This window comes from Aristolochia californica, unplaced genomic scaffold (genome assembly GCF_029961685.1).
Source record: "Aristolochia californica isolate CCGP_79_NKW_82.1479 unplaced genomic scaffold, dmAriCali1.0.hap1 SCAF_6, whole genome shotgun sequence".
In the NCBI taxonomy this organism is placed as follows: Eukaryota; Viridiplantae; Streptophyta; class Magnoliopsida; order Piperales; family Aristolochiaceae; genus Aristolochia; species Aristolochia californica.
In genome coordinates this window covers 541723-677451 of record NW_027182257.1, presented here as the reverse complement: position 1 = coordinate 677451, position 135729 = coordinate 541723, and the positions used below count along the sequence as shown (strand labels likewise).

The 135729-nt window shown below is 39.5% G+C and overlaps 21 protein-coding genes, 2 non-coding genes and 2 pseudogenes across 29 annotated transcripts; 15 read left to right on the top strand and 10 right to left on the bottom strand.

Moving 5' to 3' along the window:
- The first annotated feature begins 690 nt into the window (after window positions 1–690).
- LOC137934402 (cell division cycle 20.2, cofactor of APC complex-like) lies at window positions 691–3364 on the top strand. Its single transcript, XM_068778702.1, has 5 exons — window positions 691–1047; window positions 1168–1455; window positions 1546–1815; window positions 2030–2848; window positions 2927–3364. The coding sequence occupies exons 1-4, from the start codon at window positions 943–945 to the stop codon at window positions 2753–2755; spliced, it is 1389 nt and encodes a 462-aa protein (XP_068634803.1). The 5' UTR covers window positions 691–942; the 3' UTR covers window positions 2756–2848; window positions 2927–3364.
- Window positions 3365–4027: 663 nt separating this feature from the next.
- LOC137935082 (protein DESIGUAL 2) lies at window positions 4028–6636 on the bottom strand. Its single transcript, XM_068779730.1, has 3 exons — window positions 6416–6636; window positions 4633–4835; window positions 4028–4528 (listed from the first exon to the last, which is right to left on the bottom strand). The coding sequence occupies exons 1-3, from the start codon at window positions 6509–6511 to the stop codon at window positions 4180–4182; spliced, it is 648 nt and encodes a 215-aa protein (XP_068635831.1). The 5' UTR covers window positions 6512–6636; the 3' UTR covers window positions 4028–4179.
- Window positions 6637–8366: 1730 nt separating this feature from the next.
- Window positions 8367–10979, bottom strand: LOC137935058 (uncharacterized membrane protein At1g75140-like). The gene has a single exon (XM_068779700.1). It carries the CDS (start codon window positions 10635–10637, stop codon window positions 8691–8693), a length of 1947 nt encoding a protein of 648 aa, XP_068635801.1. The 5' UTR covers window positions 10638–10979; the 3' UTR covers window positions 8367–8690.
- Window positions 10980–20518: 9539 nt separating this feature from the next.
- LOC137934394 (myb family transcription factor PHL11-like) lies at window positions 20519–23261 on the top strand. 5 transcript variants are annotated; one of them, XM_068778685.1, is made up of 7 exons: window positions 20519–20617; window positions 21107–21647; window positions 22001–22077; window positions 22164–22221; window positions 22318–22396; window positions 22488–22557; window positions 22649–23261. In XM_068778685.1, exons 2-7 carry the CDS (start codon window positions 21500–21502, stop codon window positions 23060–23062), a joined length of 846 nt encoding a protein of 281 aa, XP_068634786.1. In that variant the 5' UTR covers window positions 20519–20617; window positions 21107–21499; the 3' UTR covers window positions 23063–23261. The 5 variants fall into 5 exon arrangements, with proteins under 5 accessions (XP_068634786.1, XP_068634784.1, XP_068634787.1 ...); XM_068778683.1 differs by having other exon boundaries at window positions 20560–20639; XM_068778686.1 differs by having other exon boundaries at window positions 20568–21264; window positions 21382–21647.
- Window positions 23262–31297: 8036 nt separating this feature from the next.
- On the top strand, window positions 31298–32272 carry LOC137934202 (uncharacterized). The gene is made up of 2 exons (XM_068778475.1): window positions 31298–31342; window positions 31541–32272. The coding sequence occupies exons 1-2, from the start codon at window positions 31298–31300 to the stop codon at window positions 32270–32272; spliced, it is 777 nt and encodes a 258-aa protein (XP_068634576.1).
- A 4850-nt stretch (window positions 32273–37122) lies between these two features.
- Window positions 37123–40480, bottom strand: LOC137934199 (ubiquinol oxidase 2, mitochondrial-like; annotated as a pseudogene).
- A 7324-nt stretch (window positions 40481–47804) lies between these two features.
- Window positions 47805–51614, top strand: LOC137935040 (urea-proton symporter DUR3). Its single transcript, XM_068779676.1, has 9 exons — window positions 47805–48126; window positions 48308–48415; window positions 48529–48624; window positions 48723–48805; window positions 48905–49125; window positions 49300–49562; window positions 49748–49986; window positions 50069–50718; window positions 51141–51614. The coding sequence occupies exons 1-9, from the start codon at window positions 47944–47946 to the stop codon at window positions 51434–51436; spliced, it is 2139 nt and encodes a 712-aa protein (XP_068635777.1). The 5' UTR covers window positions 47805–47943; the 3' UTR covers window positions 51437–51614.
- A 2564-nt stretch (window positions 51615–54178) lies between these two features.
- Window positions 54179–56854, top strand: LOC137934166 (uncharacterized). The gene is made up of 4 exons (XM_068778418.1): window positions 54179–54975; window positions 55489–55544; window positions 55631–55823; window positions 56422–56854. The coding sequence occupies exons 1-4, from the start codon at window positions 54196–54198 to the stop codon at window positions 56773–56775; spliced, it is 1383 nt and encodes a 460-aa protein (XP_068634519.1). The 5' UTR covers window positions 54179–54195; the 3' UTR covers window positions 56776–56854.
- A 742-nt stretch (window positions 56855–57596) lies between these two features.
- Window positions 57597–60549, bottom strand: LOC137934167 (acyl-CoA-binding domain-containing protein 1-like). Its single transcript, XM_068778420.1, has 4 exons — window positions 60444–60549; window positions 58230–58347; window positions 57955–58017; window positions 57597–57870 (listed from the first exon to the last, which is right to left on the bottom strand). The coding sequence occupies exons 1-4, from the start codon at window positions 60453–60455 to the stop codon at window positions 57788–57790; spliced, it is 276 nt and encodes a 91-aa protein (XP_068634521.1). The 5' UTR covers window positions 60456–60549; the 3' UTR covers window positions 57597–57787.
- A 410-nt stretch (window positions 60550–60959) lies between these two features.
- On the bottom strand, window positions 60960–61143 carry LOC137935590 (U2 spliceosomal RNA; annotated as a pseudogene).
- A 127-nt stretch (window positions 61144–61270) lies between these two features.
- On the bottom strand, window positions 61271–61468 carry LOC137935589 (U2 spliceosomal RNA). Its single transcript, XR_011109290.1, has one exon. It is a non-coding gene; the product is annotated as a U2 spliceosomal RNA (small nuclear RNA).
- An 885-nt stretch (window positions 61469–62353) lies between these two features.
- On the top strand, window positions 62354–65023 carry LOC137935045 (probable polyamine transporter At1g31830). The gene is made up of 2 exons (XM_068779682.1): window positions 62354–62825; window positions 63460–65023. Exons 1-2 carry the CDS (start codon window positions 62691–62693, stop codon window positions 64900–64902), a joined length of 1578 nt encoding a protein of 525 aa, XP_068635783.1. The 5' UTR covers window positions 62354–62690; the 3' UTR covers window positions 64903–65023.
- Window positions 65024–66172: 1149 nt separating this feature from the next.
- On the bottom strand, window positions 66173–69935 carry LOC137934529 (small ribosomal subunit protein uS3x). Its single transcript, XM_068778930.1, has 6 exons — window positions 69827–69935; window positions 69569–69716; window positions 69205–69376; window positions 67419–67473; window positions 67135–67266; window positions 66173–66544 (listed from the first exon to the last, which is right to left on the bottom strand). Exons 1-6 carry the CDS (start codon window positions 69854–69856, stop codon window positions 66383–66385), a joined length of 699 nt encoding a protein of 232 aa, XP_068635031.1. The 5' UTR covers window positions 69857–69935; the 3' UTR covers window positions 66173–66382.
- Window positions 67868–68031, bottom strand: LOC137935587 (small nucleolar RNA snoR143). The gene has a single exon (XR_011109288.1). It is a non-coding gene; the product is annotated as a small nucleolar RNA snoR143 (small nucleolar RNA).
- A 5490-nt stretch (window positions 69936–75425) lies between the features above and the next one.
- Window positions 75426–77982, top strand: LOC137935552 (uncharacterized). Of its 2 annotated transcripts, XM_068780207.1 has the most exons (5): window positions 75426–75563; window positions 75631–75686; window positions 76616–76756; window positions 76961–77033; window positions 77575–77982. In XM_068780207.1, exons 3-5 carry the CDS (start codon window positions 76629–76631, stop codon window positions 77845–77847), a joined length of 474 nt encoding a protein of 157 aa, XP_068636308.1. In that variant the 5' UTR covers window positions 75426–75563; window positions 75631–75686; window positions 76616–76628; the 3' UTR covers window positions 77848–77982. The 2 variants fall into 2 exon arrangements, with proteins under 2 accessions (XP_068636308.1, XP_068636307.1); XM_068780206.1 differs by lacking the exon at window positions 75631–75686 and having other exon boundaries at window positions 76642–76756.
- A 1677-nt stretch (window positions 77983–79659) lies between these two features.
- Window positions 79660–81972, top strand: LOC137934130 (uncharacterized). Its single transcript, XM_068778370.1, has 4 exons — window positions 79660–79838; window positions 80745–80871; window positions 80966–81038; window positions 81527–81972. Exons 1-4 carry the CDS (start codon window positions 79799–79801, stop codon window positions 81794–81796), a joined length of 510 nt encoding a protein of 169 aa, XP_068634471.1. The 5' UTR covers window positions 79660–79798; the 3' UTR covers window positions 81797–81972.
- On the bottom strand, window positions 81875–87355 carry LOC137934129 (protein FAR1-RELATED SEQUENCE 5-like). Its single transcript, XM_068778369.1, has 2 exons — window positions 84581–87355; window positions 81875–83367 (listed from the first exon to the last, which is right to left on the bottom strand). Exon 1 carries the CDS (start codon window positions 86747–86749, stop codon window positions 84581–84583), a length of 2169 nt encoding a protein of 722 aa, XP_068634470.1. The 5' UTR covers window positions 86750–87355; the 3' UTR covers window positions 81875–83367.
- A 3885-nt stretch (window positions 87356–91240) lies between these two features.
- On the top strand, window positions 91241–95143 carry LOC137934897 (growth-regulating factor 4-like). The gene is made up of 4 exons (XM_068779472.1): window positions 91241–91875; window positions 92661–93012; window positions 94239–94708; window positions 94793–95143. The coding sequence occupies exons 1-4, from the start codon at window positions 91698–91700 to the stop codon at window positions 94798–94800; spliced, it is 1008 nt and encodes a 335-aa protein (XP_068635573.1). The 5' UTR covers window positions 91241–91697; the 3' UTR covers window positions 94801–95143.
- Window positions 95144–98883: 3740 nt separating this feature from the next.
- LOC137934285 (GPCR-type G protein 1) lies at window positions 98884–108872 on the top strand. Of its 2 annotated transcripts, none has more exons than XM_068778568.1 (13): window positions 98884–99261; window positions 102025–102125; window positions 102696–102803; window positions 103817–103937; window positions 104174–104303; window positions 104466–104541; window positions 105063–105151; window positions 105449–105541; window positions 107382–107408; window positions 107538–107624; window positions 107924–107995; window positions 108311–108441; window positions 108680–108872. In XM_068778568.1, exons 1-13 carry the CDS (start codon window positions 99047–99049, stop codon window positions 108831–108833), a joined length of 1404 nt encoding a protein of 467 aa, XP_068634669.1. In that variant the 5' UTR covers window positions 98884–99046; the 3' UTR covers window positions 108834–108872. The 2 variants fall into 2 exon arrangements, with proteins under 2 accessions (XP_068634669.1, XP_068634668.1); XM_068778567.1 differs by having other exon boundaries at window positions 104463–104541.
- A 586-nt stretch (window positions 108873–109458) lies between these two features.
- Window positions 109459–111233, top strand: LOC137934198 (uncharacterized). The gene is made up of 4 exons (XM_068778468.1): window positions 109459–109752; window positions 110532–110627; window positions 110696–110744; window positions 111005–111233. The coding sequence occupies exons 1-4, from the start codon at window positions 109459–109461 to the stop codon at window positions 111097–111099; spliced, it is 534 nt and encodes a 177-aa protein (XP_068634569.1). The 3' UTR covers window positions 111100–111233.
- A 153-nt stretch (window positions 111234–111386) lies between these two features.
- Window positions 111387–112715, bottom strand: LOC137934689 (uncharacterized). Its single transcript, XM_068779172.1, has 4 exons — window positions 112440–112715; window positions 112263–112316; window positions 111677–111746; window positions 111387–111548 (listed from the first exon to the last, which is right to left on the bottom strand). Exons 1-4 carry the CDS (start codon window positions 112515–112517, stop codon window positions 111505–111507), a joined length of 246 nt encoding a protein of 81 aa, XP_068635273.1. The 5' UTR covers window positions 112518–112715; the 3' UTR covers window positions 111387–111504.
- On the top strand, window positions 112672–113480 carry LOC137934688 (protein PAM68, chloroplastic). The gene has a single exon (XM_068779171.1). It carries the CDS (start codon window positions 112713–112715, stop codon window positions 113298–113300), a length of 588 nt encoding a protein of 195 aa, XP_068635272.1. The 5' UTR covers window positions 112672–112712; the 3' UTR covers window positions 113301–113480.
- A 3786-nt stretch (window positions 113481–117266) lies between these two features.
- Window positions 117267–118472, top strand: LOC137934196 (uncharacterized mitochondrial protein AtMg00810-like). Its single transcript, XM_068778465.1, has one exon. The coding sequence runs from the start codon at window positions 117267–117269 to the stop codon at window positions 118470–118472; it is 1206 nt and encodes a 401-aa protein (XP_068634566.1).
- Window positions 118473–119815: 1343 nt separating this feature from the next.
- On the top strand, window positions 119816–122501 carry LOC137934484 (transcription factor MYB3-like). The gene is made up of 3 exons (XM_068778853.1): window positions 119816–120026; window positions 120924–121053; window positions 121827–122501. Exons 1-3 carry the CDS (start codon window positions 119888–119890, stop codon window positions 122362–122364), a joined length of 807 nt encoding a protein of 268 aa, XP_068634954.1. The 5' UTR covers window positions 119816–119887; the 3' UTR covers window positions 122365–122501.
- Window positions 122502–128428: 5927 nt separating this feature from the next.
- LOC137934326 (protein Brevis radix-like 1) lies at window positions 128429–134151 on the top strand. Its single transcript, XM_068778607.1, has 7 exons — window positions 128429–128738; window positions 129095–129182; window positions 130067–130182; window positions 131809–132230; window positions 132314–132443; window positions 132766–133130; window positions 133885–134151. Exons 3-7 carry the CDS (start codon window positions 130084–130086, stop codon window positions 133961–133963), a joined length of 1095 nt encoding a protein of 364 aa, XP_068634708.1. The 5' UTR covers window positions 128429–128738; window positions 129095–129182; window positions 130067–130083; the 3' UTR covers window positions 133964–134151.
- The last annotated feature ends 1578 nt before the right edge of the window (window positions 134152–135729 follow it).

Here is a 135729-nt window from a genome sequence, read left to right as displayed (position 1 = left end):
ATGTAAATCTCAAATTTATTCAAATTCAAATAAAATATTTTCTCACATGCTTAAAATCACTAAAAAATCCTATCCAAAATTTGAAGCCATCAACCAACCATCTGGATAAGCCAGCATGCATGGAACCGCCTGAGCTGCACGTTGTTGTATCATCAATGTAAACACTTAAAGAAAGAAACAAAATACTACTATTTTCTATACCATTTTTTTTTATCATTTTGGCATTTGTTATATGTTCCATCTAATTGAATAAAAATCAAATCCCAATAAAAATACTGGTATAAATAAGAAAAATAAGAACTAAACTTTTTATTTATTTATTTATTTATTAAAACTCTACTACTCAACTTGCACTTTTGTTCCATCCGATAATTAAAATTTTAAAATCTTCCACCCCTCCAATAAGAGGCAACAAACCCGGCTTAAACCTCAAAATGGCAACCCTAATTAGGGTTCCACCCCGGACCCGGACCCAAATGGGAAACTGCAACGGCCACTTGCAATTAAAATAAGATCAGGCGGCAAGGCAGCAAATCCAGCAGTGTCTAACGGCTAGTTTTTTCAAAATTTGCCAGAACCTCGAACCGTTTGCTTTTGTTTTTCTTCTCTTGGCAGGGATCTCGAAACCTTATTTCCTCTCTATAAAAGGACATCCGAGCTTCGACGTTCAACACACACAGCGCTCGAAAGAGGAAGGAGAAAAAACTCTTTTCTTTCCTCCAATCGTTCTCTCATCAAGCTCTCTGGGATATTTCTTCGTCTTCTGCGATCTGCGAAACTTGATTTCTATCTGAATCTGATATATTTGTGACAATTTTTTTGCTTCCCTAACGCGATTTTATAATCTTGAATATCTGAATCTGTTTCATTTTTGTGATTTTATTGCTGCCCTAACCCTCCGTTTTGCAGGAAATATTTCGTTTTTGCTGTTTGCTCTAACCCATGGATGCAGGATGTGCCTCTCCGTCACTCTCTTCTAACAAGACACAGTCTCGGCACCCTTTGCAGGAATACGTTGCCCCAAGACACTCATGTTCCCGTAAAACGGTAGGTGGTAATTTTTCATGAATTGTCTCTTCAGTCTTGTTTCTCGGCTTTCATGAAAATCCTCGCTGCCGAAGGTTATTGAATGTTCTAATGGGATTCGTCCGCTTCTCCTATCTGCAGGTGGGCGACAGATTTATCCCCGTCAGATCGGCAATGGATTTCGACATGGCTCGCTACTTGTTAAACGAATCAAGAAAGGAAAAAGAGAACACATCTGTGTCTTCTCCCTCCAAAGAAGCCTATCGGAAGCAACTCGCTGAAGCTCTGAACATGAACAGATCCCGTATCCTCGCTTTCAAGACCAAACCCCCAACCCCCGTGGAGAGTGTTTTCCAAGAAAGTTACTCGGACAACAATACTGCTGCTCACCAGGTCAAATCTGTAAAGTCCCGCAGATACATTCCACAGGTTGGGTTTCCCTTTCTGTTTTTTTGTAGTTTTCTTCAGTTTTTTCTCTAATCGTCAGATTCTGATGTGCATTCTTTGTTCTTCTTACAGACCGCGGAAAGGACACTCGATGCGCCAGAAATCGTAGACGATTACTATTTGAATTTGCTGGATTGGAGTAGCAGTAACGTTGTAGCCATAGCCCTAGGGAATACTGTCTACTTGTGGGATGCTTCGAGTGGGTGTACCTCGGAGCTCTTGACCATTGAAGATGACAATGGTCCTGTCACAAGTGTCAGTTGGGCTCCCGACGGCCGGCACATCGCCGTGGGATTGAACAATGCCGATGTTCAACTATGGGACTCGACTGCTAATAAACAGGTATTTCTTCCCATTTCCCGTGTTTTCTGTATTTCTACTCTGTTCACTGTAGCAATCATGTGCTTTCTTGCAAGTTTCCTATTTCCCCATAAAGTCTTTGTCCACAGCTGTTTCATGGTTCTGCTCCGTCCCCTGTTTTTCAATTCTACTCTACTGCTGGAGTTTTTTGTCTTCTGTGCTGCTGACTTTCTTGTTGATCATTTCGTTGTTACAGTTGAGAACGCTGCGAGGTGGGCATCGATCTCGTGTGGGTGCGCTTTCTTGGAACAATCACATTCTTTCCACGGGAGGGATGGATGGTTTGATAATCAACAACGATGTGAGAGTTAGATCCCACATCGTTGAGACATACAGAGGTCACCAGCAAGAGGTCTGCGGGCTAAAATGGTCTTCTTCAGGGCAACAGCTAGCTAGTGGAGGCAACGACAACCTCCTCTACATCTGGGACAGATCTGCTTCTTCTTCAAATTCCCCGATCCAGTGGCTGCACAGACTGGAGGACCACACGGCTGCCGTCAAGGCCCTCTCCTGGTGTCCATTTCAGAGCAATTTGCTCGCCTCCGGTGGTGGATCCGGAGACAGATGCATCAAGTTCTGGAATACCCACACTGGTGCGTGCTTGAATTCGGTGGATACGGGCTCGCAAGTCTGCTCTTTGCTGTGGAGCAAGAACGAGAGAGAGTTGCTGAGCTCTCATGGGTTTACCCAGAATCAACTCACCTTGTGGAAGTACCCCTCGATGGTTAAGATGGCTGAGCTCACAGGGCACACTTCGAGAGTTCTGTTCATGGCTCAGAGCCCAGATGGATGCACGGTGGCGTCTGCGGCAGGGGATGAGACTTTGAGATTCTGGAATGTGTTTGGAGCTCCACAAGTAGCGAAGCCTGCGACTAAAATCGCTAATGCAGGTCCATTTGCCAACTTGAGCCATATCAGATGATGAGTATGACGGGGATGGGTTCTGTTGTTTGTTTCTCCGCGGACATGGATGGGAATCAAGGCAAATCAACCTAGTCTTGAGACAGATGCAAAGGTACAAGAACGATTACCTTTCTCACGTAGTTTCAGATGCAAAGACAGATGAAGTTTTTTCTCCGTGATGAATTTGCAGGTGTAATAATGCCTGAAGAACGTGGAAAGCAAATCTAAGGAGGGTTTTTCTGCTAAAGCTCGAACTTACAATCCCTCTCCTTGTTTTCTTAACTTCTTTAGACTACTTGTCACTGCTGGAACCCTCTTTTATCTTGCTTTTAAACAGAGGTTTTTTTTTTTTTTTTTGTTTCTTGCTTCGTTCTGTTTCTTTCGTCGTTCCAGTACTCGTTTTCTTTCTGGATGATTTCTCGTGATGCAGAAGATTTTGTTTGGTGGAGGGAAGAGGGTATGCAGCAGTGACAAGTAGTAACCTGGCAATCTGGTCAGTTGGGAGTGGAAGGGACCATTCAATTCGCTTGTTGTGGTCACCATTCTGTAATTTGAAAAGCCTTTTTGTAAATCACTACTTGGTGCTGCTTTCTTACTAAATGAAACGAATTTTTATTCCGGCCTCCAATGGCCCGTGGATGTTTCCCCTGTCTATGGGGTTTACCACGTTAAATATTTGTGTCTTTCTCTCTCTAACGAAACAGGGCCAATTCTACTGCAATTTGTCCACGAACTTGAACTAGTTATTATTACGATCGGTTGGTGGTTCGCTGTCGTCAACATTTTTAAGCGTTCCAAAAACTACAAAAGGATCCATCTGATCTCCTCAATAATTCCAAGATTTACAAAAGGAGGATTTACAAAAGGAGCTCTCAAAGAAAGAGTTGGACAAAAAGATTTAATTGGATTTTTTAGAGACTAGTGTCGTTTCTTGAGTCATTCAAACCAAAAACTCCATTGAAGTTGTGCCCAAAAATGAAAAACAAAGTGTCCCGAAATGAAAAATATGGGAAAAACTAAAATAATTTAGCAATATTTTAAATAGTAAGAAAAATTAAATCAAGCACGTGTGACGGAGGCAATTAGACGAGAGAAAGAAGGGAACGGCAAAAAAAAAAAAAAAATTTGACGTGTGTCCCCAACGAAGGCTTCGCAATTTTGGGCCGAATCATATGATTCCATGAATTTTCCAGTGTGTTTTTCAGATGATTGGTGCATAGCTCGTGAGTGAACTTCATTGTTGACTAAAAAAAGGCACACACTGGATTTCAAGATCGTTTATGACCGTTCAGAAGCAAAATAGTAGCAAGAATATTTCATTTGTGAACATGTGATTCAAGAGTATTGCAACAAGGAGAATAAAAAGAAGGATGAAATACAAATACTATAAATATCCACACATCATGCATGGTTTGTCCAGTTTTTCCTTCCCATCAACATAGTTTATGAAAACTGTCGTCGGTTATATGTATCTTCAGGTACAAAAATGGGTTGTTGCTGAGTGGTCTGAGGTGGTGGGGGGAACTGAGGTTGTCCCAGTGCAATGCTTGCCTGGTTACTAGGAGGTGGTTGTGCCGCCCCCCAAGGCTCTTGACTGTTCTTATCGGACAATAATGTCAAATAGTAAATGATTCCTAGACAAACACTTGCCATGGATAGAATGGATCCCCCCGAAAAAACTCCAGCCTTCACAACAAAACAGTAGTTGCCAAAATACATCTGTTCCTCACCGTGTTGGTCGTTCAGGGCTGCACCAGTCAGCAGCAGGAGAAATGCTATTATGAATGTTACCCTGCATAAGAAGTGAATCAACATTGATACTGTCTGACAACACCGAGTAAGGATTATCGCTTATATGCAAAGATTCAAATGCAACTTGAGTATATATCAAATTACCAGGAGACTACAAATGAGACAAAGGCAATGGTCCAGTTGGTGCTTGAAGGATGTGGGTGTTTTTTACAGCAAATGCACCCAGCTGCAGTATTTATGATGATTTGAGCCATCAAAATTGCAAGTGCAGCAGCAAATCCCAGGCCTAGAGCCGGGCTTTGTGGGTACTTGCATGTTTCAGAGCTGGTCAATTGGACATCCGAAACCTAATATGAAAACATATCAAATTTTAGGACACAGGTTATAAAAGTAAACCATAGAACCGGCTGCACACCATCAACGTGACCCGAAATGATTGCATGAAACATACATTTCTTCTAACCAAAATAAAAGACCTTGATCAACTGCACAGAATATAAATACTAATCGAAGTTTCTAATTCCAGTATGTCAAGAGTACAAAACTGAATGACTAAGAGTACAAAGTATAACCCCGAGTTGAAAATCATGCTTAACTGCCCATTAGAACAAGATATGCAGCACCAGTATATGCATTATTAACCAGGCATAATGATCCTCACTGGTAATTTCGACATCAATAGCTACTGTTGGTCAGAGAGGAAAAAGAAAGAGATTAAAGTTAATGAAAAGATGCACATAATACACATTGACAGGCCAAAGATGAAAAGAACAACCAGATAAAGTAATCTTTTTTGATGATCTTCCAAAAAAAGTCCTCTTTTGAACACCCAAAAACACAGCAGATTCACATACTATTGATGTTCAAGAGCACGATTGTTTATTGCACAATCGTATAGACATATTGCAAATGATAGCACATCATGCATCCTGATTAACACAGCGACTAGCAAATATTATGATTGGAAACATCTATCCTCAGCTCGCAGATATAATTTTCATTAAAATAACAAGATTTTTTAACTGATGATCTTGCTCTTGAACACAGAACATCAGCAATTAATACAATATAATAAATGGGTTTGATAACTTCAAGCAAAGAAAATCAGGAATAACATATCAAACTCTTGCCGACTCTACTAAAATGTTTGGCCTAAATAATCTGACTGAATATACTTACAAGGTGCAGCTAAAATCAACTGAATATACTTGCAATTCACAAGAAGATGGTAATAACTAGTAACTAATATATGCACCTAAATCAACTGAATTCAAAGTAAGAAATCAACTAGAAAGATCATAAAATCAATTCAATCCTATGCCATCACTTTTTGACAGATGAGAATAGGAAAATTCTATTCGAAAGATCTTCTTATGCATGTCCATAGGAAAGAAGAGAGAAATACTAGTCCCAACTCAAAATAAAAACAAAATAAAATGTCAGATCGAATTTATATACGAAGGCAGAGGAGGAGTACTTATAGGCTCCTGGCATCAACAATTGTGAGGACTGGTCGCATTTCCATATTCAAATGTCATAATAAAATCTATTTTGAATAATAACTTTCTATTTTGAAGAATGTTCATCCCCATCCAAAAGTAATCCAATAGCTACCTACAGCATGACCAACTCTGTAAAGGGCAAACAGAGAAGAAGAAAAAAGGGCAAAAGCAAGAGCAAGCCATTTACAAGGGATATCTTCATTAAACTCTGCAAAATAGATTTTTGAAACAGCATTACCACATCCATCGACCAACAGAGAAAGAAGCTCTCTTCTGAATTCAAATACACCGTATAAGACAGCAAAACAGGACTTTGCAGGAACAACGATATGAGACAAAGAACTTATAAAAACATCAGCCAACAGACGAAGGAATATCATCCTACATACCAATAAAACCCAAAACTACAAAGCAGATATGTCTACCTTCACCCTTTTGGCCTCTGCAGCAAAACCCAGAGCAGCAGCAAGAATCCCAAGGAAACCCACAGAAATACAGACCAAAAGAACATTTCGCTCCATCCTCCCGGAAGAATGCCAAAAAGACTCGGTATTTTAAGTGATCTCTACAGAAAAAAGATCCACAAGCTAAATCTAATATCTCGGACTGTTCTGTACTAACTACTGATAAGGGGTAGAAGAAAGCAGCAAAAGGAAAGCACCGGGCAGAGTGCGAAAAGCAAACTCGAGAGTAAACCTGAAGATGCTTTCACGGTTTCACCAGCGGGCAATCAAGGTACACAGTGTCCATTTACAAATTCCCCCAACTGTTTATATATATTTACCAAAAGTTAAGCTTTGTTAAACCTGAATAATCGCATACTTGGGTCTTGGCTGTGACAACTGACAAGTGATCGTGGCAGCTGAGGATTACCCATTAATCCTATTTTCCATCCATGTTTATTTCTACCAAAATCCGGCGTGGAATATACCCTCTGAGGGACTCCATGACGGCGTCATTGATTTGGGATCTTCAGGATTTAGCTCTAGTTTAATAGGTTTTTTGGCAGTAATGAGCAGAGCTTAGTTCTTCGAAGAACACGTAGCCTGTTGGTCGGAGCAGGCGAGCAGCCCAACTGACCCAGACGCAGCAGAGTAAAAATGTCTGCTTGCCCTTTTTCTAAAATACGTCAGAGCTGTTTGGACCTGGTTCAATAATTTACAGAAAATTTGTAATTACAATTTAAAATATCTAATAAATATATCAATATTAAGATTTCAAGGCCATATATCCTTAGATACCTCAGAATCTTTAAAAGATCATTTTCAAGAGGATATAAGTGTTATTTCAAAATTATTTCTAAAATTTAATAATAATAAATAATTTTTGCATGTAATAAATACCAAAGTACGTATATGAATCTATGAATCAAATCGTTTAATCCAAAATCCGATCTAACTTGCTTAGGCGATTGGTGAAGTATGGGGATGTTTGCCAAATGTTGTCTTCCTCAGCTCCCATTTTAGTTCCTTAACAAGCAACATCAACTTCGATTCCATTAGTCAATAATGAACTAATTAGATCCACTAATTCACTCATTATGATAATCATTACTGGCTTCTTTCTCTGTGGAAAAAGCGGCGTGGGTTTTCTGTTTTCATGTTCTCGCAGCAACCTCTCTTCGCTGCATGCGAGCTTCGTCATATGGGGTCTCTCCCCTACCAGTCGTCGTCTTCTCCAACAAACTCATCCACAACAACTCCAAGCGCGGCCTTCTGTGACATGTGAACGAAACGTCTTCACTTGGAATGCCATGACAACGGCGACTTGACAGAAGCACGCAGCCTCTTGGATACTCGAACAGTGACGAGGGACTCGAAAGGCTTGTACTCTCTGCCCGTATGCACGTGAACGGAACCCGGTTTGGTGATTTTACTGTAACGGGTGTTCTGAATATAGCAGCTAAATTGTCTGCCCTGCGATGTGGCAACCAAGTCCCTGGTTATTTGATCAAGACGGGAAATGATTCTTCTGACTTCTTCAGCGTTAGCTCGTTGATGTATTTCTGCGAATTAGTGGACGAGATAGGGTCACTTACAGCGCAATGGTGTCTGGATTTGCTCATAATGAGCAGGCAAGTAAGTTCATTTTGCTGTTTGAAGAGATGGTGGGTAGTGGCATGAGACCTGATGAGATCACCTTCATTGCTGCCGTGCTTACTGCTTGCCGGCAAGCAGGATTAGTGGAGTGGGAGAGAAGTACTTCGTTTCAATGGACGGAAGATTAAGGCATTCCACCTGAGATTGATCACTATTTCTGCATTGTTGATCTTCTTGGCCGAGCAAATAGGTTAGAAAAAGCCATTGAACTGATAAAAGGAATGCCTATTACAGAGATTTTAGCATTTCTGACTGCAGAAATTACAGAGAGTGATATAGATAACTGGAATATAGGAAGATTGGCCAATTCAAAATAAGAAACTGATTTCATTCCAGTTATAGACTGAAATTATGTTTTGCATCAAGGCACTCAAAAGGAGAACAGTTTTTTTCCAAGAATGGACAGATAAAGTGAAGGAATCATGCAGAAAATCAATAAAGTTCAAAGAAACGCAGAAAGAGAGAGTACTCCATTATAACATGTCTAGTAGCTTGAAATACATCACAAAATATGGCAGAATCAGACAACTTTGGAAGCAAAATTTGAAGAGATCTATGCATACAAAGAGGTCTTTGTAGAAGTCATATCCCCTTAGCTGGTTCAATCAATTGTATCATCAGCAACTTGATTGTTTGAGAAGAGTGGCTCCCTTCTTTTGGGAAAACCCCCTATGTCTAGATTTTGCCCTCTATACTTCATTTCAGCTGCTCTATAATTGGGATCAGCAGGATTTGGCCTAAATGACGTAGCAGCTCCACCGGTGTACCTTGAAGGAGAGGCGTACCTTCTTGAAGGACCTCTAAGCGCTCCGCCTCTCAAATCCATCAGATCAGCACCCCTTGAAGAATCTGCATACGTTCTCTCCCCTGAGCCAGGTCCCAGCGAAACACCAGTGGCCATGGATGTGGCACTGAAAGGATCATCCGGACTCCATGAGGTAAGTGATTCTTTCTTCTTACCCACAAACTGCCACACCCCAATCAGAAACAGAATGCAAAGCACTACAGGACTGCTCCAGAACACAGTATTGAACTCTGCTTTGAAGACCGGCAGGGTTGAACGGTACAACCCGACATATCCACCACCAAGCCCAAGAACCACAAGCTTTTCACGGTCACTGGAGATCAAGGGCTTTCTGGTCTCAGTATCATCAACAGGCGAGTCAGTACTTAGAAACGAAGATCTAATTTCATCAATTGTAGTAAAGAAAAGAGGACGCGGACCGCCCATTCTCATGTAATGAGGTGAAGAAACATTGTACATGAACACCTTTTCCTGGTTAACAACAAGTAAATACCCTTTGATTGAATTTACCATTAGAGGACCATCCAACTCTGCTTTTCTCTTAGCTCTAACTAGACATTTGAAATTCATTACATCTCCCAAAAGCACCACATGTATCAGTTCTTTCGCTGATGTGAAACCATATGCCTTTGAGCGCTCTGAAGCATCAAATGCATAACTCTTGACAAAAGATCCATTCAATCCCTCACATTCAGATTCCCTAATAGTCATAGTTCTTAAATCCAAGGACCCTGCACCATTCTCAGTGAGGAACATAAGCCTCTGTTTCAGAAACGCAAGTGGCCGGCGTAGTGATGTCACTCCCCCATAAAGTGTGCCATTCTCAAGGAAGATACTCATCTTGCCATTTATGTCTGAAGACATTATGTATCTTGTCATGCCAACTAAATGCAATTCCAAAACCATAACAGAACAGTCCTCTTCACTCCTTTCTGGCATAATAAAAGCTCGCAAATTTCTCGTTGAAAGAGAGTTCCAATCATCTCCATTCCCAGCTTCCCAGACACGATGGGCCAGGATAGATCCATCTTTGTGTCCTGTGACCAGAACACTCTCATTCTTCCAAATGGACATGTAAGATAACATGGAGGTGACAGGGGAATTCGACGAAGTATCGAATTCAACCAAGACATCACCATTGGACATAAAAATATAAACCCTACCGCGCTCATCCCCCACTGCAACATACTTACTGAGTCCCTCGTAATCTTCGTAAGGCAATATGTTGATGCAAGTTGGTTCAGATTCAAGCTTCACGGCTGACAAAAATTGAAACCTTTCAGACCAAGAAGGTTTATACTTTGTCACTGTGACTCCCCTCGCTCGGACAGCATCTTTGCCTTCTCCTTTCCTCTGAAAACCTTCCTCTCCCGCTAAATTCGATCGACCTCCGAAGTCATCATCGTTGTTAACCTTAACTGAACGTTCCCAATGGTGATGACTACCCTTGTTAGAGGATCGGGATTTGTCGAACTCGGATAACGACGATTCCAATTTAGCAACCACCTCAGTGAGGTTTTTAACAAGGTCCTCGAGTTTTCTCAACTGTAGCTCTTGACGACCAGTAACACTCGGCAGATCTGTCGCTTCTCCACCTCTTCCATGCTCAACTTCGTCCGCCGGTTCTTGGGCATGTCCCACCGAAGAACATAAACCAAACAGAAATTTGAAAGGAAACTGAGGGGCAGAAACAAAGAGCAGCAGAATCAACAATACCTCGCCTTTTCTGAAAACGCCCGCCATGGAAGAGTCTCCCGCAATAGTTGTCAGCTTACTTCCATTTTCACAACCGGAATACAACTCGATCTTCACAGGGAAGAAAAGGGGGACCCCCAAAATAGATCTTCAGGCGAAAATAGTCACTGATTTTAGGGTTTAGCAATGACCTCTACAGTATGCCGCGAATTGCAGCGACTAAATCTGACTTTCAGTCGAGAATCGGCTAAGAGAAGGAGGGATTGTAGCGGTCTGTCCGGATTTTGGGCAATCAGGAAAGAGAAAATCGATGAAAGGGATGGAAAACTGCGTCCGAGTGCGGGTACAATGAATCGGAAAAGGGGTTTAAGACACATTGATGAATCCATTCAATTTAAATATGGTAAACTGTCTGAAAGATTTATTTTTGTTTACGTCAATTTGGTCAAATCATCACCGACGCGTGTCATACTTTTGCTTCATCTAAGGTGTTAAAATGATCGAAGGTCCAATCCAGGTCGAACGAAGAACTGACGCCCACAGCTTGTTGAGCCGACAATTTGGAAGAACGATTGTTATCGTTAACATAGATTTAAGCAAAAAGTATCTGATTATTTATGTAATTATTTCTTAAACAAAAAATTATTTAAATAATTTTTTGACATAATATTTATATGTAATTTAGAATAACAATTTATATTGGATAATTTAATTTTAAATTAAATATTTTCAGATATATTGAATTCTACTTAGAGAAAATATGAATTGTGCAAAAGGTTAGGGTTGAGGGTTTAGGGTTTAACGTCTTGTACTTAGTCTTAAATGAATCTACAACTGTTAAATTTACTGAACATGAACATAAGTTGTAGGCCAAAACTACGTAAAATTCATTCTTTAGCATTTCAAACGGTTATTAGTGCCAATCCCTAAGAAGAAATTGACTTTCCAATATCTAGAATTTATGATTTTATTTCCCATTAATTTTCACTTTTAATGAAAAGAACTTGTTAGCTAACAAATTAAAGGAAATTTTTATCTACAAAATGAAAATTGAAATTGAAATCTCTCTACAAATTTTGTAAAGACTACCGATTTGGATGACAGTGGTAAAGAAATTGAAGAGAGGATTGTGTTGTTCAATCTGGTTTACGACACTTGACCTACAACTTTAGTTTTTTTTTCTTTGATTTTATGACATTTATGATCTTTTGTTAAATTTTTAAGGAAATTTTAATAATAATAGCGTATTGTGTCATAAAATTTTAGAGAAAGATGAATCAAGGTTCAAATCTTGGAAATTTTGTTTTTGTTTTTGGTAAGCATGAAAAATTTAGAATTACTTGTTACTTTATTAGGTTACATTGATCATAAGTTGATCGATGGTCAAAGACTAATTCTTAAAAGTCAAAGTATGAAGGATTAATCAAAAGGCCGATCAATGGTCAAAATTAGGGTTTTGGTCAAAATCGAAGTCGAATAATGAGATTAAGGCCCAATCGATGATCAAGATGATGCATATGTGTGAGGCCACAACTAAGATTAAATCAAAAGAGGACACCACCTAAGTGCATCTAAATACCACATATGCAATAAGGTGACACTTACCTTGTAACAAAGCTCCACCCAATCAAGAAGGGTGATACATAGGTGACAAGTGGCATCATATGAAGGTTTCACCTTAAAGAAAAGGTGGCAAAGGAAGATGGAGAAGATGAAAGAGAGAAAAAGGTTAGGTGGTTGAACCACCCCACGACCCAATAAATAGAGGTGTATTGTAAACCTTCTAATGGGGAACTAGAGAGAACTCTTGGAATGGCTAGAGAAAATTTCCTAAAATGTCAATTACATGGGAGCTCTATTTGCCGGTAAAGAAAAGCTCGAATTGTTTCCTCGACACTTTAAATCATTAAATTTGACACCTTGTCGGAAGCGTAGCAACAAACAATAATTTTTTATGTTACTTTGTTACCATCCTTGAAGTCGCTATACACAATACGAGGTCAAATCTTTTCGTCAAACATCAAGTAAAGGCTAATTTCAAATCCATGCTAGTCATTTTAGCACATTCATAATCAGAATAAGTGAAGTTCAAGTCAAAGTTTATATTAATGCATACGTGGAGATTGAATCAAAGGATTATTGTTGAACACATTGTATTAATGCATTAGATTCATTTTTTGTCATTAATTTTTATAATTTTTGTGGGTTTTTCGCTATTATTCTATGTAGTATCCCAAACAATAACCCTAAACCCTAAACCTTAAGATGATCCTGCATTGGGATTTCCACTTGAATCCCTTCATTGAAGCTTCACGATGAGCTGAAATAGTACTTCACATTGCAACTTCTCTTCGGTTTCCTTAGGGGGGGGGGGGGTTAATCCACAATAAAGTGGAATGAATTCCCCCCGCATTTCTAGTTCATTAGATAAATGCACTTCAAGTGAATTATGTCACTTCATTAGTATAGAATGAATTACTCTTCAAGTGAATTATGTTACTTCATTCTCTCAGGCAAAAATCAGGGGATTTGGATTTACACCTATTTTGCGAATCGACCAATTAAAGTGCACGTCATGTGTTTCTCCTCCCCCCCCCCGCGATCCTTCGGCCAAGTTTTTTTTCTCTTTCTCCCCCCTCCCTCCAAGCAGCCTTCCTCCCTGTTGGCCTCCCTTTCCTCTCCCTCTCGTCCTCCGTCGCAGAGTACAGGAGGTCGAGCCTCTGTCGCAAAGCCTCTCGGCCTCTCGGCCTCCCGACTTCTCTTCTCTCTCGGCCTCCCTCTCTTCTCACTCTCGGCGTACCATCGGAGCGCCACCTCCGTTGTTGTGGCCCGCTGGCCTACAGCTGAGGAAGACAATAATTATTTTTATTTATTTAATATATTTATTTATAATTATTATATTAAATTAGTGATTTAATAGTCATAATTAAAATATTGTTAAAATAAATATTTGATAAATTATTTTAGTTTAATTATCCCATTGCTATAATTAATTAAACTAATGGTTTTAAATTTTGTGACAATATATTATTAATTAATAATACATTAAAAATATATTATGTTATTGATAAATATATATTAATTTTTTTATTATTGTATTAAATTAGTGGTTTTTAATGTTAAAACATATCTTATGTTATTAAAAAATAATTTATTTATTTATTATATTCGCTTTTGTTATTTTTATTTATTTATTTTTAATAATTTATTCTAGTCACACGTAATTATTGTATTAATTTATAATAAAATATAGTCATTAAGTAATATAATGTAGTTTTTCATTAATTAGGATATTAATATATTCTAATACCTCACATTAAATCACTTATAAGTGTAGTGACCATGTTTATTTTGGTTAATTATCTGTTTAGATATATGTTCTATTTAAGTATATTATAAAATGTTACTCTTTCTCTTATTTATATCATACTTTTCATTTGTGGACACTAACACTGGAAACTGTTTTCCAATGCACTTGAACTCGTTTATATTAACACCCAAGGATGAGTTGAAGTTGAATCAATTCATTTAAGTTCAATTCAATTCTTCACTTCAATTCAAGTTCATTGTTACTCGTTCAAGGTAAAGACGCTTCGCGAACTCAAAGCAACCACGGCCATGGCCATACAATATTGGACGGAGATTCAGAAATGCCCCTGAAACATTGTTTGCTAGCCGTTTCGAGGAAGTCGCAGTGAGACCAGAGACCAAAGATCAAGAGAGACTATTCACTCGCTCTGTCCAGATATCTTTCTCCCTATCTACAACCCAATGTTTTAGATTCTTTGTCCCTAATTGTTTTGATCTGTTACTTTTAGTAGGTGGGGTCCAACCCATGAGTGGGCCCCACCACTCAATCTCTCATATGTGAAAGAGAGATAGAATAAAGTCCCACAAAACCTAAAAAGGGGGAACACGCATAAGCCGAGAGAGAAACAGAACATGAAGACGTTCGGCCGAGAGAGAAAAAGGGGGTTCGACTGGAGGAGAAAGAAGAGAAAGAAGAAGAGAGGAGAAAGAAGAGAAGAAGAAGAGAAAGAAGACGAGAGGAGAAAAGAAAGGAAAGAAAGAAAAAAGGTTCTCCAAAGCCTCTCCAAAGTTGGTGTTTCTCTAGATCCTTATTTTTTGTGAAATCTCCATATCCTGTGATCTCTAACCTTTGTTTATTTGGTTATCTCTCAATTCTTGTGAATGAGTTTGAATTAGAAAATTGTTTTTTTCTCATGATTTTGTAAACCTCAAGTTTGTGCAAACTTGAGAGAAATTGATATTGTAAGCCCATTTTTAATAGTGGAAGATTATTCAGATTTGCCCCGTGATTTTTTTCCTTCACACTGAAGGGTTTTTCCACATAAATCTTATGTTGTGGTTGTTTGAGCTTCCCATAACAAGTTTGTGGTTGTTTGATTGAGTTTGGTTGTTTGAGCTTCCCATAACAAGTGGTATTAGAGCTAGGTTGTTTGGGGTGTTTTTTATCTAATGGAGAGTTCAAATGCAGCTAATAGAATAGTTAGTTTGAATGGAGAAAATTGGATAATATGGAAAAAAAAAGATGGAAGATTATTTGTATTGCAGAGACTTGTATGCACCCATTGAAGGGGAAAAACCTGAAAATATTTCAGATGAAAAATAGAATAAACTTGATAGAAAAACAGTTGGACATATCCGACAATGGGTGGATGATAGTATTTTTCACCATGTCTCAAGTGAAACTTCAGCCAAATCATTATGGAAAAAATTAGAGAATTTATATGAGAGAAAGACAACTGGTAATAAAGCTTTCCTCATAAGGAAGCTTGTAAATTTGAAGTACAATGACAATGGTTCCATTGCACAACATCTCAATGAGATAAAGAGCATTGTAAATTAATTGGCAGCCATAAAGATGGTTTTTGATGATGACCTTCAAGCCCTTTTTATTATTGAGTCAGATAATTGGAAAACCTTAGTGGTGTCTTTGAGCAACTCCGCTCCGGATGGAATTGTGAGTATGAGCTTTGTCACTAGCAGCTTGTTGAATGAAGAGACAAGAAGAAAATCACTAGGTTCTTCCCACTCTCAAGCATTGGTGTTTGAAAAGACAGGTAGAAGCAAAAGTAGAAAACCTCAAGAGAGAGAAAAATCTAGAGAAAAGTCAAAGTCAAGAAGGGATTTTGAGTGCTACTATTGTCATAAGAAGGGACACATCAAGAGTGAGTGTCGGTTTCTCAAGAAAGCACAAAAGGAAGGAAGGAAAATATAGTGCCAAAGAAAAAAAAATGAAAAAGATGAAAACACAATAGTGTTGGATAATGAAATTGCTATTATGACTTGTGATGTAGATTCTCTTTTAGCAAGTGATTTTGAAACAAGTTGGATTGTTGATAGTGGTGCTTCTTTCCATGCTACTTCTCATGCAGAGTATTTTTCTATGTTTCAGTCAGGTGATTATGGAACAGTGAAAATGGAAAACACAGGTTTTTCAAAAGTTAAAGGAAAAGGGGACATAGTCATCAAAACTAACCTCGAGTGCAAGATGATTCTTTGAGATGTAAAGTATATCCTAGATCTTCGTTTTAACATAATCTCTGCATGCATTTTAGAGGAAGAGGGATTTGAGAGCCGTTTTGTTCATGGCAAGTGGAAGTTTTTTAAGGGATCACTTATACTAGCAAAAGGAATCAAGTCATGCACTATTTACAAAACTGAAGTAGAAGTCATTAATGAAAGTTTGACTGTAACCCTAGAAGCAAGCTCATCAAATTTATGGCATAAGAGACTTAGACATATGAGTGAGAAAAGGTTAGAGATTCTAGCAAAGAAAGACCTTTTACCTAAAGGTATCAAAATTTCTCCTTGTGATAATTGTTTGTTTGGTAAACAACATAGACTTACCTTTGCTAGAAATGCTCATAAGAAAGACACAAACATTCTAGATCTTGTTTATTCTGATGTATGCTCTATGGATATTAAGTCTCTTGGTGGTGCAGAGTATTTTGTTACTTTTATAGATGATGCTACCAGGAAGGTTTGGGTCTACACTATGAAATTCAAATGAGAAGTTTTTGATATATTTCAAAGGTTTCATGTCATGGTTAAAAGGGAGACAGGTCAACAACTTAAATGCTTAAGTAGTGATAATGGAGGTGAATATACTTCTAGAGCATTTAAAGATTATTGTTCAATACATGGAATTAGGCATAAATTGACAATTTCAATGACCCCTCAACACAATAGTGTAGCTGAAAGGATGAATCACACCATTGTGAAAAGAGTAAGGTGTATGCTTTCTACAGCTAAATTACCTAAACCCTATTAGGGAGAAGCTGTTAGGACTACATTTTATTTGATAAATTTGTCACCTTCATACCCTTTGGGAGAGGATATTCCTCAAAGAGTATGGAAAGAAAAAGACATTTCTTATTTCCATTTGCATGTATTTGGTTGAAAGACTTTTATGCACGTACCCAAAGAAAACAGGTCAAAGCTTGATGTGAAATTTATTCCATGTGTCTTTGTTGGATATGGAAATGATAAGTTCGGATACAGATTATGGGATCCTAAGAACAGGAAGTTGCATAGAAGTAGAGATGTGGTCTTTCATGAAGACAAAACCATTGAAGACCTTGAAAAAGTTGAGAAAAGTCAAAGTACTCCAAATATTATCTCTTTTTTGCCTCCTGTGTCTCTTCCTACACCAGTTATTGAAGAAAGTGTAGAATCTAATGAAGATGATGATGTTATCCATGAAGATGTGACTCCTGATGATGCTGAATTGGGGGAGCAACTAAATGAACCGTCTCAAGAAGTTGAAGAAGAAGAAACTCCTATTGAACAACCGGTGGCTGAACATGAATTGAGAAGATCTCAAAAAGGTAGAATTCCTTCTCAGAAATATCATTCTAATGAGTTTATTACTCTTACTGATGCAAGTGAACCTGAAAATTTTCAAGAAGCTTTGAAAGATAAAAACAAGAATATGTGGTTGAAAGCTATGGAAGAGGAGATAAAATCTTTGCATAAGAACCACACTTTTGAGTTGGTGACATTGCCGAAGGGTAAGAAGACCTTGAAAAATAAATGGGTTAAAAATGAAACACGAAGGGAATAATCAAGTCAAGTACAAAGCAAGATTGGTTATAAAAGGTTTTAGCCAAAAGAAAGGAGTTGAATTTGAAGAAATATTTTCACCTATAGTGAAGATGCCATCAATTAGACTGATTCTTAGTCTAGTTGCTAGTCTAGACTTAGAGATTCAACAAATTGATGTCAAAACAATATTTCTCCATGGTGACTTAGAATAGGAGATATATATGGAACAACTAGAAGGATTCAAACAAAAAGGGAAATAACATATGGTTTGTAAGTTGAAAACGAGTCTCTATGGGTTGAAACAAGCCCCAAGACAATGATATAAAAAGTTTGACTCCTTTATGATGGGTCAAAGCTACAAGAGGACATCTACAAATCATTGTGTTTATTCTAAAAGGTTCCTAAATGGTTGTTTTATAATCTTTTGTTGTATGTTGATGATATGCTAATTGTTGGGCAAGATATGAATTTGATTGACAGGTTGAAAAAGGATCTCAGCAAGTCCTTTGATATGAAGGACTTAGGTGCAGCCAAACAAATTTTGGGCATGAGGATTTCTCGTGATACAATGAAGGAAAAAATTTGGTTGTCACAAAAAAAGTACATTGAGAAGATTTTTGAGAGGTTCAACAAGAAATATGCAAAACCGGTAAGTACACCACTTGTAAATCATTTCAAATTAAACTCTCAACATTGTATTTCAATTGAGAAGGAAAAGGAAGTCATGGAGAAGATTCTCTACTCTTCAACAATAGGAAGTTTAATGTATGTTATGGTATGTACTAGACCAGACATTTCTTTTGCAGTTGGTGTTGTCAGTAGATTTCTTGAAAATCCAGGGAAAGAACATTGAGCTGCTGTTAAGTGGATTCTCAAGTACCTTAAAGGATCTAGCAAATTGTGTTTGTGTTTTGGTGGTTCAAAACCTATATTAGAAGGTTTTACAGATGTAGATTGGGTAGGTGACATAGATGGGAGAAAGTCTACGTGAGGTTACTTATTCACTTTTACAAGGGAGAGCCATCTCTTGGCAATCTAAACTTAAAAAATGCATTGCTCTTTCTACAACAGAGGTTGAATACATTGCAGCAACTGAAGCTAGTAAAGAAATGTTGTGGTTGAAGAGGTTGATGGGTGAGATAGGCTTCAAACAAAAGAGGTATGCAATTCATTATGATAGTCAAAGTGTTTTGGACTTGAGTAAGAATGCTACTTTTCATAGTAAGATAAAACGCATTGATTTGAGGTATTACTGGATTAGAGATGTGTTAGAAAATGATATGTTATCTCTTATGAAAAACTACACTGATAAAAAATCATCAGATATGATAACAAAAGTGGTGACTAAGGAAAAACATGAATTGTGCATAAGTCTAGCCGGTCCTCCTCATGGTCTGGAGGGGGAGATTGTTGCTTTTAGTAGGTGGGGTCCAGCCCATGAGTAGGCCCCACCGCTCAATCTCTCATATGTGAAAGAGATAGAATAAAGTCCTACAAAACCTAAAAAGGGGGAACACGCAGAAGCCGAGAGAGAAACAGAACGCGAAGACGTTCGACCGAGAGAGAAAGAAGAGAAGAAAAAAAGAGGAGAAAAGAAAGGAAGGAAAGAGAGAAGATTCTCCAAAGCTTCTCCAAAGTTGGTGTTTTTCTATATCCGGTGATCTCTAACCTTTGTTTATTTGGTTATCTCTCAATTCTGAATGAGTTTGAATTAGAAAATTATTTTTCTCTCATGATTTTGTAAACCTTAAGTTTGGGCAAACTTAAAGTAATTGATATTGTAAGCCTATTTTTATTAGTGGAAAATTATTCGGATTTACCCCGTGGTTTTTTTCTTTCACGCTGGAGGGTTTTTCCACGTGAGTTTCCCATAACAAAGTCTGTGGTTGTTCGATTGAGTTTGTTGTTTGAGCTTCCTATAACATGGTCATTTTAATCCTGCATCGCTCTCTGGTCAATCAGTAGCACAAACCACCCAGGTGATTAGAATAGCCTCGAATTGATGAAAGCATCAGCAGTGTCTGACACGGCCTGGCTTCGCATCAAACTGGTGAAAAGTGGGGAACCGCTGCTTGCATTTTTGGATTGCTTGACATTTATTTCAGGTTCTGTAAACTGGAGTTTCAGCAGGAAAGCAGGAGTCTGAATCAAATCAATTCCGCAATAGAATTGAAAATAAACTACGCTCATACGGAATCGGATCAAGACCTTACCAGTTCAGCGACCGAAATCGAGGGTAAGTCGGAAGAGATTCAATGGAAAAGAAGAATTCAGTCCTTCTCTACAAGTCAACTCGCCTTAATCCTTCCCTACATGAAAATTTAGCTCGACTAATACGATATTGTCTCCGTTTTCTTCATGATTGCAGTCTTGTTTTTCGGATTATCTCCCCTTGCGAGAACTCCCGTCAAATCAGTTTGATATCGCCTAATAAACAGTAGTGACGGCAGAGAATCTTTCATCTGAAAAGAAATGAAAAAATATAATTTAATTATTATTATTTCAAAAAATAGTTTATAAAAAAGAAATTTTGATTATTATTTTATTTTATTAATTAATTTTAAAATAATATTAATTAAAAAAATTTTAGAGGTTCAAAAAGACCCTAAAAAAAGTCTCCCGTTCGGTTAATCTTTCACGCCTTAGGGAATATTTTGCGTCACCATAAACCCCCTTCTGTCGCGGCGCGCCCGCAACGTGTCCTCGAGCAGGACCCACTCCGCGTCGGACGCGCCGCAGCCCCTGCCGACGTGGCAGGAAGGGAATATTCTTTTCTGCCGGCGGCGGCGGAATATTCCATGCTGTCACCGACGTGGAGCTCTTCTCTCGTCGTCTTCGCCTACGTGTCGCCTCGCCATTCGTTCTCCGGCTCTATCGTCGCCGAGGAGGTTCCCTCTCGCTTCCTTGCTCCATGTTCTCCCCACTGGAGTCTAGCGTCTGAAAATATGGGGAAAAATGTTCGTGTTCGTGGCAGCACTGGTGATCTCTGTTTTTTTTAATTCTGTTTTGATTTAAAATGTTCGTGTTCGTATATAAGCTTTAGATTGAGGCACGACGTTGAAAGATTGTTGGTTTTCTCCTGTTTCATTTCGTGGAGATTTCATTTCATGGTGGTGATTCAGAGATTCAGATCTGACGTTCTTAGATTTCTGCTCTTTTCTTCTATTTCATAAACTGAGATTCTGATTCGTTCGTCTGCTGTTGTCTCGCCGATGTATAGAATTTTGATCTGAGTTTTAATTTTCCTTACTATTTGATATGACTTCAACAGTTAACCGATTCTCATGTTATCGTCGTAGTTTCGATGTGATTCAGTCCCCAGATATGTGAATATTTTGATAGATTTTTGTTTCTTAAGGTCTTCTTTCTGTATTTCTTCTTCCTGGACACTGAGATTGTGAAATTCTATTCCAACTGTGGATCCTTGCTTTTTTTTTTTGTGTTAGATAGCGAAGGACGGAGTTCGGAATCTGATTTAAGCTTTGATTAGAGAAGAGGATCGCATCTGCTTCCCGCGCTTTTACAGATAAATTCGAGGTGTCATCTTCACACGAGCCCCCGGCGTAACGGAAGCAACGTGGAACTTTCACATTGAAACTCCGAGGTTTCCTCCGCTTTTGTTTCTTGTATTTATCGAATAGCATACGAAACGGCGGCTTTTGCCTTTTGCTTTTCGACATTCTCGAATCAAATTTTCCGATAAAGAGGCCGGGAATTGCAGCGATTTGTTGGGTTAAAGCTCGGCGGGAAGAAAAGTGAAAGCTATAAAGAGTTTCGGAATATGGCATCGGAGGGGAGGTTTTGATGGTTTCCGGAAGGTTTAGGGGGAAGACGTGGAGATGTTTGGGCAGATGGAGAGAGGCTGTGGGAGCTATTCGTGCGAGACGGGCGTGGTGCTGTCGAGAGACCCGAAGCCGCGGCTGCGGTGGACGCCGGACCTCCATGATCGATTCGTCGACGCTGTGACGAAGCTCGGGGGACCCGACAGTAAGTCAGGACTCGGCCCTGCTGCTTTTGCTACGGGGTTGGATTTTAAACCGTTTGTTACGATTTTGTTAACATTAGCATCGGGAATTGGAGAACTGGTTTCGGGAATTTTGGAGAATGTTGCGGCCATGAGAAGCCTTTCTTGGTTACTGCTGCTGCTGATGGTTGGGAGCTTCCATTTTTGGAACGTCTGGGACGGGCTTCTCGCTTCTCGCAGCTGCGCCATTCTCTAATTCCATTTTTAAAATCTGAATCTGATGTATTGTGCAGTTACTAGTTACCATATTTTCCTGCATTGTTCAATGAAAATTCAACCGCGGATTGAGGTCTTCTTCTTCCTCTGCCTATTGCAGAAGCCACACCGAAGTCGGTGCTGAGATTGATGGGTCTCAAGGGGTTGACACTGTACCATTTGAAGAGTCATTTGCAGGTAAGCATTCTCCTCCCCTGGTTCTCTCTTGTCTCTCTCTCTCTCTCTCTCGTTACTAACCTTCTACCTTGCGTTATAATTTGTAGAAATATAGATTGGGAAAGCATGCTCGGAAAGAAAACAACCAGGAGGAGATCAAAGAAGGTCCCAGCTGAATAACTTGATTGTCTTTTAGTTTTGTTCAGAAGTATATTCTCTGAAGTTTTACTGGTTTGACCTGTTCGTGTCTCATTGATGCAGGAATTTCAAAGGGGCTGAGCCAAAGGCAATCTTCCATGCCATGTAGCAACGGGAGCTCCGCCGTTATGGTTAACAATGGGTACTCAATCTTTACTAATTCCTGTTCGATTGTTCTCCATTTAAACTTCAATGACAACTCATCTTCTAATTTGTGAAATTTTGGTGAACAGAGAGATTCCGGTAGCAGAGGCACTCAGGTATCAGCTTGAAGTCCAAAGAAACCTGCAAGAGCAACTGGAGGTGAAGGCCTATATGTTCTGTTCATTAACATGTTCGACCGTGACACACTGAAAGCTTCCGCCTCCATTAACTCCCGTCTTCTTCCCTGTAGGTACAAAGGAAATTACAGATGAGAATAGAAGCTCAAGGGAAGTACCTTGAGGCGATTCTGGAGAAAGCCCAGAATAGCCTCTCATCAGGCATGAACAGCACAGGAACTCTCGAATCAACCAGAACCCAACTTACAGACTTCAATCTGGCACTCTCAGGCCTAATGGAAAGCATGACCCACGACAGAAAAGATGGGATACCAGGGGAACCCATCTCTCCCAACAACAATAAAAAGATCCATCAATATCAAATCCCAACTCTGCAGCCTTACGGAAGGGAGCAGGAAGATGATGTGAAAGTCCCTTCCTTCACAGGTTTACAACTCTTCGATCTCAACGTGAAGAGCCACTTTGAGTTTTCAGGAGCCCAGAGTACCGAGCTGCTCGACCCCAAAGCGAAAATGCAGAGCAGGTAAACGCCTGGAAGCAATGTCTTTCTTCTACTTACTGTAGAAATTTTTGGTTGGATCCAATAGTGCTTCTCTCTAGCCATGTATAGCTCAAGTTTGTTAATTGTTAATTGTTAATTGTCAATTGCCATTCACATTATCTCCCTACTCGGGTGATTTGAAAGAAAACATCTGACATGAAATTTAATACTCTCTCTTTCTGTGCGGAATTCTCGATCTCTGTTGGAAAATTTGAAGTTTGCACAGATGGGTTGCTTAGCAATTGCAGACATCATTGCATGTGCCATGTTCCTTGCTAAGTTTTCTTAATGATGATGAAAAATATTATCTTGTTTCCTTCAGTACATAAAAAATAAGAACACCATTAAAACACTGTGAAGCAGGGTTGAGAGTTCAGCACGACAAGAACAAATTCCTTGTAGCCACAGACCGAGCGGTGCAGACATTATTTACAAAGCCTTAAACCATTAAACTAAGGAGGTAAACAAGTAGGAATCCAAAGACTTATTCAATCTAAGTCTTTTACCCTTTGAATAAATAATTGGATAGTTTTAAATGTCAGTGGTTCCGTCCACTCTTATATTGGATAAGTATATAATGCTTTCCACACCTAACAAGTCGGTCTTTTTATTTTCGGTTGTATTGGCTAAGCACGCCATGTCCCGCGTTCGAATCCCGTGAGAGGCGGTGTGGGTGTCAGAGTGGTTCCGTTACTCTTCTCTTGGATAAGTGTGATATGCTTTCTGCACCTAACAAGTCAGACCTTTTTGGTTGTATTGGCTAGGCACTTACATTAATTGCAGGTTAGGTTTATCTAATAGTTTTAGATGGCCAATTCATCTAAGAATAGTTTTAATTGCAGATTAGGTTTATCTGATCTTAAAGCATAATCGAAAGATTTTCTGACCTTGGCTGCATAATTGAAAAGTTTGGCAAAATAAGAATCTTTAGTGAACTGCATTCGGTCATCTTTGGGAATATTTATCTACATAATCCATCGAATTATATACTCTCAGAGGGAGCTAAGTGTGGAATTAAAGAATCCAACCAATTGAACATGGTGGGGTCATAGCAATTTAGAATCTGGTCGATATTTAATTAGGTAGGTGCCAACCCGGTTGAACTGGAACCAAACCCTTTTGTGGTGAACTGCTTATTTTCGTAGAACTGAAAGAGCTAGGAAGTTGGTCACCTGACGTGCCCTTAGTTAGGCTTTTAGCAGTAGGACACTTGACCCAACTCGGGGAAACCCATATGGAATTTCATGGGTCACAAGTTGGGTCTTCTTGGCAGTGATGTAACTATCCTTATTGGGCTTGGCACTGAGCCAAGTTTGAACTTTGCCCAACTCAGTTCCATAGCCAACGAGTCAGATTAACAAACATATTATTTTAATAAGAAACAAAACTAAAAAATTGAACAAGGTTGAGAGTAAAGTTCTTTAGGGCCACAGATGGGTATCTAGGAATTTTGTTTTCAGCAGCTCTACCTTTGATTTCCAGATGGAACCTAAGTTTTCAAGACAAACCAGAGAAGTTTCAAACATCTTGGCTTATTATGAATTTTTGGAACATTATTAGTGCAAAAAAATCTTTCCATCTTGAAAGAACTAGCAAGCCAACAATGGTGAGGCACAAGGAAGTCACTACTGCCACAACAAGGGCACAAGACTGGGAAAGTTGAAATATTTCTGGATTCTCTTGAGGCTTTTATCTATCATGGGTGCCAATGCAGCTGCCCCAGCAACTCCAAATGGTGACAATCTGTTCCCAAAGAGAAAATTCTTGAGAAATTATAGGTGGAGACAAACTGATCATGAACAAGGTTGCAGCATTGTAAAGTTGAGACCAAGTACTGAAATACAGCCTATGCTAAATGATGTAATAATCTCCATATTGGCTAAACCAAAACTTGAAATGTCAACTCCACCAGCCAAAACATCTGCCTGATTGAATGGATTTTCTGTCAAGTAGAACAGCATTCAGCTATTATTTTAGTTCTTCTTCACAGGTTTTCATCCTCATTATGCCTTAATAAACTTAAGTCACGGGAGATTGTAAGTAACAGAAACATTCTGTACCCAATTTGGTGGATAATGTTGTTCTTCCCACATTATGTGCAAAAGCTAAAGTATAACCCAAACTATACTGGAAAAAACTCAAGTAAGAAAGATGGCAAAATAGAGCTTACTTTTGACTGGATAACATTTTTCAACTGAAAAGCAAGATCAATGGGATTAAAAACTAGAGCAAAGGTCTCGATTTTAACCATTCTTTTAATGGCTGAATAAATGCTTTATAAGCAAGGAAATTAACAGTTCAAACAACCTGGAGAAGAAGTAGGCACATTCAGACAATGCAACAGATATGCAGTTTAACATTTCTACACAAATCACTGTAAAAAATCTCCTATAATCTTTTTTTTTTTTTTTTTTTTGTTCTCAGACAATGCTTCTTAGCGGCTACGAAAGATTACATTACTAATTTTACTGCTTTGTGATTAATCGGATTGGAGATGAGAAATCCAGTCCAAAAATCATGGCTTCTGTTACAGAAATGCAGAAACTGTCAGCGGCAAAATGCAAACACAGAGATGCACCGCTGGTACTAGTTAAGTTCGAGAAAAGAACTTAAGTTAACTGTAAGATGATGAAAACGCGGCGAGGATAGAAATATGCTGCTTACCCCAAGAAGTGCTTGGAGGTTCGCCGCGGAGTTTCTCCTTGTGCTCTTCTCGTCAACCCATCAAACAGGCCATACGCAGGAATGGCTGCAAAACCCAGCTTCGCAAGCTTTGAGCTCATGTCTGCTCTGTGTGTCTGCCCACAAAGAATAAAAATGAAGCCGGAATTCCATAAAATTTAGCCCAAATTGCAAGCATATTATAAACAACAGGCAACAATGAAGGAGATTATAAACCGGGCGCGATATCTATCACCTTCCATTTGCTCCAGAAGCCTCTACCCAACTGGACTGAGAAAACGGGAGAAAAAAGACAGAGAGATAAAGAGATGACCAAGAGGAAGAAGAATGAAGAGGACCTCCTCAAAGTCATCTTGAAGACTGCTTTCTCCTGCAGCAGCATTACAAGTGGAGGACCGGAGGTGGAAATATCTGCGGCCCAACAGAGGGCACCTCAGCCGATAGAGTGACTTGCTGTAGCTTCTCTGCAGCTGATTTGGGAAAATAGGCGGAACAAGTGTTCTTCCTCTGCCACTAGTGAATATGGAAGGGTCGCCATTTGCGTCATCGTCTGGAATGAGCTTTTACATGAATGAATCAGTAAACCGAGTCCTCCATTTTGAACAATCTCCCCATGACGCAGACGATTCATCTCGACTGCTTCAGCTTGAACTGCTGCTACTCTTCCATTTTGGGCACCCGCAAACTGCTCCTACTTCATCGAGAGGGGTCCAAATCCTCCATTTGTATCTACAACAAACACAAAGAACATTCCTGACCTCTTAATCATCCGATTCAGCTTCCATTTCCTAATATGCGTACAGCGAAATCGATAAAATTATGCCAAGATTGCAGTCAAAATGGATTAAATTATCCTCCGTCTAGTAATTTCGCGAGAAAAATGCTTCCTTTTGAAGGAAGCTTCCTCCTTCACAAAGTACAATTAAATTTTAAGAAGAACATCTCCATGGTTATTGATCTTCAAATGGTTGTTAAGCACGTTGAGTGCAACACATAAATGGAACAAAATAAATTATTCTATGTATTTTTTATTTATATATAATATATTTAATATCATATACATGTATATGACATAAATTATGTTATATATCGTTTAGTTACTTATTTATTGAATGGTAAAAAAGATAATTGAGTAAATAAACAAAATAAATTCTGAGTTTAATTTGTTTAGTTGGGATTAGTTTGTTGTTCGGAGTTGATCCGTGTTAAGGAATAATCTCAAATAGATTAGTAATTTTGGATAAGACTTGGACCCAATTTCATATAGTATCAGATCAGGTACTCGTATGTGGGTCTCCACCTAAATCATCCACATGATCCCAAAGGGTTTACAAGTGAGGGGGAGTGTTAAGGAATAGTCTCACATAGATTAATGAAAACAAATATATTGAGTTTATTAGTTGGGAAAAAAATTTTCTAAGATAATTAATCATTTTTGGATCGATTTACTGCATCAATCTGGGCGTGGACTAGTCTGCAGATAAATTCAAGATAAAAATATTCTTGCTGCTGTCACCACCCTCGCCTATTTCCTTATTTCATTGAAACAAGGACGATGACAATCACACCTAGTTCATCCTAACGAAAACCTATAAAAATACAAATGAATAACCTTGAGATCATCGATTAAAAAAATCATCAATCTTGTCCCCGAAACCAAAAAACAAACAGGTAATGGAACCCACAAAACTAGTTTATGCAAGTTAGGCCACCGATCGATCTGCTTCAGGTTTCAGATAACCTTCCAAGTCCATCATAGCCTCTCCTCCTTTATTGATAAACACCCTCTGTAGTTAATCAGAGAGAGCGAGAGAGAGAGAAATAGAATGGCGACAGGACCATCACCTGTGATTCCAGCTCTAATGGTGATCGCCCTGGGACTGATCATTGGCGGGCCTCTGCTACAGAATGCTGCATCGATCTTCTTCACAGTACAAGAAAACTCCTTTTCGATCATGACGGTAGTTCCGCTTCTGCTGTTACTAGTAATTCACTTGCTCAGCATTTTTCTCCCCTCCATCCAGATGTTTTCTGGGGGTTCTCAACGCGGCAGCTCTGGTTTCGATGCAGATGGTTATGGGCTCGGTTCCTTGTTACTGCTTCTGCTCTTCCTTGTTCTGTATAACCTCTTGTGAAACCATTACTCAGAAGAGCTGGTTTGAAAATGTAATGGTGTCTTCCACTTGTACTGTAAATCTGTAAAAAAGACTTTCGTGTAGCATATTATCAAGAGATGAAGAAAAAGTTTATTCGTAATCTCTGATCAGTTTCAGATCTTAGAAAGTTAAAACGAAACTCATCCAGGAAAACCATTGAAGGAAGAAAACCCAGAAAGAGTATGCGCAATGGACAACTGCATGAGCCAAGATGTTGATGTGATGTAGAACCAAGCAGATAATCGTGTCATCTATTCTAATCTAAATGCTAATACCTTCTCGTCAAATTTAATTTCACCTAAACAAAATGTTTATGCAGACACACAGATTAGGTTTTGGAAGGGGAGGGGCTTGCACCATAAGACAAAAGGGAGACGGGGGATCCATCCCAAAATGATTAACCAACTTAAGAAGTTTCTTTTCTAATTAATAAATTTAAATTTTTTTATTCACTAATCCATGTTGGACTATTCTTTAACACTCCCCGATAATTTCGGTGAAGGCCAAATATGAGTACTTGCTCTGATACAATGTGAAGTTGGGTCCGACGCCTATCTTACAATAATTATCAAACTTAAAAACTTATTTTCCAACTAATAAACTCAAGATCTTTCTACTAATTGATCGATATGAGATTATTCTTTAGCATACCCCGCCCTCTCCAATGGCATGGAAATGATGGCAGGGACCACTCTCCAAACTGGACGACGCCATGAACCCTAATCTAGGTCTTTTGTTCCCTAAAGAGGATTTCGAACGGTTTCCTCTACACCCATCAAATAATACCCAACTGGTCACGTTCCTCCACGCGCGCCAACCAACTACCCATTTTAATTATTAACCAAGAACTCTGCATGATCCATGCGATCATTACTTGCACCGTTTTTGCAGAAATCTATCGTCCCTGTTTCATTTGATCGTCTACCAGAAAAGCATAGTCGATATCTTCGTCTATATACACTGCAATGGCGAAGGAACAGTAAACAAGCAATCCCACTGAAAGTGCACTTAGGCAGAAAGGAAGAGAAACTGAAATGGAAAGAAGCAAGGGGCCATCGCCATTGATCCCGTGCTTACTCGTCGGCCTCGTGGGATTGGTAATATGGGGGCCGATGCTGCTGAATAGTGCGTCGTTCGTATCAGACGTTCAAGAGAGTACAGTCTCCTTCGTCTTCATCGTCCCGCTGGTACTGCTTCTGCTCGTGTATTTCGTCAGCGAATCGATAATTCTTCCCCTTGTGTTGCTGCTGGTAGTGTACTCGGTGGGCAGAATGCTTGTGGGTCCTTTAATACTGGTACTGGTGATTCATGGGCTGGGTAAGTTCGTCCCTTCCGACGAGGGAGCAGAGTTGAGAGAGCGAAACGGCAGCTCTGGGGGTGAAGGGGAGGGGTGGTATGGGTGGGGCTCAGTGTGGCTTCTGCTGCTGTTTGTTGTGGTAAATGGAATGTTTTCAGGGTTCTGGCTTGGGTCTGTAGTGTTTCTAATGTGGATTGCTATCTTCTTTTACGCAAATGGGGAGTAAACAAGGTTGAAGAGCAGCCTACTATTATTGATTGAGGGAACGAGATCCATCCACCATCCCCCGCGTGTCCCAACAATAGGTCCATTTTCTAAGTACGGCTTGTTAGCCCGTAAGCCAACTCATTAACATATTTTTTTTTATAAAAATATCATTTACTCTAATTATTTTTGTCAATTCCCTCTTCAGTTGGTTGATAGTGTCTTTTATTTATCTCAAACTTCAAAGACGATCAATTGTTCGACCCTTTGGGTCCCTCATCATTTAATGTTATTGTTTGCCAATGGACTAAATACTATTGAAGGAGGTGCTTGCTCTTTCATTTAGGTCTATTAAACTTGTTATTATACATTAGTGTGTTCCATTGCAAAGTCTTGGATTCCTCTATGATAACTTCCAGTTCAATGATATTAAGTTCATATACTTTTTTTTTTAATTTTAAATATAAATTAGAGCTCGAACTCAAGTTCGAAGTATTCAAATCAATTCAAACTCGAACAAATGCACGTTCAAGCTTGGCTCTACTCGAGGCAACCCTTACTAAAATTGCCTGAAAGATGTCTCAAACCTCAACTTAACGAACACATTCTCAATATCAAAAGATTGAAATCATTACTGAACCTAAGACATCAAAAGGTTTTATTGCCTCTACTCATTCCATTAACTGTATTCTTCAAATTAGATAAGAGATGTTAAACATACAATGCTAGTGACACCCATGTTTATCTTTTCTAACCAAATGACAGAGAACCAGAGCGAAGACTAAATAAATGGAAATCCACCAATTTGGTACGTAAATTATTAGAAAAGCCCTAAAACAAGCAGGGAGAATCGAGAGGACATTGCTTTATATACAAATCTAAGTTGTGAAACTGAGCAGCAAGCCTCATATGGTTGTTTAGTATCTAGTTGAGACAGAGGATGAAGCCATGGTGTGGCCAAACACCAAGGTGGAAAACTGTGCAAGTCCAGTGCACAGCAATATAAGCAATGGCCAAGGCCAAGTGCAATGGCACGGCCCAGAGGGGCGCACACATATGGTCGGCCCGGCATCAACTTCAGCAAAAGAAGACACACTTGAGCTTGCCAAACGGATGGCCAAGCAACAAGGTGCACAACAACCCCAACAGCCAGCTTAGACACAAGGCAGCACGCCAGCAGACACTTCTGGCGGGGCGAAATGGGGTTGGGCGCAACCAGGAATCCTGGCGGGGCGAAATGGGGTTGTTGGTGCACGACCAGGACTCCAGGCGGGGCGAAATGGGGTTGTTGGCGCACGACCAAGACTCCAGACGGGCGAAATGGGGTTTCCTCAGGACGCCAGGCATAGGCGCGCGCGCGGCAGGACTCCAGGCGCAGGCGCCCGCGCGCGAAATGGGGTTTCCTGGCGACCAGGTCGCCGGGCGTCCGCCTGACCAAGGCGCCCCTTGACGCCATAAACCAAATTTTTGGGATCTGACGGGTTTTTGAAGGTTTTTAGAGATTTCAAAAGGCCTAGGGAGAGACTATAAATAGAGAGGCCTCTCCCATTGTAAAAGGGTCGAAAAATCCTTAGCCTTCTTTAATCTTTTAGTGTATAGAGAGAGTTTTTAGCCTTGGCCTTCAAGAGTGTTTGGCCACCCTTTGTAATCTTGTATTCTCAATACAAAGTAGGTTTTTCTCTTCTATACCTTGGTGTTTTCGTGGTCCCAGTTGGCTTGCAATTTCTTGTGTGAAGTATTGGTTGGAGGATCCGAGGCTCAAGGAGGCTGACTAGTTCTTCGGAAGAGCTAGGCCGCACGGGGTAGATATTCCGCTTGGCTAGACGGACCTAACCCAAATCTAACCACGTGACAACTGGTATCAGAGCGTACGTTGCAATCAATGGCTTCTACAAGTGGAGAAGATGCTTCAAGAGGCAAAGATCAAGTAAGTGATGTTAACTTTCGTTTTTCTACTCTTGAACATCGTTTGGACAGTGTTGAGAACCTTTGTACGAATTGGGAGGAATTCGTTCAAAAGACTATTGAGGAGCATCAGCCAACTCCGTATTGGCTGAGAGGATTTGAGGAGGACGTCCATTCGGCCATGGCTGTCATGAGGATGGAAATGGAATGATTGGGGAAGGATGTCAAAGATCTCTCGGGAGAGCTTGGGGCAAGACTCACTTTGTGCGAACGAGTCTTAGCAAATGGAGGGGTTGTTCACACACAAGCGAAGATAAAGGTGCCCGAGCCGAAGTCTTTCAATGGAGGGAGAGACGCGAAGGTCATAGATAATTTTCTATGGCAAGTGGAGCAATACTTCCATGCAAGCAAGCTCACCGACGAGCAAGCTAAGGTTAGTACGGCTGCCATGTTCCTATCCGATGATGTTATTCTTTGGTGGACAAGACGCATGGGAGATGAGCAAGAGGAAGAGGACCCCGTCCACACTTGGAAGGATTTCAAGAGGGAGCTACGGAGGCAGTTCTTTCCGGAGGATGTCGAGTACCAAGCAAGGAAGGAACTACGTGCATTGACGCAGAAAGGTACAATTAAAGAGTATGTACAATCCTTCACTTCTCTTATGCTTTGTATCTCCAACATGACGGATGAGGACCGTCTCTTCTCCTTTCTTGCTGGCCTTCGTCCATGGGCTGAGCAAGAATTGAGAAGGAGGGAGGTAAAGACACTAGTTTCAGCATTATCTACGGTTGAAAAGTTAACCGAATACGAGAGGAGGAATGATTCGGTTAACAAGGTGTCCAAGAAAAATAATGGTAAAACAAATTTTAAGAAGAAGGAAAAAGGGGAGAAGAAGCCAAGGGTAAAAGATGCCAAGGCTAGGCCGGAAGAAAAGAAGAGAGGGGACAAATAGAGGAAGAAGGTATATTGTTTCATTTGTGAGGGAGAGCACTATGCGAGGGATTGTCCTAAAAAGATACTCCTCAACGCTGCTCAAACAGAAATGGACAATGGAGGAATTGAGCCTAGGATGGGTTCTCTAACCTTTCTCAATGCTGCTGTCCGTTCCAAGGAAGAGAATGCTGCTCCACTTCCGATAAGACCCTCAAGAGAACTTCTTTTTATTTCTCTCACACTTGTTGGACACACTGTTAAGGCAATGGTGGACACGGGCGCTACCCACAACTTCCTTTCGGAGGAGGAGGCTAGGCGCCTAAGAATACGAGGAGAGAAAGATGGAAGCAAGATAAAGGCGGTAAATTCTGCTGCTCGTGAAGTCCAAGGCGTTGCCAGGAATGTACCGGTGGTGATAGGCAAGTGGGTTGGATTTCAGAACTTTACCATTGTTAGCATGGACGATTTCAAGGTAATTTTGGGAATGGAGTTCTTCAAGGTTTGTAAGGCATTTATAATGCCACATATGGGGGTAGTGGGAATTATGGACGAGCAAAGTCCTTGTACAATTTCTGAAGTTGAGAACAAAGATGTAACAAACAAGGATTTAATGCTATCAGCCCTCCAACTTAAGAAAGGTCTTAAGCAGGGTTGTTCTACTTACATTGCTTCTCTTTGTGCTATGGAGCAGAATAAGGCATTGCCTACCCCTAAGGAGATACAAACCGTTTTGCATGAGTATGGAGACGTAATGCCGGAGCAACTTCCAGCGAGGTTACCACCTAGGAGAGGGGTAGACCATCGCATAGAGCTTGAGCCCGGAGCAAGGAAGCCAGCACAAGCACCATATCGGATGGCGCCCAAAGAGTTGGATGAATTACGAAGACAACTCAGCGAGCTGCTAGATTCTGGGTTCATAAAGCCAAGCAAAGCACCTTATGGGGCCCCTATACTATTTCAGACAAAGAAAGATAGAAGTATGAGACTATGCATCGACTATAGGGCGCTCAACAAGGTAACCATAAAAAACAAGTACCTTATTCCTCTTATTCCTGATCTCTTTGATCAATTGAAGGAGGCTAGAGTTTTCTCCAAGCTGGATTTGAGAAGTGGTTACTACCAAGTTCGAATTGCGGAAGGAGACGAGGGGAAGACTACTTGTGTAACGAGATATGGGGCTTACGAGTTCATGGTTATGCCTTTTGGCCTAACCAACGCACCAGCAACTTTCTGCACTCTCATGAACGAGGTATTTTTCGAGTACTTAGACAAATTTGTCGTTGTGTATTTAGATGATATTGTGGTGTATAGCAAGAGTATGGAAGAGCACAAAGAACATCTTCGAAAAGTGTTCAAGAAATTGAGACACAATCAGCTATATGTCAAGAAGGAGAAGTGTTCATTTGGGTTGCCAGAGGTGTCCTTTCTTCGACATTGGATAGGGGAAGGATGATATAGATGGACAGCAAGAAGGTGGAGGCTGTGCGTGATTGGTCTATCCCTACCAAGGTGCGTGAGCTTAGAAGTTTTCTTGGCTTAGCAAACTATTATAGGAGGTTTATCAAGGGTTTCTTAGCTATAGCAGCCCCCTTGACTGATCTCCTAAAGAAGGACCAAAAATGGCAATGGACGGACTCATGCCAAGGAGCATTCCAGCAGCTGAAGGATACCATGATGGTTGAACCAGTGCTTCACCTTACTGATTTCAGCAAGCCATTTGAGGTACATACCGATGCCTCAAATTATGCCATTGGGGGTGTGCTAGAACAAGAAGGACACCCTGTCGCTTATGAGAGTAGGAAGCTTAATGAAACTGAGCAACGGTACACTGTACAAGAAAGAGAAATGACGACGGTAGTGCATTGTTTACGTCTTTGGAGGCACTATCTTTTAGGCTCCAAATTTATTGTAAGAATCGACAATGTTGTTTCTAATTACTTTCTTACACAGAAAAAGTTCAGTCCAAAACAGGCCCGATAGCAAGATTTCTTGGCCGAGTTTGATTTTGAGATGATGTACAAGGCGGGGAAGACAAATGGTGTTGCCGACGCACTGAGCAGGAAGGTGGACGCACCTATCTCTTACGAGGAAGAGACCAGCCAGAGCTTGGCGCACATGGCGCAAGAAGGACCAGCACCTTGCACGCATGTGACAGAGGAGAAGACGCATGTGGCTGAATCCCCGCATACCGCAGCAGACGGCACTTGCTTCACGCGCACCACGCACGGTGCGGTAGCAACAGTACACGAAGAGGCACGCGGCGCAAGAGTAGGCGCAGGAGATATGCGTTTTGCGCAAGGCAAGCGCGCGCGCATGGAAGACCATCTTGGCCCAGAAACAGAAAATGAAACTTTGTGATTACAAGCCTTAGCAGCAATTATACAAGTTGGTACGGAGTTGCTAGACAAGATTCACATTGGAATTCGCCAAGATGCCCAGGCTTACAGCATTGTACAAGATGCTGCCTTGGGAGAGACGAGAAGATTTTGGCTTGACGACGGATTGCTCAAGACCAAAGGTAATCGACTTTATGTGCCTAAGTTCGATAACCTAAGGCGTGACCTCTTGAGGGAATGCCATGATACCTTGTGGGCAGGACATCCAGATCAAAGAAGGACGTTGGCCTTGTTGTCTGGCCAGTATTATTGGCCAGACATGGAGAATGATGTGGAGGAGTTTGTGCGCACGTGTCTTATCTGTCAACAAGATAAGATCGAACAACGCAAGCCTAGGGGTTTGCTACAGCCCTTACCTATTCCAAAGCAGCCGTGGGAGTCTATTTCGATGGACTTCATCTCTGGATTACGTAAGAAAGATGGGTTGGCGTCTATCATGGTGGTGGTAGACAGATTTACGAAGTATGAAACATTCGTAGCAGTGCCGAGTGATTGTACAGCAGACGGAGCAGCTAGAGCATTCATGGCACATGTGGTGAAACATTGGGGATTGCCCACAACGATCATCAGTGAGCGTGACCCCAGATTCACAGGAAAATTCTGGACCGAGTTATTCAAACTAATGGGAACATCTCTAAGTTTTTCCACTAGTTTTCATCCTCAAAGTGACGACCAAACTGAGCGGGTAAATGCTTTGTTAGAACAGTGCTTACGCCACTTTGTTGCAGCAAATCAGAAAAACTGGCCAGACTTGTTAGACGTGGCCCAGTTTTCATACAATTTGCAGAAATCGGAATCAACCGGGCATAGTCCTTTCGAGTTGGTGACAGGACGACAGCCTTTGGCTCCCACGGGTCTCTTTCCAGACACTTCACGGAAAAGCCCAGCAGCTCATCAGCTGGCGAAGAGGTGGAAAGAGAAAACGGAGCTGGCACGGGTCTTATTGCATAAGGCAGCCAAAAAGATGAAGAAACATGCTGATTTGAAGAGGAGGGAGTCTTCTTTCAATATCGGTGACCAGGTCCTCAAACTCAGACCTGAGCAATTTCATCACCTTAGAAGCAGGAACAAAGGTCTTTTGAAGAAATATGAAGGACCCTTTCCTATCATTGAACGTGTGGGCAACCTCGCCTACAAATTGCAGCTGCCAAAAAAGTTTAAGTTCCACAATGTTTTTCATGTATCGAACCTTAAACCCTATTTTGAAGACCCGGACCCGGACAGAGTAGTTGACCCAAGAGCTCCTATGGATATATCTACTACCTTTGACAATAGGGTAGAGTATATTATTGCAGACCGAGAGGAGCACCAAAGGGGCAAGCCCCGGAGGACGCAATACTTGGTCAAGTGGCAAGGTCAATCGGAAAGCGAGGCAACATGGCAAGACACTGCCGAGTTAAGGCAGTTCGAAAAGGAGGTAGCCGACTATCGTCAGGGGTTGCAGACGAGGGCGTTTGCCTTATGGCGGTGGGAGTATGAGACGGAGGATGAAGTCATGGTGTGGCCAAACACCAAGGTGGAAAACTGTGCAAGTCCAATGCACAACAATATAAGCAATGGCCAAGGCCAAGTGCAATGGCACGGCCCAGAGGGGCGCACACATATGGCTGGCCCGGCATCAACTTCAGCAAAAGAAGACACACTTGAGCTTGCCAAACGGATGGCCAAGCAACAAGGTACACAACAACCCCAACAGCTAGCTCAGACACAAGGCAGCACGCCAGCAGACACTTCTGGCGGGGCGAAATGGGGTTGGGCACAACCAGGAATCCTGGCGGGGCGAAATGGGGTTGCTGGCGCACGACCAGGACTCCAGGCGGGGCGAAATGGGGTTTCCTCAGGACGCCAGGCCCAGGCGCGCACGCGGCAGGACTCCAGGCGCAGGCGCCCGCGGGCGAAATGGGGTTTCCTAAGGCGCCAGGTGCCCGCGGGCGAAATGGGGTTTCCTGAGGCGCCAGGCGCCCCGCGCGAAATGGGGTTTCCTGGCGACCAGGGTGCCCCTTGACGCCAGAAACCAAATTTTTGGGATCTGACGGGTTTTTGAGCGTTTTTAGAGATTTCAAAAGGCCTAGGGAGAGACTATAAATAGAGAGGTATCTCCTATTGTAAAAGGGTCGAAAAATCCTTAGCCTTCTTTAATCTTTTAGTGTATAGAGAGAGTTTTTAGCCTTGGTCTTCAAGAGTGTTTGGCCACCCTTTGTAATCTTGTATTCTCAATACAAAGTAGGCTTTTCTCTTCTATACCTTAGTGTTTTCGTTGTCCCAGTTGGCTTGCAACTTCTTGTGTGAAGTATTGGTTGGAGGATCCGAGGCTCAAGGAGGCTGACTAGTTCTTCGGAAGAGCTAGGCCGCACGGGGTAGATATTCCGCTTAGCTAGACGGACCTAGCCCAAATCTAACCGCGTGACACTAGTGCTAAGAACGATGCTCCTTTTTTGTTTTTATTGATCACGGAATCATAACAAACAGAGCTTCAGTGATACCCAATAGGAGCAGGAGTTTCTTTCAGTTGGCGTCCTTGCAAATGGATATCCTGCACATTCAACAACAGCAATGAGTCACAACGTACCCCAATTTGCCTTTAAAAATAATCTCACATAAAATCAAAAATATTACGTTTATACCACTTTCAGATTAGGGGCATGTTAAGGATAAGTGAAAGTGTAAGTGGTTATAATATCATTTGCCCAAAACCGTTAGTGCGCACACCGGGAGGAAAGTGAAAGTGAATGAACCAGTTCGTTCATGGCTTTGATGGTTGTTCTCTCTGGGCCCTCTATGCCCTCTTTCTACTTCTGCGAGAACCTCATCTTGGCCCTCTCTCCTTCCCCATTGTCATCTCCCGCTCTCTGTTTCCCCCTCTCTCTCCTCTTGCTCGTTGCCAGAATTGCCTCAGCCCCCACTCTTTCCCTCTCTCTCGCTCTTTGTTCGTTAAACTAATAATTTTATTTTTTACGTAATTATATTATTAATTTTATACTATATTAAAATCTATCTTATGTTATTAATAAAATACTATAAATTTATTATTTTTATTATTTTTATTACTATATTAAATTAATGATTTAAGAGTGATAATTAAAACATTGTTAAAGTAATCATTTGATCAAGTATTTTTGTTTAATTATTATATTTGTATAATTAATTAAACTAATGATATTATTATTTTATACTAAATTAAAATTTATCTTATGTTATTAATAAAATAATATATTTATTTATTCATTATATTCATTACTGTTATTAATATATTAAATTAGTGATTTAAGAGTGATAATAAAATATTATTAAAGTAAGAATTTGATCGAGTATCTAGATATTATAACTATTTTATTTTTTATAATTAATTAGTGCACCGGTTAATTTTAACGCATAATTATTATATTAATTTAGACTAAACTACAATCTATCTTAGTTTATTAATGAAATATCTTATTAATTAATTACTATATTAATATATTTAATTTTTATATTAAATTACTTATTATAAAAGTAATTTGTTTAGGTTTATTATCTTTTTAGGTATATAATCTATTTATTAAATTTTTCTTTTTTGGCACTAATACAAAAAAGTATTTTCCAATGCAATTAATTTAGAACCTAATCGTTTCTAAGGGAAAGGAAATGGACCTAAATTCAATTGAAATATTGAAATAATAAGAATAATTGAATGACGTACGGATGCAAAGTGATTAACGTCGCGGTGGTGCGCCTCGTCTGCCCTGATAACCATGACGACATCCCGGAGGGTCGAATCAGGAGGCATGCACCAGTAATCGATGGCAATCGCCGGCGCCGGAACGTTCTTTATCCAGCTCCTTGAGGAACTCTGTGTGCGAGTGAATGGCCTCCTCCTCGAGATACCCCACGACGCGATGGGCGAACTTGGGCGGACGGCTATGACGAGAGCCCGTTCGTACCATTTGGGCTTGGAAACCTCCATGAATGTCATTAGATGCATGCTCTCGTTTTCTGCTTCTTCCAACAGCGCCTTGATCCATCCGCTGCTGTGTTCGAATCGCCTGAGCGATTTAAAGTGCAATAGCATTCCTCCTACCATACCTGGCACTGCTGCCACCGTCTCAAGCATCATGGCTCGGCATCCGTATCTCCTCTGTCACAGGAAAAAAAATTTCATAATCACCTACACAATTCAATTCCGCACAATCGCAGAAAATAGATGAAATTAAATTTATGAATAAAAGTTCTAATGAACAAAATAAAACGAGTCAAGTTTAAGCGAAAAATCAATTGGATATGCACAATTTCTACCTGGAAGAAAAGATCGGTAGGGAAACGTAGCATCTTCACGGTCCAATACGCCATTTTGTCCAATAGATTGGTGGGAACATGGTGTTTCTTCAAATCAATCGATAGATCCGGCGTGTACGTCTCCCATGGCTATTTACAGATCCAAATAAAACTTTTATCATTTTACAGATTAATGACAACGTTATTGATCATCTTCTTCAAAAATAAAAAAATGAAGAACACAGAACGATCGAGAACATCCAAATCTGTAGTGCATAATAGGATGAATTAAGGGGGGAAATCGGTTTCTAAATGTAATTGTACTGTGCATACGCATATTCTGCTCTCCACTTACACGTTCAACAATACACCACGTGTAAACGGAACAGAACACGAAGAACTCCTATGGCGTATGCTCAGCGTGACGCGGACTGGTCTAAGTCGAATCCTACAAAAAGGAACGACGAGAAGATCATGAAAGACGTACCGACTCAGAAGCGGGGAACATGCAAAACCTACCCGAAACGACTTCCATTTCCACTCCGTACCGTCCCCCTTCACGACCTTCGCAGGCGACACACCCCAGTAGCTAACCACCGCCTCCTCCTCCGGCGGCTCTGCACGTCCTATTACGAGTTGCTGAACTGAGTTGTGAGTTGTAAATGGGTTGTAATGAGTTGTATGTGTGTTAAGTTAGCGAGTTAGGCAGTGCGCCGACTTGTTTTTATTTTTTCCTTCTCTGTATATACAACTTACAGAAGTGAATGAAAGTGACTCTGTTTTTCCGAAATAACAGAGGAGCTTCGTCTCCCGATTTGGGGATTTTCCAGAAGCAATTTTATCATGGTATCAGAGCTAGACGAGATCTCGTTTCCTGTTCGTCAAATGGATTCTTCAAATCCGTATTATCTTCATCACGGCGACAATCTGGGAAATATTCTCGTCACTCAACTTCTCACTGGTGAAAACTTCAACACCTGGCGTCACTCGATGATAATGGCGTTAACCGCCAAGAACAAGGTATGTTTCGTTGACGGATCTCTTCTGTCTCCTTCTGAAACATCCTCTATGTTTCATTTGTGGATTCGTTGCAACAATATGGTACTCTCGTGGATCTTGAATTCACTTTCACGGGAGATAGCTGCCAGCGTCATTTACGCTGATTCAGCTCAGGCGATGTGGTCTGAACTCAACGAGAGATTTTCGCAAGGGAATAGACCTCACATTTATCAATTGCAGAAATCCATTGCATCTCTCATTCAAGATGATCTTTCCGTAAGTTCTTATTTTACAAAAATGAAAGGTCTCTGGGATGAATTGATGAATTACCGTCCATTACCTGTTTGTTCCTGTGGAGCATTGAAGTCGTTGATGGAAATGCAGCAACAAGACTATGTTATGCGATTTTTAATGGGACTAAATGACTCATTTTCGCACATTAGAGGTCAGATCCTCCTTAATGATCCACTGCCTTCCATTAACAAGGTTTATTCTTTGATCATTCAGGAAGAACGTCAACGAAAAATTGGAACTATAATGTTACCTGCCATACCTGCTGCTGCTACTGCAGTTGCTGCCATTGCTGATGCTCAATCTGTTCGTCAGAACAAGTCTAACCATCGTAAACCTATATGTTCTCATTGTTCCATACCAGGACATACAGTGGAGAAATATTTTAAATTGCATGGATATCCTCCAGGATATAAGTTTAAAGGCAGGTCTTCCAATTCTTCTAACTCTTCCAATTTTTCTGCTAATCATTCTGCCTCTGCTAACAATGTTGCAGCAAAATCATCAACTATTTCTTCATTACCTTTAACTCCAGAGCAATGTCAACAATTGTTGGCTTTACTCAATACTCAAACCTCAAATTTTTCATCACACAATGCAAATATGGTAACATCTCCACTTGAACATTTATCTGGTAAGGGTGATTCTGCATCTTCACATTCTGTTTTTTCGTTTAATACTGTTAAATCTAGGTTGACTCATAATGATGAATGGATCATTGACACTGGTGCTACAGATCATATGGTTCATTCCATATTTTTTTTTTATTCCTATAAGCCTATTCAGAATTCATTTGTAAAATTGCCAAATGGTTTTTCTGCACCAGTTACACATATTGGATCCATTCATTTGTTTCCTCAACTCACATTATACAATGTTTTGTGTGTTCCTTCCTTCAATTTTAATCTAATTTCTGTTAGCAAGCTTACTCGATCTTCATCATGTTGTATCACATTCTTTCATGATTTTTGTTTTCTTCAGGACCCCATCCATTGGAGCATGATTGGGAAGGGTAAAGCTTGTGAAGGGCTTTATATACTGCAGAAACCAGAACCACCTGTGACCTCCCATAAAATTGTGGTTTCTAATTCTGTTTCTGGTTTTCATTCCAGAATTTCTGATTTTGACATTTGGCATAAGAGATTGGGTCATCCATCTCCATCTCGCATGAAATTATTATCGTCTTTTGTTCCAAAAATTGCTGGTTCTAATTCAATGGTTTGTGATGTATGTCCTCTTGCTAAACACAAGAGATTACCTTTTCCTTTACACAGTCAAACAAAAACATGTTGTTCTTTTGAACTCATACATTGTGATATATGGGGACCATTTCAATCCTCTTCCTTGGATGATTTTAAATACTTTTTAACAATAGTTGATGATTATACTCGTAGTACTTGGGTTTACTTGTTGAAATCCAAATCTGATGCTCGGATTCTTTTACAACATTTCATAGTTCTGGTTGACACTCAATTTCGTACTAAAATCAAGTATGTGAGAACTGATAATGGTAGTGAATTTGCTATGCCTTCATTCTTTGCTAGCAAAGGAATAATTCATCAACTCTCTTGTGTAGCCACTCCACAACAGAATTCAGTTGTAGAAAGGAAACATCAACACATTTTAAATGTGGCTCGAGCACTCATGTTTCAATCTCATTTACCTTTGCATTTCTGGTCTGATTCAATTCTTACTGCTGTTTATTTGATAAATAGAATACCTTCTGCATATTTGCAAGGTAAAAGTCCTCATGAGTTGCTTTTCAATAAACCTCCTATTTATGATCATTTGAAGGTTTTTGGATCTTTGTGTTATGCTTCCACTTTATCACATAACAGATCCAAGTTTGCTCCTAGAGCTCGTAGATGTATATTTCTTGGATACCTCTTGCCATCAAGGGTTACAAATTATATGATCTTGATGATCATATTTCTTTTGTTTCCCGGGATGTCACATTTCATGAGCATGTATTTCCTTTTAAATCCATATCTCAGCATTTGAATTCATCTATTCCAATTGTTCTTCCAAAACCATTGGTTGATTTTTTTTCTCAGCACTCTGATATTGTATCTCCTTCAATTGATCATTCATCTCATATACCTCTTGAATCTGAACCTTATTTTCAAAATCAGCATTCTGACACAGATCATACATTACCTGTCTCTAATGATCTTCCTCTTAGAAGATCTTCTCGAGCTCACAGGTTACCTGGATATCTGCATGATTTTCATTGCCATATGGCTTCTTCAACAGCTTTACCTCCAGCATCTCCTAATACGATGGCTGGTTCTCAAACAGGTACTTTGTATCCTCTTTCCAATTTTGTATCTTATTCTCGTCTTACATCTAAACATACAACCTTTGTTGTTGCTCTTTCAACATGTTTTGAGCCTAATACATTCACTCAAACTGTCAAAATTCCTCATTGGAAGACTGCCATGGCTGAAGAAATTACAGCTTTGGAAACAAATAAAACATGGATTTTAACAACTCTTCCACCTGGTAAGGCTACAATTGGTTGCAAATGGGTTTATAAGGTGAAGCTTCGTTCTGATGGGACACTTGAACGGTATAAAGCTCGATTAGTTGCTAAGGGGTTTACACAAAAAGAGGGCATTGATTATTTTGACACTTTTTGTCCTGTTGCTAAGATGGTGACAGTTAAATGTCTTCTTTCCATTGCTGCTATTAAAGGTTGGCATCTTATTCAATTAGATGTCAACAATGCTTTTCTTCATGGGGATTTGCTTGAGGAAGTGTATATGGATTTACCTCCTGGTTTTGGTGATCAAGGTGATAAAAGAGTATGTCAGCTAACTAAGTCTTTGTATGGCTTAAAGCAAACTTCACGCCAATGGTTTGAAAAATTTTCTTCAACCATAGTTTCTCTTTGTTTTCAACAGTCCAAAGCTGATTATTCTCTTTTCACCAAAACTCAAGGTTCCAGTTTCATGGTTTTATTAATATATGTTGATGACATATTGATAGCCAGTAATGATATGGCATTTGTAGACACCTTCAAAGTTTTTCTTCATCAGAAGTTCAAGCTCAAAGATCTTGGACCCTTGAAGTATTTTTTGGGACTTGAAGTGGCCCGTAATCAATCTGGGATATCCCTTTTTCAGCGCAAATATGTCTTAGATCTTTTGTCTGATACTGGTTTTCTAGCTTCTAAACCTGCCAAAACACCTATGGAGCAACATCTTAAACTTTCAAAATCTGAAGGTACTCTTCTTGAGGACCCTAAGATTTATCGAAGATTAGTTGGGAGGTTGCTTTATTTGACCATTACTAGACCAGATATAACTTTTGCTGTACATCAACTAAGTCAGTTCATGGTTGCTCCTCGGATGCCTCATCTCCAAGCAGCTCATCGTGTGTTGTAGTATATTAAGAATTCCCCTGGATAAGGTCTTCATTTTTCGTCTTCCTCCACACTTAACTTGACTGCCTTTACAGATTCTGATTGGGCTGGTTGTCCGGATACTCGGCGGTCTATTACTGGGTTTTGTATATTTCTTGGTAGTTCGCTTATTTCATGGAAATCCAAGAAGCAAACTGTGGTTTCTAGATCTTCTGCTGAGGCTGAATATCGAGCTCTTGCAAACACTGTTGCTAAGTTGCTTTGGCTCATTTACTTACTGAAGGATTTTCATATTTCTCATACTCATCTTGTGGCTGTTTATTGTGATAACAAATCTGCTGTTCACATTGCCACCAATCCAGTGTTTCACGAGCGTACAAAACACATTGAGATTGATTGTCATTTTGTGTGTGACAGAGTTCAAGATGGGTTTATTAAACTCTTCCACATCACTGCTTCTCATCAACTTGCTGATTGTTTCACTAAACCACTTGGCTTGCCATTGTTCTCTGCTTTTCTTTCCAAGCTAGGCATTCTTGACATTCATGCGCCAGCTTGAGGAGGGGGTATTACGAGTTGCTGAACTGAGTTTGTGAGTTGTAAATGGGTTGTAATGAGTTGTATGTGTGTTAAGTTAGCGAGTTAGGCAGTGCGCCGACTCGTTTTTATTTTTTCCTTCTCTGTATATACAACTTACAGAAGTGAATGAAAGTGACTCTGTTTTTTCGAAATAATAGAGGAGCTTCGTCTCCCGATTTGGGGATTTTCCAGAAGCAATTTTATCACGTCCACCAGCAGATCCCGACTCGCTCTTTTCATCCGTTGTCACCTTCTCCCTGAGCCAACTTGTTCCATGACCTCGCACCTGTAGCCGGATTCCGTATCCACAAACCGCCGCTCCGCGCGGGAGTTCCCGTCCCAACGCCTAGTGATCCTCTCACCGGTCGCTGCAGCGGTTCGTCGGCAAGTGTCCGAACGGTCAACGTCGTGAAGAGGCGAACGCCGAGTTGCCTCACGGCCGCCGAACCAGCGATCCTCCAATTCATTGGAATTCAAAGAAAGGAAGAAATCTGAAAGGGAAACTGAATTTGAATCTATTTTTTGAATTTATGAAATGAGGATGAAGAATCGAGCTGAACAGAAGCTCTATATAGCAGAGACGCATCGTCTCGACTAGATTGATATTCTAACCATGGTTAGCCAGTCTAAACCGCGTTAGTTTTAACTCACGTGGACAAAATGGGACCACAACGTACTTTTCCCGGCAAAATATCTTTTCATGGACTAAATGACGATACTAACCTTTAACGAGGGGGCAAGCATTTGCGGGTGTACAGGGGTCGAGTTAAATTATAATTTTGACCTGGACCGACCCGATTTAATTATAGTGAGCCAAATTTTTCCCAAACCTGGGTGAATGTGATGATGGGTTTTTTCGTCTTTAACTGAATTCTAAATTTTTAAATTTAAGATGGAAAATATTATTTTACTATTAATAATTTTTAAGTTTTATTTTTGATAAAACTATATAAAATTTTGAATAAATCATGAACAAAAATGAAGACAGGTATAGGAATAAACCCGATGAAGACATAATTGAGGAATAAATGATTATTAATTCTTACAAAGAAACATTTTATAGGTTATCACAAAAAAATTTTGAACCCCTTAGAAGTGTCTCATGTACTAAATTCATTGTTCTATAGTGTCAGAGTGGTTCCGTCCACTCTTGTAGGTGGTAGCTTTCCCCACCTAACAGATTGGTCTGTTAGGTTGTATTAGGTTAGCTGTTGTCATGGTATCAGAGCTGGCCACGCCATGTCCCACGTTCAAATCCCGTGAGAGGCAGTAGAGAATGGGCGGGGTGGGTGTCAGAGTGGTTCCGTCCACTTTTGTAGGCGGTAGCTTTTCACACCTAATAGATCGGCATTTTCGGTTGTATTAGTTAGGCACTTGACATGGTATCGGAGTTGAGCACACCACGTCCCGCGTTTGAATCCCATGAGAGGCGGTAGAGAATGGGGAGGGTGGGTGTCAGAGTGGTTCCGTCCACTCTTATCTTGGATAAGTGTGTTATGCTTTCCGCACCTAACAAGTCGGCCTTTTCGGTTGTATTGGCTAGCTGTTGTTAGATAAGAGTTATTTTAGTCTTTTTATGATGAATTTTCATAGAATTTGTTGGAAGACATCTCGAAGTGACATCAAAGTAAATACCTTTCACAAGTCAAGAGGTGACAAATAAGGTAATTAAAAGTATTTCTCATAAGGATGACATAATAGTGTAAATAAAAAATATAATGTATATTTATTTATGTATTTTTTTTACAAAGATTATAACGTTAAGGGCATTATAGTCATTGTAAACCTCATTCTACAACTATAAATGGAGGATCAAAGAGGAAGATCATTAAGTTTTCTCTCATCTTGTCACAGGATCTTAAACCCAATAGAATTACATAAAAAGGTTGGAATAAACCACGAGCCCAAATGAATATAAGCAGGAAATACGAGGTGAAGAGGAAGATAGGGGAAAAAGAGGTTAGGCTTTGTGAACCGGAACCGGTTTTTATAAGGACAAACTTCAAGATCAAGCCCCTGGACGACCCGATTCATGCCCCATGGAAAAACTTCTTTGTGACCATTTCGGGAAAGGTTGAAATAGTGTGGGGTTACTTTGGTCTTTTCGCGATGAAATTTCAGGAAGTTAGACCAGGCTTAACCGACTCCAGCTTACATGGGGGCCAAGACATGTTTCAGCGGTGGTCTGTCCTTTTTGGGGAGCCTAGGATGACTGAGATCGGCTATGTTAAACTGAAAAGCATTTTGTCGGTGTTTTTTTCCACTAAAATAAACTGGCACGAAAAACTGACCTTTTATTGCATTAATTGACTCGAAAAATTATTTAGGAGACTGAGTTTCGTAACGTTTCTTTTCTTGACTCAGCTTGCACTCTTCTATGACTAAAGTAACCCTACACACTACGGTCATTACATGGGGAGTAATTGGGATTTTGGTATCGGCTATTATTTTGACAATACCATACTTAGGAATTAGGGATGGTACTGAACCAAGCTAATTCACAAGTCCAATTTGCTAAAAAAAAGATCGGTTCAATTCAGTTTTTATTTGACTTAGGCTCATACTCAAACTTGGAAGAATGTTTGTTAAATATAAAAAATTGAGTTCAAGATTCTTAAAACTCGACTTATTGGCTCATGAGCTGAATCGTTAGTAGATATTTTTTTAAGAAAATACCCTATTACACTAATTACTCTCCTCATATCCCTCTTTATATGGTTGATAGTTGCTAATATCAATGGTTCTAAGCTCGTAATTGGATTCTCTTTATTTATTTTTTTAAATATATGTTGAGTTTGAAGCTAGTTCCAGCTTGAACTCGTTTAAAATTTTTATAAACTCAAACTCAAGCTTTAGTTCAAGCGAAGCTGCAGTGCCTCCTGTTACTAACTATTGTACCAAAAGATCGACCTTTTAACGAAGGCGCAACTTGCATATTAAAGACAGACCCATTCCAACACTCCCCGCATGGGGACACTCGTTTACAAATGCAAATGCATAATCCCACGTATACGGGGACGACCAAAGACAAAGTCTCACCTGGGATAGAACAAACGGGGAGAACGGGACTCGAACTCGAGACCAACCTGTTCTGATACTATGTTACTAACTATTGCGCCAAAAGATAACACGAAAATGACAGATTCGTTCCAAAACCTCCAAAGAGGTCTGTGGTTCGCTCCGGTATTGTACCCAGAAAACATTTATAGCTTTAATCCACTTAATTTGAACGAGACAATCTGTAATCGAGCGTTCGATGTAATTCACGTCGCCGTTCAACTAAGTACAAAAGGAAAAGCTGAAACTAGAACATCCAAAGTGTGTTCTTATTTCCATCTTACAGCGTTGTTCTAGTGAGAAGAGTTTGATATTATAAAACAAAAAAAAAAAGTTTAACCCGGAGAGCAGCAGCAGCAGCAACATCAGTCATGGAGGAAGTTTCTACCTACTATTTTAACCCAGAGAGCAGCAGCAGCAACATTTAACTGCTGACAGCAGTCCAGGAGGAAGTTTCTACTTACTACTGCGTAAAAGATTCTAAGCTTGACAAGCTAGATTCCAACAGCAAAGACGTCATCGAGCTCTGTCTCTTGTTTCAGTCATCTCGACTATGACTCTCGGAGCCATTATTGCCGCCGAAGATGCTATCCAAGAAAGAAGAGATACTATCTCTGCCTTTGTTTGACTTTCGATGGTCATCAGAGTATCAGACTCCTCCCTTGCTGCAATTATTTCTTCCGTTTCTGCGTTTCCAACCTCGAAGGAGAAGATTGGTGGAGTAGGGGAGAAATCGAACTCGGTCACAGGTTAATGGCTTCTTCTCCGACGTGCCCTCCATTTGGATATTCAGGAAAATACTACTCTGTCTCTGATAGTAGACAGTGCGTGAGACAGAGCAGTTTCTTTCTCGGTAAACATGTTCTTAATCAAGGGGTTGGGTACTCTGTTATTCTGGGCTTCGGCGCCTTCTTCGCCGTCTTCACCTCCTTCCTCGTACGTTATTTTGTGGTTATGGCTTGTTTAGCTCCTTGGATTGATTAAAGATCGGAACTGGACTGTGGCTCATCTTTGGCTCAAATGATCGTTCAGCACAACAAATGAACGGATGGCTCATCTTGTGTTTTAAAAAATTCCTGACTTTTGATTTTTTCTGATTGATGGCTGAACACGGTAGGTATGGTTGGAGAAGCGGTACGTGGCATCCCGCCACACATCCGAGTGGTTCAACACTGCCGGAAGAAACGTTAAGACAGGGCTCATCGCCAGCGTGATTGTATCTCAGGTGAATTAGAAAAACAAAACCAACTCTTGTCTGCTCTTCTTCCCTCTTCTCAAGTTTCAGGAAACGAAAACCTCCATTTTTTGACAAGTTGTTTCAGCGTTACTTGATTGTAGTGGACATGGGCAGCAACTATCTTGCAAAGTTCCAACGTTGCTTGGCTGTATGGCATCAGTGGACCCTTTTGGTATGCAAGCGGCGCTACCATACAGGTCTTTTGACATTCATTTGCTAGCCGTTTAATTAAATTTACAGTTGCATTCAAATAATCAGGCTTAATGGTGTTCTGACTTCATACTCAAATAAGCAGGTGCTGCTGTTTGGTGTCATAGCAATAGAAATCAAACGAAAAGCTCCCCATGCTCATACAGTCTGTGAGATTGTCAAAGCTAGGTGAGTTAACTGCTCCAAACTAGAATGCAGAAATTGACCTCTTATTTTTCTTGGTCTTTTCTTTCTAGCCTGTACTAAAGCAAATAATTACTGTCTCAGATGGGGAACTGCAGCACATGTTGTCTTCCTCCTATTCTGCTTCTTGACAAATATAATTGTAACCGCCATGTTGCTGCTTGGTGGTTCTGCTGTTGTAAATGCACTCACAGGCGTGAATATCTATGCTGCAAGCTTTCTGATACCACTTGGTGTAATAGTTTATACTTTGGCTGGAGGACTGAAGGCAACCTTTTTAGCAAGCTACATACATTCGGTTATTGGTAAGATAACAGAGTCTCTGCTTCTTTTTAAGTATTCAACTGAGGAGGTTGGTATTAACCCAACCCAGTATATTTACTTTCTACCTATCCCAGATAAGTGGGCATATAGTTTTTATATCAATCACTTGTTAAACATATGCAATCCTCAACAAGTATCTCTTTCTGCTTGTCCAGTGCATGTGGTTTTGGTCATATTTGTATACTTAGTTTACACGGCAAGTAGTGAGCTTGGTAGCCCACGAGTCGTTTATGAGCGTCTACTGCAAGTCTCAAGCAAAACAAGAATGTGTATGGATCCATTCTCACATGATGGGCAAGCCTGTGGACCAGTCAGTGGGAACTACAAAGGCTCCTACCTAACGATGCTAAGCTCAGGAGGCCTTGTTTTTGGCATCATAAACATTGTTGGCAACTTTGGTACGGTCTTTGTGGACAATGTAAGTACTAAATTTTCTGGTATTCTTTCCGTCTCTTTAACCAATTTGTGTGCTCCTGCGTGCATGCCCTTGGAACTGGAAAGCTCTTATTGTTGTAGTTAATTGACCAGTTCGAAGTAGTTAACATTGGTGATCTAATGCTGGGTTTTTTAAGTGCCTGGATCTCATGCTACTTTATGAAACAGGGATACTGGGTTAGTGCCATTGCCGCACGCCCTTCATCGACTCATAAGGGCTACTTGCTGGGAGGGCTTGTCTGGTTTGCAGTACCCTTTTCTATGGCAACATCTTTGGGTCTTGGTGCTCTTGCCCTTGATCTTCCCATCACAGAAAGTGAAGCTGGCCACGGTCTTGTACCACCTGCAACAGCTATAGCATTGATGGGGAAAGGAGGATCTGTTCTTCTTCTCACAATGCTATTTATGTGAGCCTCCTTCCCTTATTTCCTTGACATTATTTTGGCTATTGGAAATGCTGACCGTTTTATAAATTTCACATTTTTGTAGGGCAGTGACGTCAGCTGGTTCCTCTGAGCTCATAGCAGTCTCGTCCTTATGCACTTATGACATCTATCGCACGTATATCAACCCAGATGCTACAGGAAAGCAAATTCTCAAAGTCTCCAGAGCTGTTGTTCTAGGCTTTGGCTGTTTCATGGGAGTCTTAGCAGTGATACTGAACAAGGCTGGAGTATCATTGGGTTGGATGTATCTAGCGATGGGAGTTTTTATTGGTTCTGCAGTTCTTCCCATTGCTTTCTTGCTTCTATGGAGAAAGGCTAATTCCATAGGAGCCATATCAGGAACAATTATTGGCTGTGTCTTAGGAATCATCACATGGTTATCAGTTGCAAGTATAGAATATGGACGGGTAAACCTAGACACAACCGGCCGTAATGCTCCAATGCTTGCTGGCAATCTTGTCTCTATATTGACCGGTGGATTAGTTCACGCTGTGTGTAGTATTGTGTGGCCTCAAAATTATGACTGGGAAACCACAAAGCAGATAACTGTGGTAGAGAAGGAAAAGAGTGAATTGCCAGCTGAAGAGTATAAGGAGGAGAAGCTGACCAGAGCTAAGACTTGGATTGTGAAATGGGGCGTTGGATTTACGGCTGTAATTGTGATTCTTTGGCCAATTCTCTCTCTTCCAGCAGGTAAAGCCTCAAAGCAGTTTAGGGCCTTTCAAACTTTTCAGACGTTACAAGTTTCCACTTCAAAATAACTGAATGGGGAAATAATTCACAATTTCATTACCAGCCACTCTATTATGATCTGCCTTTGGAGCAGCACAAATTTCTTTTTATGGTCGATTGCTTTTTTCAGTTTGTTTCATCTGAAGGCAAGAGTATCCTCTAGAGCTCTTCTTTCTTCTCAGGAACAAGAACCCAGAGTTTCCAATGCATAAAACCTTAGCTGTACTCACTGGGGTGATAGGATTGCTTGGAGCACATTGACTTCTCAGAAAAAAAACGATTTTTGGCTAATCTTCTGTGCTTGAACACAGAAGCAATATTCTTCATGCTATAGAAGATGCAAGTCTCAGGCTCATGTTCTAATTACTTCTTTCTACGTGCAGGAGAATTCAGTTTAGGTTACTTCACTTTCTGGGCAGTTGTTGCCATCTCATGGGGCACAATTGGATCTGCAGTGATTATTGTTCTACCTTTAATCGAAAGCAAGGAAACTCTCTGGAATGTCTTCCTCGGCATGTTTACAAATGATAGGCTCATGGAAAAGATAGAAGAATTAAAAGTGAGAATGCATGCAATCATGTTGGCAATTCCAGAGGCAGAGCAAAAGTACTTGATAGAGAAAGAGAAGATTAAGAGACAGGATGCATCAGAACATCAAACAGGTAGTTTTTCAGCTTAAACTACAACCACTTCACCAAAAAATAAGTTTGTGTTGATTGAAACAATCAACATACAGGAGCCTACTTGATTTCTAGCTGTTGCAGCTTGTATGATGTAGATAAGATTTTAATCCTGACACAGGCATAAGTCACTGTCAGTTGAAGACCATGTACATAAACTGCTCAACAATGTATTGTAAGCCTAAATCTGAATTTCTACAGTAATATGAAATTCATGAAAAATAAAATTAAACGGAATCAGGAAAGAATGCTTACCTCCAACTATGTCGATCAAATTCCCAAAGCAACTTACCTCCAACTATGTCGATCAAATTCCCAAAGCAGAAGATTGTCTTGTCTATTCAGAGGCCCAACGATGGAAAGGTCACATGCGCTCTGCTTGACCAGATCTATTGTTCTTAAATCCATTTTTTTCCATCAAGAGGGATAAGGGTTATCCCTGACAAGTATGGTATTCTGACCCGGGCTTGGGACCCATCTTGGCCACAATGAAATCCAGGTTGAGAGACTAGTGTCTGGACATGGATTTCAAGGGGAACTCATAGATACATGGGCAATTTCTGATCCCTTCCAAATCCAGGTCGACACTGTAAATCAGGTAAACAAGCTTTCAAGCAGGTGATGGAAAAACTGGGTTCCAACTCCACTCACTGCATCACCAAAATAAACCAGGAAACAGGGTCTAACAGTTAGTAAAATCTCTGTAGAACTACACTCAAAGAACCAGTGGATCAATCACAGCAATGGAATAAAGAACTCAGACAAGCAAATAGGAACAAAAACTTGTCAGATGTGAACCAACTGCCTAGCCTTTTTAGAAGGCCAACACTGTTGAAATTATTCCAGAAGAAAGGAATCACGAAACAGTTCTTGAAGCATTGATTTCTGTTCCAAGAGATCTTTTTTCATGTGTGATTAACCTGCCCAAAGTACTGCAGTACCCTTTTTGTGCGGGAAAGTGAGTGCTCTAATGGCAAACGACACTATAGAGGGTGCCCATTATAGATCATTGATTGGGACAAAAGGACCTGTTGAATGTCCTCTGAGGTGCCAAAAGATTTTGGAATGTACCGCCTAGAAAGCCAAGCCTATCCTTCGATTTATCTAGTTCGATCCCAAAAAAATTTAACCTAATTTGAGCTTAAGCTCAAATAGGGTTAAAATTATATAAAAAAATATTATAGGTACGTAAAGTGGGCCCAAGTAGCAACTCATTAATCAGAGCCGCTGAAAGCCACGGGCGTGTCTCTCTCGTTTTTCAAATGCTCTTTAAAACTCGTGCCTCCGTACCAAGAGAGTTAATTTTGCTGTAACCGAGACTTCCATCGTCGGTTCTTTCAATTATTTTATTTTTAATTATTCTCAATTAATCAATCCATCCATCCAATTAAACCATATTTAAATACTATATCCATGAAATTACCATCCTACCCTCATATGCTCTTTCCTCTTGATTCTTCTTTATTTTTTACATTTAAAAAATAATAAAAATACAGGGAATTGAGTTTCTTATTGTCTTAATAGGAAATTATAAATTCTATTATTTTAATAAAAAATAAAAATAGTCCAAAAAATAAAAATAAAACCCGAATTCACATGATAGTAAATAAATAAAAATAAAAATATACAATATTTTAATTTATTAATTTAATTATAATACTTAAATTAAAAATTATAATTTTTTTCCATTTTGACATGGTTTTACAAAATTGTAAATACTTCTTAAAACATGTAAGGGTAATTACCGAAGTCGATGGGGACAAAGAAGTAAATTGTGTTTGTGTTCAACAATCTCCATGAAATCCGCAACTGATGGCATGCATTTACATAAGACGTGACGCTACCCCCTACACGTAGTCGTGTTCTTCATCTATGTAATCATCGCGATCCGTGTTCTCTCCGCAGAGAAAAAGAAGCAAAGACATCAGAGGAACGAAAAGCGTGCCAGAGAAACCAGAGACCTCATCATTTCTCTGAATCTTCATTAAAAAGGAAAAATTTTCGTCTTCTTTCTAATCGAGCTCGTTCTCGTTCGTACCTTCCCCATTTTTCTCCTCGGGAAGAGTGATCCTCTCTGAGATTTCTTCGTCTTGGCTTTTTTTTTATTTTTCAGACCGACAGCGGAACCGTCGAATCGGATTTGATTTTAGTGACTAGACTTTCGTTTTTTTACACGGCAGGAACTTGTTGTATGTCTGTTGTTGAAGAAGGAAGTGGACTGTAACCGACGGGATGAAATGGATGTCGCAGGTGAGATTGGAATTAATTGTTTGCGGATTGATTTCAAGAGTGTAGAATAGAGTTAGACTTGAAAAACCTTCTGTTCAATTAGCATTCATGGCTGCTGCATTTTGATTGCTTGATTTTGACGAGAACGGCCTTGGAATCAAGGAAATGTCGAATCAGAAAAGGATGAATTGACAAATGACAATGAACTAAATGATGTTCTCCGATTTTTTTTTCTTCAGGAAAATCGAAAGCATTAGAAGTTAATTAATATTAAATTCTCTTAAATGCCAGCTAGTTCTTCGGGGTTCCATGTCTTCGACTGCTCAGAGAAGCAGTTGGAAGGAAAGACGTGGGAATCTGGGAATATGTTGGAAGTGTTAGGGTCAGTAATGTCAACGTGGGAATCTGGGAATATGTTGGAAGTGTTAGGGTCAGTAATGTCATAACACTTGCAGATTGGATCTATAAATTGCCAGCTTTAGTTCAGATTTTCCCGAGTTTCGACCTTGTAAGTGGATCGCTCTCATTAATGGCGGCAGAGCACGAAGGTTCAGTCCCGGTGATGGAGGATTCTAGCTCAAAATCCTCGCCGGAGAGTGAAGCTACTCTGGCTACTTACTTGGGCCTCAGCTTCGCTGTTTTCCTTGGCTCTCTTCCTAGATCCTACCAGTCGCTCGTCTCCGCTCTCCAGTCTCGCAACAGAAGTCTCTCAGTGAAGCTGTACCACGCGGAGGAGCAGCTCAAGCAGATGAAATCTCGTCGGATAGAGGACTCAAAAGCGAATGCTAGAGTCGTCGAGATCTTTGCTAGTCACAGAAACGGCTGGCAGCAGGAGGAGAAACGGTTGCTTCAGCAGATCGACTCTTCGGCTGAAGAAATCGTGCACATGAAGACGAAAGTCACTGAGCTGGAGAGGTCTGAGGCCGAATTGAGAATCGTGCTCGAGAAATTTGAGAGAGATGTGGAAGAACGCGATGAGATGATTAACTTTTTGTCGAGGAAGGCGGATGGCGAGGACTTTGCGACGACAAGTGTTGAAACGGAGAAAGAAATGTATGCGTCACAGAGCAGGGGGCGATATTGTCGAAATGCAGAGGAGGGCGGCGAGTTTGGTGATTTTGGCGAGAATTTTTCGAGAATTAGCAAGATAAGGGTTTCGGAAGGGTTGGATTCGGTCCCTGAACTCTGTTTCTTGGACAGAAGTTCTGAAGGGGATGGGATGGCCATTTTGTACAGTCAACAGTATGGTCGGGACTACTTGCAGTCACCTGCTTCGAAGATATGGACGGAAAGATCCAGTGGATGGCAGGTAAATGCATCTCTTCTGAAATGACCTACTGTGTCTTCTCGCTATATTTTGTAGCCTCCTCCGAGTTCCTGTTATGCTCTTCCCGTGTTTCCTTATAGTTTATTTTCTGCTTTCTTTCCGAGCGCATAAACATTTCGTTTAAGCATTTGTAATTCATGTTGATTCAGTCTAGCTGGATTATGTACATTTCGCCTGTCTTCTGAGCAGATAAGTGACCCTGGTTCTGTTCAAGCCAAGATCACTGTGTGGCTTAGTGTTTGGCATCGTTGTGATGCAAAAGCACAGGAAACTCTCTTTTGGATGTGATGCGCTTGACAGGCTTTTCTTCCCTTCTGTTGTTTGATTTTTTCAGCTCTGCTGCCTATACCTTTTTTGCCTGCCCATATTTGTTTCAGCATAGATTCATTCATATGCGATTAGTTGAAATGGTGTCATTTAGAACTATGTTACAGTAATTTGTTACTCCTTATCGTTTCAAATTTTCTAATAGGCATAATTTGCATTCTGGTGTAGGATTTACAGTGTGAAACCCCAGAACCACTCTATCAAGGAAAGCATTTCGTGGCAAGGTAAGGACCAATTTATATGGAAGAATAAATTTTTAAATGTTTGAAATTCATATTGGTAGCTGATAAAGCCATCTGGTCTTGTCCAGAAGGGAGTCTCCTTGGAAAGTTGATGGAGACTCAATAGGAATTTCCTCTAAGCTGAAAATACTGGAGCAGGAATTGATGAGTTTGGAGAAGTTAGGCAACGGTGAGCTTTCTAAGCTCCCATCCATGCTGAGGAAACAAGCAAAGAGATACCAAGCCCTTTCTGGAAAAATTGATGATCTGTGCAGGAGAATGGTAAACAATATTCCCTCAGCCATACTCACTTTGATCACTGATCATATGAGCTAATTTCTCGATGAGTTCATGCATCTAATGTTTAATTATCTATACTTGCCAGCTTCAGCCATTGTAGATCCCAAAATTTCTGGTTCTTCCGCTTTTTTTTAACTATGTACTGGAATTTTAGAAAATAGGCTGTGATATTTAAAAGTAATACACAGGATTTCCATTTTCTACTGCAGTAGAAGATAACAAACAGCGGACCTGAAATTCAAGCTTCAAGCAGTGGGTAATACCGAGTAGCTTCCGCGAGAGGGTTTTCTGATCGTGTCTTTTTCTATTGGGCTGCTGGGTTATGTTGTCTCTTTCTGTTTTTCACGATATCATGCACACAAGTCCAAGTCTTTTTGGACGCTAGCCATCTTCTCAAAATTTAAACCTTGCCAATTTCGTATGATCGATCTTCACTAGAAATAGATCAGATTTCAGAGCTTTCACGTCAAGATGGAGTTGTGAGCAAGAGAATAGATATGATTGTTATTATAAGGAATTTTTTTCCCAGCTTCGGCTTGAATTGCATATCTTACCCTTTGTTCTCTTCCCTTCTCTGCAGCAAGTAAGCGATCCATGCGAACCCAGCCTCAGTTCAGAGTTCAGAACCCAGCGCCAAACCGAGTTCTTGCTGGAAACATTCCGCCTACAGCAACGAACCATCGAAACTAATCAGAAACTAACTGCATTACACGTTGAAACTGCAAAGAGCTGCTGGGGGGATGAGCCTGGCGGACTAGCCAAAGTCAGCACCAGGAGGTCATTGGATTGCATCAAGAACAATTTCAAAGAGATTCAGAGAAATTTAGAGATCTGGCTGGCTCGAATCATGGGTGACCTAGAAGGAATCCTGGCAAGAGACGGTGCTTCACGTGTGAAAGATTATTATACGGCTAGATACCCTTTTATTCGATGATAACTAGTTAATCCCAATTATTCGCTGGTTCCACCAGGACTATAAATATCTTGAAAGCTTTTGAGCGCTTTAGTCCGTTTCACCTGTCGACGTGGTCCAGATGCCAGTAACCATGTGCAAGCCAACCAGTTCTTTACTTCTTTTGGGAAAGATTCCTTGTCTCAGTGGCTCGGAATCAATTGACCCATTACAACCCTAAATTGGTGGGAGCTCCAGAGATCAGTCGTTCTGGCCTTCCCGGTAGTTGGGTTAAGTCTCTGCAATGGACAGAACGACTTGGCAGCATCAACGTACAGAAGGGTTCCTACTATCCCACCACAAAGAAAACAAACATAAAAAAGGCCATCAGTTGTCCCTCTCCGAGTCAATTCAATCAGCAGTGGACTGCATGGATCAACATGGTGCGATTTCTTTCCCATGCCACCTGGACTTTGGATGTTATCGTACAGTTGTTGCTGTCAGCCATTTAAACTTACCGGGACGGAAACAGATGCCACAGAGCATCCTGATAGATTCGCCGTTCTAGGGTCGGATTTAAAGAAGGAACTATTTGTGCTTAGAACCTGGACACAGTCAAGTACCATTTGGTTTTTCAAAGCAAAAGACTAGCCTGATGATGCTATTGACTGCAGTTATTGGGCGCATTACCGGTCTCTGACAAAAACACGGGCCGTGTTATGAATAGACTGCCCGTCGCTACTTTTGTACCTTTTTACAGGGGAGCGACTGGTCAGAATCTTACAACTCCCTATACAGTGTCATGGCCCCGGTTCGGTTGCAATTTGGGTCTGCCAAGTTAAGCCACGAGGGTTCAAACCAGCTTACAATTTAAGGGCTAAATTTATTTTCGAGAAATGAATTTAGAGAAACGGATGACTGTTTTACGTAAATACCAGGTATGGCCTGATCCAAGAGAGAACGGTAGTTCGAACTACCATAGTTTAAAGCCAATTCATGCGCAGAATAAACTAAATAGCAAGGTTGATCCGTTCACGAGGAATGGCGAAGGAAATTAGGCAGAGGCAGCAGCAGCTTCCTCGAGCAGTTGTTTGACCTTGGTGATGTAGTCACTCATTGCATCGTCCTTTGATTTGGCTGTCAAAAGAGCGAATGGGATGAGGTATTTTTCAAACTTGCCAAGACCCTCAAATGTTCAGAAAGGGGTGCATGGGGAGGTACCTTCAACTGCCTTCCAGGCATCCCACTTTGCTCTCTCCTTGAGACTGAATATTCCGGGTCGAGCTGCATAAGTACAAGGCATTCGCTATAATGAACTACAAGTGCTTCGTATTATATAGTATGAATTTGCAAAGAAAAGTTTCTGAAGTACACTTTTCAACTCAATGAAGAGGTCTAATGGATCTCGTTTAGTCTGGATTTGCTAGGTCAAGTTGGCATGAAAAAGTGATTGTTTCTCTCAAAATATAAAAATATAGTATGAAGTATAAACTCACAGGTGTTAACAGGTCCAACAGTGGCTTGCTTGTAAAGTGCGTAAAGGGTGAGTTTGTTCTCATTGGTGGTAGATTCAGGAAGGGTTTTAGCTTTCTGAGCGTACTCCTCAAAGTCTTCCTGCAAAATACCCAAACCACCAAACTGATTATCGATGTGAAAAGAAGAAACAAGCTCTAAATATATTCATTAAGAACATAACGAGATTGCATATATAACATGGCCTGCATGCGACTCTGGTTATTTTCGAAGAGAACATTGTTACATGGATTTCTTCATAAAAACATGTAGCTGCTGAAGTTGTCTGGGAATAGACCAAAATTTAGTGAAACCTAACAAACAAAGACAGATTCCTCAATGCATCGAAGGCATGAGCAAATATAAACATATACAATAGAAACCAGACTCTAGTGAAAAATGAAAGCAACACAAACTCCACAGACTTTTTTATAGTTTTATTTTTTCTTTCCAAATTAAGTTTCATCCAAGTTTACTCCTCTTAATCCAATGCAAAACACCGTTATTCAGCATCAAATAGTGGGAGGTAAACATTCTTATTAATTTGGAAAATCCTAGCCCTGAAATGAACTTTAGTCCTGACATAATTCCCTGGAATTGAACATGAAGCCTAGTTAACACAGGGACTTCAAATTCGTGCATTAACTTATCAAACAAATTCTCCTGATACCTTAAATATCTCAAATTCAGTTATTTTTTCTTGAACCATAAAGTCAATTATCCTTGCCAACAACATCTTCCTTTGAAGCCTCTCTCATCCCCGATGATCAAGCCAATGGGGGACAACATGCTCTGGTTGACCAATGGTTGTCCAAGTTTTTAATGAGTCCAGATCAGGACCATACAACTGGAATGTCAAAACAGAGAGGGGGATGGGGGATGGGGCTGGTTTTAACCCATCCCTCTCTCTATTTGGATGGTCCGTTGTTTGGACATGATCCCAACTCGTTAATATTATAGTAGCAATCAGTGTTGGTAGTGTTGGTATCAATCAGTGTTTGTGCTGTAGAAATATGAACTTCCGTTGGACCTCTTCCTGGCCAAATTTTCAGATGTCACATATTTCCATAACCAAAAAATAACAAATGCAAAAGCAGCCTCACTTTACAAGAAAACCGTACATCACACATGAACCACAGCAAGGTGTAAACAATCGCACTGTGAATAGAAACCATTGCTCATTCTTACTACATAATATTTGTCCTGTAAACTTTGTTCATACCACATGATATAGAGCTCAAGAAAAACGAAAGCGATTCAAACAAGTTCAAATATGAAATCCTATGATCCTAGATCTATAAAGATACGAAAGCTAGTATGTTGATCCATTAGAAGGGTCAACAACGATAATTCACAAATTGATGCATACAAAGTTCAAAAATCAAAACAAGTTTAGAAGAGTCTGAGAAGCAGAATACAGATCTCCCTCGACATCGAATTGTACTGCCTCCATGCAAAATCTATTAAAAAAAACAACTGGAAGGAAAGAAATTTCAGAAGGACACAAATTAAAGTAGAAGGAAAATGAAGGATCACTTAATCAAATTCTCTAGTAAAAAGAACATATAGCTAAACAAATTTCAGAAGAACACAAATTAAAGCAGAAGGAAAATGAAGGATCACTTGATCAAATTCTCTAGTAAAAAGAACATATAGCTAAACTGCATCCGAATCAACGAATCACTAGGATATCAATAAAACAGCCAGAAAATAAGAGATAAAAAAGGACATACATAAAAAATCAATTGCGACTACCACCTCTATGAAAAAATTATCAACAAAAAACACCACGGAAAGGAAAAGAATGTCTGCAAAACACAAATTAATGCAGAACGAAACTGAACTATCATTTCAATCGAATTCTCTAAACAGCATAACGCAAAGGAAACAACAGTTAGAACTTATTCTCCAGTAAAAAAAAATAAAAAAAAATAGCAAAACAATGGATGGAAAACGAGAGTTATAAGAAATCACATGCTACTATCTCATCCATTCATAATTTATTTAAAAAAAAAAAACAACGAAGACAAAAACAATATCAACAAAGCACGATTTAAAGCAATACAAAAGGACGCAACACTTGGATCAAATTCTCCAGTAAAAAGAACAAATAGCTCAATTGAATCCGATGCGACGAATCACTAAAGTATCAACACAAATGACTGCAAAACGGGAAGAATGATATAAGAAATCAATACCTTCAAGCCCATTTTTCTGCTCCGGATCTCGACTTCCACTCCGCGACCAAAGTTGTGAAACACACGCTTGAGCTTTTGAAAGATCCGAATGAGGCGAGGCAGCAGTGGCTTTTAAATAGAGAAGAGACCACAAGCCAAGAAAAGCCTCAATAATTCCATAAATTACAAAACGGCCAAAGAATCTGATTCCGTTTTACGCTTTTCATTCTTCTGGTAGACGAATTACGAAGAAAAAATATCTTGATTCTTTTGATTCAATTTACCAAATTACCCATGATATAAATTCATTAATGTAATTCTGATATATATTTAATGAACGATGTGATCAAGGCCAGATCTACAATAAAAACAAATTCTCAAAAGCAAGCCAAACAAGGGCTCTCTTCGCATTCGATACTGTGGAGCACATTCGACTTCCCCAGGAAGGAAGTCCGGCAGGCCGCTGCAATCTCTCTGCCATTACCCCAAGGGCGATTGCCCCAACGCTGTCATTGAATAATTTCAACTTTGAATTAGTTGAGGTGCGCCAGGCCCGAGCAATAGTGCTACGCAAGAGCGACGACCACCAATAGCAAGCTACCGGTGATGGGCCTTCCCTCACAAGAAATTAATTTATTATCATGTGGTCCGATGGACGACAAATCAGATATTAAACTGTTAAGAACAGATACAAATCTTAGCCAAAAGGCCGAGAAACGACTTCCCCAGGAAGGAAGTCCGGTAGGCCGCCGCAAACTCTCGGCCATTACCCCACGGGCGAAATATAGAGGGAACTATAGATTTATATGCCCAAACGCTGTCCTTGAATAATTTTAACTTTGTATTGGTAGAGGTGCGCCAGGCCCGAGCAGTAGTGCTACGCAAGGGCGACGCTTGAGGACCCCCGATAGCAAGCTACCGGTGGTGGGCCCTCCCTCACAAGAAATTAATTTAATATCATGTGATCCGATGGACCACGTATCAGATATTAAACTGATAAGAACAGATACTACACTTGATCTTAGCCAAAAGGCCGAGAAAGGTATGAATTAGTAAGCTGTTTCCGTCTCCTTTTATTGGTTGCTTCTCTCGTGTGATCTCTCTCCTCCTCGTATGTGGGACTAAAACTCTAAGAGGGAGTTTTTCACTTTGTCGAAGGGTCAAGTCTGACTCTCCAACTCAATTCTGAGTCAATCTGATCGAGTCGAAAAACCAATTCTCAAAATGTTTTTTTATTTAAGCAATATTATTAATATATTATATTTATAATAATATAATTATCTCTATTTATCCTTTTAATAATAATTCTTAAAAAAATATTTAGGATAGTAAATACATATAGAATGAGAATAAATATTTTTTATTAATTAAATATTTTACCCTACTCAATATATCCCATATCGGTCACTGATACATTGGAGCTTATCGGTTTAAACACCGATTTTTAGGTATCCGATAAATATGAGAAATTGGATTGGGGCAACCATGCAACTTAGTGAAGTTCAGACACGGTGACATTGACAGTTTTAAAGAGTTGGCTCTAAGTAGATAGCGAACAAATTGGAGTTTCAGAAGTTTCCACATTGGAGAAACCGACAGAGCGCTCTTTCGTCTCCCACACGTCATCCCCCCACCGCCCTGTCACTATTCTCAGAGTCTCCTCTGGTTTCCCGGATGAAATCGGTTCCTGCTTCTAATCTCTACCCTTTGATCGAAAGGAAGGCAGTATTTGACTCTGATACGAAGGCGAAGGTATTGCTTTGAATGTCGACTGTCGTCTTCATATATGCTGTTTCTCGCAAAAAAAAATGACGAGGTAGGAATTGCTGCAAGCTATAAGAGACGACGATGGTGGAGACTGGTGATCAGAAAAAGTTACTGGCTTGCTTCCATTATTGAACGTTAATCTCAGTTTTTCAACGGGATGATAGTACCCATCTTGGACTTTCGATTTGAAGAGTTGCGGGAGCAAATAGCAAAGATTGGTTCACAATGAGGATGATAATCCACCAGTAGCAGAGGAGTCGGGGTTGTTTTTGTCATTGTACTTTTAAGCTTTTCTCGGTGTTCAAATATTCGATTCGAGTATTCTGTGCGACTGTAACGAGCAGGAGGTCCTGTTGTTGGCATCTGAAGCGATATTCCCACAATGGCTGTCTTTTAGCAGCCTCGCCATGGGAGATGGAGTGCAAATTGAAGGTATCATCTGCTCTGATCTCTGTCGAAAACGGCACTGCTCTCCTTCATCCAATTGCAGAGCAGTAACAGATGCCTTCTTCGAGGACTGAAGCTAAGAAAATGCGAGAAGAAGGAAATTTATCGGAACCGAGAGCTGCAGGCGCCGACGGACTTCCTGTGTGTAGCGGGAGTTCGCACCCCGAAAGTAGCGATTCTCAGAGCGAGGTAATGCTCTTAAGCTCCGAGAACAGAGTCAGTTTCAGGCTATGGACTAATAGTCATACTTTGAACCCTAATAGACCTCTGCATTCTTCTTGGATAGTGCTTCGATTTAGCTTTGGCATGACGATTTTCTGATTTTTCACGAGACGTTTGATCCCGCGAGCTTCTTCTGCCGCTTTGCGTGATCTGCTTTCGGTTACACAGTTACGTGCAAGCTTTTCTTTTGCTCCCTCTCTCTCTCTCTCTCACCACGTTCAGAGAAGAAGAAAGTTTGGTGGTTCGTCAACATATTGCGCTCTGGTTTTCATTCTTTGTTGTGTTTTCATAGTCGAAAAATCACTTTTATGATTTTGTTGTCCGTGATTTTTTTAATGATGCCGGATTATTGGGGTTCATTTGGACCTTAAAACGCTGTATTCATGTCTCTCTGGAACTAAAATTCTGGGATGAACCAGTTAAAAAAAATGGGATTATGTATTTGCCTACTAGAAGTATTCCTCTCCTCACTAGTATTGGTGGAGTTTCTTGAAGTCACTGAAAACCGCAGATTGTATAACTACTTTTTTCTTTTCTGCACAGTGGATGCAAGAAAACCAGCAATTTCTTCGGTCTCTAATTGGTCAATTTTTGTCTGCAGAACACCATGAACGGGCTATCTTCTTCTCCAGTGGGTGAATATGGGCCAGGCTACGAAGGACTGGAAGGAGGACAATCTACAGTTGCCAAATTCAGAAAGGTTTCGCTCATCCCTCTCGTATTTCTCATCTTCTATGAAGTATCTGGCGGTCCTTTCGGAATCGAAGACAGTGTCAATGCTGCAGGTCCACTTCTTGCTCTCATCGGCTTCCTGGTCTTCCCTTTCATCTGGAGCATCCCGGAAGCTCTAGTCACTGCAGAGATGGGCACGATGTTCCCTGAGAATGGCGGTTATGTTGTTTGGGTATCAACTGCTTTGGGTCCATATTGGGGCTTTCAGCAAGGATGGATGAAATGGCTGAGCGGCGTCATTGACAATGCTTTATATCCTATTCTGTTTCTAGATTACATCAAATCTGCAATTCCTGCCCTGGAGGGAGGTTATCCCAGAATTCTTGCTATACTGGCTTTAACAGTTATCCTCACTTACGTGACCTACAGAGGATTAACAATAGTTGGATGGGTGGCTGTGTTTCTGGGTGTCCTCTCCCTCCTCCCTTTTGCAGTCATGAGCTTTGCAGCCATTCCAAGGCTGAAACCTTCTCGATGGTTAGTGGTTGATCTGCACAGTGTGGATTGGAGTTTATACTTGAATACACTCTTCTGGAACTTGAATTGCTGGGATTCGATCAGTACTCTAACAGGAGAGGTGAAAGACCCAAAGAAAACGCTGCCCAAGTCTTTGTTTTATGCTTTTATTGTTGTTGTTCTTGGGTACTTCTTCCCTCTTCTGACGGGTACAGGAGCAATCAAGCTAGACAGGGATCAGTGGACTGATGGGTACCTTGCAGATGTTGCAAAGATGATAGCTGGTGTGTGGTTGAGGTGGTGGATCCAAGCTGCTGCTGGTCTGTCCAATATGGGGATGTTTGTTACTGAAATGAGCAGTGACTCGTTTCAACTTCTTGGAATGGCAGAAAGAGGGATGCTCCCAGAGTGCTTCAGTAGGAGGTCAAGCTATGGAACCCCTCTGGTGGGGATCCTCTTCTCTGCATCTGGTGTGGTTTTTCTCTCTTGGTTGAGCTTTCAGGAGATTGTAGCAGCAGAGAACTTCTTGTATTGTTTTGGGACGATGTTAGAACTGGTCTCATTCATAAGGTTGAGAACAAAATACCCAACAGCACGGAGACCTTACAAGATTCCAGTAGGTACCATTGGAGCCATTCTTCTGTGTCTCCCTCCAGCAATACTGATCTGTGTTGTCCTGGGTCTGTCTTCTCTCAAAGTTGCACTTGTAAGCCTCGGTGCGGTGATTATTGGGCTTGTTTTGCACCCGGGTCTGAAGTTTATTAAGAGAAAGAGATGGCTTAAGTTCTCTGTGAACTCCAATCTTCCAGACTTAGAACCTACTACGCATGACAGCACTGAAGCTCCGGTAGATTAAATCTACTCTGACACGTATTATTGGCTCAAACCCAGAAAGCTCCATCACAGAGGTATACTTGCCAATGAAAATTTTTCAGCTTCTCTGCCTATAGCTTTGCCTTTTGTTTTTTTTTATTCACATTACCTGCTTGCAGCTGAGATAAGCGTTGATGTATCCAATCAACTGAATATCAGTTTAGCGTCAGCACTGCAGAATGACAGTTTTGTTGTAAACCAAGTGATCCATACAGCATGAAAACAGAAATTCATGGGGAAAAAATCCTTAAAAAACCAAAAAAGAAAAACTTGAAGATGTTTAATTTGGTCTGCACGGAGAAATGAAAAGGAATAAGAATTTATTACCAACACAAGAAATTTGGCCATAACACGGGGCAACCCTGACAAACCGGGGGACCAAATTCGTCAAACAGATATTAGGGGCAACGGGATTCAATAACTAATCTGTTCTGATACCATATTGAAATCAGTGCGTTAAAAAGCTTGAACCTCTTAGAAAAACAACCGCACGGATCTTATATAAGGACTATCCCAATCGATATAAACAAATATTTCAACATTTATGTCATTTATTAACTCCATGAGAGTGATGAATCTGGCTGGAACTTCAATGGAAATTTGAGAACCTTTGAAGCACAAAAATGATAATCTTCCATATCATCTCTGCGATAAAATGCACAAGGTACCTCACATTCTTAATGCTGCAAAATGATCAAGTGCTGATTTTTTTCACTTCATAGAGTGGAATCTTCCCTTGTGCTGTGAATTAATGGCGTGCTCTGTACTTAAAACTTCACTGTTGCTTTTATTTCATCCCTCCAGCAGGGAAAGCGAGTAAAGGAACAAATCTATCTTCTAAGACCCCAATAGACCTTGCAAGCAATGAAGAACAGGAAGAGGCAGCCAAGAAACTAGAAGAGCTGAATGAGAACAAGAATGATGAAGAATCATCCTCAATGCAGTCATCTGAAGATACAAGTGGAAAGCATAGATAGTTACGCTGAAGCGAAACAGGAGCAGGAGGATGATGTAGATGATTCGAAGAAGAAGAAGTATGCTGAAGCGCTGATTCTGAAAGAGAGTTTAAGAGAACCCAAGAGATCCAGAGTTGCACTTAACCACCTACTAACTGAAGATGATTTAGAAGATGAAAATGCAGTGGACGTGGAAGAAGAGAACTTGTGATAGTAACACATAATGTCTCCGAAAGGACTAGGAGGACAATTTAGAGTGATCGGAGTTGTGGTGTTGGCTACGGTGGAACTACTATCTTGCAGAAACAGGCATCTCATAAATTATTTGATTCAGAAAGATGATAAAAGAAAACCATTATCTTTCCAGTTACAACTGAACAAAATTCTAGATATCCACAACAACAAAACCTTACTCCTCAAAGAACTCAAGCAGGATTCAGACCGACTATCTTCCTGTGAATAACTAACTTAAAATCTTCTTAAAGTGCCCTACAAGCATTTCTCTTTTTACTGGACAACTTCAATTTCCTGGGGGGCAGCGGACTTGATGAATTCCTCCTCTTCTTTTGGAGTGTGAATGGTGACCAAATCTGGCAAAGGTGTGGTTGGGCCTTGCTTGCCCTTTGGATCCCAATCCAACATGATTTTCACCTTGATTCCAAGAACTCCCTGAATGTAGAGGTTCAATCAGTCAAATGTGTGAATGGTAGATATCTTTCCAGTAAGTATATAGGCAGACAAAAGCAACTAACTATAACATCGTTCATATATCAGATGCTTTGGCAGAAAGAACAGTGAATATTAGACATTGCACAAAATCATCTCTTAGCTTCTCAATCAACAAATCCAACTCCACCTAATAGATCAAGCCGTTCTAGTCCACTCTAGGCAAAGGGGAAACATAGTATCTGGGATAAAATAAAAGTAAAAGGTTCTTAGTACAAGCCAGTTGTAGTAAATTCTCAAAGATTAGAAAGTACTCTTTTCAGGGGTAAAGAGAGAACAGAAAAACCTCAAATTTAAGAACAAAGAAAACTATCTCTGTCCACAAAAAGAACTCATTGATTTAATGAAAACTGAGAAAAAGGAACGTCAGATCATGGATGCATTAGGAAGTGACATAAATAAAAGATCTTGCAATTCAAAATGAGATGGTAAGTGTCAAGTCATGCATACTCAAAGTACCGTAGAATGCACAGAGAATCAGTCACTAATAATTGGAAAAAAATCTGTACGCGTTTCTTAGAAGTGGTAATGACCTGTCTCAGCAACACATGTCTCACTGCAGAGTCTATGTATTCATTAACTGGTTGACCAGAAGAAATCATGTAGCCATCCTTGAATTTCATGGATTTAGCACGTTGGGCCCTGAGCTTTCCACTAACTATGACCTGAAAGAGTTTTATTTGTTTACATATTAGCAGATTACAAGAAAATTCCAACCAAAATAAAGAATACACCTTCAATGGATTTTTTTTTTAAAAATCCTTGACCAAGTGAGTATACATCAAAAGCATCCCCCAATTAGAGCACAACACATTACCTCACAGCCCTTCGCACCACTCTCCATAATGAAACGCAGGACTCCATAACAAGCCCTAAAATTAGATAGAATTTAACTGTGATTAATAAAATTAATTGTCCCAATTAGTAAAAACTAATATATCCAGCTTCCTTTACATCAACTTGGTACATAATATTCCAAGTGAGAAGAGGATCTCAAAGGAAATATTTTCACCAAAGGAAAAAAATCATAAATTAAATCAATGCCATCAAATTAAATGCAAAACTAGACTCATTTTGTTCAAACAGCAGGGAAAAAACAAACAAAGATAGAAATAGCAATACACAATTATTCGTGTGTGGCCACCTCCAAATGATATGCAAGCTTAACAACTAACAAGAGCTTCTCTAATTCATAATTTAAAATGTTCAAAATTTTAACTGAAAAGGCCAGAATATATTCCTGAAGTTTTACAAAAATAAAAGTAATGATGTGAGATGGAATCAGTAGACAAATAGCATTTAAGACTATTCGTCTGTGGATCCACCTCTACGGTTGTCTGGCCGCTGCTGATACAATCAGCTTTCCATTTATGCACCTTTGTACGAGACCTCCCCCAATCAATGTCAGAGAAACCGTGATACAAGTGCAAAAATACAACCACATCCTCAGAGAAAGTGGATATTCATGCCATGCATTACACATCCCAAAGAGTAAACCTAAAACAAATTCCTTCAAATCAACCAAACATGCATAGTTTTCCAATTGAGAAAAGGTTTCACATGAAATTGTGAGACAAAACGGCAAAAGTTCAACTTCAATCAAGCCATAGAAATTAGATATATATTAGTTTCCCAAAAAAGGAAAAGAAAAAATTTGTGACCCACAACTACACATTAAAGACCAACTCCAAGCATTATGCAGTTTTAACTAGTACTTCCAACATGTAATTTCATATGTTCAAATTTGAATTAAAATGATGTTCTCAATATTTTAGTGAAATTCTTATAATAATAAATTAATCATGTGGGATGGAATCAATTGAAAAGAGGCATTTAAAAATCATCCATCTATGGGGCCACCTCTATGGTTGTCTGGTTGCTGCTCAAGCAATCTGCTTAGCATGACATCTAAATGCACAGAGAAAATGATCCTTCACACCTTGCCTTAAAACTAGCTTTTACCATCCCAATAGTAGATTACACAATTTCTTAAACCTTCTCCTAGTGCTACAAAATTGTGAGCTTGCAATCAAAGTGGCAGTTATCTTGTAGTAAATTTTCGATGAGACCATATATCCTATTCTGACCTAAATTAATCTATAAGGCAAGATAGTCATTCGAGACTATATTCTAATCTGATCTAAAGGCAAGGTAGTCATTCCACAAGAGCAAATCACATCTACAGAGGTTAGATACACAGTTAAACAAATGGCATTTCTAACCATTCACCAGTGGATCCATCTATAAGGTTGTACTATATCAGACAATACTCCATTGCCACAGAAGCAGGAAGCGTCACCCTGTGACATGAGTCAAGCAAATACAAAAACATACACAATTTCACGTAATTAGCTACAAGAAAACCTCATACTTATACATTACTACGCCTTTTTTAGTGTTGAATCCCAGACTCTCGTAAGCATTTAACCCGAGACTTGCCTTGTAGCCATTGAGCCAGATATCCAATCCAAATGTTCATACGATAATATTTAGCAATTTTGTTGCATCATCAATAATTCACAAGCACGGGTAACCAAAAGAAAAAAGAAAGCAATGATCCATTGAAAATTTAAAAACAAAGGAAAGGGAGAAAATAGAAATACCTTCGGACAGCGAGACCACCAAGAAGCTTGTACCGAAGGGACTCGGCCTGCGCAATCGCACAAAGGCCCCGGTTGTTAACCTTTTCAGCGTAGAGTTCCACACTGTTCTCCGGAAAATTAAACCTCTTCTGGACAACAGATGTCAATTCCCTGATTCTCCTCCCCTTCTCGCCTTAGTATAGATATGAGTAACATAAGAAACAATGGACATAACACGAATTACTCAATGGAAAAAAGAAAACAACACAGAATTACCCGAACAAGCAACAATACCTAGTTAAACAACTTCATCCTTATTTACATTATTCACTAACATAATTTTTCCACTAGATAAATCCAAAAAGTCGAACCAATCAAATCTTACCAAGAACATTTTGCGTTCTGGTAGCTCGGATGATGATTTCCGTGCGCATCGGCGTGACTCGAACTTCAACACCGGAGTAGCCATCTTCAGCAAGCTCTCTCGTGAGAACTTCATTCAGTTCAGCGAAAAAAACTCCGTCTGCGACGAACTATAGCACAAAAACAAAAACAAAAAAGGATCTTCAGATCTACTCGAACTCGAAACGGCGGATGTACATGCGTAAAAAAATAACAAACAAGTCCCAGAACTGCAACTCACCTTTCTCTTTTTGCTCATTTGAGTCGCCATGGCCGAGTTCCAGAGCAAGATGCGGACTAACCCTAGAAAGCGAGGTGACGTTCCGAGGAACGATGGCTCGCACTTAATATTTATAACCAAACCCTAGAAAGCGATGTAACGTTAGGACTTGGGAGGAACGATGGCTCGCACTTAAAAGGGGTTAGTCCACTTTGTAAGTGTGATGGAAAGTGAAACGAAATTGAAACTGAATTACATAGTAAAATTGAATTACTTTGTAAGTGTGCTCAATAGAAAGTGTAATGTAAAATACTAGTTTGTGTTAGTGTGCATAATAAAAAGTACAGTAGTAAAGTGCAGAGAAAATTTTTATTAATAAAATATTATGATCGATTTAACTTTTATAATTTTTACTTAACATTTGTATTAACAAACTAAAAGATAAATTTTAACTTGTGATAAATTAAAAAATACTTTAAAAAAATTAATATTATTTAATTAATTAAATATATATATATAATAATAATTAAACAAATACTTATTTTATAATATTAGAATAGTTAATCAAATTGTAATTTTGTAATATCTAAATTCTCACTCATAAACTAGTAATTAAATATAATATTAACCATCATAAATTTATATAAAAAATATATTTTATTATATAAATTTAGTCTATTAACTCTTAAAATATTTGTACTTAATTTTATTTATTAAGCTCACTAAGATAGATTTAAACTTGTGATAAATTAAAAAATAAATTAAATATTTTATTAATTAAATATATAAAAATAAAAATTAATACCTAAGACTAGTTAGAGATGCTTACAAATGCTTAAATATAAAATAATTAAATTATAAATGCATACATATATTAAGAGACAAGAGAGGGAATATCCCGAGACAGATATCATCGAATATTGTTTAGTGAGTCCAGGTCTAGTGAATACAATTCCTCCACCTAATTGAATTACTTCCCAACTTTCGCACCTGGATTTTAAATCGGGGGTGTTATTGGGACACTAAATAATTGATTTTAACCCAAGTATAGGCAATTCTTTGTAGAGCTATTCAAATCTTGCAATGTAATACTTCAAGTTTTGTCATTAAGTTTGCTATTAAATGGATTTTCTCAATCTACATTTTTCATTATGAACCCCAACCGGCGGCCATATACATGGCTGACACAAGTGGTTTGGGGGAAGAACCCTTCTCTCCTCCATTCCACAGGTCAAACAACCCCAACACTATAATTTCTTTTCCTTTAATGATATAGACGTCGAAGAAACTTGGTACTGAGAAGTTGAATTCTTCTTTTGTGTCACTTTCTCTTTGGCCATTTTTCACTAGTGTTAGTGGTCGTGGAACCTCTGATATAAGTTCGAGCTCATGGTATCTAACCGGAGAATCAACTTGTGACGCCCCCAAAGGTGCGATTGTAGAGTTTAAGTAATCGGATGAGATAGTGCGGGTGAGGCGGGTTTTTCGTGGAAGAATGGATTAATCAAGAGAAGAAGGAATTGGGACATTGTTGCGGGATGTGCTAGGAAGAATTGGGTTCCGGATGGCTTCGTTCATGCAAGCCAAAACTGGGGATGATGACCTTCTCAACGTCATCCTTGAAATAGTTTTTGTAAATCTCTGCAAGAAGAGGGGCGTCTCGCGATGGCAGAGTGGCCTTCCTTATTTCTTTTGACGAGGGAATTGAAAAGTGAAAGTGAATTACCTATATATATAATTCACTTTCACTCGTAACTTACAAAGTGCACTAACGTTTTTTTTTTTTGGAACTTTATCCAGTGAAAGTGAAATATATTCCACTTACAGAGTGCATTAACAAGTCCTTAACATTTATATTCTCACACTAGCGGATCGACTGCAGTGGGACCCGTTTCTCATGCTGGTTTATCAACTATAGTGGGACCCATTCAACCAGATACATATCGCATCTACCCAAACACAACATGGGTCCTATGGTCCCAAAAGTAATGTACAATCCTTTAGTGAAATCTACCTCTAACTAAAAGCATATAATCAAGGATGATCGTAAGGCTGATATATAAATGGTGTATCAATCCAATCCTACCTCCGATATAGGTATATAATTAACCTTAACCTATACCTTAGACCCTAAACCCTGATAAATATTGGTATCAGTCGAACTCCACCTCTAAATATAATTATATAATCAACCCTAACCCTAGATCTTAAACCCTAAACCCTTATACATATTGGTTTGGATCAAATTCTACCTCTAAATGAGGGCATATAAATCAAGGATAAGTTTATAACTACCCCAAATGAAATAATATAAACTTGAACAAAATAAATAAATAATTACTTTGGAGTTGAACGGCTGAAAATGCTTTATATTTTTTAATGCTTCTCAAGGAAAAAAAATCAATAAAACTTTATAATTTGCTATGTTTTTTAAGCAAGACTTTCGATTTAGGATTTGGGAAGCTTGTTCGTTTCTTTGGAGAGGAGTGATTGCAGAAGCTTCAGTTTTGGTTTTAGTATCAGAGAAGCGTACTCATTCTAGAAACTCTTCACACGAGAAATTAGAAGGTACCTCAAAAAGCCTTCTAAACAATATTTTTTTATGAAAAACACTTGTTTTATATATTATACAGTTAAACAAATAATTGGGTAATAAAGTTTAAAATATTCATTATAATTTATTGTGTTTAATAAATGGGATATAAATAGTGGGATAATTTGTTGTAAATATTTAAATAGGGAAAAAAATTCAGCCAAATAAAGCGGAAAGATAGGTAATTGGGTAAAATTGATACCCCTTGGCAAGGGTTTAGAGTAGAGGAAAAAAGTCATATTATTACTAATTATATTACATGCATCATTAATCACGAAAGATAATGATGAAATATGAGTACAACTTCGAATTGTCGAGGGTATCTACGACATATTCGTTTCATTAAGACATTAGAAAAAAAATGGTAATAAAAATAAAATGTCTCTACTAGTTTTATGAAATGCAAGAAAAAATCCACCTATATTATTCGGGCTATAGAAACATTTTAAAGGGATATAAAAAGACAATTCTTATTATTCCAATAGGAAGCGATAGAAAACACACACACCAATATTATAATAAAGAGCGCTATCAATCAAATCAAGTTCATTCAAACTTGATTCCCTACACAAATTGTAGATAATTAGGACACACAAGTGATTATATACGACTAACCTAGACCAGCGAGCCGAGTTTACCCTTTTTATCTCAACCACTATAATTTTTTAAAATGTACTTTTAGCCCTTATTTTAATAAAATATTTTAATTATATATTATTTAGCTATAGCGATAAATAAAGCATCAACATTTTGTATTTGAAATAAGGGATAAAAGTAAATTCTAAACCAGTCCCAAAACTTCACACCCAACTCACCTTTCTCTTTTTGCTCATTTGAATCGCCATGGATGACCTCCAGAGCAAGAGGCAGACTTAACATCAAACAAACCAAACCCTAGATTGCAACCAAGTGATGTAGAGGCGACTGGGAGGAAACGATGGCTCACACTTAAGAATTTATATTCTCATGTCGGAGGATCGACACTAGGACGACCCATTGAACATATGGGATGCAAATCGTATATACCCAAACACAATATGAGCTCCTATGGTCCCAAAAGTAATGTATAATCCTTCAGTGGAGTCTACTTCTAACCAAAAACATATAATCAATGATGAGCATATGACCGATATATAAATAGTGTATCGGTCCAATCCTACCTCCGATATAGATATATAATTAACCTTAACATAAACCTTAAACCCTAAACTATGATAAATATTGGTATAGGTCGAATTCTACATTTAAATATAAATATATAATCATTCTTAACCCTCAATCTTAAAACCTAAACCCTGATACATATTAGTATGGGTCAAATTCTACATCTAAATGAAGGCATACAAATCAAAGATAAACTTACAACTACCATGAACGATTGAAAAAGTTTATATTTTTTAATGCTTCTCAAGGAAATGAAATAACTTTTTTATAATTTGCTATACTTTTTAAGTAAAACTTTGGATTTGGGAAGCTTGTTCACTTTGGAAAACTCTTTGGAGAGGAGTGATTGGAGAAGTTCAGTTTTGGATTTGGTATAGGAGACGTACTTAATCTAGAAACCCTTCACACGAGAAGTTAGGAGCTAGCTCAAAAGGTTTTCTAAACAATGTTTTGGATGAAAAATACTTGTTTTACCCTTAAGACTATTATGTTGTGTGGTTAAACAAATAATTGGGTAATGGGGTTTAAAATATTCATTATCTTAATCAATTGTGTTTAATAAACGGGATATAAATAATTGGATAATTTGTCACACATTTTTACATAGGGAAAAAATATTCAACCAAATAAAGCAGAAAGATAGGTAATTTCCTTAAAATTGCCACCCCTTGGTGAGGGTTTGTGATTCAAGAAAGAAGAGGGAAAAGTCATATTCTTTTTAACTATATGACATGTATCATTAATCACAAAAATTAGTTATTCAAGTTGTAGAAACATAATAAAGGGATATAAAAAGATAATTCTTATTATTCCAATAGGAAGCGATGGAAAAAACACTCACCGATACTACAATAAAGAGCGCTAGATCAAAATCAAGTTCATTCAAACTTGATTACCTATACAAATCTTAGATAATTAGGACACACAATGGATTAAATACGACTAACCTGTTACACACCTAGCTAATACTCATCAAAAGACCGGTCTGTTAGGAGCGGAATGCATAAGTATTTAACCCAAGACCACAACATCACACCAACCTTCACGAGCCGATGTCCACAGTGACCCACTCTCACGACGGCCCACTCTAGTTTCTGCTAGGTCGCCCCCTCCGCGTAGGACTCTTTAAGCACTGCTCAGGACTCTTCGAACGCCGGGATTCGAACTCGCAACTACTCTGATACCAAATCAACAGGTACTTAACCCAAGACCACAACATAACCTCACCCCAACGAGCCGAGTTTCTATATTTTCTCTTAATGGTGAGAGAAAAATAGAAAGAAACCCTTTTTTTTTATCTCTACCGCTATATCTTTTAAATTTTAATGTTATTTAATAAATTATTTTTATTATATATTAAATTTAGCTATAACTATAAATAGAGAGCATCAAGATCTTGTATTTGAAATTATGGCTGAAAATAGGTTGGGCCCATTTTTTTGTTTTTTAAGAGGTTTAAAATAGAAAGAAATCCTTTTTTTTATCTCTACCGCTATATCTTTTAAAATTTAATGTTATTTAATAAATTATTTTTATTATATATTAAATTTAGCTATAACTATAAATAGAGAGCATCAAGATTTTGTATTTGAAATTATGGCTGAAAATAGGTTGGGCCCATTTTTTTGTTTTTTAAGAGGTTTAGTATTTACAAAAATATCCTTTATTTTATTAAACTTATAATAAATGTTATTATTTTATTTAATAAAAATAATAAATTTAAACAAACATCAATATAAATATACAAATAATAAATAAATGTAGATCCCGCTCGTTTCTTGTCCCTTGCTTGGAATACAAGTTTCGAACAAGCAAAGTGAATACTAAACCGTGGGAATTCCCTTTTGCTTACAGAAACTGGGTTGTGGATGCCCTGGATGGTTGTTTTTAAGGACCGTGGAAGTCGAGAAAAATGGAGAGCATCTCCACCAGTTTGATCTCTTTTCGGAATTGCTCGAGGCATGGGGCAAAATCTGAGGAAAGTACGGGAAAGAGTTGAAGGTGAGAATCCTAATATCTCCCCTGTTTTAACGTTCGCGAGCTTAGCCTTATATTAACCGCTCCTTAGGAGTTCTTTTGCATTCTGCGGAATAAGGCTCTTGGATTTTGGAAGAAGACTTACTGGTTGGTGTTAATGTATCTTTTTTAGGTTATTTGCATTTGTCCAAGTTACTGTTTCGTATTCTGGGGTTCTTTATATATTTTTCATAATACGAAAACTGTTCCATGTTGGGATATGTGGACGGAGAGAGGAACTGCATTACCTGGTGTTGCTATTTTGTTATTCGTTGTAATTTCAGAGATGAGGAAGGTTCCTAAAATATTTTGGATTAGAAGTGCATGATTTAGGTTGAAGCAAAGAAAGATTGACCGACTGGTTGTGAAAAATCTAATTCTTACAGACAGGTTATATCATCCGACTGTATGGTGTTGGGAATATCCCCACAAAGGAAATGATTGGGATTGCTGTCTTTGACACATTGGCAAAGGACTTTGTACTCGTTGTTAAGGGAATGTTAGGTTAATGGGTGCTCACATGAAGAAGAAAAAAAAATTGTCGACACCTGTCTCAATGGTTACCCTAGAAATAATGACTAAATTCATCTTTTGTGTTTCATTTCCAAATTTGTGTCTCCTCTGCACTATAAGACTTCCAAAGACGGTTGCAGTGTCTAGGCCAGCTGAGAATGGCTCGGGAGTCTGGCCAGAAGTTGAGATATTTTCCACACATGGAGCCTGTCTCTCATTCAGATTTTGCATGAAATGCTTCCAGTGGCATCATTGTATTCTGATGATGGAAAGTCTCTGCTACATGCAATGCAAGTTATATTTTTTTCCGTCTCTTCAATCTGCTGAGCATTTTATTCTACTCTTAACAAAAGAAAATTAATTGCATAGCGGTGTGCCATGTCTTTGATTCCCATAACCTCCCCATGGTGCATGTTATTTGCCAATTGTACTTGTATTTATTCTAAAAAAGAGTATATGCAATAAAGCAGTTAAAAATCCTGTGCTTAGATGGTTATTTGATGTCTCTTGGGTTTGATGTGAAGGTGTCACCCTTTCATGAATGTTGCAGGAAGGAAAAATCTGCGCAAAATATGTGATAAGGTTTTCAATCAGTGTGTAGATCAGACTCAACAAGCGGGTTTGGACCTGAAAGATCTTCATCTAGCTACCCTCTTGGTTTACAAGTAAGGCATGCCATCTATTATTTACTACCGAAGATATTGCTTTCGAGAGTAAGTTTTAGTATTTTCAAGCAATGAAATTTGATTTTGCCAAGGGATTCCATGAGCACATGAACGCTATAGACATTTTAAATTTTAGCAGTTGTTCACTCTTTGTGTTATTTATTTTGATTTTTTTTAATTTAATATATGCATTTACCATTCCAGTGCTGTAAACAAACATTTCCTTGGTTCTCACAAGGAACCTCCTTCTCAACGAGTACTCAGAGATCTGGTTGAGGTATGTTAACTTCTCTGTTCATTTTATGGCAACGATAATTTGAGTACTGTACTACAGAACTAAAGTGCTTATGACTCAGATGGTTTCTTTATCTGATAGTGATAATTACCTTCAAGGTGTTTGATTCTAACTCTCCGGGAACTTGTCAAAATAAAAAACAGTCAGATGGTGCAGAGAAAAGATTTCAACAAATTTGTTCATATTATGTTGAATACGCTGACTGTAGGGGCATGTCTTTGGATTTTTTGGTCCGTTGATTTCCTTTGCTTGACATCCTATCATTACTTAAGGGACTGTCTGCCTAATTTAGTTTTGAAAATGAATCTTGTAAACTACATGAATCAGTTCAACGAAATGAAATTCAGACTCTTTATTTTGTAGTTTTGAAATCAAATTCCGTGCATGTAATATCACCTAGTGCTAGTACTTGACTTCTAAAATAATCTCACTATAAGCTTTAATTACTGTCCATCATTCACTTAAGTTGTCTCAGGAGTTTGTTCTCTGTGCTTGAAGCAACACTAAAAATTGTGATTTGCAGATTTATCGAAATGAACAGAAAGAGAACCTTGACAGTGATGAATTCTATGAAGTAATGCTCAGGTGGATCTCAAAAGATCTTCGCAGATATGCTGTAGACAAATTTATACTAGCCCTTCTCGCAGCTCCTGCCATGGCAGAACTCACTAAACTCGGGGTTCGAAAGGTTCCTCAAGTTGATCGTGTTATGGAGAAGGTTCCAACTTCAATTTTTGTTTCTGCATATGCATTAGCGTTAGTTCTTCTTCAGGACCTGACAGTTGTTGTTGATTAGTCTGTATTTAGTTTGATTACGTTTTCCTGCCTATGAACTTTGGCTGCCTAAGAGCTTGTCTCTTCTGTGTGATTGCTTGTTGGTTCAACTGAGTTTCAGCATCTGTGAAAAGATACTAGAAAAAAAAAAAAGAGATGAGACAAACCATAGCTCCTAACTTCATCTGTGTTCTCAGGTTTCTCTGATTCTCCGAATGCTGCAATTATAATTAGAAGCCTAATTAGGTTGCTCATTGTAGCAACCAGAGATGGGTTTATGGTTGATATCTATTGGGTATAGGCCAATGTGTTTCAGATTTTGCACTGGTCTAAACTGGGAGTATCAATATAGGCCAAAACACGAAAATTTAAACCTTAAACCCCCCATGATTGAATGTTTGAAGTCACTCTTGTTCTTAGATTTCATCACATCATTCTTCTTGCCTTTGAAGTACGAAAAGGGTAAAATACTCTTATTTTTATTATTATTTTAAAATTTTAAATTTCCTTTGGTGGAAAAGGTGAAGGGTTTTTAGGCTGTCTGGTGCTATCTTTTTGTCTTGTTTACTATTGAAATAAATTGTGGCTAACTTTCTTATGTCAAAAGGGTGGGAATGGAAGAGCCTAGGGCCTCACTGTAACAAAGATAAGAGATGTTTCATAAGGATACAGGGAAGGCATGTTTTTCTTCAGTTAAGGGGTGGGGGTTCCCTTTTCCTCTTTTGCATGTCAATTTTCATCCCCTTTCTCATGTACAAGGGATCATCCTTCCAGGTGACACACATGAATGAACGACTTTGATTCCATCTCATATTAAGACATAATTCGCAAGATGACAAGCGAATTTATAACTTATGGATTATGGGGTCTTATTGTTCTTCAAATTAGCATTACCACAACAATCTACCCATTTTGTCCTCAAATGAAAAAAAAATAAAAAATTACACATATAGGGCATGTTCTATAAGATACACCAATGGTGAGTTTTGATTTCTACCTATGAAAATGTCAGTTATTTATCCAATTAGATTATGTCAAGGAGACTCCATTAGTCTCACTATCTTCAACTCATATAAGGAACTTTAGAAGAGACAATTATGCAGTTTTTAATTTTTTTTTTCGGTAATCAATTGTTTCTTCTTCTTTGAGATTGTTTTATAAGTAATTGACATGAAATGAGCAAAGAGACTAATCACCGAGTCATGCTTCTTCTTGTGAAGGTATAGTGGGTCTAATCTAATGTTGTCGAAATTGGACCGAAATCGGATTGGTTGAATTGGATCTGGTTCAATAAATTGTACGAAAATTAGAATTATTTTATTGGAAGGAGGATTGGGAGTGTAAACTAAACACTTGCATGGAAAATATTATACTCGTTTAACAAATTATTGGATTGCGTTAAAAATTAATGAAATAAAAAATATTTAAAAAATCTAGAAATAGTCTTAACCTATAATTTAAACCGATCTAAGCTGGTTTGATGCTAATAAAATTTGTCTAATCCCTTCTTAGCAAAGGGGAAATAATTAATCAAACCAATTAATAGTCACATTATTTTCTTAATATTAGCCCTTGTGAGATTATTATTATTATTATTATTATTATTATTATATTTAAGCTTGAAATGCAAAAATAAAAAATTATGAAAAATTAATTTATCTTCACGTGCCGATAAATCAAAATAACGAATCTTTGCGCATATCCTGATTCGGCACGTAAGGAGACGGCTTTCTCTTTCCTCAATGATCTTCGGTACACGTGTACACCTCCGAATTGAATTTCCTGATTTATATAACCAATAGGACAACGCCTTGCGGAATCTCTGAGGATCCAGTCGGCGTGCACTCTTCGACGAGACGCCTTCGCTTGCCGGGAGAGCTCGGGAGCTGCGATAGGGAACATTTTGGAGGCTTTCTACTTCCGGTCTACATTTTCGATCTCAGTTTTTCTTCTTTCTTGCTTCGTATCTGATAATGGGACAGGTTTTGGCAACGATACAGGGGAAATTCCAAGGTGATATTTTATTATTGAAAAGCTGTTTTCGTCTAGAATTAGCATCTCATTTAGATGTTTTTTTAGGAGTTCCTTGAATTTTCTTGTACTATGTAGCAAATTGAGGTACTGTGGAACTGGATCCTTCTTTTCCTGCTCGAGTTTGTTTGGAGGATTGGATGAGATGTAGACTTAGCCGAAGACTTGGAGATTGTTACTGTATCATGGTGGATAAGTACTTTTTCTGAAGTCTTCTCTTTTTGAAGTTTGTTCTGAAGCTTGCGTTGATTTGCAGAGCTTAGACTGTGGAAGTATAGCTGAATCTTTCTTCGTACTTTCAGTTGTTTGTTCCGGTTCTTGGTCACCGTATGTATCGTTTTCGGAAGGATAGGGACATTTAGTTTTTTAAATATTCTCTTTTGATGGTTGCTTCGGAACATATGCAAGTTTTTGTGGACCAGTTTTATTGCAACTCCCTGAGTTTTGTGGCTTAAAGTTTATCGTGGGATTTTGATTCTTTTGCTTGCTTTAGATTTCGAGAGAAGAATAGACGTTTCAATTGTCACGGATGTAACTATGCTTGCCTTTGGACCTTATTGGCTCTCCATGGGGGAAGTCTAGTTCATCTCAGTGCTTAGAATTTTCTGGTAGTTTCTTCTTTAAATTTCCTTTTTCATTTAATAAATATTTATGTAGGGTTTTAGCTTTGATTAAATTGAATAACTATGTGACGAGAAACTGTGAAGGATTTTCTGGAGGGATCCTTACTGCAGTCGTGGCATTGGATGGTCTAAAGAATAAATCAATGGTCAAAATACTCCCAAGTAGTACGATTCAGTGTTAGTTTAATCTTAGAAGTTGCCTTTTGTATGATTTGATTTGTGTCGAGGCCCAAGGTTTTGCTTCACTTTGATGGTTTTTAAGCAGGTAATCAATGGCGTCAAGGACAATTGCGGAAGATCTCCGGCAGGATATTTGATCATTTTAAAGATGACTCAGGAAAGGACCATCTGGCATTTGAAGAACTATATATTGCTATCCTTTTTGTGTACAAGTAATTGGTTCTTTTTTGCCATAAGTCAATAGTTTCAATCTTTCATCCTTCTCTGAATGATGGATATCAAGAACTCGATACAATTTTACTGCAGTGATATAAACAAGCATTTCCCTGGACCACACATCGACCCGCCTTCTAAAACAGATGTTAAAGCCATGATGGAGGTATGAAACATTGTAGAGTCATGATGCTTCTGATGGGGATAACTTTTCTTTTTGGTAAAGTTGGCTGATCAAAGCCTTGAACAATTGCTTCGTAGAGAACTTATGACTGACTGGAACATGGTGTCTGTCTTTTGCTGCTACTTTCAGTGCTTTCAAAATAGGTGACAGAAAGAGAAAGAAATTGAAAGATCAAAATCTGAAATTAATTTTCAATTTGTTGAAAGCAAAACAATTACTTCAATGAATGTAATCAATAATCCACTACTTGTTGTGAAGTGCAATACTGTACAACTTTGTGCAGTAAAATCTTTCTCCCTCTCTCTCTCTCTCTCTCTCTCAGTCACAGATACACTCTCAGAGATTACCGAGAACTAGTTTAACCAATTATACAGCAATTCTTGCCCAATTTCTATAAGTTCAGCATCAAGTCTTTTTCAACAATTTTTTTCCTCTATTTGTGAAGAAAGTGTTCTTTGTTGTTGTGACAGACTTACGATGTAAACCTTGATGGGCAACTGAGCCGTGAAGAATTTACCGAATTCATTCAGAAGCTGACAGCAGACACATTTGCTGCAATTAGCCGGAATATGATCATTGCTGTTATTTTGGCTCCTACTGTGGCATTATTAACAAAGAGAGCAACTGAAGGGGTTCCTGGTGTCGGTAAGGTGGTGCAGAGGATTCCCAATTCATTATATGCCTCCATCGTTACCCTTGGAGTGGTGTTACTCCAAAACTCTGGTGAAGAATTCGAATAGCTGACTCTTTATTGCTCTTGTGAATTTTAGCTAGAAGAAATGTTTGTAATTTTCTTCATATTGACTGTTGTAATAAGATTTTCCAGTTGCAGAAAGACACTGATGTAATTAAATTTGTTTCCAGAAAGAACTTCATGTACAAATCATCCTATAGAATATAAGCTAGTTTCAACTTCCTCACTCGGTGTTGAGACGACCCTGTGATATGATTCAAACAACAGTGATATTCTCTTTGACATAATGTCCATTGAATAGAACAGTATGAGCAACCATTTGCTGGTCTCCTGATAGAGAGGTCCGAGGAGAACTGTGGGCTAACTTCCAGATTTCCATGGCTGTGCTGATCATCTTCTTCCCCGTGGTGGGCTCGCATGCTTCCGCCACTACCAGACGAGCATTCGGAGTTGAAGAGCCAGCAAGCACCGGTGAAGAGAATTTGGGGTGGAAGCTACGAGGTACATGATTACACCCATGCTTTGATTAAATTGAAGAGCTATGTCCCTTCTTTCTCTGCTAATTACAGTCTTTCTTTTACATCAATCATGGGTATGCTTGCATAAAGTTCATTGATGGCAGTCGGCAGAGTAGGATGGCGATTTCCAAATGAAGACGCCATCATTTTCATGGCGTCTGCTGTCTCTCAAAGAGAAAACGCAGAGGCAGAGAACCATTAAACTGCCCACAGCAGGACGCATCTCGTCTTTTTTACTAAGCTTCTTTGTGCTGGTACTCCACTCTTTTCTTTGTAAAGAATAGAGAAGGACAAAACTTTAGGGAAAAAGAAGAAAAGGCCACTCCCGGGGTTGACAGTCTTAACAAATTCTACTGGCCGAAGAACAATGAGATACTGCTGGTCAGTCCCATCTTTTCCTACACTGAGCAAGTCCATTAACCAATCTTGGAGTACGATACCATCAATAGAAAGCCTGGATTAAATCCGGAATAATATATTCAAATCTCCATGGACTCCCCCTCAATAATTGAAGGCCCACGCAAGCAAGGATATTAATACAGCTTCATTAGAATCAACAGTGCCAAGAGACTCATGAATAGGTGAGCATAATTGTCCTCTACCAGTTTTTAGCTTCACCCCACAACCATCAAAACCTGGACCACCTAAACTTCCACCAAATTCAATTCAAGACAGTCAACCACTAAAAGAATCGAATGAACAGTAGAACAAATGTCTAGCGCAAGCAAGATTAGCAAAATTCCTCCACTGAATTCTAACAAAAGCACCTGAAAATTCCAATCTCTCTCTGAGTTCCCAACCATGATAGAAAAAGGCGAACAAGTCTCCCAATAAGCTGCCAAAGAAAGTTTGCTTATTAAACAACACCCGGCGGTTCTGCCCTTTCCAAATAATGGGAGGAACCAAATGCAAGAACACATTATCCACGCTATTTTTCTAAGTTCAGGGAAAGACCAAGCCAAACTTTGAAGTTTGGACCATCATCTCTTTCAGTGCAGCAGGACTCCAATTAGAGCCAAATTTGGGTAAAATATAACTCCAGTTGTGGGAAAAGGGCAATTCAGAAGCAAGTGATCAATTATTTCATCATCAACCCAACCTGCAAATAAAGTTCAAAAACATTACCTTCAAGCTAGATTATCAGCAGTAAAGATTCTTAAGGGCATTCCAGATAAAGAAAAGAATAAACTCCACTTGTACAACAACAAAATTCCTTGTGTCAGTGGATATTGCGAAGTTCTCATGGAGATAACTCACCAAAATTTATCTTTTTCCATTTTCAAATAGCAAGATCCTAGGTTCAGCAAGGAGATGCAGCAGCCAATAGGTTAAAATATGTAAAATCCTTTTTTTTTCTAGGGCACAAAAACACAATATTTCCAAAAAAGAAACAGCCATCAGTTTTACCAGCCTAAAATCTAAGGGAAGCAATAGATCTGTTCTGCATGGTGGTCTCCAAAAAAATAAGAACAATGTTGTGCCATGCCAATGACGGCCAAAGGATCTACATAATCACCTTCTTCAAATATAATCATTGATGCAAGTAAACATTTGAAGATTTATCAAAGATACATACACAATTAGTTTCTTTGACTATCAAACAGTTAAAGATGGTAGAGAGAGAGAAGTATGTGTAGTCTAACTCCACAAAGAATTGAGACACATGAGTACTTCAATCTCCTGTTCAATCCAGGAAAATGTAGACTAACAGTTTGAAGGACCATAATGCCGCGTGGCCTTAGTTTCGAACAGTTTGTGACAACATTCTCTGCACAAACAAGCATAAAAAAGCTACAAATAAAGAAAAATATGCAAACAAGAACCAACTTGCTATTTTGGGCATTGAGACCATCTACATGTACATAAGGTCATAGTCACAGAATTTCATAATCATTTTTAAAAAAGTAATAGATCCACTTTGACAAGAGAACACTTATTGCAAAAAGGTTCAAGTAGAAGCACTTACATGCCATATACTCCAAGGTTGTGTAAAATAAAAAACCGCCATCATTGGAAGTTTTAAAGATTTTCTTAACTGTTTTTTTTTTATAAACACTCGCGTCCGAAGTATAACATGCAAAAGTCCCCGGAAACAGGTTATCAAGTATTGTATGTACAGGACAAAAAGCAATGAAAACATACAACATAGTCTCCAAGAATTTCAATATTGTTGATACAAGCAATATGCACTAAGCAAACTACCACAACATTTTCCTAAAAAAAAAAAAAAGGCAAACAACCACAACATGTCAGACAAAAATATTCACAGAAAAAGCTGAAGTTAGAGCAGCTTCTAGATATTAGTCTTAAACCTAGGAAAGCCAGGAGTGCCACTGCCGAGAATCCTGAGGAATTATTTGACTCATGCTGTTCTCTGGTTCATTTTGCATGCTCAGCATCTCCCCCTGACCATTACCAGATGGTGGAGTGACCAATTGTGAAGCTCTTGCAGCCTTTTTATTTACAATTTTCTCCCATGCTTCTCGGAGGGCCCGTGCTGCCACATCATAAGTCTCAACAGAGGTGGCTCCTTCCTCCACACATCTGATAGCCTGCTTGCATAAATTATTGAATCGTAAGGTCACTGATTCACGACAATTTGCCTGCATTGGAATTCCACGTTCATCCAAAACGACTCCACTTTTAGCATCCCTTGTCCATCTTGTTAAGATGTAATGGGGAGGAAGGGTCATAATATTCAAGGTTGTAAAAACCTTTAAGACATGCCTACATAGAATGCCTGCAACCTCAAACATGTGGCAGCTACAGCTTACCCTCATTTCAGCTGCATTAAATGTTACTGACTCACCCTTTTTCTGTTCCTCAAATCTTGCCACAGCATAGGTGCTCATTACCCCAAACTCCTTAACTTTGTTCGCCACATATCCAAGGCTTTCAAATATCTCTTCTTGAAATTTTGAGAACATTGTCCTTGTAAAGATGTCTGCAACTTGCTTCTCAATGGGCAACTTTGTCTTCAGGGTTGGCTTTGAGTGCATTGTTAGCACATCTTCCTCCAGCTCCTTTGCATATAAGCTATCTAGTGCTTTTTCATACAGTGTTACAAACTCTTGCAAAGTGGTGCTGGAATTCACACATCCATCAAAAAACACATTTATGCTTTCTGTTCGTTGGGAAGTATATATTTGTGCACAAAAAATGTCGTGCAAATAAACAGGAACCCATTTTTGGCGAACATTATACAATGATTGAAGCCACATGTCCTCCCCAATCCCATATCTTTCCATCAATGACAGCCAACAGGACTCAAACTCAGGTATAGATTCACTTAGGTCAATGCATTTCTGGAGTTCTGCTTGAAAGGTAGGATTTCCTTGATAAAGGTGACCAAAATGCTTCTGTGCTTTATTTAGGATGCTCCACTTACAAAAACAGTGACGTGTCTTTGGGAATACCTGCATAACTGCTGCTTCTATTGCTGCATCATGGTCAGTAATTACTAAGACTGGATGGTGCCTAAATGTAGACTCAAGCCATGTCTTAAAGACCCAAACAAAAGAAGACTCGGTATCATCTAGAAGTAGCGCACAGCCAAACAATGTCGATTGCTGGTGATGGTTTATGCCAGAGAATATAGCAAATGGCATCTCATATCGGCTCGTCCTATATGTTGTGTCGATGTACACCACATCACCAAAATAATTGCAAGCCATCCTTGACCTAGTGTCAGCCCAAAATATACTACACAGGTTTTGATCTTCATCAATTTGTATTCCATAATAGAAGGAAGGATTCTCAGATTTCATACGCCTGAAATAGTCAAGGACGTTCTGTGCATCCTTCCCAAGGCTCATCTTTCTCTTACGGAGAGTTTGAACATGACTTCTCCCTTCCTGTTCGACAAATCCAAAATTTCCAATTCCATCACCTTCAGAACCGAACATCATTCTGCCACTTCCTGGTCTTGAAGGATCAAATGAATTAGCTAAGTTTTGTGAAGCATCAGCTGTATTTTTGTGGGATCGTAAGGAAAGAACCTGAATAGGATCCAGTAGAGCATGATTGTGCTCTTTCACAAACTTTGTGACGACCCACTTCCCCAAATCATTCTTTTTCACCAAAATCATTGCCTCACAGCCTTCTCTTGTGATTGCACGAGGCCGTTTAACCCTATTAACATTACTTTCATGTTTTCTCAGACGATAACCCTCCTTGCAGCAAACAAATCTACGAGCGATATTAGTTCCATCTTTCCTGGATCGACGATTCCTACTGACACGGCTACCAAAACCAACACGCCTAGCATAAGCATTATATAATATCTTTGCAGCTTCCTCGGACTCAAACTCCATTCCAACATATGGTTCTAAATTCCCATCCCTGTCTGAGATGTCTGCCATCACACACACCCCAACCATATGAGACTGGGGATCAGGTGCCAGGAAACCCTCAGGCCTCTCAGTTAGAGAGCTCATCTGAGATTCCACCAGTGAACTCTCAGGGTTTGGTGTGTTTTCCATAATGAGTTCAGGCAAAGTCCCAAATCATCAGCTTTTAGATTTAATTACCATGAGCTACATTTCTCAGCCACATATACTCCAATTTCAAGTTATCGACATAGAACAGTAATCTAGTACCACATATTCATAAAATCTATCAAGTATCAACAACTTGCATCACGCAATAGCCACGAATTTCTCTCTAGTTCTTACTTACCCATTGAAAAGAATCCGATAAAAGCTAGAGCTTCCTCACGGTAACCAGATATATCCCTTGAAGCTGCTTCAACTGCCTCCGACAATTCGACCGGTGCCAAAGCCAAAGACTTATGAATCAAGCGATGGCTTTGATCTGCCCCTCATCAAATTGGTCAAAGCGATCGAATAAACGAATGAATGAGTACCCACACTCCCATTAATTAGCAGCCGAAAACGGCTGCCCTTCCATTAAATACCCAGGGGGAGAGGAAGATATGACTAAAAGATGTCTCCGCTCCGTCTCTAATTTCAATAATTGTCAAGGGAGACTCCCAGAGTGATGAAGAGACAGTAGACAGAAATTGGCGATTGCCTCTGACGCTACTGCATAGATTTTGTCCGAATTGCATGAAGCACGAACGCCGTTAGGGCTCTGAAATCCACCTCTGCAGCAACAGACGAGAACGATAAAAGGCCGGTTTCTTTAAGAAACAAAATCCGCATCAAGTCTTCAGAGCCCATGACTAGTTGCTTGCTTACTACGAACAGAGCCCATGAAGGTAACTCGTCCGGATCGACTCGGTTTGCCCCTCCCTAGATTGTCAGGGGAACTACAGGGTTATAAGTCCGAGATGTCTCAATTTTGAACTAAACGATAAATTTTGGAAATCCAATATGCCCACCCCTCCATGAATGGCTTCACTCGAACATTGAGCCCATTGGGCTTTTTTAAAGTCTCCAAGCCCATTTAATCATGAGCAATTGGTCGTTTATTTAAAAAATAGGAATAGATATTCTTATCTAATTAATGAATCAAGTAATTTTACCAAAATAATTTCTTATAATTTAATAAATAAAATGAATATAAAATTTAAAATAATTTATTTTTATAATTTTACCATATTTTTAAGCCCCAATCTAAAAAAAGAAATCATTTTTTATTATATTTAACCAGCTAGATGTTGTAAGGTCCAATAACTTCGAAGTGGTTAGCATAATCGGTCCCTTAGAAACAAAGTTTCACATATCGATAGAGCAAGTGACTTCAGTATCACCCGATATATCTCATTCTCTGAAAACACCCAAAATATAAGAATAATTAACAAATATTTATCGAATTTTAGGGTGAGTACCTATTAGGGCTGTACCAAAGGGTGAAACCCTAGTAGGTGGGTAGAAGTCATTCTCCTTCACCTACCTCACATGATCCTCTCCAATGCCTTCATTTCATTCAAATTATTTCTTCATCAGGCATAGGTCCTTTCACTTGCATTCAGTTTTACTTCTATGCCACTCACATTTCCTCCTTGACCTTTATTTTCTCAAGTTTCCTTTCTCGGCTAAGGATGAAGGAGGTGACTACTCGCCTATGTGAGGTACCAACTTCTAATTTCATGGAAGGGTCATTCTCGGCTAGTTGTGCCGGCCGGATTGGCTTTTGTGCGAACCACGTGTATGGTTACGGTTCGAGTTAACGTGGCACTGGTTCACTCCATGAGTCATTGTGCCCTCTACGATGTCAACACGTTGGCCTAATAGATCAAGATTTGTGGACCCCGTTGAACTCAGTGGGATCCTTTAATGCTAAATATCATGGTTTTCCTACTCGGGTCTCGAATTTTTAAGCGGTTCACGTATCCGAATTCGGGGTTGGGCTAGATGGTCGGATTTTTTATTCAATGGTCATATAAGAGGTTTTCGAATGCGTCATTTTGAGTTTATATTTACCGCTTAGATAAAATAGATTTATTTTAAAATCTTTTTGTCTATACCTATTTATTAAAAATAATAATCTATTTTTTTATTAGGTCAATGTTTAAATAATTAAATAGATATTACATTATTTGACATTCATTAGCTATTCATTGAATATGCATTAAATGTATTAAATTATTTATTTTTGGGATTATATTTAATATTTATTGAAAGATAACTGAAATTGATATTTTCATAAATTTTATACTTGCCTGTAATAAAATCATCATTTTCTCTTAAAAGAGAAAGTGTAAGCATTGGTTTCATATAAATAGAGCTACAAATTTTTTTTAATTAATTTATGTAATTAAAAGGATTTTTTTTATTTATAAGAATTGTCATTTAAAAGTCCCATTAGTTATAAATCATGAAACCCAGTTTTCTTCTTATAAATTAATAAAAATAACCCATCAAATTTATTTTTATATATAATTTTACCATCAAATATTTATTAATAAATATAAAAATACCAATATAACTTATTCAAAATATTTTATATTTATTTATTATTAATAAATATATTTCTTTGTTTTTAACAAAGATGAAACAATGTTAGGTCGACCTAGAGCTCATCCAGGTAAACTCAAATCAAGAGGGGGAGGAGGCGAATTACGTCGAGGGCTTCGAGCAGTGATTAATCCAAAATTCGACTACCAAAGAGTTTCAATCTAATTTACCAAATTTTTAAATATTTTATTCAATTTTTAAATCATGGTAAATGCGTTGGTTCTATGTTATCTATCATTTTACATATTTTGAAAATTTTAATGTATTTATAAGTAAATTTGAATGCAAGATAGGGTATTGAATGATGAACTCATAAACACCAGAGAGAAAGGCCCTACAATGGAATGCCCATCATTCCTGTCCTATGCATGTTACTTCACGTAATTTTCCTGCAAAGAGAATACCGAGGCACTAACAGTTCCAAACGTGACGGAAACGAGGGCATCTTTCCCTGTGGTCCCCGCACAACCCGAGCCACGAAACCGCTTCCCGCTTCCCAAAGCCGTTTTCTAAGGTGGTTTCTGGGGTGTCTCAATACAGCCCATCACGTGTGCCTGCTGTCAAGGGAAGCGGTAGCAGCTGTTGAGTGGGCCCGGGGGCTTGAATACAAATATTTAATCAATAATAACTTTTGCCTTTTCTAGGCCCATTGGTGGCGCTTTGCTTGTTGGGGGAAACGAAACAAAAGAGAGGCTCTACCCCAAAAAGAAAGGGCGTGGTGGGCCTACCCCTCACTTGTCCCTTACAAGGAGTGTTGGCCAAGCCATACCCAATTACCGATTAACCCCCCCCCCCCCCCCTGATGGCGGTGGCTACCCCTTTAAAGCAGACAACTCATTGCCATTTTGCTCTTACCTACAAATGGTCCTAGAGGAAAATATAAATATTATTTAATCTTATTTCATATTTCACATATTTATTTAATATAATCCAAACCTTAAATATATATATATATATATATTATTTTATTCCAAATATGATATTGTTGAAGACATAATTTATTATTGATGGAGTAGTTCCGTCCAGTTTTCTGTATTTACTAGATCGGTTTGTTGGGTTGTATTGGTTAGCCACTGTCATGGTATCAGAATTGGTCATACCATATCCCGCGTTCGAATATGTAAGAGGTTGAATAAGATCAAATATTTTAAAAAATATATGAGTAATAAATAATAATAAATATTAACTTTAGATAGAAGAGTTAAATTTTTGGGTTTAAAGAGATGGGAGAACTTAAAAAAGCTTTCTATCTTGATCATGTAATGATGGAAAAGTGATAGTGTTGCTCACATGGATTCCAACTTTAATCACTCCAAAGAGAATTATAACTCATCACTATCATCTAAAATATAAGAAACCTTATTCCACCTCCAAATTATGAGTATTAATATTTAGTTGCCTCAAAATAGAAAAAATTAATTAATTTACCAAAAATCTAAAAAAATCCATTAATTATCATATTGGTTGAACCAGGAATTTATCCTGATCGAACCGGGTTCAATTTAATTCGAAGACTGAACATTTACACAATGACACAGCACAGAGTGAACCTTGTCCTCCACCGGATAGTACCGGATGATACGAAAAGATACCGGTCCAAATAAAATAGGGGGTCGTTATCCGTACCGGGTCCTAAAATTTGTAGACCGAAAACTCCGAACCAAACATAATCCTCCGGTGACCCGTGACTCAGGTTGGCACGTGGCAGACTTTCAATGGTAACTATTGCGTCTCACTTTACCCGGTACGGCGCGGAGAGGTAAATTCGGGTAAGGCGGTACAGTAAATGCTGGCTCCGTAACTTCAGAGGAGCCTTTAGGGCAAACGGAATTGATTCGGACAGAACGAGGCCGCCTTGACGCTCGAGGCCCGAACACATAAAAAGACAAAAAATATGCCTATACCGAATAATTAATATTAATATTTATAATGAAGAGTGATTTTACGAATAGTGATTTTTTTTTTTAAATTAGAAAAAGGGGAACAATTTTCCCAGATTTGCCTTTATATTTTGTGACTTCTGTACAGATACTGTGCCTCCTTTCCCAACACACAACCCCCCAGCAGTTGCAGAGAGGCAGACAGAGAGTCTCACTCAGAAGGCCACCACCTCAAATAGCTTGTCTCGCTTAAACCCTTGATTCCACTGCTGCTGCTAATCGAAACCCATTAATGGCGGCACGCATCTTTTTCTAGGGTTTCTGTCTTTCGATAAACTAATGATCAGTTGCTGTTGGGGAGAGGGAGAAAGGTGAAATAGGAGAGAGAGAGAGAGAGAGAGAGAGAGAAAGAGAAAGCTCTGGTCGGCCGGTATAAAAATTTCGTTGCGTTGTGTCTGGAGTTTCCTTTCGTAATTTGGACCGACCTTAAACTAAAAATGGCTATACCCTGCGGCCGTGCAGCGGGAGAGAGCAGCATTTTCTCGCAGCGACTTTTGTGCGGGTTGGGATATGTTGTCTGAGCGGGAAGAGGTTGCAGCTTTTTATAAACCCTAGGACTAGAGATAAAGATGAATACAACGGCGGGGACGGGGATACGGCCGCCGTTCACGGCGTCGCAGTGGCAGGAGCTGGAGGAGCAAGCTCTCATCTTTAAGTACATGATGGCCGGAATACCGGTCCCGCCGGATCTTCTGCTTCCGATAAGGAGGAGCTTGGAATCCGCGAGGTTCTTTCACCATCCAGGCAGTAAGCGAGCAAGCAATCATCGCTGAACTTTCCCCCTGAAGCATTTTTCCGTTTTTGATGTTTTAACTCTCTTTGGCAATTTCTGTAGGATATTTGGTTTTGTATTTTATTTTGAAAGCTTGTTTCTCGAGTTGGTGAAGTTTCCGAAGGAGTTTTGATACTTTCTTTTCTCTCTCTTTGTCTCTTTTTTTCTTTGAATGGCTTGATGATTTCTTTTATCAAAGCGAAACAAACGTCCGATTCTCTTTTTCCTTGTTTGGTTCATTGGTTTTTGGCTGAGTTTGTCTTCCGAAACTTATTGAATGAGTTTGGTAGCTTATCCCTGTTCTGTTTTGATGGCTCTGGCGTTTCACTACTCATGATTCATGCTTTGTTTCTTTCGATGACTTCTGCTCTTAATTTATATTATGTTCTTTGCTAAGGTTAAGGTTCCTACGTTTTTTACAGCATTGAAATTCTGCGAATCTTTTTTATATTTGTTCAGATTTGTGTTAAAGATCCCATATTGTTTTTGTGCGAGAAAAAAACCATCTTTTGCTAGATCTCGTCACATTATGCTTACGAAGTTTTTAGCTGATTTCATTGGTTTTCTTCATAATCTGCTCTTAATATGTTTGATGTTTGTATCCTGAGAGAGATACCTTGCAGATAAGAAGAAACTGCTGCTTAATAAAGCGTATCGTTATAAATGAGATGATCAACGATTTCCTTCCTCCTTTCTGGAATAAAAAGCATCTTGCTCTGAAACTACGAAAGTAGTAATACTATTTCGCTGATTTCTGCAGTAGGCTATTGCTCCTTTTACGGGAAGAAGGCAGACCCAGAGCCTGGAAGGTGTAGGAGAACCGACGGAAAGAAATGGAGGTGCTCCAAGGACGCGTATCCGGAGTCCAAGTACTGCGAGCGCCACATGCACCGTGGCCGCAACCGTTCAAGAAAGCCTGTGGAAACGCAAACAATCTCTCAGTCTTCTTCGACTATGACCTCCCTCACCCCAACTACCGGTGGGGCCGGGACGACGCCCAGCAACTTTCAGAACCTTCCCCTTCACTCCGCCGTTTCCAATCCTCAGGGAGGAAACCCTTCCCAGTTGCAGGTGGACCCTACCTCGTACAGCGTGGGAAACAAAGACTACAGGTACTTTGCCGTGACAAATTACTCGCTTTTTTATAAAAAAGAGCGTGGGTTGTGTGTATAAAAGACAGTTTGCTTCTTCATGAGGATGATTCTGCTTCTAAGATATGATTACTCTGTAGAAAATTGAAGAACATGGTTGGTTTAGTCTGAAGATTGCTGCTGATAAAATATGTTTCAGGAGGATTAAGATGGACCTTTTGGAGTCTAGACAGGTTCTCAGACTTGTCTTTTTAGTCTACATTTGGTCAAAGTTTAAGCTTGGTCAATATTTTTGGTTTGTCAGAGATATCAAGAATCTTCGGCCAGCATATATATTGTTAGCTGCCTTGTTTTTTATTTACTGTGCATTCATTTTTGTTTGGAGGCTGTTCATGTTTTCAATTTCTCAGAGACAGTGGGTTCAATCTGTTGTTTGTGGTTGGAGAAGCTTATGGTCCTGATTAGTGGCAGATTAGCTGGTCAGTATAGGATTCTGTCCATACAGAGTCAGCAAGGACAGGGAACTTTTTAGCTGAAGTTTTAATTTCATATGAACCCATCTGAAAAAAAAAAGTTGCAGAAAGGAGTCTGACACTTTTTGCCCAGACTTGGCAATTCTGAGCAGTGGTTCTTACTTGTGTCTGACTGACTGTTCCTTCGGATGGCTGTCAAGCTACCTACTTTATCTGTTTCATTGAACCTTATCAATCCTTTCCAGGGAAGCTATTTGTTCTCTGCAAAGTTACATACGATTGTTACATGCCTTTGGCTCCCAGTTAGCTGCTCATGATCCATTGCTGGGATGTCCTTTTAACTGGTTGACTGTGTCATGTTGCAATGAGTAAATCATTCTTTACATGGCCAAATCTCTTGTGTGAACCTTTTGCTTGCTTAATTGTCATCGGAGTCTTGTGTTTCTTTCTTAAAAATATTTAATGAAGATCGTCTTTTGTTTAGTTAGAAAGAATGAAGATATGTTGATGTAACTTGCATATGGATTGGATTTGTTGATCTCTTTGTCACTTAATTGTGAATGTTAAACCAACAAGGCAACTTAATTAATGTTTTTTCCTACCTCTTGCAATGTCTGCATTTTTCGTCTTTCAGAATTTTGGGCTTTACTGATTCCTAATTCTTGGAGTAAGACACTTTTCAATGCTCAGAGGTTTTTTTACCCCCTGACTGTTGCTCTTCGGCATTTATCAATTAAGTACTAGGCTGTTTATTTATTGATTTATGTGGTTCAGGTATCTTCATGGTATGAAAGGAGAGGTGGATGAACATAGTTTTTTCTCTGAGGCTTCTGGAAGCTTGCGAAGTCTCGGAATGGATTCTTCCCTTGACAGTTCATGGCGCCTTATGCCAAATCGGGTGTCTTCATTTCCTTCAGCCAAGCCAAGAAATGGCTCTGTTTGGCCAAGTAACTACCCTCAGGTTCAGGGGCTACCTGATATGGAGTCTGCCACAATTACATCTGCAATGTCAAAGCAGCAGCAGCATTGCTTCTTTGGTAGTGAGTTTAGCTCAGCAGAGCCTGTGAAACAGGAAAGCCAGTCCCTTCGACCTTTCTTTGATGAATGGCCAAAAGCGCGGGACCCATGGACTGATTTGGAAGATGAGAGGTCTAATCGGACAGCATTTTCGACAACCCAGCTCTCAATATCCATACCGATGGCCTCCTCTGACTTCTCTGCTACAAGTTCCCGATCCCCTCAGGGTGAGTCTGGTCATTTCTGTAAGCCACATTGAATTAGCATCTCAGTGACTCGTAACTGAATCCTAGGCCTATTTCTGAATGCAGATGATTAGCAGAAAATATGAGAGAGGAGACAAGCACCCTGCTTTGGAGGAACGAGTTCCTCAGTTGATCAAAAGCCAAGTTCTTGTGAGTTGGTTAATGGGTTGTTTTGTTCAAGAAGCTCAGAATTATCCCTTCTTGGATTTGCAGCCGCCAGCTTTGTCTGTGTAACTAGACTCAGACTTGAGGATTTCCTGGTTTTCATTTTTATGTGGGTTTAAGTGTTGGTTCTGATTTGTCTGTTTTATGCTACTGCAACTGAGCTCTGTTGAAACCGAATTTGCTTGTATAAACCTACAGATAGGAGCTCATCATCTCCTCAAATAAAATCTCAAACTTGATCTGGTTTGGTAAGACCGGTACATGTCTTCTACAGATTCAAGAGTTCTTGATACTCTGGAATGCAAACTTTAATGTTTCGGTTCTCATCCTACGATCCCAGATGTGTTGGTCAATGTCTTGGGTTTACTGTTAAACCCTTGAATAGATTTAAAAGACAGGTGCTCAGAGAACAGATTTAAAAAATTCGGAGTAGAGTGGAAATGCTTCATTTGTTCTTCTCAAATATCATCACTTCGCTACTGGGCAACTAGAACGTAAGTAAGTATGGAGTGTTAGTAACTGGGTCAGTAGGAAACGATGCTGCATTTGCTCTTCTCAGATTACGACTTCCTTGGCTGCTTCGCAATTTTTCCTGCTTCAAAGTCAAAGAACCATGCGAGCCAGGGAGAAAGTAGGCAATTGGCGAAGGAGCTGAAAAGATGACTGACCGTCACTGTGCTAGTGCAGTGTCGCGTCGATGACGGCAGGTAAGCTGATTCGTTTGCTTCCGCAGTGGGAGCAACCGACGGGGATAAGGCGATTTTAAGCAACATCTTAAAGCAGTCGAGTCGCTGCTGAAAAGATAACGTGTCTTTTTCTGCGTCTCATGATTTCATCAGCAATCTCAAACACCATTTGCGGCTTTCTCGTTTTTTAAGGAAGCCCGTCTCTGCAAGAACATCGTCACCTGGGTTTTAAGAAATCAAATAAAATTAGTAATTAAAGTGGTACATCCATGGTTGTCGTCAATGCCGATTTTTATCCTGTTTCGTACGATTCAATGTAATTTATAGACCAAAGTTCATTATATAGTTTTAATTAAATCATCACATTTAAATCAAATAATTTAAACTGGATTAATGCGCGTTTTCTAAGTTATTAAACTGGATTAAGCTGTGCAGAGGAAAAACAGAAAAAGAAAGGACGTCTCTGTCGGCCAGCGTGCGCCTAGGGAACCCAACTAGAATGACGTAGTGCTAATGGGGGCCGAGAACAGCTGTTAGTGTCAGAAAGCATCACATGCTCATCTGCGTAGCTTTTCTTTCGAATGGTTCCGTCTCCGCGCGCAGCTTTGATGTTACCCGCGCTCGAAGGCGGGGTGGCGGAGCCCGCGTCGAACGTACAAGGCGGCACCAGTGACGTAAGCGTGACGATTTACTTGTCGTCGAATATGCGGGACTGGCCGCTTGGACAGTCGAGCTTATCCGTGAGCGTACGTGTTCATACCCCCTTGCTTGTCCACTCTCTCGGCGAGCCCACCCAAGAGTGCGGTGGGCGACGGGACGCCCATTGCTTTTGTATCTTTCTTCGGCCTTTGTCGCTTGTGGGGAGGCGTTACGAAGCAAGAGTGACGAATGACGGAAGCCCTGCCCCGTCTTCTCTTCCCCCTCGATGCTGCTGCTGTGGCCGCCGCCGAGAGGAGAGACGGTGGACGAGTAGAGTGTGTTTGTTTTTTCTAGGCGCAACGGTTACCTTGTAATCTGCGTAAAATATTGTTTTCCTACTACAAATCACTCGTGATAATGCCTTATCGGGTAGGATTTAAAATTAGGTGAACCGAATCGAATTTAAAGGGGTACGAATGGATCTTTCTGTTTGGGTTGGGTCCCTTCAAATCGCTCCTGAACTGACGAATATCAGTTTGACTTAGGCCAATCTAACTGGAATTTTAAAGCCCTGGTAGAAAACCATGGTTGATAATAGAGGACTCGACATGACACGATGCGATCGCTTGCATTGCCCTATCACCCCGTAACGCCGTTCTACTGACCTCGCAGGATCGCTTGCATTGCCGTATCACCCCGTAACGCCGTTCTACTGACCTCGCAGAACAGTGGCTTCTCTGGTTTCTGGGTGCGGAAAGATTCCTTGCGGCATTTTCCTAGCTCTGGAAAGGTTGCGGTCCTTGAGGCAAAAAATGAAATGAAAACAAATCGATTGCTCATCTATGTCGCGATCAGGAGAGTTCCATTAACTGGCCACCAGGGGTGCTGCGCATTGCTTGAAAATAACAGTACACTTGCAAATGGGGGCTTGACATTTCGTAGAACAGAAGGCAGGCGGCTTGAGGAAGAAGAAGTTCCTCAGCATCCAATCTTTCATGTATGCGAGGCGAGCAAGGAGACATACTGTGGGCATTCATGATTGAGTGCATACAGGTTCTGGGGCTTTCGTGGGTCCTGTCGCACCGTCGGCACAGTCTGCAACCTGATGCTTTGACTGAAACTGTAAGGATTAGACATTTAAACAGTAGAAAAAAGCGATGAGATGAAAGAAAGAAGATGCCTTTACAGGATTGGAGATTCTGGGCTCTCACCTTTTGGCTACATGCTCTTTTTAAGGCATCTCTTGAAACCCTCTTACGTTTCAGTAGGGCAGGTAGGGTCCTTACGAAGTAAAATAAGAAAAAAATTGCATATTCCTTTGAATTCATGACCTGTTAGTTACTTTTCTAAGAAATACCGGAAAAGTATTTATGTTAGAAACAGATTTCCTGGAACCATTAGTGCCTCTTCCTTCTTGAAAATACTTTTCTTGGAAAATTTTAACCAGAAAAATCACATATTTTTCACCTAAGAATTTATAGCCACATAAAAACTGTATAATTTTTTAAATAAATATTTAACAATTAATGTTGTAATACTTGTACAAGTCAATTTGTGGTAATTTTGTATTTTATATTTTATTTTACAAATAACTTATCAAATAAGTATAGTAATGTTTGAAATTGATTATTAATTTCCATTTATTTCTCTAGAAAAGGCACTAACATGTCCATTTAATTTTTCTCGGAATTTTTTTAAAAATTCATATAATTTCCTAATAAGTCATTAATAGAATTTTATCTAGAGTTTTTTTTTTAAATATACATCTTAATAGCTTTTCTTGTGATATAAATTTTCAATCAAGGGCACTAACGGGGCCTTAGAGAAGGTGGGGGAGCTGGAATTGAAATATTTTGAAAAAAAAAAACTACTTTGATCATGAATTAAAATTTATCACACGTGGATTTCAAATTACTTGATTAAATCCACACTATCCATAAAATAAATAAAATCATTCGACCCAATCCGATTCACAAAGTAAACTTTTTATATACTGTAACTTGATCTTCATTGAATCGCATGTCGATTATTAATTCTCCGATTCAACCCCAGCCATTTGCAACCCTACAAAGCAACTTATGCCATGGAGTAACAATATATTAGTGTGGAAACAAAGAGAAAATAAGGAGGAGAAATAATAAAATAATACGCATTTTATAGAGTAAAACTATGTAACAAATGACTCTTATTAGGCATATTTGTGCATGTCTTGCCCCACAAGATTTACATGAGATAAGGAATTGATTTTTTAATTTTTTAACAATATTTAAAAAACCAACAGGGCTTAAATACAAAAAAATGATTAAAGAAATTTATTTTTAATATAATAATTTTAAATACAATTTTGGTAGAAAATAATTGTCTATTATTATAATCGGTCCCTTGATAATCATTTTAGACTTAGCATAAAGAGAAAAATTAAGTGGTTAACGTTGCCTAACTAAGGCTTATAGTAAGCAATTATCGATTAAATCTAATTAATTAGTTAGGATTACACCGGGGAGTTACTTGATACGAGGCAAGGTTAGTGTTTTTTTGGGTCTGAATTGAAAAGTGATGGCAGGTTGAGGTTGTGCAAGACGAGAGGGCCCAACTTCATGGGCTGCAAAGTGAGCCATCCTTCCACAGTTGCTGGTGATGAGTACTGACAGTGTTCGGTTTCTCGTTCAGTCGGTCCGTCAGGAGGTTGAAACGAAAATTTCCCTGCCGCCAAACTGCAGTGTCAAGGATCCAGCAGTGCAATAGCGACCGGGAAACAGATGTATGATACTCCACATTTGCCTGTGACGTTCACCTTCACATAGATCGGGATCGAAAAAGCAACAGGGGAATGGGTTGGGGTTGGGCGATCTACGAAGGAATCGTGGTGTTCAGCTCTCTGTTCCTTCTCGGTTGGGTGGGACTTTGGTTCCTCAACCGGAGGTTGTATAAAGAATACGAGGAGAGGAGTGCGCTTGTCCAGATCCTCTTTAGCGCCGTGTTCGCCTTCTCTTGTAATCTTCTTCAGCTAGTCCTCTTTGAAATCATTCCCGTTCTCTCCAAAGAGTATGTGGTTCTTACGTTTCCTTAAATCCCTTTTTATTTCTAATTCGTGGTCCCTTTTTTTCTTTCTAGTGTTGCTGGGATTAGATTTTGGGCTGTAACTAGAGAATGCACGCCTCTTTGAAATTTAAGGCATTTAGAAATGTTTAATTGTCTTCGAACTGCTAATTGATCAAGTATTGATTGGCTCTTTTCGCTCATAAGCGACTAAATGCAGACTAGAGGTCGAATTTGTTTATTGTGTGTTGAGGCGTATGCATTTGGGCTTATGGTTAAGATTAAGATTCTGCATATGAATTTGAAGGTCCAATCATTATCCTGCGTCGAATTGAACTTCTAACCCCTGATTCTTAAGTATTGCTCGTTTATTTTTAGTTTATTGAAATGGAGTACTACACACACGTTAATGGCAATCTACTTTCACGTAATGGATCAAGGGAGAGAGTTCAGTATTAGCTATGTACTTCTTAACCACCGGTCGGACTTATTAGGAATGTCAAAGTGATGACTGATGGCTGGGGAAGTCGAAGTTATGTCTACTATGTCTTGGATTTAGTAGGATAACAACAGGAAAAGTTGTCTCAACTTCAGCTGTTAGGAATGTCAAAGTGATGACTGATGGCTGGGGAAGTCGAAGTTATGTCTACTATGTATTGGATTTAGTAGGATAACAACAGGAAAAGTTGTCTCAACTTCAGCTGTGCCCTTCCAAGGAGGAGGCCGCTGAGGCTTGCTGTATGGTACACCCATTTCAGAATATTTATATTAGGGGGTCGGCGACAACATGAATTGGAAGAGAAGCTCTACTGGGTCATATTTGGTCGCCTACCATTATGCTATCTGTATGGCGCTGAACATTTAAACATTTTGGCCTAGTCCAGAGCTGGGGCATTCAGTTTTTTTCTGAAGTCACCCATTTTATTGTGTGTCATGTATGGGAAGACCCTGACTTTTGATTAATTGTATAAGAGAAGGTAACTTGTTCAAAAGCAAAGTTCCTGTCTTTGCATTGGTCCTCGGATATGGACGACCACATCCTTCACTTGTCAGGTTTGGAGTATATTTACTTCTCAAGTTTGGCCTTCAATTTTATTTCTCGTCTTCATTCTCATATTTTTTAGAACAGTTGGTGGGTATGCAGTTGTGGTTTCTTCTCATTACTGGTGTTTCTTGGATTGTTTGGATGGAACAGAATAAAAGGATCTTTGATGTAGCTTGATTTAAAACAGAGGAGTTATTTGAGAAGGTAACAATATCCTTTTTGGGAAAACAGATAACCAAAGTTTAGCCATCTGTCTGACACTATATCAAGGAAAACTGATTATCTGGATGTACCGTTGCAGATCTGATTGAACCTCAAGTTTTATGGTAAATCAAGGGGTAATCCAGAGCCAGCTTGTGGGAGAGGGGTTACCCTTAACTCTGATGGTCTTATTTATCCTTATTAACCTGTGCATTTTGGTCATCATTTTTTTATGGAGGTGGAGTTAAGGGCCTTTCTTCACTGACTTAAGAGTTTATATTGGTGAATTCACTGTGCCCCTCATTGTTGACAGGGATTCAACCACTGTCATTGGCTGGAAAATATCCACTGGGGTGATTTATGTAGTTCTTCGGCACAATAGAGGACATTTCCCCCCAATTGATTGTTTCTTGGAATCATACCCTAAAATGTGCAAATGGTCCTTCTGTGTTTTTACCTAGAAGGGGGATTCTTGACAATGACCTGTTGTTGAGCCACCTTGCTTTTGGAGTGACCTTTCATTTGCAGTTGCAGTCATTGTAATAGCTTTATGGATTTTCAGTTGTACTTGATCATGGATAAAGTCATAGCAACAGAAGAGTGCTGCTGCCTTTCCAAAAAAAAAGAGTGATGATGCTTTCCCTAATGGTGCAGCTTGCAATATCAAAGCATGGGTTTTTCTTAACATGGTTGCTTTATGGCAGATTACAGCTTATGAGATCAATTGGCCATGCGACTTGTCACTTCCATATATGCCAGCTATCAATCATTTTGCAGTAAAAAATTTCTTCTGCATGTGAAGGAAATAAAACTGCTGGCCTTTGACCTCTAGCTCTAGTGCTTGGCAACAACCTTTTGTGGCCTGACTATTTAGGATACCATCCAGCTTTGTTATGATATTTGAAGTTCATTCCTTGTTCCCTTCTGCATTCATGCTTGAGGAGTTTCAATGTTTCTCTCTCTTCAATTTCATCCCACCTAACATGGTGTCTTGAAAGGCACGCCGATGGTAAAGATTCGCTAGTGCAGTTATCTCTTGTAGGCTGCATTCTATTTTGGTAGTTGTACTGGTAGCATTGGTGCAGCTATGCTACAGATTCATAGATTAGACATCAGCTCATGATGTGCTATGAGTCAATTAATTTTAGTATATAATTAAAAAATAGAGGAAAAGCCAGTTAAGTTAGCATTATTTATATTATGTGTTGGATTGATTTTTCAAGATATACCAATTTAAATTCTTAATCTTCTGTACTTTTAATTTTCTATGGTTATGCCTGTGCATGTTAAAGCTTCTATTGACTACTGATACAACTCAGTGTTTAGTGTCAGAAAATTTAAAAAAAAAACTTTTATATATAAATGAAATTTATTCTCTATGACTAGCTTGTACTTACTGGTGATGCACACAACGTGTGTAGTTTCAATAGAAGGTAATTCTTTGGCATTGTGCATTCCCAGTGCCAGAAATTTTAGTTCTTGTTCAACTTGTCTGACAGAGTTGACTACATTTTTTGCTGCAGTGCCAGATGGATAAATTGGAAGGCAGATCTATTTTGTTTGATATTGTTGCTGGTGTTTGTTTTGCCATATTATCATTGCTACTTGATGCTTTGCAACAGTGGTATGTCTCCGTTCTCTTAATCCTTTCCTATTCCTTTATATTGGTTAGAGAATTAATTTTTGAAAAATTAGGATTCAATGATTTACCAAAAATGAGCAGCTTCAGTTCAGGGTTTTTAAGATTACTCTGAGCCATAACCCAGCAATTTTGCATTAGACTAGGTATCAACCCTAATGGAGGCCTTTTAATTTGTAATGCAAATTTTTATCCTATCTTCATCTAATTGTCATGAGAACAATCTTAAGAGCCAGTATGGCAGCTATCATTTAAAGAGCTTATCTGCTTCTTCATTTTTATTTATAGCTTAAAGAGTTACCGGGATTCTTCCATATTACTTTGTTCGTTAGTCCTCTGCTAGACATGTCCTGCATGTTAGGTGTTTTTAGAAGTTATCTGTTTTTTTTATTTCTGAACGATCAGCTTGTTTGGTCTTTTTACTTTAGCATATACATATCAGGACATAATGAAAAGAACGTGCTGTTTCAATCTCAGGTGTCCTGCATGTTAGGTGTTTTTAGAAGTTATCTGTTTCTTCTGTCATAAGATAATTAGATTGTTTTTCAATCTCAGGTGTGAGAAAAGAACGTGCTGCAGTTGGAGCTATCTTATTTCTCCTGGCATTTCTGTATGCTTTTTGGAGGATGGGTGTTCACTTCCCCATGCCATCTCCTGACAAAGGTTTCTTTGTTGGCCTTCTGGAAGTCTGATTTTTGTTTTGTTAATTCGACAGTTAAGGAGTTTTTGGTCTCATACATTTTCATAAAGACTGGTATCTAATATATATATATATATATAATATTAAAGGAGGCCCCTCGATTCTCATCTGTATCTTCCATGATATGGAACATAGAAGCATCCAGTCTTGTGTACTATTGCAGGATATCTTTTATGGCCTGTGAGAAACAGTAGGTGAGCTATAAAAACCTAAGTTAGTGTTTTCTAAACACATAGACACACTAAGATGCTTTATAAATCCTCTTCAAGTCACACTTGAGAAAAATATTTAATTGTCTCATCCAGAAGTTACATGGATCCTCCTTTTAAGACACAAACTCGGACTTCTTCAATTGAAATTGGCTTACCTCTGGAAGAGTCCTTCTAACGCTTTTACAATACATATACTTTGCAAAGGTGGTTAGTCCATCACTTCTTAGTCCACTTACAAATTGCTCAAGAGTGGGAAATCATAGTAATACATACTGATTTGATAGTTTCCAAGTCTTATATGCCTGTGGCCATTAAATAAAATTTTTTCAAAGGATTATTTATAAGATTGTTCTAGGATATTTTAATAGTTTAAAATTATAAATTTAATGTAGATGAAAATAACTTAAAATGCTAAGGGTTTTTCATTTCTTGTATGTATGGTACTACTCTTGATAGTGAACATGTACCAAATATGTTGAATTTTCTAGTAGAGGAAATAGGCAGTGTATGGTCTGAACGTTTATAACTTATAACCTTGCCATTGTTACTTGCATCATGATTTACATGACATTAATCGGCATTTTCTTTTAGTTGATGTTCCCAACTTTTCTTTGCTTTCCAAAACTAACCAAATCTCTTTTCTTTGAGGTGTACATTTTTTAAATACATTTTACAGCCTTTGCAAGGAATATTCCATACTTATACTTAACAACAACACTATAAAGATTCTTCGTAGAGGCTGACCCACTTGTTTCACTTTGTAGGATTCTTTACAATGCCACAGTTAGTTAGCAGAATTGGAGTGATTGGTGTGACTGTCTTGGCTGTCCTTTCTGGTTTTGGAGCTGTCAATTTACCTTACAGTTATTTATCTCTTTTCATCAGGTTTTCTAAATAACTCTGTTACTGTATATTAGGAGGATGTTCTGAGCTGAGAATAACCCCTCCAATGTCTCATTGTTAATTAATAAATACTTTTGTTTTACATAATTCAGCTCACGTAATTTTTTGTACTTCTCTGTTACTTTGCATGTTGTCTTCTTCTTCTTCTCCTGCTGCTGCTGCTGTTTTTGGGCATTTTCTGCGCTGAAATACTATCTGCTGTCTCATGATGGTGTCAGGGAGATTGAGGAAGCAGATATCAAAGCCTTGGAAAGACAACTGATGCAGTCAATAGAGACTTGTATTTCTAAGAAAAAGAAAATTCTCCTTTCTCAGATGGAGATGGAGCGCATTCAAGGAACAGAGGAGGTACTTGACATCTGATATAATCTCTTTTCGATTTTATACTGTTGAGTATTCTGACAGTATGATTTGTGAAAGATTTAACTTGGAGCATCATGAGTATGCCTTAGTGTTTGCACAATTGTGATTATTAAGTATTTTCTGATTTAGTGACGCTTGTTATAGCAGCGCAAGGGTAAATCATTTTTTACACGTCTGGTGGGAACAGTTGTGCGCTCTGTACAGGAGGATCAAAGGGAACAGGGTAAGTTTTTATAAAGTTGAATCAGCTTTGATGCTTTTTTCCTATTTTATACATAATATTGGTGAAAGCAGTCTGAGGATCTTCATCTGTTGATGTAAACGTGAATTAATTCTAATTTTATTTTTATTATGAGGCGGTCGATTGCTTCTTGGCTTTTAAAAAGTTAATGTCCCTTTATATTATGTTTTACTTAATTTTTTTTAAAAAATGTTGCACTACCATTCCCAGCAATAATTTTCTTGTTTCACCTTATCAGAATCTGCTGACTCTAAAGCATCTTTTTTCTAGTTCCCATTATCTTTGGAGTATATGACTACTACATTAGTATAACTTATCTTTCCTTCACTATAATGATCTGTTTTTGCTAAATATGATGAAAGAGAGTTTAGAGCTATTTTACTACTGCTTGCAGTTGTAAGTTATTCTTTAAGAGCTAGTAATATCTCATCACATATTAGAGACTTTTAGCTTATTGTATTTGTGCAACTGATTCTCTTCTTTCTGTTGCTTATAACCTAAAGATATCAAAAGCATGGAAGCGGAAGTAGAAGCTTTGGAAGAGCTCTCAAAGCAGCTCTTTCTGGAGATATATGAGCTTCGCCAAGCCAAGGTCATTTTGTTTGTTCTTTCTCACTATAGAAGTTATTGTTTTAGATATGAAATTGCTTGTTCCATCTTTCTTGTGTCTCATTTTGTCTTTTTGCACCTCTTTTCAATGGAAACAGTAGTGTTTTTTTTTTTTTTTTAAATTCTTTGTGTGCGTGTGTCCATTTCTGTAGCTGTCATTACAGTTCAATAGGTGCTTGCTGGTTATGGTGAAGTCTTTGTATCTTCTTATTCCTTGTACCACTTGTCAGAAATAATAGGAAAAGGAGAACATTCTGATGGTATTTCATATCTGGTACAGGAAGCTGCTGCATTTTCGCGAACCTGGAGGGGTCATCTGCAGAATTTGCTGGGCTATGCTCTTTCTGTATACTGTGTGTACAAAATGATAAAGGTATGGACCATTCTTTTATTTTATACTGTTAGCATTTTCTTGAAGGCATTTGGGGTTTCAGAAAGTAAATCTGTAAATTTTGGACGACTGTTCTTTTAACTACTCGCATAGAATAGGCTAGTCTAGAGTTCTCGTACTCATCCACAGGCTTGTGAAAAATCACATCCAGTTATGCAGTTATGGCCAACACAGTATGAAAGAGGCTTTTCTCTAGAACCATATTACTCAGAGCTTTTATATTATATATAGAACAAACTGGTGAATAAACTACTAGGTTTTTTACATTATCATTCATTTGGTTTTGTCCTCCTTTTGACATCTGTATGTGTTTCCACTGTTTTCTTTTTCTCGGTACTCTTAACCCTGCACTATTGATGTTAGGGGTAAACCCTAAGCCATATGTTGCAATTCATACTACATTCCTTTGACATGAAACAGGAACAACTTAATTTTTTTACTTCTCAGAAAAGAAAACATTTTTTTTCCTTTGAAATTTTACAATTTTGATAGGAGCAACTTATGATTAGAGAGTTTTAATTGACGAAGGAGACAAGAAAAAAACTAGGAATATTGAAGAGATTGAAGAAAGAATGGGGAGAGTATCATTAACCATGGTCAGGATAAAACAGTACCGATTGGATCATCTGGTAGTCTCCTACAGAAACATCTTATCATCCTTTTCAAGGTTTTTCCTGATAAGAAATAAAAACATGCAAATTCTTTTATCTTTCTTTTTGATATGGTAAAAACAACAATTGATGACTTAAATACAGCCGACATAATAACTAAGCTAGCAAAGGATAAATTGGGGATAGAGGAAAAAGATTCATATAGCTGAGAGCATCATAGTAGGTACGATCTCTGATAAAAACAATAATTGAAACTGGACAAGAGGAAAAGATAACTTCAAAGAATTACATCTGCACTGGAAAAAAAAAACTCAAAGAAAAGCACGAGAGAGAGAGGTAATTGATTGGAGTGGAGATAAATGTGGGATTGAGTTGTTAGTGTGGGTAAAAGTCTTCCAATTGGTATGGGTTGAGATCAAGCCAATTTATTATGTTACCAGATCTAGGTATCAACTCAATTTGGGGGTTGTTTGTCTAATCCATGTGTCAGGCCTGAAATCATTATAAAGAGGGCCTGTTTTTATTTCTAAATGACTATCCACCTTAGAGAGCCTGTTACCCAGCTGATGATAAACCCAACATCTATCTGACTGTTCTATTGGGCCTTTATGTTAGAGGAGGTTGTTATTGTGGGTGGAGGTCCCATAATTGGTATGACTTTGGATTTTTTTAAAAATAATTTTAATGAAAATTTTATTTATTTATTTATTTTTTGGAACAGCTTAGAATCTTGTTGGGTAATGGACCTTGTTAGTTGGTTGGTCATCTTGGGAGGTCCAACTTATCATGGGCATCAAAATTATCGTGAGCAATACAGGAGGTTGTAGCTACTTGTTATTTTGTGTAAAAACCTTGAGAGAAGTTAGTATCATTGCCTGTGTTTCTTAAATTTTAGTGGAAATAGAAGCTATCGAAAATTGACGTGGTGTAGGAGAGGTATTTCTGATGTCCTAGTCAGACAATTTATTTTGCATTATGCAGTGTTGGTTGTCCAGAAAACTTTCATTGTGCATCCTGTAGTGACCTCACATTTAAAATCTTGGAAATCATGAAATGCAGAAACCTAGTTAGGAACAGACACGGATTCATGTATGTTTGTATGTACTCTATCTGTATGTTAAATGTATCTGATTCATGCTTGTATACTTTTCTTACTTCCCTGTTGCTCTGATGGCACGAGGCATCTAATTTCTTCTGATTAACTTTTGCAGTCTTTACAGAGTGTGGTCTTCAAGGAGGTAAGTTGTTGCAGGGATCTTCTCTTCATTCTTTTTCATCTAAACAATGCGTGTAAGATTAGTGTGTCATAGAGCTTGTGTTATTTAAACTAATCTTTATGATGTTGTTCTCGTTTTTCATTTTTACAGGCTGGCTCAGTTGATCCAGTGACAAGGACAATCAGCATATTTTTTCAGTTCTTTGATATAGGCATTAATGCTGCACTTCTATCACAGGTTTGGTGCAATTATCTTTCACTGACTTTTCTAGTTCTTATTCTCTGTCTATGCTAAACAAAATTCCTCTTTTAACTTGTTATTTTGTAGCATCTATAAGATGTAAGGCCTCTCTCTCTCGCTGTAAATTTATTTATAAAAGCAGTTGTATTGACCATTGGCTGCATTAATTGGAAGAGCAAACAGTTTCTTTTGAAAGATAATGAGAGTAATGTGGTTACCCAATTTTCTGTATGGACACACTTGAGTGAATATGATTCATGTTAAATGTGCTGAGTTCTTCACTTTACTGTCTGCAGTATATTTCTTTGTTATTCATTGGAATGCTGATCGTAATGTCTGTGCGAGGCTTCCTTACAAATCTCATGAAGGTGAATGGCTTACTTCTTCATTTTTATCCCATAAAACTTTCTTTTGACATGTCATTGTTGCATTGTTGACCCTAGTGAAACTTGTTACTCAATTTCATAGAAGTGCTACTCCAGCAACCCCTATGGAATTTTTGAAAGCTGAAACTATGAAATTTTGATCTTTCTCCTTGTTGGTTTCATTTTTTGTTTTTTTATGAAATCATTGATTTTCTTTTTCATCATGAGGAGAAAAGAAAGATATGTTGCAGAGTCATCTTTGTGAAAATAGAAATGAATTTTGATAGCTGCAGCTAACTCGTACTTGTTTCTTTGCAGTTCTTCTTTGCTGTTTCTCGAGTGGGGAGTGGAACGTCAGCTAATGTTGTTCTTTTCCTCTCTGAGACAATGGGCATGTACTTTGTGTCATCAATTCTGTTGATCAGGAAAAGCTTGGCAACTGAATACAGGTACTACTCTGTTATATCTTAGCCCATCAATAGCAGATATTGGATTTTCTTTCCATTTGTACTCGAGGAAGGCTTCTTTTTTCTGAATTCTTGAAAATTAAAGAGTAACATTTGATTGGGGTCAGTCGCAGGCAACCAACAGGAACCAAAGCAAACTTGGGTGTATAATTTAGTACAGGAGGGTTCATTAATGAGTCTTTGTAATCAATTGACGTCAGTTATGTTGGCATCTTTGCAGAATGATCATCACGGATGTACTGGGCGGGGATATCCAGTTTGATTTCTACCACCGCTGGTTCGATGCGATTTTTGTGGCAAGTGCCTTCCTTTCTTTGCTCTTGCTTTCAGCACATTACACGTCCCGACAAGCTGATAAACATCCTATTGATTGATTTGTTGCATGTAAATTGTATTAAGTACTGTTATTTTAGTTAAGCAGTTATTCTTTCCATTTTTTGCTCGTGTCAAATTCATTTATCCTCTTCATTCCCTGGTTGCATAATCTCAGGGCCACACATTAAGAATGAGACAGAATCAGGACTGTTCAATCACGTAGGTCCTACATAAATGGACAAACCTAATTACTGATATGGGCTCACGAAATTTTTGACGTGATTCTTCACGTACTACCGATATCCAACTTAATTTGAACAGCTTGGACGATATGGCCAAAAAAATTAAAAATAAGAAAAAGCAAACACTTGAGTATGACATCCGATGATCTTACTTAAATAAGCTCATTGCACATTCACGGTTATACAAGTCCTCAGTAAATATTATGAGTTGGCCCAGCCGGGTTCTTGGTCCACGAGGCGAGTCAGGAAAACACTTTAAGAGTCGATTCGGTCTATCGACTTTCTCTACCTTGGGTATCTCGATCCTCGAAGTGGTTTCCCGCGAGCTGTTGCTATCTACATTTGCGCATTTTGAACTGCAAAAAAGCGCGCGATTATATATAAACGGGCACCATGAAATTACGTATCAAGAACCGAAGCTTTAAGTTTTCTTTCCATGAAGATGAGGAAAACGTCTGTTAAATCCAGTTCCACTCGATTCGCTTCCTCTCCGAAGCCTCTGAAGCCTATCGATTTCGACATCGGCATTCTCGCTGCCTCGAGGACACCTAGATCCGTCTCTCCTCTTCTTCAACAGGCCAGATCTCCGCTTCATAAGCCTATTGCGTCGATCGCCGATGTTAAGGATCTCGCTTCTTCTCACGCTGATTCCATCAAGAGGCACCTCGAGCTCTCTCACTCCGAGGTTCTTAGAGCAATCGACGCCTCTGCATGTAGACTTTCCAAGAGATACAAGGTGATATTAGATTTTCTTCGACCGCTGGTTTTTCTTATTCTTGAGAGTTTCATCTTCATTTTGTCTATATATTAGTGCCTTAGTGGTCGTTTTGATTCTCTTTCTGTGATCAGGTTCTAATATAGAAATTTTGCAAACACGACATTATCTTCTGAATTCAGATGTGAGCTTCAGAGAGAAGCTTCGTCTTTACTCCTTTGTTTTGATTTTAAAGTTACTGTATTTGATCGATAGAAGCTAGGATTGTTCGGTCACTCTCTCATTAATTATTATGGATATTGTTAGAACCGAGATGACGATCTACCTTCTTTCTTTTGCCATGAACGAGAACTCGACCAGAATTATATCAGATGTTTCTTTCCCTCTTAATGTAGTCTTGGTAAAAACTGTTTTGGCTATATGGAATATTTTTGTGTGCAGTAAGTCCTTTTCGATTTGTTCGAATAGATTTGCTTGCAATATGTCCCTTCCGGCTTGGTCCAGATATTGATTAGTGTGCCATCACACGAATGTTTCCGTTTCTTAGATACTGGAATTACCTGTTCCAAGACGCAGACGTCCAATAGTTGTGATAATTTTATTAGGATTTTTAGATCGTATTTTACCTTTGTCTACTTCATCTCTCGGGCAAAGGAGCAAATGTAAAGAGGCTTTAAATTTCAACATGCTTTCATGCACATGATGGCGTTTTCCCTCTTGGTAGCATTCCAGAACAAACATCACAGAGTTTCCTCTGGCTAATACTAACTTCTTGTGTACGTCCTGTTGTTTCAATACAGATTCAGACACAGGAATGCCAACAATTAACGGATGGAGCAGAGAAAGAATATAAGAAATTTGCCGAACGGATTCGCCAAAATATGACAGCAATGAAGGTTTATCTCGGATTATTAATCTTACTTATTTAATCCCATCGTCCACTAAGTACCAGATGGATCTGCAGGCTTCGTACGCGGAATTCATTTCAGAGAGTCAGGCAACTGCATCACGTGGTAAACTAATCTATGTTAACTATCTTTGAGATTTTTAGACAGAACAACAGTTTTTTTTCTGCAGAAAAAACCACGAGTTATTTAAAGCTAGAGATGAAAAGCAAATTACAAGCATATCGTATTGACAAGCTACGCACTAGAACCACTCTCATGATTGACATGCCTGCAACGATATTCGAATTTTATGCTTTTAGCATTATTTTCTCAAATAGTAACACGAGATTAAACGTTATTTGTTATTATAATTGTTGCTTGTTCAGTTTGCAAAGTATCAATCCCTGAGCTTACAGAGTCTACGGACAGAGCAATTGAAAGCCTCCGCAGCCGTTATGGTATCTCTTCTGCTTCAATGTGACTGCAGTCACCTGCCTCCTGTTCTTTTGCTGAATCATTCAGATTCACTGCTGTTTCATCTAATAGAGTCCAAAGTTCCAATTAACGGATGACACTTTTGAATTAGAAACTTGAACTGGAATATATCAATTAGTTGGATGCTGCATTCTTGCAAGTTTTGTATTTCAAAATTGACTCTACTCATGCTTTCTGCTTTGGTTTTCCGTTGTTTAATTGCTTTAAATCAAACTAGCTCTAGTGATACGCTATCACAACCCAAAGTGGAAACAGTATTAGGTAGTTAGCATCTTCAAGTAAAGGCCACTGCAGGTAAGTATTTTATCACTTAAAAGATAACACGAAACCAAACAAAAACTAGGTGTAACCCCCTCTGGACTCACGATGATGTCTGCCCAAAATATCAAACTCAGTTTATCTTCTCTAGTTGAGCTTTCGCTGAATCAAGTTGCCCTGTAAAACACATCATGGCATGAGGCAAGATGGCAGTGAAAATGCAAAATACAATCACATATTTTTAGGTTTTAAAGGGATTTAAAAAATTGATTGATCCATTTATTAAGAAGTCAAAGATTAAGTACTCTGTTCTGATGCTGTTGCTGTTTTCATATTAATCTTGAAGAAGATATTGCCATTTCTCTGATAAACAGCCTGCATTGGGAACAAGTAATCATGGTCAATCCACAGATTTAAAAAAAAAAAAAACTCTGGCCAAGTTACATGGGATTATTCCTTCTATAAATACACTTATGTTTCATAGCCCTTGATTTTAGAGTGTGCACTCACTTTATCTGGGGAAAACAATTGTGTCTCTCCTGACACTGGAAAGCTTTCACAGTAAAAAATGCTGAACTTTGAAGTTGAAGAACGAAAAGTGAACTTAGTATATGGTCATGGGTGCGATCTTAGTTGCTGATTGTACAGTTATATCTTTGTGGATAAACATCACAAATTGATGGTGGGAACTAGGAACTGACAGATGTCACATAACATTTCGTTTGTTTCTTTACAGAGCTCGCAACTGTCTGGACTGAATGTCGAGTTTCTGCAGTGTTTTTTTTTTTCTCCCTATGAGACAGAGGTGTCCCTCTTCACAAATCCTAAGATTTCTCACAGTTCATAAATAAAAAGTATTAAAAAGGCAAGATGAGAAACCAGGCAACTCACTCGACCGGAGGAGAGATTGTTTAGCTCTGCAATCGCAACTTCGTGCCCACGAATCTGAATCCAAATAAGAGGCAAAAGCTTCTCTTTTTATAGGGTTTGCAAACGAGTAAAAGTGAATGAAAGAACTAAACAAAAAATCGATAAAGAAAAAGTAGAAGAAGCAGGAGGACTACATGCCTTACTGAGTAGACTACGCTTAGGATCTTCCGCAACTGAGTTGGCCAAGGGACCTGAAGAAGACGACGACGATGACATTCTTTACCCTTTCTAGACGAAACAGCGGCAAAGCCTCCGGCCTGGCCCTTTATAAAACCAAATTACTCGAATACCCTTACTTACATGTCACCGTCGTTCAATAGAACTTAGGGATTTTTTATTTATCTGAAAACTAGCAGCAGCAGATAAGAGGCAGATACTCTCCCCTTGCTCTCGCTCTCTCTGCTCGAATCCATGGAAACCTCCTGCGCGTGCCTGCGCACCTCGCCTTCTACTCCTCCATACATTCCCTTCACCGTGAAACACCCTCCCTTTCTCGTTCCAATTCTCACAGTCAGACACAATCCACGGTCCCGGCTTTCCCTCTTTTCCCCATCAGCTCTCCAGAGTCCACGAGGCTTCGGCCCGTCACCGAAAAAGAAGAACAGGAAGCAGAAGAAAAGACCGACGGAAACAGAAGATGAAGACGACGAGGACGACAACCAAATCGAAGGATCAGACGACGGCACCATACCGGAGATAGTCACGAACCGGATGATCTCTCGAATGGGGTTTACAGTAGGAACTCCTCTCGCAATTGGGCTTCTATTTTTCCCATTTTTTTACTATCTGAAAGTGGTGGTGAAGATCGATGTGCCTACATGGGTCCCCTTTATAGTGTCGTTTTTCTTCTTCGGTTCGGCTCTGTTGGGGGTGAGCTACGGGATTGTGTCCTCGAGCTGGGATCCACTGAGAGAAGGCTCGCTTTTGGGTTGGAACGAGACTCAGAAGAATTGGCCTGTCTTCTGGCAATCCTTGTTTGGAAGGTCCGGAAAGAAATAGGTGTATTTATTTTCTTCTTTTCATAAAAGTAATTAGACTTCCAGCATTTCTTTTTGAGATAAATTATGATCATCTACAGCTTGTTCATCAATTAGTGTTTCAGAAGGCATTCAGTTTTCTGTGTGTCATTTTTGTAAAATGAGAAGGCCTGGCCTTTTTAAGGTTAAAACGGTTGAAGTTCTTGGATTGTCTTGGGAGGGGTAAACACTAAAAGATTGTTTAGTATGAAAGTTTCACCCTCTCTCTTTTATTGTTGAGATCTTAGTGTTATAGAAGAAGGGATAAGAGCTTAACTATTAATTCTAGTTGGACTGGGTTTGATTGGACTGGAATCGAGTCTTGCTTAATTTAAAAGAATCGGCTGATTAAATTCCAAAAAAATGATAAGCCAAGAAAGTCAGCTCACAAAAGCTCCGCAGAATAAAGACATCCACCATTCAAATGCACGAGTCCTCCTGAGTCTCTCTTCAATGGCGTAAATTTGAAATACTCCTTGGAGTCAAATTTGGCAGGCCCGCGGTTGCAGTGGTGTGTAGCATGCTCATCTTCTCCGTATTAGGAAAAAAATGCGTCATAAGTCTTTGTCTGCGGCAAGAGGAGATTCCTTAGAGCAGAGTGACGAAGACATGGCATATATACATCTAAGAAGAAATCTCATTCACTTGTTGTTGAAGATACTATCTTAAGAGATTGATTCTCAATCAATTAAGATCATAGAATTGATTCTCAATCAATTCAGAATCATTGCCCTGTTTAGGGCTTTCCTTATAGATGAATTTGACCCTCCATTATAGGAACTAATTACGTCAAATCATTCCTTGTTTGTACAAATCAAATCTTTTGTAAATCTTTGTAATTGGGATATCTCTCCTATAAATTAATGAAATCAGGTACCCCATTAGTGTGGTGAATTTTATAATCTTCTTATGGTATCAGAGCTCCATCTGGATTAACATCCTGTGATCCTCATAGCCTCAAATTCTTCTTCCGATCTCCTCCCCTTCAACACCTTGATTCATATGATCACCATCAAACTCTCTTCCTCAAATTATCTTTTGTGGAAGAGTCAATTTCTTCCCCTTCTTGACAGCCAAGGATTATTGGCTCACGTGGATGGTATCCTTGAGCCCCCACCTCCGTTTGAGCCTCCCTTCTCTCAGACGCCAAATCCCAAATTCTAGGCATGGAAAATGACAGACCAGCGTCTCCTCAACCTTCCGCTGTCTTCTCTTTCCGAAGAAGCCATGGCAGAAGCCGTTGGCCTGACCACATCCCGTGAGGTGTGGATTGCTTTAGAAAATTCATTCAGCCACCGATCGAAGGCCCGTGAAATTCGTCTGAAAGACGATCTCTAGCTGATGAAACGTAGCAGCCGTCCGGTCAGCACCTATGCTCATGCGTTCAAAGCACTGTGCGACCAACTCCATGCCATCAGTCGTCCCGTTGATGACACCGACAAGGCTCATTAGTTTCTTTGAGGTCTCGGCACGGAGTTCTCCGGCTTCTCCTCCGCCCAAATGGCTAAGAACCCCCTCCCCTGTTTTTTCGACCTGGTGTCCCGTGCCGAAAGTTTCGAAATCTTCCAGAAATCTCTCGAGCCTTCGGCGACGACGACGGCGACGGTGACACCCCTGGCTGCCTTCACAGCAAATCGACACCACTCCCATCGTTCCGGCAACTTCTCTCGCCAGAATTGTGACCATGGAAGTCCTCACAGCGGTTCTTCAAGCCACGGGCATAGCCCTGTCTTCAATCACGGCCACGGCCAGGGCACGGGAGGCATTTCTGGCCACGGCCAACGTCGTTCCACCACCAGCCACCGTCACCGACCACTGCATTGCCAGATCTGCCGCCAGAAAGGGCATTACGCTGATCGTTGTCGGCAGAGGTACTCTCGAAACGACGACCCTCGCCAGGAAGCTTTTCTTGCTGAATCATTTATTTCAGCGTGTTCTATGTCCGAAAATCAATCTTCTGATTGGGTCGTCGACACAGGTGCCTTGGCCCACATGACCCCGATCCACACCTCTCTGGATCAATCTGTCCCCTATACGGGTAAGGATCGTGTAATTGTCGGGAATGGTGCGTCTCTCCCCATTACTCACACCGGTTATTTTTCTCCATCTTCCGATCTTAAATTATTAAATGTTTTGGTTGTTCCCCATCTTACCAAAAATTTGTTGTCCATTAGTAAATTAACGCATGATTTTCTGTTATCTGTTACATTTACTAATGATCTTTTTACTATTCAGAATCGCCAAACGGGAAAGGTGGTGGCAACTGGTAAACGTGATGGAGGTCTGTGTGCTAGAGCATGGCAATTCCACATTTCTTTCCGTTCTGCAAAATCAATCTTTGCATGCCTCAAATGAATTATGGCATGCTCGTTTAGGATATGTTCATCATTCAGTACTTTCTTTCTTGAATAAAAATGACCAGCTCCATTTTACTTCTTTATTACCATCTCCGAAATTATGCGATACCTGCCAACTTTCTAAAAGTCATCGTTTACCTTATTTTCGCAATGAAAAAAAGTCATCCCATGTTTTACATTTAATTTATTGCGACATATGGGGTCCTTCACCTGTTACATCAACTTTGGGGTTTGTCTACTATGCTTTGTTTATTGATGATTATTCTCGGTTTACTTGGATTTATCCGTTGAAATTGAAATCAGACTTCTACGATATTTTTCTTCAATTTAAAAAATTTGTTGAAAACCAACATTCCGCTCGTATAAAATTTTTTCAATGCGATGGTGGTGTCGAATTTACTAGTAATCGTTTTCAACACCACCTTCGTACCTCTAGAATTCATCATCAGCTCTCATGTCCATATACCCCTGTTCAAAATGGTCGCGCAGAATGTAAACACCGCCATATAATTGAAACTGGTTTAGCTCTACTCTTCCATTCTCACGTCTCCTCGCTTCTGGATTGACGCCTTTAGCACTGCTGCCTACATCATCAACCGCTTGCCCACACCACTTCTCGGAGGTAAGTCCCTTTGGTCTTTCTCCAAATTATACAAATTTTCATCCATTTGGTTGTCGTGTATACCCCTGTTTATGTGATTATATGACAAATAAAATTTCTCCGCGTAGTCTTTCTTGTCTTTTTCTAGGCTATAGCTCCTCGTACAAAGGTTTTCGTTGTCTTGATCCTACCACCTCTAGGATATATATTACTCGACATGCTCAGTTTGATGAAACTCATTTTCTGTCTTTCATTTCTTCCCAGTCTCAACCCCTATCCTCTCTCCAGTTCTCCAATTTTTTGGAACCTAGTTCATCTTCTTCTGGCATGCCAACATCTCTTCCAGCGTCCCATTCCCTGCATATTACTCAATCTGGTTCTCGTTCATGTGATCTCTGTATTGATCCTATGAATGAGTTTTTGCTGGCAACTAATCCTTTTATAGGACCGCCACTACCGCATGTCGATCCTTCTCCCCCTGGGTCCACTGCTTGCCTCCTGCTGATTCTGTTGCTGCTATTCCTTTGGGATCTCATCCCATGGTCACACGCGCCAAGGCCGACATTTTTAAACCTCGTCACTCGGTTGATATCACTTTCTCTGGATCTGCTGGTCTTCACTCGGCCCTTCTGACATCTACTGAGCCTAAAGGGTTCAAATCTGCTGCCAATAATCCAACCTGGCTTACTGCTATGGATGAAGAAGTTCGAGCTTTGCGGGAAAATCATACTTGGACTTTGGTCCCTCACCCTGGTGCCACCAATATTGTGGGTTCCAAATGGGTCTTTCGTACCAAATATTTGCCTAATGGGACCGTTGAGAGGTTCCAAACTCGTCTTGTCGCAAAAGGGTTTAACTCAAATACCAGGCCTCGACTACACTGACACCTTCAGTCCTGTCATCAAAGCTACGACTATTCGGGTTGTGCTCTCTATTGTGGTTACAAATCGATGGGTTCTTCGCCAATTGGATGTAAAAAATGCCTTCCTCAATGGCTATCTCAATGAACAAGTCTATATGGAACAACCGCCTGAGTATATTGATCCTCGCTTTCTTGATCATGTTTGCAAGTTTCAGAAAGCTCTATATGGCTTCAAGTAAGCCCCTCGCGCATGGTTTTAGTGGTTCAGCTCTTTTCTTACACATCTTGGCTTCCTCTGTAGTTGGGCTGATCCTTCGCTCTTCGTCTTTCATCGGCACTCTGACATCCTCTATTTGCTCTTATATGTTGATGATATTATTATTACGGGAAACAACCCCTCTCTTCTGGATAGCTTTGCCCACAAGCTACATTCTGAGTTCGCTACAAAAGACTTGGGTTCCCTCAACTACTTCCTTGGCTGATGGCCTATTTCTTAGTCAGCTGAAATATGCGCACAACATCCTTGCCCGGGCCTACTTACTTGACAGTAAGCCTGTGCACACTCCTATGGTGGTTTCTCAATATCTCTCCTCTAATGGTCAATCTTTCTCGGATCCTACCCTTTATCACTCCCTTGTTGGTGCTCTTCAATACTTGACCATCACGCGGCCCGATATTGCTCATGCGGTCAACTCAGTGAGTCAATTTCTACACTCTCCCACGGCTGACCACTTCCTCGCTGTCAAACGCATTCTTCGATATGTCAAAGGCACTCTCCATTATGGTTTAACCTTCCATCTGTCTGCTTCGCCTGGATCTTTAGTTGCTTATTCTGATGCTGACTGGGCCGGTTGTCCTGACACTCGTCACTCTACCTCGGACTACTCTATTTACCTTGGTGACTACTTAGTCTCCTGGAGTGCCAAGAAACAACCTACAGTCTCTCGTTCCAGCTGTGAGTCTGAATATCATGCTCTTGCTCTCACGGCCGCCGAACTCCTCTGGCTCACTCATCTTCTTCGAGATCTCCAAGTTTCCATTCCCGAGCGGCCCCTTCTCTTATGCGATAACAAAAACGCTCTTTTCTTGAGCTCCAACCTTGTTGTCCACAAGCGAGACAAGCATGTTGAGCTCGACATCCACTTTCTGCGCGAACTTGTTGTTGCTGGAAAGATTCGCACTCAATATGTGCTATCCCACCTACAAGTTGTGGATATCTTCACCAAAAGCGTCTCTCGACCACTATTTCAATTTTTTCGATCCAAGCTACACGTCTATCTTAATCCGACGCTTAGCTTGCGGGGGGTTGTCGAAGATACTATCTTAAGAGATTGATTCTCAATCAATTAAGATCATAGAATTGATTCTCAATCAATTAAGAATCATTGCCCTGTTTAGGACCTTCCTTACAGATGAATTTGACTCTCCATTATAGGAGCTAATTACGTCAAATCATTCTGTACAAATCAAATATTTTGTAAATCTTTGTAATTGGGATATCTCTCCTATAAATTAATAAAAGCAGGCACCCCATTAGTGTGGTGAATTTTATAATCTTCTCACTTGTTAGTTGCTTGAGGTCGTGGTAGATAGATTATAAGGTAAGTAGCTCACCTGGTTTTACAAAACTTAAGACAGAATTGGATTCAATCTAAAAATGATATTAGAATGGATGCTTATCTGTACTTTCATGGAATATGGTTACCGAGCAGGATCAGTTTTACTTTTGAGTTTTCGACAAAGGAAATCTTCCGAGATCTTCAATTAGCCATTTGTAAGTGTTTGAGAGAAAGAAAGAAATTAAATATTTGTAAAGAGAAAGTGTTTCTGTGGCCAAGTACTAGACTGCAGTTTCTCTGTACGACGACGAAATGCCTGGGAGAGGAAAGAGAGACGAAGGAGATGGGTAGTACCGCTACACACGTCACAAAAACCGGCGCTTTGGAATGGTTGCTGCAAACAGACGTTCGAAGTCATCCCCCGGACTCCGAGAGTGAAAGCGGATGGAGTGGACTAATCCACTAAACAGTAACCACTTCAATTATTGGCGGCAGGTACTCCAGCCATTTTAGCTCGCTGCATTTTGTTTTCTTTCTTCCCTGACGGCTTTTTGAGCCAAATAGTTCAGAACGCGGTCTAAACTGGATTTTGGTTTCATGACCAAATGCACAATTTTTTTTTATGCTATTGTTTATAAATTAAATTTGTCAATAAAATATTAAAAATTTATTAAAGTATAAAAATTAAAAATATATATAAAAATAAGTTATTTTTTATAAATAGTTTAAAGTTATTAAAATTTAAATTTAATTATAATATTAAATAAATTTTATATAAAAAATAAATATTAAAAAAAATATTTTCTAATATTTAAAAATATTCTATTATCCTCTATAAACGGGTGCTTAAATCCATTTTGTTTATAAATCCGATCATGCGTAGTCGGGATAAATTGATCTGAATTCGATAAAAGATTTTCTGTAAATTGCCACCGACGCATCTCAGCCGACGCCGAGTTGAGTCTTATCCACGAAGCCGCGGCTTGCTGAGGAATCGATGGTCCCGTTTCAGGTACGATTTCGGGCATTAAAAATTTGAAGCGAGAGCAGGTACGCCGTGCCGCATGTGAGCCGAGGAAAGGTCTATAAGTGGGGTCCCTGCGGCGGTTTTGTTCGCTCCCGAGATGATATAGTACTCAATCACTGTAACCCACGGTTCGGTTGAGATCGGAGCAGGAAGGAGAAGAGACGATGGTGAAGCGGTCGGAGAGCACCGGCACCAAGAAGAGCGTGAATAGGGGAGCTTGGACGGCCGAAGAAGATGAAAAGCTCGTCGATTACGTGAAATTTCACGGGGAGAAGAAGTGGAAAGCTCTCCCCGCTAAAGCAGGTTCGATCTTTCGCTATTTCTGTCTTCTTTTCTTCTGTAATCTTTTACTCTATTGTTAATTTCCGTCGCGAATGTGAAGAATTTAGTGTTACCTGGTAGCGGTGTGGAATTTAGGTTCAGCTTTAGGTCAATCGAATTGCCTTTTTTGTTTGAGAACAGTGTTGCAATTTGTTATCTGTGGTTATCTTTCGGTTTTTATGTTTTTATGATTTTCTTGGTTATGTCTTGAGATTGCAATTGATATTACTGGAGTTTAGCTGAGACCTAGATGATGAGCGACAAAATGTTAGCTAGAGCTTGGAATGACTGAAATCACTACTTTCTTAGCTCATAGTCACGCTGAATTATCTTCTTTCTTTTCTGCTCAACAAATGCGTGAGCACGAGACTCAGATTTTCCACCGTAACTGGAGGAAAACCAAACAAAAAGAACAGAAAAGTACGGTCAAAAGTTTAGGCTAACGATAAGGACAAGCTAGGGAAGAAACTTAGAAACTGAGAACTCAAAGCCTTGGGAGGAAGAAAACACTGAAGGGCCCGTGTTCTGCAAAATGACCACGAGACATAGTGAAAAGTGCAGTCAAAGTTAGTGTACCAAGGAGGTCAAGGAAGGAATTTAGAGATACAAATTATAAGCTCACGCATGGGGAAAAAAGAGAAAAAAACTAGGTTCACCGTCAAATTTGGGACGACAGCAGTACTACTTGTTTGCCATCTTCTTTCATTTATTGAAGCCACTGGATCATGTCTGGGAGAGAATGAATTACAGGAGTTTGTTTTTGGAATTTAAAGAGGACAATCACAAAGATCCACCAGATGATTATTCCACCAAACCCCAACGAACTTAAACATTACTTTAAAGAAGTTAATTCACTTCACTGTATGGTTTTCTTGACAGGGCTGAACAGGTGCGGGAAGAGCTGCAGGCTGCGATGGTTAAATTATCTCAGGCCTGGAATTAAAAGAGGGAATATTTCCGAAGACGAAGAAGATTTGATTATTCGCCTCCACAACTTGCTTGGTAACAGGTACGTTTTTTAACCTTTTCCGACGAATAAAAACAGTTGAGGCTGTCTCACGCTCTGGCCTTTCTGCGCAGTAGCGACCATCGTAGCTGATGTCATATGTGCACCACTGCTTTGAGAGTGTTGCCGGTCTCATATGGATCTCCTGTACCCGTAGGTGCAGGAATTTCCTGGACCAAACCAATCATTTAGTTCAAAGTGAATGGGACTTTACAGTGGGATCTGGTTCCAATCGCATCGAGATAGGAGATCCCATCTCAGATAAAGCTATCTTCTCGGAGTAAAAAAAACCCTGTATACAGTCGTGGTCACTCCCAATCTGGGTTTTCAGTGTTGTCCTCGACGTCGACTGCAAGTATATACGATGGACGCCTGGTGCAGCGTACTCAAGCTGTAGCTTGCACCATCATCAGATTAAGACACGGAAAAGATGTATTTAAAAACAGACAGAAGCTGCATTCGTTTCTGTAGAGAAAAAGAGGAAAGGAACCATGCCCGTATCAGCTGCTTTCAAGTAACTATAATATTATATAGTTCAGCTTTTCGAAAGTACTGAATAATTTATCAAGCGTTTTTTTTTTCTGTCGTGTCGATCACCTCAATAATTTGGACCAGAAAGCTAAATATGATTCAGTTAAAAGTATATAGAAGCAAGGATTCTTCGGATCTTTGCAAATTGTTATTTGCTGATTTTATCAATTTTTTATCTTCTGCTTTGAAGCTGCTCGGAATTTGCAGTAACAACTGTGTTCACATCGTGCGATTGTCTTCTGCAGGTGGTCTCTGATCGCCGGAAGATTGCCTGGTCGAACGGATAACGAAATCAAGAACCATTGGAATACTCATTTGAGCAAAAAATCGCTCACCATAAACGAACTGAATCACAAACTAAACCAAAAGGTGGAGAGTTGCGACGAGAACAACCTGGCATTTCCAAGCAGAACAGGGTCAGACGCGAACTGGGTCAAGAGTTCGTATGCGGAGAATGAGCAGATTGGGCTTGAGAACGCCCAATTAGCCTCCGGCGATGAAAGGGTTGAGCCTCAAGAGAAGAATTTTGACGTGAATGGCTTCCTTGATTTATCGTCCATGGCTGGCTTGTCGGAATCCAACCCAGATGGAAGCGGCGAATTTGGAGTAGCAAAGATGCACAGCTTGGAGTTTGACGAAGTTTATCAGGATCTTCTGAATGTGGAGTTGCAGGGCTCCGGCGGAAGTTCGGACGGGCAGATTGGGTTTGAGCAGCTGGATTTTGACACCTTGACGAGACTGCTGGAGTATGAAGACGAAGATGGGTTCTTCTCTTTTAACTAGGGGCTGGATTGCCTTGGTTCCTCCATCTTAACCGACGATGCTGGAGGTGAAAATATACACCACTGATGTGAATGTATTTTGTAGTTTTCATAGAGTTCTTGACATTCCCTGTACTCTACATAATAAATTAACCACTCTCCAACCCTCTAATTTGCAGTTCAAATGTGTATTAATTTTTGAAAATCAACTTAGTATCAAAGTTGAACCTTACAGAATCAATGCAAAACTAAAAGATCTTATAAAAATTATAAAAAATCATATCAACAGGCATGTTTTCAAATCTCCAGTCGGCAGAAGCAGAAATTTTTACTCCGTCTCCTTGTTAGTTACCACTGTCTGGGCATGGCCAATTGGCGACGGTGAAGCAGACTTGCAGACTCTGCGATGCAGCACCTACCAGCATGTGCACCTCTGCCCTTTCGAAAGATAAACACATGTCCGTCTCTCTTGTCTTCATATCATTTCACGAAGATTGCTCGGTTTCATCTGCAAAGAATGGAATCTTGATGTAGGTAGGGAGCAGCCCAGAAATATTGCAGCCACGGATCGTAGTTCTATGCAAGAAGACAACAAGGAGCATCCACCCAAAGTTCACGGCTTGCTTCACGCACACTCTCTCTCTCTCCTCTGTCTACTCAATGTTAAGAACCAATGGAAAAGAGAGCTTCTGTAGGGCTGTCTTCGCTTACTTCCAATTCTTCTTTTTGTTTTACTTTGATCAATTGTTTTAGACGGTTGAACTGTCGCGCTTTACCTGAAAAGAGTGATCCTTCAACACAGTCACCAAAGGAAAAGTGGAGGAGAAGAACGAACTCCCCTTCGAGTACTGCATCTTCGTACCAGGCTCATTGATTCGGAGATTCTATGGGAGACATGACAGTTAGTAGGATGGCCTGTTTTAATCTAATCCGGTTAAAACATGTTCAAAGTGTAGATTGAACCAAAAAATTTAAAATATTTTTGTCTTATTTGTTAGACTAAAATTCATTTTAATCATGCATAAATTCATAAATTAAGCAATACTTACCTCCTTTTATATAAATTCATAATTTTAAGTGTTTGGATTAACGTAATTTGACTAGGTGACCCGAGTTCAAATGGACCATGACGTGAAGTGACCGAGTCTTGTAAAAGATTGTGCTTATTATTTTAATTATGGTTTTGACATGCCGAGTCAACTCATGACTCGGTCAGCTTGACTTAAATTCAGGAGGGAGTAGATTAGGCTACCAGATTTGTTAGCCCTAATCCAATTTGCATGTAAAAATTAATTCCCAGAGACCAAGTTAGAAAACCCTAATCAGTAATCACCCACCTTGACTATATAGGCTTATACTTGATATTGGGCCTTCTATTATAGTGATAACCTCTAACAACGACAAGTAATTCTGTGGCCCATTTATTTATGTCAGTAATGGGCTACTGTAAAACATAAATAGGCGTCTAATGGATCAAAACAAACGGATGGGTTTTCAAAAACCAACTCCACTGACACTACGGGGCCAATCAAACCAGTACGTTTCTCCAGATTTGTCTATATCTGCCGACATGGCATATATCGGATAAGGACAAAATCGGATACGTATCGGGATACGATTCGTACGGACACTCCCTAAATTTCTTGAGACAGGCCTGAATCATTGGAGTCCATCGCTCATTTCTATAGAAAATCTCACTGGCGGCAGCAGAGATGGCTTGACCCCCAAAGCAGTCAGCCGCTTTCAGTCTTTAGAAAAGAAAAAGCAAATCCGTTTGCCAAATTCGCACTCCCATGGTTCCGTCAAAACACTCTCCAACGAAGATAAGAGAAGCAGAAGCCATTTACAAACAGACAAAGAGACCATGCACGCTCTTTCCAGTTCTTTTTTTGCTCACTGTTCGTCTGTTGATTGGGCTGTTCGCCTGTATAATCCAGTGACTCTTTTCTGCACGAGTTTTGAACGTGGACATGGCACAGAAGCATTTCATCAAATAGCTGAAGGGCAAAGGAGATACCTACAGTTAATGAAACGCTTCATCTCCTTCCGACTTGTCGTCTCCTTCAATCGTCATGGGTCTTCGCAGCTCGCAGTCGCCCGAGGAAAATCTCACTCTTGTTTAACTTTCAAATACGATTCAGAGGGTCACAGATGTTGGCCGTGCGGATTCCAAAACCCAGTTCTCAAACAGACAGACTGTCGTAAAGTGCAGCACCATCTCCAGGAATTAAAGAAATCCAGTAAAAAAGTACAGAATGGAATAAGTCTCCGCAGCACTATAAGCCCTGATCTTTGACCATATCTCTCTTTAGTCTTTTCCTTAGCCTCGGGATCAAAGATGGCTTCAGATCAGAATACTGTCCACTAAAGCAACCCATATACCCTGCTCCTTTGCGTTCTACAAAGCCAGAGCTGAGTATCTTTATTCTGTACTCAGAATTGAAGCTTTTCATCAATTCAGCTCCGAAATCTTCCGTAAACTAATCGTAAACTAAATTAAAGTAAAAATAATAATATAAATATTCAATGTAAGAACACCATCTATTATCAGGTTAAAGTTGAGTTTAATTCCATTCTAACGCATTAATTTGGATTTACGTGACATTATTCCAACACTATTATGTACTGATACTGGTTTTTGGTACCATGAATATCTCCGGTTGAAGCTATTCTAAAAGCCTGGAGTGCATCAATTTTCCGTTATTGAAAAAAATTCATCTCCTACAACAGCTTTTGACAGGTTTCTTGCGTCTTGAGTCCTGCCTGTAGTACAAGGTAATCACTGACCATGTCTTTGTCCTGTAAACCGTGCCATGCTGCTCAATGCAATGCATCTGTATTCTGCAAGTCGCCTAGAGAGAGAGAGAGATACTCTTATTAAGCGATAGCCCAGACAGAAGATCCATCATGAGAAAGTCTTTTCTCTGCTTCAGATGATTAGACCAGGCCGTCCATGGATTGGGAACGAGGCTGGAGCCTTTCCATCTCAGCAGTTCCATGCATCTGTCCGGGAGACGGAAAGAATCCGACGATTGAATCCAGCCAACATATCAAATCAGCAGCTCCTTCGAAAGATTTATTGTGCTGTTTTTGAATTTCCTTTTGCTTGGCTTCCTTGTGCAGGCCACTACCAGGACAGCCTGTGATAAACCCAATGATTGCAGATGCCTCTGTGGAGCCCAACAGGGATGAAGGGAAAAGGAGATCTAAGCTCTGTCCCCCTTAACAATGACTTTGTCCCTAACCACGAGAATCTCAATGAAGAAAGAGAGAAGGTTCTTTAAATGATAAAGATTCAAGTTTGAACTGTTTATGGTTGGTGGCAAAGTGGGGTTTAAATGGCGGTCACTGTAACGCGATGCAATGTTTCTTTTGGTTTAGTGGTAAGATGGTGGTAGTATCATAAATTTGACGACTGATGATTGTTTTCTCTGAAGATTTTGCTTGATTTTCTCAGTCTTTTCGCTCAAAAAGGCTGACTTCTTCGTCACCTCCAAAAAGAATGGGGGAAGAGACGGAGCCTCTCTCTTCATCACCAACAGTCATAAACCCATGTTCAAACCTATTGACTCGGGTTTAACGCGATTCGATCTCCTTTTAAACTTGGTATCAAGCGACGTGGATTTTAAAGGGGACGAGTTGGGTTAATGAATCGGACCTTCCCCTACTCAATCTGAGTCCACTCGAATTTAGAGTACCCCAACCCAATTCTAAACTCGTGCCTATTCTATTGAAAAAACCTATTCTCACCAAAGATACAAGAGAGCGAGTACATATGTAATCACATGCTGATCCAATACGAAAAGTCATTCAGTGTAAAACATATGAAACGGTTATCTATGTCGTCTGATCATGATAGAACATCTGAGATAACCGTTGATCATAACAGGATAGATGAGATAATATTTCATATGTTTCATACCAAATAAGTTTTTGTATTGAATCAGTCACACTCCTTTTTATCTTTGGTGAGATAAGGGTTTTTTAATATTAAAATATTTATAATTTATTATGAGTTAGATTAATAGGTACATAAACGAGCAATAAAACACCCTTTAATTGTTCTGAGTTAAAATTGTTATGAAATATATATTCAACAATGCCATCAAAATAATTCTTCCGATTTACGGCCCTACATATTGTGAGTTATATGAAAAATCATTTCTAACTCCAATTCTTTCCGGTTTATGACCCTACATATTGTCGATTATACCGAAAATCATTTCTAACTCCACAAAAGTTGAAGATAAGTGACCACCAAAGAGATGCATTGAAGCTTAATAGTGGCAATGGTTTACAAATTAGAATCACACAGGAGTGGAATGCTGAGATTTCAACTCCTATAGTTTCCTCCATTAAATAACCAAAAAGCTCCCTCCAATAGCAACCTCACACGTACCCACACAATGCAATTTCTAATTTCATTATTAGATTCCGTATCAGTGGACTCAACCAAGAGTGGTCGCGCTCGCGCGTTCACGCGCCGCCCCCACCACTTCCGGAAGCTTCTAGAATTTCGGTCGAAGCTTCCGCATGCGATTCCTTGCGTCCTTGCCCATAAGAATCTTCGTTTAATAGGTTTGATCTTTTGCGCATCGACGGTTGAGAATCTTGAGATCAGTCTTGGTATGTTTCCAAAGGTGCAACATTGTCGCTTTACTGGTGGGCCCATAGGGATGCGTTTTATGCACAGGGTACAATTGAGAGTACATGTGTGTTTTTAACAAGTTCTATATGGGAAAATGCAATATTGACCGATCATATAGTTTTATAGAAATATTTTTTCTATTTAACTAGAGATTTTTTAAATATCTTAAAAATAGAAGATAATATTAATAATTAACATATAAGTGACAATTACACATATTGTCAAAAGGACTTAAAAGGACTTGTTTAGCGTATTTAATTATAACTAGAGGTATTTTGCTGAAAATATAAAAAAATATTAATAATTCACAAAAATTCCCATCAACACATCCGCTTCCCAGCTATTTACAATAGGAATATCCATCTCCTTGTCACCTTCAAACGTTAATCTCTTCTTTTAATTCACACTGGGCCACTTTTATACGTGGGCCTCCATTAATCCGGCTCGAATCCACCTTTGACAAATTTTGTGTTGAAATTCAAGTCAAGAAATGCCTTGAGATCTCCACTCAAAAAGAAAAAGCAAAAATTCAGAAAGTAAAAAAATAAAAAAATAAAAAAGAAAAAAAAATTAACCAATCAAATCAAGTGATTTAAATTTTAATCCCAGCCCTTGAATTCGAGCTTGACTATCCTTTTCTTGGCCGGGAAGAACTTGGAAAGAAAAGCTAGGCGTCCCTGATTACGCCACGTGGGACAACCGTTGGCCAGATTTCCTCGTTCCTCCATCCCAAGCCCGCTTTAGAATAAAGCTCTTTAGAAAAAAAGCTAAAGCGGGGCTCCTTCTTCACCGCCACGCTGCCGGTGATATCCGCCGCGCCGGCGCCCTGCCGTACCGGACCCGAAGCATGTTGCGCGCCGGCTGCATCCTATCACCAGTCCGACATGTCCGGTCGCCGTACGGGATATGACCGGTTGGGGAAGATACTCTGACTGCTTTCTTTCCTTTTTTTTCATCTTGACTGGTCGCCTCGTTTTTCAGGAAAAAAAAAAATGAAATATCGGATTTAGTAAGTTATGAGTTTGTAATCCCGAAAATGACCTCCGCGGCGTAGACTGTCAGTGTAATTACTAAGTTACCGTTTTCAAGGGGTGGCTGTAATTATCGGGAATCACAAAAATGCCTTAGAAACGGAAAGATAATGATTCCGCTTTGGTTTATGATCGAACGGTGGATGTCACCTTGAGGTGGGTTTGATCAATTCATGTTAAAAATAGGTCTTTTTTCGTCTTTTCCTAATTTCATCCGCCGTGTGCGTACTGTAGGTCAGGCATTGCGTTACGGAATGCCGATAACGGTTTTTTTTGTTTCTTTTGCTAAACTTCGTTCCGTTAGATAACGGCGAAGTGAAACGCATTTCTTCTCCTCTCTCCCGCTATAAAAAGAGGAGGGAGAAACCAGGATTCCCCCCATTTTGTCCAAAGTCGGAAATTTTGGAGAGAACAGCTTACGCTGTCCGATTTCGAACTCGAAGACAATCTGACCCCCGCCGAAATAGATCCCGGGAGACGCTTCGGCTTACTTATCGTATCCTCTGAAATCTCGGCGATTTGCCATGTATGGAGGGTAGGAGAATCTGTCGAAATCTTCTTTTTGTTTCTGAAGCGCTTTCGACAATTTTGCGAGAAGAGAGCGATTCCGTGAGCTGAAAGCAGAGCGGGTTTGAACTTGTGGTGGCATCTCAGACGGTTTTTTGAGCAGTTTGGGGATCTGATTTTTGGTCATTGTCGTGGAGGAAGTTCTTGAAGGTATATGATTGGTTTCTTGAAGTGGATAAACGAGAAGTTTTAATGGCGATTGGTTTTTATCGTAGTGCAGTTTTTGCTTGTCTTGGACGACAGTCGTTTTAATAGCTGTGGGGTATTTGCATTTGCTGTGCGTGATATTTAGTTTCCTTTTCTTGTTGCGAGAAATGAGTCGCTAATCGTTTTTGTTGGTTTCGAGGAATTTTCGCTTGATCACTATTGAATACAGTGATCTTCCTTGTTTTTGCGATCATTGATGATTTCTTCGACGGTTTTAATGAGAAAACAAGCAAATGATGATCGAATATTGCGGATGATCCATTCAGTCAGATTAAATCGATTCTGCTGGTTTGATACAGGTCTCCCGCCTCCGCCACTTGAAGGCTCTGAAATTCAGTTGAAAAGTCCTGGCATAGAGAAATTCTTCTCTTCAGAGCCTTTTTGCAGGTAAAGCAAAACAAACCTCCTTTGTTCCACGTTTCTGAAACGACGAGCTCGTCCCTTTGTTAAAAGAGTCAAGAGGCCTTGAGGTCTTAACAGGCATATTTTAGCATTGGATGATCACTTATATATCTCATAGATTTCCTCTCATAGTCATTGTTAGTTCCTCGGGGTTTACTTCGAGGAATCGATTTCTTATTCTGCTGATCAGAACCTTCGATTTTATGGAAAAAAACTCAATATTTTATGCCTGATTACGTGTAAAAGCAGAGCTTAGGGCCTCTGTTGTCTGTATTGTTTCTGAGAAAATGTGAAATATGTCCCCATTAAATCACGTCTCTCTCTGACTCCTTTGCTTTTATTATCAAAACCAAGTAAATGTTGGCCTGTGTTGGATATCTGTTTGAACTTTTCGCTTCCCAGCTGAAGCGCCCCAAACCTCCAAACAGTAAAGCTGGAGCTTCACTCAGATCATTTGGTAAATTTGCATTTCCTTACAAGGGCCCTCAAAAGCAACGACGCCCCACTTTTCTGGCCTACCGCAACTTTTAGACACTGCGGGCGCCATTGCTGGCGTCTGTCTTATACTCGTACTCCCAAGCCCACCTTCGCGTTTTCCTTCAATTCTAAATTGGCAGCACCCGACAACTGTTCGATTAAGAAATTAAGAGTGCTTGTTATACTATATTCCACCAGCAAAACCGAAGTAATCCATTATAATCTTTTCCTGGACGCACTTGATTGCGTATTGGGATTTGGACTAATGTAACAGGATGACCTTGTTGCTTGTGTTGATTATTGGACTCCTTTCAGGTTCTAAATGGAATCGTGTATAGTTCTGAGGCTGATTAACGTTTTGTTTCTTGGAAAATGTAATTTGTACTGGGCAGTCGAGGAGGAAAAGAAGATGTTAACCTGCATAGCGTGTTCGAAGCAACAGGATGAGGACGAGGGTGCGCGTGGTACTCCCAGTACGAAAGACGCCGTCAAAAGCCTGACGGCACAGGTTCGTTCCAACCCCTCTGCAATCTGCCTTCTCTCTCGCTCCCTTCTTATGTTCTCGGCAAAAAAGACTTGGGTCCGTTCCATTATTTTTTCTTTAAAACTTCTCTTAAGTTTAGAAATAACCGTGTCATGCGAGAACATACCAATGGGTTATCCAGCTTGCATGTGTCTCTTTCCAAGCAGTAACGATTGGAGAGACAAAGGTGACCTCATCAAGGGACCACCCTGTATTCCTGCCCAAGGGCAAGATGTACCCAAAGAGGTGTTAGATGCTTCTTTTTTCCTTCTATCGGGGGCGATTGAAGAGTAAACAGCTTTTGACAAAACCGATGAAAATTATCTGTTGACGACGTTACTTTGGGTTGATTCTACAGTATTTTTGTTGGTTCAAAATCAAAACTGAAGATTGAGAGTCTTGGTGTCCAAAACTGTTTGGCCATTAAAGCGCTTTGATATTCTACATTGATATATCAGAGATGTCATTCATGTTTTAAAGCCTTCTGTTATGTGGTACATTCGGGGATGGGGAGGTCCTTTGCTGAGGCCATTAAATGAGTCATAAAACGGAGGGGGTAAAAGAAGAAGTGGTTTATCATGTAGGTTTTCTCGAGCTTGTCTATTTTATTGTGTTTGATTTTTATGTCGGAAGTTACTTCCGTCGGGTGTATGTCTGTGGTGTCTCGTTCCGTTTACACAGAACAGATGGCTGGTCGTAAAGGTACAAGACCAGGGAGCAGAGGAGAAAAGCTGACATGAGTTCTTTAAAGATCCGGCGGTGTGTTGCCACTGGTTCTTCACCGACGCTCACCCCTGTCCGGTGTCTCATACACGGGTCACATCCAGACGCTGGCGTGTCGACCCGGCTGGGTCCCCCGTGAGGGCCGTGTCATCCTCCATTCTCACCACTTTCTGTACGGTATTTTGTCATACATGGAGTCTGTTTGTGACCCTCTGTAAGCTGCCAAACACCACGTCCACCACAGAGTGTCCGTGTGGGATTGGTTTGTTATATTCAGGAATAGAACCCAGTAAGAACTTGGTGCTTCTTTGGGACTGCCGGTTCTGTTTATGGCATTGTCGGCATTAAAAGGCGTGAAAGGAAGGAAGAAAATCCGCCTTCAAGCGTCAGACTTAGATTGGGATACGGCCTTCTTCAAAAGTGGGCATTGTGTTTGACTGGTTTTTTTAACGGGAAAAGCAATTTTGATCTTGGTCCTTAGTTGGATGTCCCATTTTGAGGAATTCCCTTGGCCATTGCAATGGAAACACAGCTCTTTTCGGCAATAGAAGAAAATAGCGCTTAAACACACTTTCATGCTTTAGCAGAAGAAGTTACAACGTTCTTATGTGGTAACCCATTAACTGGACATTTGATTATTGCGGGAAAGAATGGCTTAAACTGTACTAAACCTTGATTATTGGGGCAGTGATTTGACATTTTTGTGCCTTTATATGTTCATATTGATTGATTAAAGCCCATGAGTTTTGGATCCTCAAAAGCTGTTGCTAATGTCTTGCGGTCATTTGAAAGAACATTATTCTTTTTAACTTTTTTTTTAAAATTTTCGATGTCAGCCTGACGGATCGTGAATCAGTCATAACAATTTTTTCTAACACAATGATGCAGATCAAGGACATGGCCCTGAAGTTCTCCGGCGCATACCGCCAATGCAAACCTTGTACGGGTTCAAGCAGCAGCAGCAGCACCTACCGCAAGGGCCAGCGCCCCTCTTACGGTGACTTCGATACAGTCTCCGAAGGACCCAACTATCCATACCTTCGAGGTGGAAGTTCCAGTTCTACACCTGCATGGGAATTTCCCAGTGGCAGTAGAGAGCCGTTCGTTCATTCCGATTCCAGATTCAAGAGCATCTCCAGTGGCGAGCCGGTGCCACGGGGTGACTCGGTCTCGACTCGCTCTTGTGATGTCGTCCTCGCCGATGAAGACGAGCCCAACAAGGAGTGGATGGCTCAGGTCGAACCTGGGGTGCACATTACATTTGTGTCTCTTCCTCAGGGAGGGAATGATCTCAAGAGGATAAGATTCAGGTAAATTGAGGCTCATTGTGGAGGTGTCTTCAATCTTAATGTAAATTAGGCTTGACTTGTTCATTTTGTGTTGCAATTGGCAGCCGGGAAATGTTCAATAAATGGCAAGCTCAGAGATGGTGGGGAGAGAACTACGATAGAATCATGGAGCTGTACAATGTACAGAGATTCAGTCGTCAAGCGCTTCCAACCCCTCCGAGGTCTGAAGACGAGGTAAAATTTCATTCTAGTTCTTACCCTCGCCAGATTACATTTTTATCACATGAAGTTAAGATTGATCTTGATTCCTATATGGCGAATCTGCGACGGTTTTGGGTCGTACTCAGCCTAAAAGGAACTCAAAAGAGGCTCAAGTTCGAAGAGTTAATTTCCATCATTTCAAGCTCAGTTCCCAATCAGTGTACTTATTCATCGTCCGTCGTCTAGTGATTACGCATTGATACACTCGTTTTTAACTTGATACATTTTCGTTTCTCAGCTTCGATCAACTTTCAGTTATTAGGAATCCAAATTAATGTGTTGATATGCATCACAGAGGGATTCATACTCACGGATAGGATCAGCAAGGGAAAGTCCAGTCACGCCACCATTGAGCAAAGAAAGGCTTCAACGTAACCACTACAGAGCTGGTGGGGGAAAAGGCTATTATCCATCGGAGCCAACAGAATATGGCCAGTACCAGAGCACCATGCCCAGCATATCAAGCATGGGTGCGAAAGGGGAGACCTCGTCCATTGAAGCATCCAGAACCACTACTTCTTCCAGAGATGAAAATTCAATATCTATCAGCAATGCCAGTGATCAAGAGACAGAATGGGTCGAGCAGGACGAGCCCGGAGTCTACATCACGATCAGAGCCTTGCCTGATGGGACAAGAGAGCTTCGACGGGTCAGATTCAGGTACAAAACTCCCCCTTCATCTTAAATGTCTCCTTTTAAAAATCCTCCCCTTTTGTCGACCCATTGCTGAACAACCATTTCCCAATTCCGCTACACTCAAACCAGTTTACCCATACCAGGCTAATCAATCTCATGACTTCTCAGACCCAGTGTGTGGAAAGAAATACACTGGACTCCCGTGTAGACATGTTTCTGCATCATCCATTATTTTATGACCATGATGAGCAGGAAGTGGTTGCTTTCGCTCCTCAGGCCTTTCTCTAAAGACAGCAGGCAGGGGACATCCAGTCCTATTCATAATTTCGACAGAGCAGCACTCGCCGTATTTCCTCCAGATTCTGTTTCGTTGAGAATTGAACGGAGTCTGCAACAGTTGTCTGAGAGTCCAAGCGTGCTTGATTAATGATTCTCTCTCTGGTAATATTATTGTGGGAACCTGTACCTTGGGGGACCATGTTAGATTGTTCCCATCGGCAACCTCCTCTCTTTCATGTCTTTGTACCATATCCTTACTTCAGGGCCCGGCTACAGATCAATCTTTACCCTTCATTTGACTGGTGGAATAAAATAGTATGGACCTTTTGTCTATCTAAATTAGGTGCATTCAAGAGTATCTACCTAAGTTAGGTGCACTTAATTTTTAATTTAGTCAATCAAAATTGATTTGAAATAGTCTTATTCTGCCTTGAGTTTTTATGTCATTGATGTTCATTTTGAGATAGATATTTTAATGTCATCTGCTCTTTGACTGCAGCCGCGAGAGATTTGGAGAGGTGCATGCTAAGTTGTGGTGGGAAGAGAACAGAGAGAGAATACAAGCACAGTACCTTTAGAACTTCTCTGTAGGTATCTGAGGTGAAATAGTTTCGTCATCCCGGCGATTAATCCCAACCAAACAAGAGTTGTTTTCTTCTGTTTTTGCTACTATCACATTTTTTTGTTGGTTTTATTGATCTCAACATTTGTTGGTCTACATTCATTCCATTATCCAATGAGAATCAGTTTGGTTTTTGGTGGTCGATCTTTTGGTTGTAGCTTGCTACAGTTCTTCACTGACTGCTCATTCTTGCCTACCTCCTAGGGATTTAAGGCAGATTGTGTCAGTAATAGCCAACGGTAAGATAATAGGAAATCAAACTGAAGCACGTTTCACCTAAAGCCAGTACTCCCACCTGAGAATCTAATTCCAGCTTCCGTGCACACCAGAGTTCAAAGAGGAGAGGTTGCTTGCAGGTTTTGCATTAAACACGCCAACCATGGACAGTGTTACTGTCAATTTATTAACGACAAACTAGAGGAACTCACATGCCAGTCTCTTACATTACAAGTAATCAAAAGAACCCACCATGTATTCATCTTGATGCCAAGTTCTGAACCTCAGGAAAGCAGGTGGGAGTATTCTTACTAACTGAACGGACTCTTCTCCTCTTAAAGATCGCCAGAGCCAAATGAACACTATGGTCTTTGTCGAAAATGTATGTGTTCAATCAATAGGATATGTATTTTCCCACAAATGAAAGTCTCGGTTTTTTTTTTATTGCTTGTCAAAAATGAAATAAAACAAAGGAGCAACTGAACTACTCTCGAAGCCTGAGAACTGACATTTTGACATCCTCACTTCTATATTATCTGACGATATGTACAGATCAAACAAACTGGAACAAAATTCAGAACGACGAAGTTGCAACTAAACTAGGTTTAAATGAAGGTAAGTGACAATATTGGCGGAGCCACATAACATTAGTCATCAAATGAGAGAACTTCAAGAAAAACACAAGACTATCCAAAGTCCAACCATTCATCACCATGATCATGATTTCTCTAAATACCTTCTGTGGTTTAGATTATGCTTCCTAAGGTTCCAGTGGCCGGAGAAATTCTAATCTCTCTATCCAGAATATCAACCTTAGACGCTGTCCAAGTGCAGAGCTATCAAGATAGAATTATTCAAACTAACCCAACTGGTATTAACTCATGGTGCGCTATTGTTCTTTCAAGCCCCCAGATACTATTTGATCAATGTAATTCTTTCAACTAACAAACCCTAATATGAACAACAATATGAGTCTGTCTTCGCAGATCAAAGTTCCAAAACCTAAGAATCTAAACAAACTAAAAAAATATAGAAAGAAAAAAAAAACTGCGGGAAAAAAAATGACTATATGCCAACCATATTTTGCTATTACAATGTAACATCAAACCTTGCAATCAAAATCTAAAGTCTTATTAAAAATCCTCAAAACTCCCAGTCGCTTGATGACAAAGAAAATAACCATTTGTCATCGCAAACAGATCGCAAATCCACATCTGCAGAATCCCAAAGAAGCGACTCCAATAAACACAATAAATAAAATATATAACCAAACATAAACCTGATAACAAATTAAAATCCCAATAAATCATTAGACTAATTCAATATTTCATCAACCAAAATTGACTGAAATTCAAAGCACCCCTGACTAGGGGTGACATTGAACCAAACCGGTTTACGAGCGTTGGGAATAGTTCGGTTAACACTGTCGAAGAACTTGTCTCACAACATAGAATCATAGAAAACCACAACAGGGATGATGAAGATTCTGTTCGAATGTATGAGAAA

Coding starts and splice junctions, on each gene's coding strand:
- LOC137934198 (XM_068778468.1), top strand. CDS start 109,459: ATGAGGAAAACGTCTGTTAAATCCAGTTCCACTCGATTCGCTTCCTCT. Junction 110,628..110,695: donor AAAATATGACAGCAATGAAG/GTTTATCTCGGA, acceptor ATGGATCTGCAG/GCTTCGTACGCGGAATTCAT. Junction 110,745..111,004: donor TCAGGCAACTGCATCACGTG/GTAAACTAATCT, acceptor TTGCTTGTTCAG/TTTGCAAAGTATCAATCCCT.
- LOC137935040 (XM_068779676.1), top strand. CDS start 47,944: ATGGCTTCTTCTCCGACGTGCCCTCCATTTGGATATTCAGGAAAATAC. Junction 48,625..48,722: donor CAAGCGGCGCTACCATACAG/GTCTTTTGACAT, acceptor TCAAATAAGCAG/GTGCTGCTGTTTGGTGTCAT. Junction 49,126..49,299: donor CTACATACATTCGGTTATTG/GTAAGATAACAG, acceptor CTGCTTGTCCAG/TGCATGTGGTTTTGGTCATA.
- LOC137934689 (XM_068779172.1), bottom strand. CDS start 112,517: ATGTCATCGTCGTCGTCTTCTTCAGGTCCCTTGGCCAACTCAGTTGCG. Junction 112,317..112,439: donor AGCGTAGTCTACTCAGTAAG/GCATGTAGTCCT, acceptor ATTTGGATTCAG/ATTCGTGGGCACGAAGTTGC. Junction 111,747..112,262: donor ACAATCTCTCCTCCGGTCGA/GTGAGTTGCCTG, acceptor TTCCCAATGCAG/GCTGTTTATCAGAGAAATGG.
- LOC137934196 (XM_068778465.1), top strand. CDS start 117,267: ATGGCTATCTCAATGAACAAGTCTATATGGAACAACCGCCTGAGTATA.
- LOC137934897 (XM_068779472.1), top strand. CDS start 91,698: ATGAATACAACGGCGGGGACGGGGATACGGCCGCCGTTCACGGCGTCG. Junction 91,876..92,660: donor GTTCTTTCACCATCCAGGCA/GTAAGCGAGCAA, acceptor TGATTTCTGCAG/TAGGCTATTGCTCCTTTTAC. Junction 93,013..94,238: donor GTGGGAAACAAAGACTACAG/GTACTTTGCCGT, acceptor TATGTGGTTCAG/GTATCTTCATGGTATGAAAG.
- LOC137934202 (XM_068778475.1), top strand. CDS start 31,298: ATGGCTTCTACAAGTGGAGAAGATGCTTCAAGAGGCAAAGATCAA. Junction 31,343..31,540: donor CTTCAAGAGGCAAAGATCAA/GTAAGTGATGTT, acceptor TGATTGGGGAAG/GATGTCAAAGATCTCTCGGG.
- LOC137935082 (XM_068779730.1), bottom strand. CDS start 6,511: ATGGAGCGAAATGTTCTTTTGGTCTGTATTTCTGTGGGTTTCCTTGGG. Junction 4,836..6,415: donor CAGAGGCCAAAAGGGTGAAG/GTAGACATATCT, acceptor TTTTCATATTAG/GTTTCGGATGTCCAATTGAC. Junction 4,529..4,632: donor GTCTCATTTGTAGTCTCCTG/GTAATTTGATAT, acceptor CTTCTTATGCAG/GGTAACATTCATAATAGCAT.
- LOC137934688 (XM_068779171.1), top strand. CDS start 112,713: ATGGAAACCTCCTGCGCGTGCCTGCGCACCTCGCCTTCTACTCCTCCA.
- LOC137934129 (XM_068778369.1), bottom strand. CDS start 86,749: ATGGAAAACACACCAAACCCTGAGAGTTCACTGGTGGAATCTCAGATG.
- LOC137934326 (XM_068778607.1), top strand. CDS start 130,084: ATGTTAACCTGCATAGCGTGTTCGAAGCAACAGGATGAGGACGAGGGT. Junction 132,231..132,313: donor CTCAAGAGGATAAGATTCAG/GTAAATTGAGGC, acceptor TGCAATTGGCAG/CCGGGAAATGTTCAATAAAT. Junction 132,444..132,765: donor CTCCGAGGTCTGAAGACGAG/GTAAAATTTCAT, acceptor TATGCATCACAG/AGGGATTCATACTCACGGAT.
- LOC137934167 (XM_068778420.1), bottom strand. Junction 58,018..58,229: donor TGTTGGACCTGTTAACACCT/GTGAGTTTATAC, acceptor GTACTTATGCAG/CTCGACCCGGAATATTCAGT. Junction 57,871..57,954: donor TGCCTGGAAGGCAGTTGAAG/GTACCTCCCCAT, acceptor CTCTTTTGACAG/CCAAATCAAAGGACGATGCA.
- LOC137935058 (XM_068779700.1), bottom strand. CDS start 10,637: ATGGCGGGCGTTTTCAGAAAAGGCGAGGTATTGTTGATTCTGCTGCTC.
- LOC137934402 (XM_068778702.1), top strand. CDS start 943: ATGGATGCAGGATGTGCCTCTCCGTCACTCTCTTCTAACAAGACACAG. Junction 1,048..1,167: donor ACTCATGTTCCCGTAAAACG/GTAGGTGGTAAT, acceptor TCCTATCTGCAG/GTGGGCGACAGATTTATCCC. Junction 1,456..1,545: donor CCCGCAGATACATTCCACAG/GTTGGGTTTCCC, acceptor TTCTTCTTACAG/ACCGCGGAAAGGACACTCGA.
- LOC137935552 (XM_068780206.1), top strand. CDS start 75,524: ATGGGGCAAAATCTGAGGAAAGTACGGGAAAGAGTTGAAG. Junction 76,757..76,960: donor GCTACCCTCTTGGTTTACAA/GTAAGGCATGCC, acceptor TTACCATTCCAG/TGCTGTAAACAAACATTTCC. Junction 77,034..77,574: donor TACTCAGAGATCTGGTTGAG/GTATGTTAACTT, acceptor TGTGATTTGCAG/ATTTATCGAAATGAACAGAA.
- LOC137934130 (XM_068778370.1), top strand. CDS start 79,799: ATGGGACAGGTTTTGGCAACGATACAGGGGAAATTCCAAG. Junction 79,839..80,744: donor GATACAGGGGAAATTCCAAG/GTGATATTTTAT, acceptor GTTTTTAAGCAG/GTAATCAATGGCGTCAAGGA. Junction 80,872..80,965: donor GCTATCCTTTTTGTGTACAA/GTAATTGGTTCT, acceptor ATTTTACTGCAG/TGATATAAACAAGCATTTCC.
- LOC137934285 (XM_068778567.1), top strand. CDS start 99,047: ATGGGTTGGGGTTGGGCGATCTACGAAGGAATCGTGGTGTTCAGCTCT. Junction 105,542..107,381: donor GTGTGTACAAAATGATAAAG/GTATGGACCATT, acceptor TAACTTTTGCAG/TCTTTACAGAGTGTGGTCTT. Junction 107,996..108,310: donor TCCTTACAAATCTCATGAAG/GTGAATGGCTTA, acceptor GTTTCTTTGCAG/TTCTTCTTTGCTGTTTCTCG.
- LOC137934529 (XM_068778930.1), bottom strand. CDS start 69,856: ATGGCGACTCAAATGAGCAAAAAGAGAAAG. Junction 67,267..67,418: donor GTGGTGCGAAGGGCTGTGAG/GTAATGTGTTGT, acceptor AAACTCTTTCAG/GTCATAGTTAGTGGAAAGCT. Junction 66,545..67,134: donor GACATGTGTTGCTGAGACAG/GTCATTACCACT, acceptor CTCTACATTCAG/GGAGTTCTTGGAATCAAGGT.
- LOC137934394 (XM_068778685.1), top strand. CDS start 21,500: ATGTTTGGGCAGATGGAGAGAGGCTGTGGGAGCTATTCGTGCGAGACG. Junction 21,648..22,000: donor GAAGCTCGGGGGACCCGACA/GTAAGTCAGGAC, acceptor TGCCTATTGCAG/AAGCCACACCGAAGTCGGTG. Junction 22,558..22,648: donor ACCTGCAAGAGCAACTGGAG/GTGAAGGCCTAT, acceptor TCTTCCCTGTAG/GTACAAAGGAAATTACAGAT.
- LOC137934166 (XM_068778418.1), top strand. CDS start 54,196: ATGGCGGCAGAGCACGAAGGTTCAGTCCCGGTGATGGAGGATTCTAGC. Junction 55,545..55,630: donor GGAAAGCATTTCGTGGCAAG/GTAAGGACCAAT, acceptor GGTCTTGTCCAG/AAGGGAGTCTCCTTGGAAAG. Junction 55,824..56,421: donor ATGATCTGTGCAGGAGAATG/GTAAACAATATT, acceptor CCTTCTCTGCAG/CAAGTAAGCGATCCATGCGA.
- LOC137935045 (XM_068779682.1), top strand. CDS start 62,691: ATGCCTTCTTCGAGGACTGAAGCTAAGAAAATGCGAGAAGAAGGAAAT. Junction 62,826..63,459: donor GTAGCGATTCTCAGAGCGAG/GTAATGCTCTTA, acceptor TTTTGTCTGCAG/AACACCATGAACGGGCTATC.
- LOC137934484 (XM_068778853.1), top strand. CDS start 119,888: ATGGTGAAGCGGTCGGAGAGCACCGGCACCAAGAAGAGCGTGAATAGG. Junction 120,027..120,923: donor AGCTCTCCCCGCTAAAGCAG/GTTCGATCTTTC, acceptor TTTTCTTGACAG/GGCTGAACAGGTGCGGGAAG. Junction 121,054..121,826: donor CACAACTTGCTTGGTAACAG/GTACGTTTTTTA, acceptor TGTCTTCTGCAG/GTGGTCTCTGATCGCCGGAA.